The sequence below is a fragment of the Pseudoliparis swirei genome, chromosome 4, assembly GCF_029220125.1.
Source record: "Pseudoliparis swirei isolate HS2019 ecotype Mariana Trench chromosome 4, NWPU_hadal_v1, whole genome shotgun sequence".
NCBI lineage: Eukaryota > Metazoa > Chordata > Actinopteri > Perciformes > Liparidae > Pseudoliparis > Pseudoliparis swirei.
In genome coordinates this window covers 9,853,045-9,997,223 of record NC_079391.1, presented here as the reverse complement: position 1 = coordinate 9,997,223, position 144,179 = coordinate 9,853,045, and the positions used below count along the sequence as shown (strand labels likewise).

The 144,179-nt window shown below is 42.9% G+C and overlaps 7 protein-coding genes across 10 annotated transcripts in view; 2 read left to right on the top strand and 5 right to left on the bottom strand.

Moving 5' to 3' along the window:
• Positions 1–36,645, bottom strand: part of gse1b (Gse1 coiled-coil protein b) — a 165,335-nt gene extending 128,690 nt beyond the window's left edge. The window contains exons 1-2 of one of the 3 annotated variants that reach the window (XM_056412039.1): positions 36,377–36,645; positions 33,749–36,273 (exon numbers count right to left, since the gene is read on the bottom strand). In XM_056412039.1, the coding sequence (XP_056268014.1) occupies positions 33,749–36,199 (2,451 nt within the window). In that variant the 5' untranslated portion in view covers positions 36,200–36,273; positions 36,377–36,645. Of the gene's footprint in view, positions 1–33,748 lie in introns of all 3 variants that reach the window. The other 2 variants (XM_056412040.1, XM_056412038.1) reach the window with 2 other exon arrangements.
• Positions 36,646–67,754: 31,109 nt separating this feature from the next.
• LOC130192252 (protein phosphatase 1 regulatory subunit 3E) lies at positions 67,755–70,365 on the bottom strand. The gene has a single exon (XM_056412058.1). It carries the CDS (start codon positions 70,078–70,080, stop codon positions 69,157–69,159), a length of 924 nt encoding a protein of 307 aa, XP_056268033.1. The 5' UTR covers positions 70,081–70,365; the 3' UTR covers positions 67,755–69,156.
• A 1,811-nt stretch (positions 70,366–72,176) lies between these two features.
• LOC130192250 (uncharacterized) lies at positions 72,177–73,878 on the top strand. The gene is made up of 3 exons (XM_056412057.1): positions 72,177–72,387; positions 72,499–72,701; positions 73,016–73,878. Exons 1-3 carry the CDS (start codon positions 72,372–72,374, stop codon positions 73,823–73,825), a joined length of 1,029 nt encoding a protein of 342 aa, XP_056268032.1. The 5' UTR covers positions 72,177–72,371; the 3' UTR covers positions 73,826–73,878.
• A 2,038-nt stretch (positions 73,879–75,916) lies between these two features.
• On the bottom strand, positions 75,917–84,184 carry atmin (ATM interactor). The gene is given in 5 exon segments (XM_056412043.1): positions 75,917–78,581; positions 78,584–79,515; positions 79,619–79,818; positions 79,991–80,116; positions 83,861–84,184. Coding segments are annotated over 5 exon segments (2,322 nt in total). The 5' UTR covers positions 84,092–84,184; the 3' UTR covers positions 75,917–77,748.
• Positions 84,185–85,535: 1,351 nt separating this feature from the next.
• Positions 85,536–89,246, bottom strand: cenpn (centromere protein N). 2 transcript variants are annotated; one of them, XM_056412055.1, is made up of 10 exons: positions 88,969–89,246; positions 88,652–88,697; positions 88,489–88,548; positions 87,546–87,619; positions 87,249–87,422; positions 87,058–87,159; positions 86,729–86,774; positions 86,451–86,560; positions 86,180–86,303; positions 85,536–85,903 (listed from the first exon to the last, which is right to left on the bottom strand). In XM_056412055.1, the coding sequence occupies exons 1-10, from the start codon at positions 89,137–89,139 to the stop codon at positions 85,782–85,784; spliced, it is 1,029 nt and encodes a 342-aa protein (XP_056268030.1). In that variant the 5' UTR covers positions 89,140–89,246; the 3' UTR covers positions 85,536–85,781. The 2 variants fall into 2 exon arrangements, with proteins under 2 accessions (XP_056268030.1, XP_056268031.1); XM_056412056.1 differs by lacking the exon at positions 88,489–88,548.
• Positions 89,247–90,041: 795 nt separating this feature from the next.
• Positions 90,042–92,163, top strand: cmc2 (C-x(9)-C motif containing 2). Its single transcript, XM_056412067.1, has 4 exons — positions 90,042–90,288; positions 90,969–91,081; positions 91,171–91,242; positions 91,351–92,163. Exons 2-4 carry the CDS (start codon positions 91,001–91,003, stop codon positions 91,432–91,434), a joined length of 237 nt encoding a protein of 78 aa, XP_056268042.1. The 5' UTR covers positions 90,042–90,288; positions 90,969–91,000; the 3' UTR covers positions 91,435–92,163.
• A 911-nt stretch (positions 92,164–93,074) lies between these two features.
• Positions 93,075–117,977, bottom strand: LOC130192245 (chromodomain Y-like protein 2). Its single transcript, XM_056412049.1, has 7 exons — positions 117,570–117,977; positions 105,444–106,047; positions 101,845–102,062; positions 97,456–97,628; positions 97,157–97,367; positions 96,871–97,014; positions 93,075–95,983 (listed from the first exon to the last, which is right to left on the bottom strand). Exons 1-7 carry the CDS (start codon positions 117,591–117,593, stop codon positions 95,825–95,827), a joined length of 1,533 nt encoding a protein of 510 aa, XP_056268024.1. The 5' UTR covers positions 117,594–117,977; the 3' UTR covers positions 93,075–95,824.
• Positions 117,978–144,179: the final 26,202 nt, after the last annotated feature.

Below are 144,179 nucleotides of genomic sequence, written 5' to 3'. Positions count from 1 at the left end.
TTTTTTTTTTTAAACTTTGTTTAATTTAAGGGTTTTAAACCATTTTTTACCACTTAAGCGTAAACCGAACCACAACAACAGTGCGGCGAAAACCAAAACAACAAACAAGGGACTGAACCGAGCCCGCTAACAGCAGGCGGCAGAGTGCAAGCCAGCCGTCCAGGCTCTTTCGAAAGGGAGCTGCCACATCTCGTCATGATTTGGGAGGTCTCCGGAAATCAGATGGAGATTTCTGGGGCGACAACTTGGGACATGTTCTTCCAAGGACGTGGACAGATTGGAAAGGAAGGGTCCTTCTCACTGGTGGACCAGATTTGCATAAATGGTATGTCTCTTTTTTTTCTTTTTTATTTCCGTGAGGACTGTGCGCTGGTGCGGATCTAAGGGTAAGCTTTCTGGGTTCTCTCCAAACATCATGAAGCCGAACAAGAAGGCTCTCCATAACTCCTGCTCGCTTACCCCTGACCGGGAGTTCATCTTCATCCGTCCATCTCCATTTCCCCTCACCACAGTCTGCACTCCATCACTCAGCACCACACCACGATCCCACTTCCCACCTGGTCAACACGGCGGACCTAGTGCGGTCATCATGTCAGCCGTTGACAACACGGCTGAACTGGTGTGGTGCTGGTTCGGTGGTTCAACAAGGCAAGCCTACAAAACCAAAACGAAAGAACGTCCAACATACGTGTACCAGAAGAAGAGAGGTGGACCGACAGAGAGGCACTTCAGGCAGCAAGATCACCTCCATTACACATTTCAGCTTCTCGTTCCTCGTCGACGCCAATGAAACCCATGCCATAGGGCTACAGGTATAAACAAAGGATCGCGAGGCGGTGGTCTGACCAATGCCCGCTGAGCTACAGGGCGCTATCAATCAGCCAGGGCTGCAGTGACCCAATCGGAGTCCAGACATAATCACATCCAGTTCCAGTTGAGCCAGCTACATCTGGTGACTGGGACGGAGTCCCCCAGTCCCAGTGGTAAACACCATCCGTTTCCTAACCAAAAGTTGATAGGTCTCTTTCGCCCGCAACAGTTGTCCCTTCCATCCGTGAAGCTGTGAACTCCGGTCTTGTATCTGCATCATGATGAGGCTGCTGAGGCCCGGACTGAGGAGGGCGAGGGTCGGGTAAGCGCCAAAAAGTGGAAAGGTAGTGGAAGTGCAATAGGAGAGGGAGGCAGCACAGCCACGAGACAGAGCCAGGCGCGGAGGGGCCTATGACAACCAGAGCGGACTAGCACGGGCATGATGCAGTGAGTGCACCCGCATCCCTGGGACCCAGCTGCAAGCATGCGAGTGGCGCAAGCAACAAACACACCCTAGGCTTTGCTAACAACTAACAACAGCAGCCTGCAACAACAACAACACCGCTGGCGAGGATGAACACACACTCTGGATGAACACAGCACAGTGTGAGAGGATGAGGTGAAAGGTGAGGGTGGAAAGCTCAGGGAAGGCCAGCTCAGCAGGAGGGATAGACCTGACCTAACTAGCTACAGTGCCACCCACCACAATCTTCAATTCCTCACCGCCTGTGTCCTGGGTCCCTGCTTGCTGGAGTCCACCTGCTGCCCAGACTGTCCAATATGTGTCCAGTGCCCACTTATGCTTCTCCACATGAAGTCCTGTGACCCATCACTGGCTGCCTACCCCAGGTCATTCCTCTTCTTCCGCAAGCCCTTCCTCCTACATTTCCTCTTATCCAAACAGATCCACTCCATCTGTCTGTCTCCCACTGCCTACAGAAACAGGTCTCCGATGATGACAGACAGCACCACACTGATGCTGAGGACTGCCTTCAGTGCTAGGCTCATGGGGGGCTACGTTCAGAGCTGACTGGCTTCCATAGTTCAGCAGCACGGCAACCTGATTGAGCCGGACTGTGCTGATGGCTGTTGGACTGACTCCCACGTGGGACTGCAGGACTCAGTGTCCTCAGGTCCTCAGAACCACCTCCAACACCTCAGATCCTCACACCCCCCCCCCAGCTCCCTGTCCTCAGCCTCTGTACCCCCCCCCCTGTGTCTCCAGGTTCAGCTCAACACCAATGACATCATCAAGTTTGTCCCGGATGTGGTCATCACCAATCCTGATCCTGGGCCGAGACTCCGACGCCGACCTGGAGGAAGTAAGGCCTACTGTCAGCTGGTGCCAGGACAACACTGTCAGGACAGCAGCCTCATCCAAGGCTGATCCAAAACTTTAGGCCTTTGGGACTACAGGAACAGAGAACAACACTACTGTGGAGAGGACCACCTGGGGGACTGGAGTGTGGAGGGTATACGAGATTGGGATTGGTCAGAGGAGGATCACGAGGACCACACAACACAACAAACACACACACTCTGGTGAGAAAGGCAGGCAGCACCACCAATCCAGGCAGCTGAACATCTCAGAGTCCTTTCTCACTTCCTCTCTTCTTCTGACTGGCGTCTGGAGATGACTCCGGACAGGCAGCACAGGCTGGCAGGCTGCTCTCCAGGCAGGGAAGGCAGTGAGCAGAGTAGTGACTGCATAGTGCACACCACAATCAACTAACTCCCCCACCACCTGGTGCAGAGGGAGGCAGGAACCAGAACCAAGCGGCAGGATCTTGGGATCATCACCACCCCAATCACACTGTTTCAGCTGCTGCCCGGTCAGGCAGGGCGCTCAAGAACAGCAAGAGAGAGACTGGAGAGAGAGACTTCGGGTTTCTTTTCTCAGGCCAGTGACACCCCACTGACCCCCACACCCCCCCCCCCCCACACCCACACACACACACACACACACACACACACACACACTTATGTTGTGTTGTGTTGTTTTTTTGTGTGTGTTGTGTTTGCTTTGCCTTGCATTGCTGCTGATTGCATTTTTTTTCATTTCACTGCACACCCTGTGTGTGTATGTGACAAATAAAACATCTTGAATCTTGAATCTTGAATCTTGAATGAAGACGACCCCCCCCCACCGACTGCAGCTAAAGGGAACTGGACCCTCCACTCCAAACTGGAACAGCTGCTGTTGAGCTGAAGCAAAGCTGCATCTCTGTCGATAGGATTACCGAAGCTCTTCTCAAATACACAGTCCAACACATGCTCACACACACACCGTCATACTCACATGTCTGGACACACGTACGGGGGCCATAAACACCGCAACAGTTAAAGGACAACTGCTCGACATATTGGAATGGGACGTGTGGAACGGGAGAGACACTTTCAGGAAACACTTCTTGCATATTAAAGACAGTGTTTAGGCAGTTCACGGGTGAGCCCTGTGTTCTCAGAAATGATAATAATTAGTTTTTTTAGGAGTATATTTTCCTTCTCTGTTGCACAGATAATGTGATAATGTGAATATTATTTACAGATGTGGCAGGCATCTACTCAAATACTGTGCTTATGAACAAGTTTGAGGTTTTTTGTGGTAAATGGTTGCATTTAAATAAGGCGCTTTGACACAAAGTGCTTTACAATTTTGCTTTTACTCACATGCTTTTACCTCTTTAACACATCACATCAACCATAACCATCAGCCATATCCACAGCTGACTTTGAAATTGTAGAGATGGGCTGTGTTTTTTTAAAATAGGTGTACAATGTAAGGCAGACCATGTCCCTACAACACAACATGTTGTGATGGACTCTTTGGCTCCATGTGTACTTCCTATCAGCTTATGTCATTCACATGCACTGAAAAAGGAATGGACTGTGAGATTGCCGATAGTGTCGTATCCTGGGTTACCCTGTGATGCCGGGCCCTGATGTTTACTTCTGGTTTCAGTCTAGCTGCCAGCTCTCTTACAAATTGGCAATAAATGTCAGACATGTCTGAAACAGAATCTGCACCACATGAACCATATCACAGCCCCGTCACCTGAGCCGACGAGCTTCATACGTAACGTGGAGCATCGACACAAATTGAAGCTCATTGCGAGCCTCTATCTCAGAGGGGTACGAGAAGGAGGGGGGGGGGGGAGATGGGGAGAGATAGAGAGAGAGTATGGTTTAGGGGTAATCTGTCACTGTCTCATTACTGGGCCACATAAAGCGGCGAGGGAGGGTTGGGGAGGCGGAGATAATGCAATAATAAAAAATTTGAAAAAAGCTCAGAGGATGAGAAGAGATGGAGAGAAGGGGAGAGAAGGGTCAGGTTATCCTAATTCAATTATGGGAATCAGTTGGGAGCAGATAAATTGACGTGCGCCTAACTTGAATTCCTGAGAAATTATATTCTTCTGAGAACAGCTTGTGGAAGAATGCACTGGAAACATGCCCGTTTAAGTAATGATATCATAAATACGGTCGTAAATAAAAGTGTTAGCATACCCATTGTGAGGATGGGAGAACACTCGTGTCCACAAAGCCCCCCTGTGCCTCACACCGCCTCACATCGCTGCTGGAGACTGAGTCATTTGATGGGCTACATCTCTTTCTCTGTTACTCATGGCTCAATCAATTACTTTTTTATGTGCTACTATTACATTTAATAATGTACACGTTCACACGTGAATATGCTCACATTGTTGAGCCCCAACGCCAGCGTATACATAGTCCTAAAAATGTCTCTGTGTGCTTTGAAAGACTTGGGAGCTCTCGGACCGAGCCTTTCAGAGCCACGCAGTCCGTTTAAAGCCCAAAAACACAAAGCTCTTGATATTACACACACTATGTAAAGACACACACACAGAGATCACTTTGCCTGCACCCACATGTACCACTGCTGCCGGGGGGGCAGGGGACCATAATCACACACACACACACACAGGAGGTAAAGGTGATCCGCTGGAGCTATAATGAGGGAACACTGTTGTTGTGATCCTCTCACTGCAGCTCTGATTACAGCCCAGTGTTGAGTTTCTACTCTAAGAGTAAACACATGAGAACACTATCGCTGTGGGGATTCTACACAAACATAAGGACACACACACACACACACACACACAGGACAGCAGAGCCGGAACGTGGATGACGTGTACTGCCTCGGTGTGTAAGTTTAGGAGGCTGCAGCACAACCACTTTCCCCCGCTCGCCGTCTGTCTCTCTATACGAAAGACAAAGCGAGGCCTTATTGCCCTCAGCTAATTAGCAGCAGCACAAACAATACACATGCACACACATTCTCTCACACACACACACACACACACACACACACCCTTGCTTTCTCTGAGTCATGCTATGGACCTTTTGGCAGTTTAACAGCACTTTGCGGTGTAATCTGCATTCTCGTATAGACACAGCATGGGAGAACTTAATGGATATTTGACACACTGTTTTCCTCTCACTTGTGCGCCGTTAAAAAAATCATAAAAAAAACTATCCCGGTAACATCACATCTCCTCTAGCAAGTCACTGTGGTACTATAAGTGAACTACAATAAGCCTTTTTTATTTTTACTGCCCGTCAATGGCTTTACAGAGCTTTCAGCCTACCACCAAGGATTAGCTCAATACTCAATTCTCCACTCAATCTCACTACCACACGCGCTGCGCTGTATAAGGGGATCTGTACATGCACACGTTTGCAACTGCACATAAATCTGTGTGTGCCGCACGTGTGTTGATGTGTGCGTGTATATACACTCAGGGGTGATATTAGTTAATCATAGCCTTCACTCAGCATAAATAAAGACCAATTACTGTGCTTCCCTATGGGCCCTTCTCTATTAGCACACTGAAGACCCCAAAGAGTGCTGCCCCATAGCTAATACAGCCTTGGTGTAACACTCTGCCTGCTGGATCATGATGATAAGCACCACAGAGGGGAACAGAAGGACAACGTTCACAACATCATAGAGAACGGGGCGGGATAAGCCAACAGAGATCTGTAAGTGCAATGAAAACAATTAAAAGGAGAGTAATCAGGAGTAATGAATATTATTGAGAATTAGCTGGACTTTATTTTTCCAGAGGAATTTGTAAAGCCGACGCTGGTACAAATGTGATTGGGAACAAGTCAGCAGACTCATTACAGTGTGCAGTCAAACTCCTATCACAATGAGCATGTGACCCATACTGTTACATCATACTCTAACCTTCACATCAATATAGTTCAGGAGGTCAAATGACATCCTGCCTGTATCTCACATACACACCTATGACTGTGGCAGAGATGACAACAAGAGAGTACCTGAATTTGTAAGGTCCTGTTCTGTTTCTCCTGTGTCTCCTCTGTGTCTCCTGTCTTAACTGTTTCATTCCCTTCACCTGCCCTCAGCCACTCCTCTGTCTCCTTGATTGGTTAATTCCCTTCACCTGCCCTCAGCCACTCATCTGTCTCCTTGATTGGTTAATTCCCTTCACCTGCCCTCTGTCTCCTTAATTAGTTAATTCCCTTCACCTGCCCTCAGCCACTCCTCTGTCTCCCTGATTGTATCATGCCGTACACCTGTTTTCCTGCCTATATATTGTGCCAGTATTTCCTTTGTCTCCTGTCGGGTTGTTTTCCTTATCTCAGTCTCGTAGTGTCTCTCTTTCGATGTCTCACTGTCAGTCTTTGTTCGCATGTTGATTCCTAGTGTTTTTTGTAGTTGATTTCAAGCCAGAGTTTTCATGTTTGACCTTTTTCTGAAGTAAAGTGTCAAACCTGGAGTCCAGCCTGTCTCTCTACCCCTGACTCTCACCCTGTGACAAATCAATGACATAATTAGCTTCATAAAAATTATTAATTGTGTGAAGGTATACAGTGTAAACGTAGAGAACGAAAGTCCAGCCAAACACTTATACTGTGCAGAAAGTAATAGACTAAAGAGAAGGCCTGTTTATGTACAACAGGTGTACCTGTGGGATATAACAAGCTGCTGGCAATGAGATCGTACAATAAAACTGAAGAGAACAAGGAGAATGAGAAGGTCCATGATGAAGAACGGAAGTGCGTTTTTATTCTGGCTTCACAGTCATTCAAGCTTCTCACAATCAGCATTTCAGGCTGCAGCAAACAGCAGGTCTTACCGAAATTGAGATTTCAAAACGTTCCATTGACCAGTGGAGTCACGCACACACACCGAGTATCTGTCCTAATGTCTGTGCTGTTATCATAACCATTACAAACACCTCGCAACAATGAGGTGTTTGTACCTTACCAAACATTGTGGTGACACCTCCAAAGGAATGGGCGAGGCCAGATGTAATTATATGTTGACACACCCTTTAGCAGGCAAACCCTGCTGTTAAGTTAAGACTACTCCTGTTTATCTTTTTATACAACTGCCAACTTTTGCCATGTGTTATTTACCAAGATTAATACACAGTGAGTTACACCACTGAGTTCACTAAACACTGTGCCACTGGTTTCATAGCGCCATCTTTCTTTGTTCCTTCTTCGGATGGTCTACATGCAGACAAGTGACACAGCAGCTGGAGACGTGTGCTTCACAGCTAATGCACAAATGCAAAAATACACACATACACACACACACACAAATGTAGTGGACCCTTGTTGCTGGCAGCCACTCATCACCCAGAGAGGCCAACCTAATTTGGAGGACAGGCTCCTCTCTGCCTGCTGGGGAGGCAGCGAGGATTATGAGCCTCCATACACACTAATCTAGTTTGGCCACGCTGGGAGAGAGAGAGAGTGTGTGTGTGTGTGTGTGTGTGTGCATGTGAAAGAGAGAGAGAGAGAGAGAAACAGTGAAAAGAGAATATACCGTACATGAACAGAATGCATAAGCGTGTGTGTGTGTGTCTGTGTGTGTGCGTGTGTGTGTGTGTGTGTGTGTGTGTGTGTGTGTGTGTGTGCGTGTGCCCAGAATCCCAGTCTGTGTGAGCAGAGATAGGGAGGCTCTGAAACTGGTTAGAGATGTCGCTTAGCCTCTTGTCCTCTGATGGCTGCTGGCAGTAACTACACAGGAACACTCTCACACACAGAAACACACACACACAAAGACAAACACACAAAGGCATTATCCTGCTGGCATGATCAACGAAATACAGTTATATGTACATCTCAGATTGGATGTTAATGTGTAGTGGGGAAGAGAGATCAGGGGGAATTGTATTCTGCTGACAGGACAATTTGAAAACCTGTCTGGTGTGTGTTAGCTCACTGTTTAAAATGTGTGTATCTAAATAGACTCATATGTAATTGGCTTGTTGGCTGGGTCAAGTTGGCCAGAGGAGCCAATACATTATGATACATGTGCGTGTCTGTGCATGTCTGTGTGTGTGTGTGTGTGTGTGTGTGTGTGTGTGCGGGTGTGTATGTTAAGCGTGAGCATGAGGGTGAATTGGCTAAGAGCACCGACACATTCCAAAACACAGGAGACAGATCTCATGGCCAAAAACCCGAACTGGGACCACACTGAGAATCACAGCGGAGAGAGAGACGGAGCCAGTTAGGGGGAAATAAAGAGGGGGGGGGGGGGGACCACAGGCTCTACAAGCTTACAGTGTGTATGAGCGTCGGCTTGAGTAATTACAGACTTGCCTGGTGTGTGGAGCCGAAAGTCTACCACAACACAGCCCAAGTGATGACACCATACACCGCACGCACACGCACGAATACACACATACACACACACACACACAGAGACAGCAAACTGCAATTACTGTACAAAGCATTTAAACAGCTGTTCCATATCCCCATTCCTCAAAACCACTCATACAATCATGCACACTTTCCAAGCCACCCGGTGGTACAGAATGACTTCCACAGAACTGTTGCACAAGAAAGATCCTTTTCCCACTGAGACATCGACATTCAAATACAGAAAACACACACACACAGACACACACACAGACAGTCCAATTAAGTACATTACGTTTGCTTTAAATACACAACATACAGTATCCCTGGGTCCACTCCCTCCCTGTGTAACTACTGGAGCCTCCATGTGTGTCAGTTGGAGCATCAAGACCTACCCTGAATGGAGCACTGACACCATCTGGTGGCTAATGACATCACTACATAGTCTGCACACCACAAAACACTCATTGTCAATAAGTGCGTGCATCCTGCGATAACTTACAATTGCATTGGAAAGAAAAGAAGAAGAAAAAAGAAAGGCCAAACTCAATTACCACTCATGTGAAAATGAAGAGATGTAAATCCCACTTCGTGGGAAAGGTTCACAGATAATCTGTCCCTCGGAACAAATGAAACGGCGACGACAGACCCCGGTGGTTTTGATCTCTGGACTCGGCCACGAGGTACCGATCTATTCTCTAACTGGATACAGGCAGAGAGACGGACAGACGGACAGAAGGGAAGAAACTCTCAAACGTGGTGTAATAGCAGCAGAGTTCATCACAGCTTGCCAAAACCCCCGAGCACTGGGAACAGAGACTGATGTCACATTAACTCAACCATTCGTTTAAATTCACTGCACTTTGTGCATATAATAATTTTACATATATAAAATAGACTTCACTCAGGCCGGCGTCTGTCAGAGAGAACAACGGCTTCCAAGATCGGTTAGTGGACAGTCTCCCGTTGCTCTACTCCACACACTGGAGAGAGAGAGAGAGATGTTCTCTCTGTCTTCTTAGAAATGTTATGCACTACATGTTGAGTACACTTTATATCTTTCTTCTTCATAATTGGATAAATACAACATAGTTTGATTTGAATGGCGATACTCATTATTTACATAAACATTATATATAATGTACTTTATAATTTCACTTTCCTTGACTTAAAACTTTCAGGTCTTGCTTTTTTTTAAATTAATACACGCAAAACACACATTTGTTCTTTCCTCACACGCAAACACTAAGCATTGAGTGGAGTCACGTCGATCAGCTGGGCATCTTCTACTCATTTACCATTTCTCATCCTCCTCCTCCCCCTCCTGTCTCACCTCCTCCTCCAATGTTACCCCTCAACCTGTCTCTTAGTCTTTCCACTCTGCATCCCCCCCCCCCCCTTAGTCAACCCCTTCTCACACACTTATCTCCTGCTGTGAGTTATTACACACACTGCTCCGTTATCAGGTCCATGTGGAATCGGCCTCAGAGAGACGTTTCCTCCCCGACCGCAGTATCAGAGACGACAGCGAGAAATGTTTGCTCTAACAAAAAAAAAAAGGAAGATGGAGAGATATATCGACAGATAGATGGATAAATCGCTAGATAGATATACGATGTGTCCATATTGCTACGGCCCAATTGCTGTTACTCCAATTAAGTCATTACATTGTTCCCTTCAGACGAGGTGGAAGGATCTGCCAAAAGACAGACAAGGAAAGAGAGGGAGAACAAAATAGGCAAAAACAATATATAACATTTACAAGGGGGATTAGCATACAGCAGTACAGGACATGAAGACCCCCACAAGTCATCGCTGAATTTGTTAAGGTAGAACATCTGTGGCGGAGCAGGAGGGATGAAGAGGAGGAGGCGGCGGGTAGAGGAGAAGGTCAGGGGTAAACAGAGGGGGAGAAGGAGAAAGAGAGAGGGGGAGGGAAAAGGGAAAAGAGCAGATCAAAGCGTGGGAGCTGTATGCCGCTGTGTGTGTACGCGTGTAGAGTATGTGTGCGTGTGTGTGTGTGCGTGTGTATGTGTGTGTATGTGTTTGCGTGTGTGTAGTGTGTATAGTGTGTGTGGGTGGTTGCGCACACGCATGCCTGCGCTCCTGGCAGACTCAGACGAGGCATTAAAATTATTGGTGCCGCCAGCATGCCGCCGCCCCCCCCCCCCCCCCCCACACACTGAAAAGGGAGGGAGGTGAGCAGGGAGGGCAGGAGAGAGGAAGGGAGGGAGGGAGTCACCAAGTGCTAATCAGACCCATGTGTGTGTGGCCAGCACTGCTCCGAACAGCTGTTCCCATGTTGAGGACCTGGCCGCCACACACACACACACACACACACACACACACACAATATATACACGCTTTAGCAACAAGGATTTTATTTAGTTTTTCACGGGTAAAGTCAATTACAAGTGAAACAGGCCCCCAAAAAATTATTATAAACAGTAATATCGAGGCAAAATTGAAAAGACAAGGAGAATAAGAGAGGTATAAGAAAAGAAGTGGCATGTCTTTTCCTCCCACTACCAAGGGGATAACGTGAAAAGAGCAGAGCGAGCAAGCTCTGTTATTTATTCTATCAATGGAGGGAGGAAGACCCCCACTTTATAACCAACCCCATTACATACACCCCAAGGCACACGCACGACTCAATGAAGAGGTCATCCATCCATCTTACTTTGCTTGTGTAGATTAGCAGCTTCGGTTTGAGTAATTTGATCTTTAGGCTGCGACAGTGCCCTCTGAAACCAGCATACTGAAGAAGGATGTGTTGTGTGTGTGTGTGTGCGTACGTGCGCGTGTAATGTGCGTGCGTGCGCGTGTGTGTATGTGCGTGCTTGTGTATGTGTGTGTAATGAAGCAGAGCTGCGATCTGCCTTGAGGAATAGGTCTCTTTGTAGTGGGCAGGGAAGTAGAGGAATGTCTGGAATGTCCCCAGAGGATGCAGGGTCTGTCCGGTCAACACTCTCTCTCTCTCTCTCTTTATTTCTCTCTCTCTGTCATGATCACGGATCCAGCCATAGTCATATACTGTATGTGTGGCTCAACGCGTGCACAGAACAAACGTAAAAGCTGATATGAGCGTAAAAAGATTTGAAGCCTATAAAGTTCACTAACAAACCGGGAGCAAATCAAATAAAGCTTTTACCAGAGGCCTTGGAGCTGCGTGTGTGTGTGTGTGTGTGTGTGTGTGTGTGTGTGTGTTGTTAAAGAGTTGGTGGTCAGACTTGGTAAAGAGCTCTAATCACTTTACCTGCTACAAGTGACACAATATACAGGTAGTGCTGTTCTATCATGCGTGTCCTGGTTCTGTGTGTCGCTCTCCCCTTTCGTGATTTCAGAGGTCATGTTTCTTTGTTTGTGTGCGTGTGTGTGTGTGTGTGTGTGTGTGTGTGTGTCCGTCTTTCTGTCAACCCCAGGCTACAGCGATTTTCCTTATTGTGTTGTATTTTTCTGCATTCACGTTTTTTACCACAAAATGTGTTCGCAGCCAATCGGAGCAGAGCATCCGGTTGATGACAGAGCTTTTGCAGATCATGCGGCAATTGAACAGTATGTCCGTGTGTGTGTGTGTGTGTGTGTGTATAAACTAAACACAGATCGCCAGCGGTGCTCTGTTCTGCATCAGAGATCAGACGGCAACAAAAAAGTGCCACAAGAGTTGTTGAGCCCAGAAAAGGCCGAGAAGATTAAAACGGACCGTAAGATGTGAATCACCGGAGAGAACATAGGTATATTTTTCAAATGAAATCAATAGCTTGGCTGTTGCACTAGGAAAGAGAAAAGCCAGTCTGGGAAAGTGTAGAAATACACTGAGCTGTCGGGTATGGAGACTTTACACCACACAAATGCTGTATAAAGTGTTTGTGCACACACATCAGGCAGATGAAACAGAAAAGCAAGATGTCCAGAGTAGCCAGAGGACGGAGAGAGAACAGAGAGGGGAAGGGAATGAGTGATGTTGTGAATCCAGACTGCATCCCCAAACAGATGTTCAGAGCAGCTTACAGGCTGCGAGTCCGTCACCGTCGTCACACATTGTTTGCTCATAGAAACGGATATTGTTCATGTTCATCTCGTCAGAGGGTGCAAACTCCCACAAGTGAACAACCGCCACAGAAATCAACACACTGACCCTCACCTCCTTGTCTCTCTTGTTTTTATATCCATCTTTTTCTAGGAGAGGAGAGGAGAAGAAGAGGAGAGAAGAGGAGAGGAGAGAGGTGAGTGGACTTGGACTTTGGGGTGGGGAATGGGGGGGGGGGTCTGAGTTTGAGTAAGGAGGGCATCTAGGGTTAGGATAGAAGTACAAAGCTACACTGAAACCAGAGTATTCTGGGGGGTCAAAGGGCACACACGAGAGGGAAGAGTTACCAGTGCAGCACAGCAGAGACACAAATTCATCTTGTTGAAAAAAAAGTAGCGACACTAGACCAAAAACAAACAACTTTGACCGTAATGTGAATTGATACACAAACTACAGGAATGGGGGAAGATCATTCAGTGACTGTAACAGTGGTGTTCACTTCCATCTGCAGCGGCTCACAGGTACTCACAGGATGTGCAGTCTTGTAATGATGGGGTTGTTTCCAACAGCAGCGGCCCGTCCTGGACCTTCACTGCAGAATGAACAAGCTGAAATGGCTTTGACTTCAAATGTTCTGCATGGGCGGGGGCTCAGAGCACAGACCAGCACGAGTCTTGCTTTGCAGGACACGAACGCCGAGCGACGGCACTGGATCCATTGTGAAGCCTGCTGGGAGTCTGTTCCTGTACAGTAGAAGCGTGTCTGTGTCTGTGTCTGTGTGTGTGTGTGTGTGTGTGTGTACCTACAGCCCTGCTTCTTGTAAGAAGCCGTACATATAAAAGACCACCTCTCCAAATCGACAATAAAGACTGGCCCCAGGACGTGGCACTATTCACACTTTAAAATAACCAGCAAAGAGCGATTTAAACGGGACCAGGTTACAGCCGCTCATAAAACAAATACACACAGGAATAATTGTATCAACACAGCAACCTGGCAGAGGGAAAAGAAAGAAGAAGAAAAAAACACCTCTCCATGGGGGGTACGGGGGAACGCTAAGCCGAAGAGTGGTGCCGATGTTGAGGGGTGGTGTGTGTGGAAAAGGGTGGGAGGGGAAAGGAAAAAGGGGGGTGGGGGGGGGAGAGGAAGAAAAAAACAGGTCCCACAGAGCTACCGTGCAGGCGCCAGTAAAGACAGCGAGGGTGGAAAGGAGAGGAGGAGGGAAGGGGGTGGGGGGGGGGGGGGGAGAAAGACCCTGGTGAAACTCTCAACAGATGCATGAAGCTCTTGTCAGCATTCCTGCTAGGTAACGCGAGGTCAGGAGCGAGCAGGAAGACAATATGAGGACTATTTGGGCTCCCCGAGCGCCAGATGTGTTTTAATAAGACGGCTGCCCTCAGAGCTAATAAGGTCAGCCTCTGGCTCCAGCCAGACGAGCAAACAAGTAGACTCTTGGCAGGAATTCAGCTCCAGCTTTGGCACAGCCTCCCTCCCTGCTTCCTGCCTCGCTCGCTCTCTCTCTCTCAGAGCGAGCGAGGGAGGCTGACTCTTTCTCTCTCTCTTTCTGTGCGTGTGTGTGTATGACTCACTCCATCTCATACACCCGCCTTTTATTAGACACTTCCCTTTTTCTGCATGGGGAGAGGGGGAGAACGACTGGCTAAAAACTGGAGCCTTTGAGAACATCTGGGCTTGGATTGTGCACTGGCATGCACACACCCACTCACATGCAAGCGCAAACACACACACACACACACACACACTCACAAACACACACGCGAGAGTAAACACACGCTTTATATCCAGTTTGCCTGCTGTGTAGTCCACGCTACTTCCACCTTTTTACCAGTGAACCGGAAAGAAAGCCACGAGGTCACACAAGAAAGGAAAAACTCAGATGCGTTACAAAAATACAAATTTGGAGCAATAAATCAGACACAAGAGGGAAAAAGAAAGAAGTGGCATTGGCGCCAGAAAAGATTGGCTTGATCTGCACAGAAAGGGAGGAGGAGGAGGAGGAAGATTTAGAGTTGAGAATGGGAATGAAGGAGCGAGGGGGGGGGGGGGATTCAGAGTGAGAGTGAAGAATATTGTCAGTCTTGTTTTTGTTTACTGCGCCAGTTGCTTATGGGGTACAAAACAAAAGTCATCGTCGAGCTCGTCCAAACATCGTCTGGCATTCACACTTGTTTAAATGTCCAATAACATTGTTGAGAGAAAGAAATCCAAAATAAATGTGAGTGTGGATGCATGTCACTGAGCAGAGCCCAGGTGCCACAGACAGGAAGCAGAGGAGGAAATGCGATGAAGGGGATGGCACAAGTGTGTGTGCCGGGAAATTAAATTGTGATTGAAAAACAGAGACACGCGCAAACAACTCACATCCAAGAACAGTGGTTCACTCCATATAAGAAAAATATGATATTGTGTGTTTATGAATGACTGCAGTTACACACACACATAATATCTTCTTGGCTCCCTGTGATCCTCTGAGGTAAAGCTGACGTCATCCTTGGCCACACACTAAATCCGCCAAAACAGACCTCTCCTAATGGTGCCAGCAGTCCTCAAATATTTACCTCAATGCGAGGTCCCACATGACCACACACACACACACACACACACACGCACACACTCTAACTTCATACACATGGCCCCCGCTCACCTGTACCTCCTTTTCCCACACACAGTTCAGCTGTGTAACAAATTGTAACAAATTACAAAACAAGTGAACTCACCATGTGTGGCTGGTGTATTTAATCAGTGGTGAGACAAATAATCACATTTGCAATATATTATTTTTTGACGGCATAGCCATAAAGCATTTCATGATACACTGGCACCAGTATGTTCTGTTGTGACATGTAGCCAGAGGTTGCTCTTGCCTTTACTGAAGACGTTTGGCATGGAGCTTTTTTTCTATTCATTAGTGCATCATCTATTCTTTCTAACCTGTATTAAACAGAAAACACCTAGAATGCAGTTTTAAGATTTTACAAGACTCATTCTGCCAACCTGGGGATTTTTGAAGTTAAACAATCTGTACTGCATTACCATTATTCTAGCAATATCATGATTTAGCCTCTGATTCCCAGCCATACACTGTGTGCCCAATGAGAGTGTGTGTCCATTGGTTGGACATAAAGTTGGAAAGAAGACGATCATCCATCACCGGGTAAGAAAGGTCTCTGCTCCAGAGGTTAGACCTTCCTGTTTTATTGCCCGCAGACAGGGAACATTTGGCTCGGTGTAATTTGAGATGACCTCACCACAGAAAGCTCGGGGTCACAAGGTCAGCAGGCCTTATCATGCAGACCCTGTTTGCTCCACACTGACCCCCCCTGCTCGCTGGCTCTGCCACACACACACACACACACATACTCAGACACAAATGTGTCTGTGTTCCCACGGTTGCAGCAGGTCTACGGGTTGATGTATAGCAGCTTGTAAAGCAGGGCTGTCAGTCAGCTTTAACGGCCTATCACAGAGATCCAACAGGACCACAGCCATGCATGTGGGCTCAGGCCACTGACCGACTCAGCAACACTCAATAAAAGCAGCTCACACTCCACACACGCACCGATTCAGCTGCAAAACAACAGAGGAAGACGGCTTTGATCTCCGCAGACAGACACTCGCACTCGAGATGCGTCAGTGCTCAAAACGATCGCATGTGTGTGCACACGAACATAAAAGTGAACGCCGTCTTCCTCCCACAGTCACAGGCTTATTTATACACATAAGCCTGAACAACGCTGACACCTGTGGGGCTGTGTAGTGTGGCAGCCGGTCCAAAGCCTGCGATCAGCCCAACACTGAGGACACATGTTCCTTATTGAGTGGAAGTCAAGCTGCATCTGATCACTCCCCGGCCAGCGTCAGTCTGTCTGAGGCTCTGGTTTGTAGAAATTGCTGCGCTTACCGCTCTCCTCAGGCCAACCAGCAGGTGGACGACAACAAGCTTGCAAAAAAACCACATCTGGCCTGAATCAAACATGTATGGTAAAAGCCTGCTAGGACTGCTGATATGATGATAGATCTCACAGATCTAGTCATGAAATGCAACAGCACAACGTAATGGGCCTATAAAAAGATACAATGTCAGACTGCTATTACAATTAGAGTTTTAATATCTGATGGTTTTATTTGAATAGGGTTTAATGCATAATTGGATTTGAAAAAACATAAATTGGTTTCACCAACTCTTGAGGCGCCTTGGTGTGAATTCAAACAACAAGACAATTAGGTGTTTAGTTATCAATATTTTCCTTGAGAATTCAGAGTGCCTTTAATTTCCACTGAAATATACAACAATACACCTTCATTTCATAAAGAAATACTGGTTATATGCAAATCAGTTGATTTAGTAAGCAGACTGTGGCTAATTATCTTTGGATATATAATTTGATTTATTATGTTGAAAACATAAGAGGCAACACATAATTTACATCTGTAAATCAGGGCCGGAGCAGCTACCACGGACACCCACGATGTATTTTATTTAAAACTAAATTGTGTTCAGCATCTAGGGCGGAGTTTTCTATTTATTTAAATTAAAATGTTAACGAGATAGGAATTCTATGAGCTGACTTTTAAATATGACTAGTTTTAGGCTTAACAGAATAATAAACAAACGACTTCTGATAACTGTTTTTTCTTTTGGGAAAAATTGGGAATTATCATTAGCAAGCAGTAAAACAATCACGTTAACTAAATATATAAAATGTAAAAGACTATAACCCGGAAACCCGATTGATTTCTGGTCAAAACTGTTTTAAAAACTGTCAAACGCTTTAGGTTATGTTATATCCAGGCGGCAGCCCCAATATCCATGTATGACCATGTTCTACAATAGAATAGCATATGAAGGGAATGAGTGGACATAAGCCCTTTCCTGTTAGGAAATAAGTCTGGCAAAAGAACATTTATGTCATCTAAGTGTAACCGTGACAGATAAATATTCATTAGTGGGCTGCTAAGCTACCTGACCTGTGACCCTCTCACTTCCTATCCTCCGAGGAGCAGAGCTGCAGGCGGAAATGAGGCCGAATAAAGAATTATCTCTTCTTTACCCATCTCCTCTTTTCTTCCTCTCTGTTTGATGTATAGCTCGTCGACATTTGAAGTGGGATTCAAAAAGACGTGCGTGCGATTGCAGAGCGAGGATGTCATACAGAAGGGTCTCTCTGAACATCACAGGAATAAACGTGTTGATTGTGTAAGCACCTTCAGCTAATCAACTACGCCAGCTCCTGCAAAAAGATGGCATACTGGAGTTGTAATGTCTCCGCTCCGGAGAGGCTCAAATTACTGTTTTCATTTCCAATTTAATAGAAGTTCACACTGTGTAGTTGGTATGAAATGGGAAATTAATTGTTGCTTAAAACAAACATTGGATTGTGCCGCCACGGCTCAGCTACCAATGTACAAATTATCATATCTTCTTTTTTTATATCCGGGAGCCAAATGTTTAACCGGGGTCATTATCAAAGGCCACACTAAGGAGACTGGAAGTACCTATGTATGATCATGATCTATTAATTGCCCTGAAGGTGTTACACTTCTACATATATGTCCACTAAAACAGGGGTCCCCAACCCCCGGGCCGCGGCCCGCTACCGGTCCACGGCTTGGTTGGAACCGGGCCGCGGAGAAAAAGTGAATAAATAAAGTTAAATTTTTTTTATTTTTTAATCAGTCGGAAAAATATATTATTTTGAAAAAGGACCGGATACACCCGTGTGTACGTCTGAGCCGCGTTCAGGAGTCTTAAAGTTCGGGTTTATCGCTGCAGGCGAGTCTCACGCGCCGAACCCTCATGGCGGCACATTTCAGTGACAAAGAATCTTAAAACATGTTCAACCTGCTCAATGAATTCTGTCACTTCAGGGAAATGACAACTGTTTTCAAGTTGGCCGATAAAGTCGCTGCTGTGTGGGCGAGTGAACAGCGGAATATTCTCCATGTTTCAGACGTTGACCGGGTGGAAGAGGCTTTTAAAAGAGTTTGAGCGGTACTCCAACCACAAAAGACCCGACTGCAAAAGAATAGACCTGCAACCCATTTGTAAACAAACCCACCCGGTGAATCGAGCCCGTCCGAGCTAGAAGAAAATGTGTTGGAGATGCAAATGACGGTGGCCTGAAGGGACATTTCACACAACAACTCTGCCGGTGTTCTAATGACAGCGACCAGAACTCGGTTAGGAGCAGCGGACCAAACACACGTCTGTGTCGCCATCTCCATTAGCGGCTCGTTGCAGGTAAACAAGCGCACGGCTCACACTAATTCGGCGTAATGATGAGTTGTAGTTTTGGCACTTTATGCCCTTCGTATAATTGTATGACGTCATATTTATTACGTCATTTATATTGCCGGTCCGTGAAAATAATTTCTGACACGGAACCAGTCTGTGGCTCAAAAAAGGGTGGGGACCGCTGCACTAAAACATATGCAAACATACAAAACCCCAAATTCATGAAACCTGATTTATGTTCTGTAAGCAGCTGATATCGCCAGGAAGTAAAACACACCACGCTTATCCTCAACACACCCCGAGAGGCTCACACAACACAGATAGCAGTCAGCTGTGTCTCTGACCTGAAGGCACTGTGAGCGGGACGAATGACTCGTGTTACTTTAGAGGAAACGAGGATCTGTGCCGAAGCTCGAGGATGTCCTCTCACGCCATAGTTTATGAATGAGTTATGCACAGCTTCTGACAATATTAGTGACCTTCTTAACCCTCTCACCTACAATACAATCAGAATTTTGGACCACCTAGTCGAATCACAGTGCAAAGAAGACGAGCCAGACTGGAGGTTAGGAGACAGGATGAGGATGAAACAGAGAAACTACAGCAGCAAGTAATCAAATAGGATCATGAAAGAATGGATGAACAGGAGGATACACATGATTTAAATAATCAAGTCCACAGATGAGATTAAGCTGATATAAAAGGAAAGAAATAGAACATGAAATGAAATATGTTTTTTAGAAGAAGAGAAGAAAGCAAAATAATACCATAAGGAACATGTGTGCATGCTTTTGTTGAGGTCCAGAGTAATGTTGAGACAAACAAAAGATTAGTCATGCACTGAAACATACAGTCACAAAAACATAAAACATTATTTCACAATAACACACACACACATATCTATATGTATATACACACACTCAAACCCATTTATCCCTGGTCGAAGGGTCATGGACAGCGGTAACCAAAATGAATAATATAGAGATCTGAGAAGGTCACATGACCCCACAACCTTTAATAATTAGATCATGTTTATTTGAAAATAATGCACTCAAAAAACAGTATGTATGTACACATACACAAGATGCCACTGCATCAAAATACTTGAGGGATTATAGTGATTTTATTCATGAAAATAATATTTTTGTTAGAATACCTTCTTTGTCTAGATTATAGATTTATGTGAAACATGAAAAGACCAGGAACCGACTAGAGAGATAAGGTAGAACAAGAGAGGCCGATGTGTGGAGCTGGATGGAGGTCAAGAGTTATCACCTGGATGACCAGAGGCAATGTGACAGGACCTGTCATCATTTTGGCAAACAGAAACACATTTTATCACAGCAAGAGAGGAAAAGGTTCTGCCCAGACATCCAAACCCGAAGTCCTCTAACATGTGCGCGCATTGTAAAGGTTTCTTTTGCATGAGTTTACGCAGCAAATGTACTTCTTTTTTTTTCCAGTGTGAGAGGCAAAGTGTTGGTCATCTGGTTTTGTTAAGAAGACCCCCACCGGAATGGATACCTCCTCAGTCCTAAATGCCCCCTCCTGAGGTGTGAGATCATGTCTGCACCAGGGATGTTGCCAACAGAAAAGCATGCACAAACCAATGTGTGTGTGTGTGTGTGTGTGTGTGTGTGTATACACATGCGTGTGAGTGTGCATATGGATGTAAGCATGTGTGTGGAGCAGATGGGAGGAAAGAAAGAAATTAGAGAGGGGTAAAAGGAGAGTAGCGACAGAAAGTCTGCAAGAGGATGTGTGTGTGTTATGTGTGTCTGTGTGTGTGTGTGAGTGTGTGTGTGTTGGACTGAGGGGGATGTGAGGGGTTAGGGTGAGGCAGAAGGGAAAGGAGAGGGGGAGTCGTGTGGTTAGGCATCCAGAGTCAGTGAACATTTTTCTGGCAGGCCCTCTCTCCGCTGCTGGCTGCTTGCCCGGCTCTGAAGCAAACTTAAACAAACTCCTGTTGCAGCCATCTGCTGGGCCCGCGGGATAAATCACAGCACTGCTTCGCTCTGTACTACTCAGCCGCACCACTATCAGGTTACTGTGTTAGTGGCCTCACACACACACACACACACACACACACACAGACACACGCTCACTCTCAGGCATGCAGGCACACATTAGAGTCTCTCTTTCTCGTCCACACACACACACACAGACACACGCACAAACAGACACACACACACACACGCTCACACTCCAAGCTATGCGTCAGCCTGGAGCCAGCGCCTGCCATGGGGCTCACACCACCAGGAGAGGCCAGCAACATGTGGCCCCCGCTAGTACCACAGGGAAAGATGAAGAGAAAGGGGGAAAGGAAGGAGGGGGAACAGAGAAGAAAAGGAGAGATGGACAGAGGCGATGGGAAGAAGGAAAAGAAAATAGGACAGAGGAGAAGACCTCTGACACCTCACTCAGGTCCATCGCTATTTGTAAAGCCCCAACCCTCCCCCCGTAGAAAAGAAGAACAGAAAAACATCTCCAGTGCAATCTACAACGGCTTTCAACATCTCATTCTTCAGTCATTGTAATGGTACAACTATTGTTTAGGGTTGTATGAGTAAATCTTAAGACAACACCATGTGATTGTGATGCACAGTGATCTCCGAGGAGCCTGGAGATCTGCAACAGGTTAAATCTACTCTGGTGGCGAAGCACTCTGGGTCTTCCACTGTGGCCCGGAGGCCGTGCTCTGCACATTAACCATGACTCGCCCATTGGCCCACACTGCACACAACTTCTGACCATGTGGGAAATGCCGCCGGCCAAATTGGCAGGTCATGTGTTAGCATACTTATAGCCTCAGAGCCTTGGATTAGATTAGGCTTTCAATGAATCATAATCAGCAGTGGTAAACAGCTGCATGGAATCTGTATTAATAACATTTAAACAGTGCAAATGACACACTTGAAAGAGATGGCAGGCAAAAAAGTTACACAAATAATGAAAGGCCTTCAGGAAGTATCTCTGGTGTCTATCTGTCTCACAGATGGAGGAGCTGAATTGTTTTTTGTGTCTGACTCATAGGATGGTCATGTCAGTGTGGGAGACTCTCACCCATGGAAACTATTTACAAAGTCCTCGTAACTCCTGACTATGTCTGTGTGCTCGTGTGTGTTTGTGTGTGCTCGTGCATTTGTGTTCATGTTTATGTGTGTGTCCTCGTGGATCGGCCGATGAGAGCATCTCCAGTAAAGGCTATACCACCTTGCTGATGTGTAGGTCTCTCGGAGTAAACATTCGTTGCTTGCTTGTTGCTCTGGATTAGTAACTGGGACACATTAAAAAACAAAGGCGTAATCAAATGTTACAGACATCTGCGGCCAGATTTTCAATCTGGCAACACCTAACGATTCCAGTCCAAAGTACATGACAGATTGGTGTATTTCATAATTACCACCATTATGTGGTCACTCCAACCTGATGATCTACTTATAGCGCCAAATGTCGAGACCGCATAATATACTAAATGTGTGACGGTTACTGTATAGTCTGTGAACCACATTCCTCCAGAGGTATCACAGTCGCCAGCCTCCGTCCAACACTCCTTCTCTGTCGCCTACTTCCCAGCTGTCCTGGAGCTGGCAGGACAAGCTGAGTACGTGAGAGGCCAGGTGGTTGGACGGTATGTATGAGGGTGAGGGTGGGGGAGGGGCGGTTCGGGTGGGGGAGGTTTGGTGGTGGGGGGGAGTGTTAAGGCCATGACTTGGGGTTGCCGATGGGAGGAGAGAGTAATCCAAAGAGGGAATGTCTTCTTCAGTCGAAATAAACTCCCAGAAGATCACCAGTCATGCTGATCATTATCTCTCTCCTGGTTGGCGGAAGAGGGGGAAGCTCTCTTGCAACGAGTCGGAGCCAAAGATCGTCTGTGTGCTCGAGTGTGGGGCAAGAGGTTGTGGAATAGTCACTACGTGGGTGCTATTTTGGGTGCGGCTTACATCTCCAGTTGTCCTGACAGCAGGGTGAGAGTGAGTTCTCCTGATTGTCATCCCATTAGTAGTAACAGCAGAAAAGAGGGAGAACAGGAAGGCAAGAGGAGAGAGCAAAGTGAAAAATAGTGGAAATTAAGGGGGGGAAGACCCCACGAATGAATAATCAAATTGAAACCTTCAGCGCTGCTTGGAAGGTCTTAAACAGCAAGACTAATGCAAAGCACTTAATTTCCATGAATAATATTCAGTAAGCTAAGAGCATAAGTTACATGTTAAATGTCTGGCAAGGAAAGAGGTCTGCTATTAGCTACTGTGCTACCACACACTCCAACTGTGTCCAGGTGCACACACACACACACACACAGCTGTGGCACAATCCAGCTGCATTTGCCAGCAAGAGAGCAAACACCTGCCAGTGCTCCCAACCACCTGGCAGACACACGTGCACTAACACACACACACTTGCAGCTGTTCTGTATGTAAAGTATAGTCAACGACTGCATTACTGCGTGTGTGCCTGTGTGTATGGAAGCGCATGTCTGCAAATGTATGCATATATACGTGACTGTGGGTGTGTGTGCGTATGGCCAGAAGGCAGCTGGCGGAGAGAGCTTAGCTATAGTTACATTACACTCTGTCCTCTATAATTACTGCAGTCAAACCAGGTTTACTACTGAAACACTCAGACTCCAGGAAAAAAAAATACAACACTAGGACAGCATCCGCAGCACAGAGCAAACTTGTTGAATCCTAAAACCAGTGCATGAGAACCGTAACATCGATTCCCTCTAATGTCGAGAAAGTACTGCAAGAATAAATTATTTAATGACATTAACACAAACTGATTGTCACGTGTGTCTTTACAGCATTTATTTTAAGTGTTAAACATATGTAAGACAACATGAACGATGGTGGCGTGCTAAAAAAAAGTCCATGTTTCTAAAAAGCTCTTTTGAAACCTGTGAGTGAAATTATTACGCCGATGTTGAACATTCTACAGACCTTCCTGTTCCGAGGTCTGGCTCAGGGTCGTGCGGTGAGGTTCGCGGCTGGTGAGGCGCCGAGTCCGTCAGCGTCAGATTTCACAAATATATGAACCCATTAGAGGAGTTACATCACCATTCATTTGGCAGCTTGCACATTGAGTACTGGTTGTTTTTCATATTTCATATCAGCATTCTATACACACACTAGGTACGGTGCATATTTCATTCCACCATTTTTTAGCGTCCCAGAGAAAGACCGCATTTCCTCTGCACCCTCCATGGGCTTTTAATTTGCCATGGCACTTCCACAATTCATCCTCTTTCAATACAGATAGAAATAGGCTGTATAGCCTACTGCAGTGGATGCAGTGGATTTACTTGTAAATTATGTCCATTCGTCTATCCTTCTGGACAAAAATCTCCGTTCATTTGTTGTAAAAGTCCTCCTTATCTTCTTTTAGTCTAAAAGAAGATAAGGAGAGCAACGGCAGAACAAGCATACAATCTACCTCATCCCTTGAGGCAGAGCCACTGTTTGCCTCCTCTCTGCTTTTTAACTGCAGTTTTATATCAATCTGCAAGACTAATAGGTTACGTGGAAGACACAACTTATTCTATGAAAGGAAAGGATAGATAATTATAGTCTAAAATATTACAGTGGTGACAAACAATGAGAAAGCAAAAGGCGCTCAACAAAGTTTGTGAGGGATTGCGCAATCTGAGGCACAGCTCGTCGCAACCAGACATGCGCAAATTCAGCGATTTTGATTACAACAACTATTGAAATCATATAATATGAATTAATAGCACAGATCAGTAGATAAACATTAATATTTATTTGTATCATAATTTTTTTTGTATTTCGTCAATGCCATGCCAGGATGGCACACAGCCGAGTGTTCACGAATACAAAGACAAAGGGGTGAAAAGCAGAACACAATGACAATAAACATCACACAAAGTCACACCAACACAGTCCGCCCAGTCCCGTGCTGTGGTTCTCACAAGAGCCCAGCTCACTCGTTCACACATGGTTTACTAGACTGCGTCGCCAGCCTGGGCCATTGCATACACATGTTTAGGTGCCAAATGGGCAACAATAAAAAAAACTCGTGAAAACAGTTCACAGTAGGATCCATGGTTTCAGGGGTTGAGAGGGACACTGTCCTCTCTGTTCTCCTTCACTCTGTCCACTCAAGTGGATTTCGGCTTTTTTTTTAATGAAAGAAATATTTTCACCCTACTTCCAATTCAATTGGAAACGCACAACCAAATGCCCCTGTAATCATTCACTCGTTACATCAACTGGCATACAATTATTGTCTCTTCTTTGCTGCACCTCTTATATAGGGCTGTACAATTAATCAACATTATATCAAAAACTATAATGAGGCCGAGGCACATTATTAGTTTCATGCGAAATGAGTGTCAAAAATACCAATTTAAATGAAATATTTTCATGCTGCAGATATGTCCTGACCTACACATCCTATGATACAGACTCATGGCATCTCGTTTGGTACAGATCCTCATAACAATTAATCCTAATAATTTGACTTTTTTTTAAACAAAAATTAGAATTCCCAACAATATCCTAGATCAGTGTTCTTTAACCTTTTTTCAGTGATGTAACCTCTGTGGAATTGTTTTTTCAACTAAGTACCCCCTAATATATCTAATACACAGTGCCATCAGTGTCTGATTAAATATCTAATATATACAATTCAGTGTATTAACGTATACTAATTGTATTAAATATTTATGAAATAACTATTTTCAAAGGATTTGTTAATCTATGCTAATTGTACATATATTTAAAAGAAGTATCATGTACCTAATGGAGGGCCTTCACGTATCCCCATTTAAGAACCACTGTCCTAAATAACATTTCATTTGGCATATCAGTCAAAATAGTTGGAATTAGATCATTGTTTTTTTTTAATCATTCTGTCCTATAGTTAAGATAAGATAAGATAAGATAACCCTTTATTCGTCCCACAGTCGGGAAATTTCAGGATCACAGCAGCAGGTGAATCTTAGAGCATTAATAAAATAAAACACCAAACACAATAACAATACTAAATACTAAATCTAAAATACTAAATATACAGAGGAAACTAAATATACAAGGGGAAAACAAAGTAAAGTGCTGAGTAAAGTGTTTAGTTTGCCAGCATCTACAGCGATCTACTGCAGTTTGTTGTGCAGTTTGTTGTGCAGCCTGACAGCAGCAGGAAGGAAGGACTTGTGGTACCTCTCCCTCAGACACCGGGGGTGAATCAGCCGGTGGCTGAAGGAGCTGTGCAGAGCTCCTTCCCTAACCCTAACCCTAATCCTTATATACAATATTCAAATCGAGAGACTTCAAGTCAGCAAAAATCTATCATTTTTTTAAAGATGACATTGTTTTTTTTATGTCCTAATCTGATGCCAAAGTCAAAGTGCAGCCGTATGAGACAGAGGTCCAAGCGGGAGAAATGCAAAGATATGAGGGAACGGCTCAAGCTGCTACCTGAGCTAAGTGAACCCTGTATACAGGTGGTTTCAGTTATTTGAGCTGATTAGAGCTTTTCTCAGGTTAAAGCTGGTTGGAGGTATTCTGAGAGGTTGCTGAGGTCACTGAACTCCCTCTACAAATAGAGATCATGAAGTTGTAAGTTATCCTGCAAAAACAGTTACAACGAAACTGACAGGAGAGTGAGGGACACATCAATCAAGCACAGTCTGTTTATGCCAACACGGTCCGAAGAGGAGGTCCAATCAGCCCAACTAAGTGAAACACCAGTTTGGGTAGACCATGTGTGTGTAGGGGTTTACACCTCTGGGGACCAAACTACAAATCAGTTGTCATCCAATGCCAACAGAGGGTTTAAATGTCACTGTGAAGTGTATTTGTTGGAATATGATCTGACACTGAGATAAACTGTGGGGAAACAAGAATACGAGAATAATCCTTGACAATTCAGAACGCATTTTGCTACAATTAAATATAAAAACTAGAATGGGCAGTCGGTAGAGCGCATACCTTCGCATATCACAATATTGGGCATTGCATTATGAACATTTTGGCATTAGTTGCATGCCAATTGGATAAAAATTGACCGTGCTATGGTAAAAAGAAGATTTTGACCTTTCCATGACCTTGACCTTTGACCCGATTGATCCCAAAATCTAATCAAATGGTCCCCGGATAATAACCAAACATCCCACCAAATTGCATGCGATTCAAGAAGATTTTGACCGTTTCATGACCTTGACCTTTGACCTTTGACCCGATCGATCCCAAAATCTAATCAAATGGTCTCAGGATAATAACCAATCATCCCACCAAATTTCATGTGATTCGGTTCAATACTTTTTGAGTTAGGCGAATAACACGCATACAAATAAATACACGGCGATCAAAACATAACCTTCCGCATTTTCAATGCGAAGGTAATGACACCGATCAAATGCAGCCGAGGCTGCGTTCAGACCTGAGTGAAATAATTCAGCTTTGTCATTCATTTGAATTGGACCCAGGGATGCTAATACAGATGGTTCCAGCAAAAAGTTGAATCTGGATGAACGACTCTCGCAACAAGCCGTCATTCTGAAAGGTGCAATGTTGCCCAATCAAATATGTGACAACGCACATTCCTGGCAGATCACTTTGCGATATGAATTCTGTATTTGTTGCAGTGTTTTGGCAACTGAGAAGCGTTCAAATTCACAGCTGTCACTCAAACTTTTTATTATTATTAAATATTTCATTATCTCACTCATTATGAATGTTATGATCATAAGGGCATACTAATAAGCTAATATTGGTAACAAATTGACAAAGTGACTTCATCTAAACAGGTGTGTAAGGATTCTACACAGGTCCCTTCCATCCAAAAGAACATGTGCTGACCCCGTCCCTTATAGTGCTGAGCAAATATCATTATCCCCTCTCTGTCTGGAGGGTTAAAGGGTCGGTTTGCCTTCATCCATCAGCCACAAACTAGCTTGGAAGTCAACGTTCCTCTCAACCCCTCATGCTGCATAGAGACCTCTCTCCATTCTCACCTGCATGCCAGTTTGTTCAGTCCGTGTTGGTCTGTCTCCATCTCCTGAATATAAATCAAACTATATAAAAGTGAGTCCAGCCTCGTGAAAAAGGGAAATTGTTATCAACTTCTCAGTGTCACAAATCGAAGGAATAGCTAACGTTAACATCCGTAAGCTAACAGCTGTTGAATGTTTAACGTTTCTAACAACCTTGAGGGAAATCATTTTCATTTTAAATGTAGTTCACTAAAACTGTAAATGATGTAGGCCTAAATGTCCACAAAGTGTGTATCTGTTAAATTAAAAGATATGTTACGGTTATAGCAGAAAGCCCCGTTAGCTAGCGAATGAAATGTAGCCTAAGCCTCCTGGTGTTTACACATTCAACACAACAAACACTGACTCACCGATGCTTGACATCACTTCAATGTCAAATGTTCAGGTTAAGATAAACTGAGACTTAAAGGAACAGGCACATCTGTGGGGAGGTGTTTTTGACAGGGTAAAAAGGGTGCTGTTTGAAATGATTCTTGTGGTATTTTGACCAAAATATGTTCCAAACATTTCATTAAGACCCCAAGGAACCATATCAACTTGTTGAAAAATTGGCATAATATGGGTCCTTTAAGTGGAGTAGGCAGCACCACACAGAAAGAGAGATAACCTGTAGGCATTTGTGCTTTATATGAGGAACTTTCATTTGAATGAATGGACGCCATCTTGGAGGCCGGTATCAGGTCATCTTAATACAACTACGCATATGCATATGGAATGCATGGGTACATGCCGCACATGTGCTGTATGCCACCAATGAAACTGTATCAAAGATGTAGAGGGGCTGTTACATGAAGCTCAACCACCAGCGTTGACATTACAAAGATAAGAGGGTTACACCCCCCGGCTGGCCAGCTACACCAGAGAGCTAAAGGATGAGTCTCAGCTGTTGTGATGTCCCTTAAACTAGTCCTGTCGGAGGGTTGTTGGAAGGTAAGACAAATAATGAAAAGCTGGTAGGCTACACCCCCATCTCATCTGCTCCATACAGGATTTGATCTTTCAATTCGGATCTGGGCAAGAATGCAGTGTTGAGGGATGCAAGCGGAAAGAGGGTGATGAAAGGTTCGAGGGACCAAATCAAAACCCACCTCCAGCAGCTTTGAAATTAAGTCCCTCAAATACGAGAGGATTCCCTGTGTAACGCAAGGCCGTGTGTCCGACTGCTCTGCTGGGACAAGAGAGAGGCAAAGCTGCAGGAACTTTACAGGAAATGTGCAATAGCAATGGTTTGGACTAAACACACCAAACACAGGCACGCATAGCAACAACTCACACCATATTCTAAGAACACACCACCTCGAATGCGTCAAATTAACACTGTTTTAATAGAATCCCTGTTGTGCGTAAAAAACTGCTCTGTGGCCCACATGCTGTAATATTTCCTCCTATGATTAATGAGAATGCGAGTTATTTTTCTTCTGTTTTCCTTCGGCTGTAATTTAAATCCCATTAACCTCCTCACCTTTTCTCAGCCTCCCACTCTCGTCTTCTTCTTCTTCCAATAATTCACTCTGGATAATCTTTCTCTCCCTTTTCAACGTGACATCCAGATTTGATGTGTACATTTTGCCCTCACTCCTTCTTCCACTGCACTATAAATCTTCCCTGGCGACACTGTCAAGATGCCGGCATGTTTTTCCCGTGACAGCAAATACCTCCGCTACAGGATATGGGCCTTGCAGTGAGAACACAGTCGATCTTTTACACCAAACACGCGTCCACGCACAATTTGCACACATAATTGCACAAACGCACACATGCACACAAGCAGCATTTTAACATCGAACATATGAGACGTAGCACACACATATACACACACACATACTGAATGAATGATGAACTAAGTCACAGAAACCTGTCTCCGCTCTTCAAACGGGTCAAGAATAATCATCCGCTCGAAACAGTCACTCAGCAGAGCACCATACAAAAATAAACATCCAAAGCGTGGATAAAGACACACACATGAATTAATCTGAGTGTGTAGAAGTAAGAGAGGCGTAATATGTTTGTGTGCTTTATATCTACGGTACAATCATGTGGTATTTATCTTTGCCAGGCTTGACTAATGATTGATGTATTTGCTGTTTCAGTCCCTGATGTTCTTGTACAAGCAGAAGACACACTGTTGACGAAAGGGAGACTGTGGATTTAGCTATATGTTGCAATTATACGCATCTATAGCAAAGCCATGCAATCAATTCCAATCCTTACAACAACAAAGTTATGCGGCGCTGGTATCAGTTTACTCAAGGCTCAACATTGGACCGCTCCATCATTTCTTCACTATGTTTTTGTTCTTGTTTTCTCATTTATATCATGTCATTATTTTTGCATTAAAGCTTGACAAAAGTGATATCCGGAGTAAATCGATTTTTGGAAATATTTGAATGCAAGCCCACTGCTGGTGTTCATAAGGCTTCACCTTTGTGCTCTGCCATATACACATTTTTCACTTCCAACTTAAGCAATTTGAGTTTGATGAAAGAAAAGTCAAAGATATAGGCGATCTGAGAATGCCTTCCAGGCACATTTTATCAGTGAAGGCGAGCTCATGATGCAGTTGAAAGATGGAATTGTGTTACACCAGCAGGTAGAAGAAAAAAAACAGCATCGGCAATAATATTTTAATGAAATTGTTTTGATAGGCAAGTTTGAAAAAGTGCCACCTTGTTTAACTAAGAGTTGATTTTCTTGCTACTAATACAGTGCAGTGTAAAATAGAGATTAATTGAATATTTCTTCCTCCAAACAACCATCCCTTACTGTACGTGCAGACATCTTTATTTATTAGTTTTTTCTTCAGAATTGTGTGAACTATTCAATAGGAAGCAACACATTGTATTGTCTCTGTATTTGCACTAATTAACTGATTAATGGTCAAGGGGTTATTCCACAATTCACCTAAAAGCTCAAATGAAGCTTTGTCAGTCCCATGCAGTTTAATCAAGAAAGTATTTTTTTATTTTAATAGCAGTGTTTTTTAATAAAAAATGTCCCTCTTGTTCCACATATAGTGTTCCAGCATTTCTCTACAGCTGAGCGATGGCAAAACTAAGAGAAACTGTGTTGAAAGACAGTCACTTTGGATTTTACGCATTTTGAGTGAGGGTGAAACTACTTTTACGTCATTGCAGATGTTGTGATATATAACACACCTATTTAAGTGCAGAATACATCAGAAATAAAGCACAAAGTGCTCAGTAAATACATATTTCCTTCACTGTGTTGCTCAAAGGCAGGGCGGGTTAATGCATTATGGCACTTTCTTTGTCTCTTTTCTAAGTACGCCATCCTGCTGCCATCTCATGGAGCACAAATATCATTAAAACCAATTTTTTTAATAAACCATCAACATGCTAACAGCTGTTTTAACCACCACCAAACCGTAGACATCTGAAAGTGAAAGATCTGCTGACCAGCAGCCCCTCGCCAGACGCCGGCTGCTGTTCTATACTTACACACCTGTCAAAGGTCATGTCCAAGATACTAATTAAACACACAACAGCAGAACAGAGAACATGATAACCACCTGTCTCTCACATTAGTGTGAGTGTGAGTGTGTGTTACAGTTAACAGCAAGTATTCGGTGGCAGATCTCATTTCATGCGCTAATTCATATCTTACCAAGCAAGAAAAACAGACGAGCGCCATCCACCCTTTCACACTTCACAGGGTATCATACCTGCACAATAGTGTTTCCATCATAGCGAGCAGTATGAGGACAAAAAAGACTGTCTGTAAGTGTGTGTTTATCATTGTGCAGCCCCCTCCACCAGGCAGATACAGTGCTAGGGCGAAGCAGATGGGCTCTCCCTCCTGACAGCGTTGACAGACCCTCTCCAGCAAATAGCATGACACTAGAGGACAAAGCACCTGTTCCCTCGCTGATCTTTCACACCTCCCCTTCCCCACAGAAACACACACGGGCACTTATTCGGCCATCAGGTCACGTTCTCACTCAGGCCAAAACCATCAGTGCCACTTGCAACCCTCCCAGCCCCCAAATGATCACCCTCACCAGCCTGCCCCGACAACCCTATCATCCAACTTTGGCTGGCAGAGAAGCTGGTCCCAAAATATATATTCTTATATCACGAGTATCTCCTCACAAATGATGACCATCAGCACGTCGGTGACCAGCTCACATGCGAGCGCTCAGGCAAACGTTTGAAAACCATAAGAGTAACCGCCAGTCAAACACTTCTTTTAACCCTTGTGTTGCCTTCGGGTCATTTTGACCCGATTCAATATTTAATCCTCCTGTCGCCTTCGGGTCAATTTGACCCGATTCAATGTTTAATGTCGGTGTTCTTTCGGGAGTCAACAAACAAACATAAAGTACCTCACACTTAAACTTGGAAAACAATATTAATTCTAATAATTTTCTGGAGATTTTAATAGCTGGGGTCATATTGACCTCAAGGGTAAAATATGTTAGTAAATATAAAGGTAACAGGAGGGTTAAACATTGAATCGGGTCATATTGACCCGAAGGCGACAGGAGGGTGAAACATTGAATCGGGTCAAATTGACCCGAAGGCAACACAAGGGTTAAGGACAGAGAGAGAATAAGGTGGACGACTCCAGACAGCTGGTGTGTTGCGTTGGACATACTGAGGTTGCTGAGTGTAAATGGCATTCACAGATGTTCTTCACATGTCCTGCATGGCTGGACAGTTGGTGTCTGTTTGCATGAGAGAGCTGTTCACAGAGCCAACTGGCTTTCTAAATGCTCCTCATCTCTTCATCAACACATCATCATCATCATCATCCTCCTCATTTCCCCTGCACTGCTTCCTGATACAACCCCACACACCCTCCAACCTCTATTCTCTGCAATTGGAAAAGCAGGGTTCTGCTATCAACTTCTTAAGAGCATGGCAAGGGTTTTATAGCTGTGTTGTTGTTGTTGTTGTTGTTGTTGTTGTTGTTGAGAGAGGAGTGGAAAGAAACCAAACTAGACAGAAATAGGTAAGAAAGCCAACGATGACAGAATTATCTCCCTTCAGAGGAAGTGTATACTTCTTCCTAAGCCAGCAGCCCATCTGGACCACCTATGCAAGCGTCGTCACTCATCAGAATCCCTTGTTGCAATGTCAACATGCAGTATTTTGGCATACGAATTAATGGAGGCCATTCCAATAATAAAACACATCCCGCAAATGTAATATACAAAGTCTTTAAAAGACATTTCACTGCCAAATTAGCCAAATTCCAGGAAGATCTGGATTTTAAAAAAGGTCTAATTAGCAATGTATGTATGTCTTTTTGCACTTGTGTTATTATTATTATCGTTATCAAAAGAAGTATGTCAACTGTAGACTTGCTTTAAACTAACTTCCTCAAAAAATACTCTCTAAAATCCTCAGCACGGTCAACGCCGACTGTTCAGCATCGAGTGAGACATACTTAGCCAAGCTTGCTCAAATAAACACACTCACACACACACATGGACAGAGCAAACACAAGGCTGGCCTTGGCCGTCAGGTCCCCGTCGTTTTTCTCTGGTGTTTATGGAAGTAAGTTTTGATGAAAATGTTTGTCTCATCATTGTTCCTCCAGGCTATGTCGGCGGTCCCAAGTAAACTTTTCAGTCTCCAGTCACACGCACACACACACACACACACACACACAGACACACGCAGACAGACAGACACACACACACACACAGACAAAGACAGACAGACACACACACACACACACACACCATTAATGTTTGAGAACTTTTCTTCTGCAAAAAGGAGAATACAGTGCTCCACCACATGGTAAGCCGTTTTAAGGATATTAATGCATTCAACTGAAGCACAGCACACAAAGAAATAATCTAAATCACCATGATTCCCCCTTTTTTAAACAGCAGGTATGCAACATGTCAAAAGCATCCCTTGTCATGTGACTCAGAGGTCGAACCAGGGCAAACACAGTCTGCGCTGCACTGTGAGAATGGAGGGGGGGGGGGTATTTGTCTGTGTGTCCTATCAGGCAGTTTTCTTACCTTGTGTCTAGACGGCGGCGAGGCTGATTCTAGTTCTTTCCTCTCCCCGTCTGAGGCTACTTGTCCAAGCCTTTCCTTGTCCTGCTGCATGCTCTGTCCCACCTGCACCATGGCCTTACATTCCAAACACGAGCCAATCACCAACCTCCTCCCGTCATCCACCAGGAGGGTGCGTGTGCTGCGAGGGGCATACAGGAACACAGGAAGCCTGGCCACGGTGACAGCGCACAGCCTGCCTTCCCTGTGCTGCTCCTTCCTGCAGAAGAAACACACAAAAGCCTCACAGCTGTACTGGCGGGCCCAAGGGGAGCTGGGTGGCTGGGGGTTGGCAATGGGTAAACTAGAGTTAGAAGGGGTGGAGGGACCCAATCCCTCATGTTGGGCCCACTGGGTGTGTAGGTCATGGTAGCAGAGATTGCAAGCTGACACCAGGCCGGTGGCATCTACTGGCTTGGCACGGGGAGCGGGAGGGTGGACGGTGAGAAAGGGGAAGAACGGCTCCCTCTCTCCACAACGCCCGGGCGGGTTGACGTGCAGCTGGTACTCTCCGCCTGCACACAGCTCGGCTCCGCACAGGTAACACACCGACATGGAGCTGCTGGGGCGAGAGGCCTCGATTGTCTGCGAATGGGCTGGTGCATAACCCTCAATGGCCATGGCAGCGTGGTACCTGACCAGAAAGGAGCTGACAGAGGTGATGAGGTCTTCACTGAGGCTGAGTCGATATGCACCCCAGATCTGCTCCAGGATGAAATGGCACTGTGGGCAGCAGTGGACACAGCCATTCCTCACCCCTTGGGCGTTAGGGGGACACGGTAACATGTTGATGAAAGGAAAATACATGGCACCACGGGATTTACCAACACCGGCCTGTGCATATGCTACTCTCATATCTCCTCCACACTCCTGACCACAGAGAAAACAGGCCTCATGCGAAGCCCTGGGTTCAGCTAAGCACTCCATGGACTCGGAGGGAGTGGGCTGGGAGGGATGGATAGAGCTCGTGGGCTGATTGAGGGGGACGACATACAAGCGCTGGAGGACAGGCACATCCGCCAGCTGGAAGCTCTGCCACTGCTGCATGAGGGAGGTGTGACAGCTGCCACACACCAGGGTGGTACCCGCCGGAGTGATAGGTATTGCCCCCCGAGGAGGGGAGTGAAGCCACAGGAATGGAAAGAAGGGCTCGCCCTGGGCCCTCTCCTGTTTCTGAACACTGACTTTAAAACGGCCATCGTGTCTGAGACCAGAGCCACAGATATAGCAAACACACTCATCTGAACAGGCGTCCACGGCATGGTGGGACTTTCTCACTGAAAGGTCTCCGACAGGTCTAAACTGAGTCGCTGGGCCTGTCTTGCTTTTATACATGTCGGTGTCATCATCACTTGTAATGTTAATCTCATCTTCATCAGAGCTGTCAGAGTTATTCTCCCTGGGAACAGCCATGTTACATGTTGTGGTGCCGGCGGCGGTGCCAACAGATGACAGCGCGGTGTTGGGGTGATCCTCGCCCCTTATTCGGTACAGCAGAGATGGATGTCTGGACGAGGCGCAGCTGCTGTCCGCAACACGCTGAATCGGACGAGGCTGCGCATGTCTGGCATTCTCCTCCTCCATCCATCGCCTGTTGCGCATAATGACCCCGTTGTCTTGCACAGGTGTGTCATCGAAAGGACTGTCATAGCACCGCTGAGGGAATCTTTCCTGGGACTTTGCCAGAGATTCTGATGATTGACATACATTATTCATAACGTTAGCGCCGCGCCTCGCCAGCAGAACGCTCTCCGCTTTTGGCGATCCCTGCGCCCCGTAAACACCCACCGGGTAGCGCATCGCCCGCTGTGAATCCGGGCTGTTTTTAACACTGATGACATTGTTCTTCCTGCTACTGTCTCTTGGCGATTTGCCAGAAGCTCTCAGGCACTTGTCTTTGCTCATGCCGGCTCTGTCGACTAAATCCATCTCCTGGTCTGACATGTTCTCGTTTTCAGAAAAAGACGAGAAATCCGACTCTGCGCCTCCGTCGTAGTTCTGGCTGCTCACACTGATCCCCCTCTCCAGATCATAAGAGATGTTCCACTCCTGCGGGACCCGCCGAGAGTCACACTGGTAGGGTCGTTTCAGCCAGTACATGCGCTTCTCAATGGTCGTCCTGCTCCGCTCGAAGGAGTTCCACTGCTCCGTCAAAAAGCAGTGGCACACGGCGCACACCAGCGCGTGTCCATCCGGGCTTAATTCAGACGCACCCGGGGCTGGCTCCTGATTTTGTAGAAACGGGAAAAAAGAAACCCTCTCTTTTTGGTATGCCACTTGTAACCTCAATTCCTTGCCCGGTGTAACTCCGCTTCCACATATGAAACAGTGAACCAGTCCCCCTAATCCGTTGCGATCTATCCTGGAAGTGTTGCCGGGCAATGGGCTGTCTTCGCCGGGCATTGCTGCAGCCATGGGTCGGTGTTTTCCGAGATTAGGGTTCCAGTTCCTTGTCGAAGGGGACGCTCATTTTTTTTCAAGACACTAGGCTAGATGGCATAATGTCAACAGCTAAAGTTATGCTCATGGTCACTGTGTGTATGCTATCTGCAGGTCATAACCATACTATCAATGTTAGTCTATATTACTCACTGCATGGGAACACACGAGATAGTCCATTGAAACGACGGCGGGCAGCGAACGCAGCAACCCCGTTAACTGTGAAGTGAACTAAAAAAAAACACAGCGCAGAGGTCCTTGTTAATTGAAGTGTGTAGTCCGCATGTCTGCACCGGGGATCCGTGGGCAGCAGCCCGTGACAGAAGAACTTCAACTCACGGGGTCCCGGCGAACTTTTTTTTCTTTTTCTGCCTGCATGCGCGCTTCAAAAACTTTGGCCGCTAACTCGCTCGCACTGTACACAGCGCCATCCCCGATTCACGGGACCCTGCTCCGACACCCCAAGGACAGCCTCCACCCCCCCCCCCCCCTCTTCCACCCCCCTGCCAGCTCCCAGTAATAACTTGACAGAGATTATGAGACACACACACACTCCTGCAGCAGCTGCCCATGCGTCAACGTTACCCATGCACGGGACAGCCACAGTTTGAACAGCGTGTGCGTGTGTGTGTGTGCGTGTGTGTGCGTGTGTGTGTGTGTGCGTGTGATACACAGACTCCCAGCATGCAGGTACCACTTCACATATTGTTTCTATCAATTAATAGATCCTGTTGCACAGTTATTAACTATGTAAATAGGCTACATTATCAGATATTTCTTACATATTTATTTAAATATAATATTAAATTAAATTAAAAAAGGTTGAATTTCATACAATATTTCTAGCATTTTTTATTTGTATCTGTTCTCAGTATATAATGGGAATTATGCTTAATCAGTGCCAAACCTTACACACTGATAGCATGATAGCTTTCTGTTGTATGCTTATTATATATTTGTTTGTTTGTTGAACAACTAAGAAAACCATCACTTGCTATGACATGATTATATTCATGCCTCAGATGACAACTCATTAAATATACAGGTTAGTCAGTCTCCTGCAAAGATTATAATTTCAAAATGTTTAAAGTGTATTGATAATTCCACTCAGAGAAAGGATACACGTATAGCTACATTTACAAGCACCGGATATCCAAATAAGTGCTGTCAGGTCATTCAGGGGAAAAAAGGGGTCTAATAATATGACAGAGTTTGACATCTGAGCAGGCTGTCCTGAACTGAGTGTCTTATTAGGGAAAACATGAGGGAAACCACCAAGAAGCTGGAGGAGATACTTCATGATTCAGATGGGAGATGCAGTGCAACAGCTTCAGGTGCTTCTTAAGCTGCAGCCTGTAAAGGAGAGACACAAGAAAACTCACATGACACCTGGGCTAGCACTGCATGCCAGAGGGCATGTCTGCTGCGCATCAGCAGAATCAGTTAATTCAGCAAATTACAGAGAAATCTTGTCAGACATCGTAAATACAGTTTGTATGACTGACTTTAGATTTATTATTTATTGTTCAATGTGATAATGATCCCAAACAAATATATATATACATATATAAGTGGCTTCAAAACAGCAATGTCAATAGTTCAGTACCTGTTCTAACATAGTGTGTGGCCAGACTTTAACATTGTTTCCCATGTATGCAGCTACCTCTGTGTATCTATCTGCCTGTCTGCCTTGTATTGTGTGTTAGAATATGCAGCAACAGGTCCTCAAGAAAGATGAGAAAGAGAGGGATGTAGAAAATGCATATACATTTACAACCCCTTCGTACCCTCTCGTTTCTCCAGTATCTTGACAAAGCAAATCGAGTAATCAAACATTGACATCATTGTTAGATGATGTCAGTTATGTCTGCCCGTTTCTCTGTGGGCTGCCCCTGGCCTCGTCTACTGTACAGTGACTCACTGATGTCAGAGAGTCAGGGACGGACTTCTACCTTAAAACCTCTACTACACCTCCCATGCATGTTCTCTTCCCCTTCATGCATTACCCTCCTAATCATCACTGTGTCCCCTGAAGACAAATTACACTTCCTCCCCAGTCTTCCAACCTGGAAGTCCAGGAAGGTTTTTAATGACACCGCTTAGCCTCACCGTAACTCTTTCCCACTTACAATCAGTTTTTGTATCCTTCCTCTACAGCATGGCAAGGATCACAGAAGAAAAGTCATTCCTGAGTGATGCTGACAATTCCCACAGAGAGCGACAGAGAAAAAAAGTAAAGGCGAACAGTAAAGTGAGAGTAAGAAGTAACAATAGAGTTCATCAGTGGATTTGTTTTCAACAAATTATTCTATTAATTAATTCACAAATTGACATATTCAAGATGCATCGCCCAATACTCAGTCCTCGAAGGTATACCGAAACACGAATGGCGTGTTACAACACTGCCTTGCTGTGACACATCTTGGTACTGCACCATCAGGGAAATCCCCCCATGTGCAGCCGGTCAGACTGGGGCTCATGTGACTAACAGAGTTGGCAGAGCATGTGAGAGGGAAGAAAATAATAGAGAGATTGAGCTTGATGCATCCCATCATCACTCTTTTATTCTTTCTTTTTTTGCTTGCTTTCTTGGTGCAGTGGTTCCCAAGGACCGTGACTAAACGGACGGATCACAAGAGGATAACGTTTAGTCTAATGAAAACAGACAACATCTTTGTGTTAGACAAAATGTATGAAAAACAATATTTATTTATTTAGATTTTTCTCTTTTGGTCAAATACTTGCAATTTATTTTTTAACTTTTTTGGCCTTATGTCATGGTACTATTAGAGTGGACCCAAAAGCAAGACTCAGAAAGGAGAAACAAAGATGAATGTCTTTTGTTGAAAACAGGCTTGGTCAAAACCGGGAGATCAGTCCAAGAAGCAAACAAGTCCAAAAAGGGGCGGGGCAGAGAATCAGAGGTCAGGGCAGGCAGGCAGGGTCAGAACAGGCAGGTCAGGAATATACTCTAATAACACTGGAGAACTTGGCACGAAAACACAAGACAATCTGGCAGAGGACAAGTGGAAGTGAGGGAACGTAAGTAGACGGGGACTAACGAAGGAATGGGCAACAGGTGAGATGGGCATGAAGACCAGGTGAAGGTAATGAGGGACTAACGAGGGAGTGATCAGAGCCAGGTGAGAGAACAGGTGAAGGGAGTTGGACTGACGAGATGGGAAGCAGGATCTGGAATGACATGACAGTTCATGAGACAGGATGAAAACAACTAATAAAAAAGGAAGGTGTGGAGCTAAACTGTTACACATTAACTCATGTCCATATGATCATAAGCTGTGATTTAGGATCAAAAGTCAAGACAAAGGGTCATATATCCTAATATTTGGGAACCACTCTGCCTGCTCATGTAGTGTACATTATACTTGTATATATATTCTATATCTGTTTTTTTATGCGCTTATAATTCAGTACATGTATCATTTGAGTCCAGGTCAGACAGTGTTCATTTGTGTTTGATAGAGACAAACATAACATTTATATACTCACATACACACAATGCAGCACCAACACATTCATAATATGAGAAAAAAACTCAGATAATATGAATTTGGAGACTTCGATGTAATTTCTGTAACTGTGTTCAGACTTTCCCAGATTGTTTTCAGCTGTGTGTGTCGGTGGATCTGTGTGCACTGTGGGCGACTGAAATGGTGCCGTATATGTAAATATCATGTTAGTTGAGATATCTTCCATATTGCTCTTCATACTCTGTATGGAAATTGCTCTGCTCTGACTGTCCCTCCGGGCTGAGGAGAGTGGAAGAGGAGACGGGCTTGAAGGGAGCGAGGAGGGATGTGTGTGTGTTGTGGTGGGGTGAGCGAGGGAGAAGGGGAGTACAGTGGGAGAGGGATCTGAATAAAATCCTCTTGTTAAGTAGTGTAGGGCCTCCAGGAGGTTTGTTAGAGGGGGGTGACGACAGGGGCACAAGGATGGGCCGCTGTGGGTGACTTGTAAAATTGAGTGAAGGCCCTCCCACTGTCTTGGAGGCTGTCCTGGCCAACCTCAGTAGACAATTGGTTGACAGCGGAGGGTCATCAGTTGATGCTTCACCTGGGTGGTTGGGTTATATTAACTGGAACCGTATGCTTCCTCCTGCCTCTCCTCTCCCAACGATGGCATCCACCCTGCATCAACATCTCCACCGCAGTACACATGCCCGCACATATATGCATTGTTGACACTTGTGATGTCCACACCCCATTGGTCAACTTTAGCAACTTCCTCACTTTCTCTGAGACAATCGCACCTATAGAGACATATTCAACTTTCAAAAATACAAAGCCTGCATGCTTGAGTGTGTACACAACTCACACACAGACACGATGAATGTATGTGCATACACAAGTGCTCTAAGGTTTGGCCGTGTGCTCCTTGTTTGTTCTTGATATTTCGGAGTTGTGACAGATACAGCAGATCATAAATACAGCTGATTCCTCCACAGGTTATATCCTACCACTTGGACTCTCTGTAGTCAAAAATCACTCGGTGCATGTGCAGTACAAGCATACAGTATGTCATCCTGCATGTGGCTGGGATTTCGGGCCATCTGGCATTATTTCACACCGCAGGACTCCAAACTTCACCAGAGATCTCCTGGAAATTGGACGTGTCAGTAGAAGTGAGAAAGAGAAGAACAACCGAGAAGAAAAAAGAAGTGTGACAGCAGTTCCAGAGTTTTAACAAAGTAAAACACACTATATTATGAACAGACGTGGTATCATATAAGAAAATGAAGAAATGTGCTTAATGCGGGGAACCAACATAAAGATTTAAGATTCTAAACGATTCCATAAAGATGAAGCGTTATCCCAAACTATTCAGTATGTACAGAAGTTAAAGCTGAATCCAGTCTGCAGATCATGTTTGATAAGGTCTGGTGTTTCAAGAGCTGAAATACGTCAATCAATTGATTTTTATGTTTGATTTCTTCATAGTGACAGGTGCATTAGGGCCTCACACCACTGTGTCCATCCAGTGGCCCTCGGACTACTACTTCATTAAGGTCCTTCCATTAAGGGCCCTCCTTTGACGCTGTTAAATGGGCTGTTTTTCTCAGCTTCGTCTTTATTAGAAGTTCAAGTACACCTAACACAGATGTTTTCTCTCCTTTTACCTGATAAGCCCTTTGCCCCCAGAACAGTGTGGCCTCATACACACAGTCATACACACATTAGAGATGTGAGAGCAGGAACACTGACGACTCCTCTTTGTGTCAGGTAATGTTTTAATGTCTATTGTTGTTTTTTTAAGTTGGTTTAAAAGTGGCTAGTACCTTTGGATGCCAGAATTAACACCCGTACATAGCTGCCAGCCACAGCTCTACATCCTGCCAGGCAGGAAGTGGTCACATGGTCATTTCAGGGAGGTGACACGGGAAGTAAACCAAGCCAAAGTGTCAGAAGTTCAGTTCCTTGACAGTGAGTCATTACGGTGGATGAGACACACATTTGCAAACAGTAAACAATGTTGAAATACAAAAATAACCAAGCTTTTCCAGGTTGGGAGTTACATCAAGGATGTTACATCTAAAATGTGACACTAATTACCTGTAACAAGATGCACCTCAACATCATTGTCTAAAATAAATGGGATCATCCAGCAGTGACGCATGTCACACGCACATAAGAGAGAGAGAGAGAAAGAAAACAAAAAATCTCTGGAGAGAAGCCTGGACTTTCTCTGTGTTGTTTATTTATTCATTTATTTCTGCAGGATCTCTTCCCTCTCTCCAAGGTCAGAGGTGCACCTAAGGAATGTGTTTCCTCCGAACAAGGAAAAACTAACATGTCCAGTTCAAATAGTGTCGACTGGGCCACAGTTCATCCGGTTTACTGGACCTCATTCCCCTGCTTAACGAGAAAGTACAGGTGACTCCTTCCAAGTCTCAATAAACAGGAAATGCAAAATAGAGAAGACCGTAGGCCCTATTTTAGGTTAAATATCGTCATGTGTGTAGCTCCTACTTTTCTCTCGGAGCAGACCTCATCACAGCTTTAGTTGACCTCTAAACTCGTTCCCAGAGACGCACAGCCTGGCTGGAGCCTGTGAGTGTGTGTGTGTGTGTGTGTGTGTCCTCGCTGACACAAGGCTGACCTGAACCTTCACCTGCACGTGTCAGTCAGTCACGAGGCCCCTCCCAGGTTTGAGGGTCCCCTTGCATCAGAGACCTTGAAGAGTCTTGACATACTTCTGATGAACATTCCTCCCGTCTCAGGTCACAGAGACCCGACGGAAGAAGCCGCCGGTGGGAAGGAGAAGAACAATTAGGAGAGGAGAGGAGGCGACGAGGAGAGACGTGAAGAGTGAATGTGTGGAGAAGGAAGTGATTAGAGGCCCCGATGGTGTGTTTCCCTGCTGAGTCATCAGTGATTCACATGGAACCGGAGTGACACCTGTTCTCTGGAGCAGATGTTAACTAACTGCACTCTCACTTTGTCATCGCCGAGGTTACAGTATCCTGCTTGAAACTAATGGAGCCAAATTTAGCAAAACAAAATTGGACTGTTTGAATTTTGTCAAGATGTAGTTTTAAGATAAGATCACACAATCACACAAACACACCCACCCACACACACACACACACACACACACACACCTTCCTGCCCTCCCCCGGCTCTCTGACACACCGCCGTCTCTCACCTCAGCAGCGGCAGCTAATAACCAAAAAGTAATGACAGGGATGAAAACACAGGACATCAGGGGCGAGAGGAAAGGCCAACCGAATCCGGGGATGGTGCTGCTCGAAAAGAGACGCCTGGAATAATGGGAAAGGAATGTGGTGTAACGACTCCCCTGGGACCGGCCCAGCCAAAGGCCCTCTGGCTCAGGAACAACAAACGGGAACGCTTGAGGAGAGCAGTGTGCACACATAAGGGCTTTAACAGCACCCCCCCTGAACCCCCCTCCTCCTCATCCTCTTTCCCCCATCCACACACACTCATCCACACAAACACACACACACACACACACACACCCACTAGCCCCCACCACCCCTTCCTGTGCCGACCTACTGGAGTCGGCTGTTGTTGTTGGCTGCTTGCCACCTTCGGAAGAAGCGCGCCCTCAGCTTCTCCCCCCCCCCTTCCCCTCTCTTCACTCCCTCTCGCGCTGCGAACGAGCTGCCAGGGAAATGCTGATGACATGACATCTTCAGAGAGGTCCCTGGAGAAAGTGATTACCGCCCACCCTCGTCCCTATCAAATAATCCAATTCCTTGTCCACCAACCCTCCTTCTAGTCTATGCAGCACTCCATCTCCGCTCCATCTCCCTCGATCACCTTTCCGTCTTTGTGTGTGTGTGTTTGTGGGTGTGTGGTTGCGTATTTCTCTTGGTATAGCAGCTATATCAGTCAGGAGCAAATGCATTTATGCTGAACCCCTGGCAGACACATTTACACACATGCAGTCGCAGCTGTCAAGAGCCGTTTTCTTGTCAGGCTTTGACCTTTAACCCATGTAATCCCATGTGTGTGTGTGTGTGTGTGTGTGTGTTGCGTGTGTCTGTGAGTGAAGTATTCAAGCCAGGTAGGAAAGCCCCTCGTCTCCTGTTCACTTCGCTCCAGTGAACAAAGGTGCTGCCTGATACATTAGGTGCCTGACATACACACAACTTGCATAAGAAGTCTTTAATTCCCTGCACACACACACACACACACACACACGAGAGCGGACTACACACAGAATCTTCTGCGTTCTGTTGCTCACGCGATGAGCGGCGTGAGTGCTGAGTTTGAGGCAGTAGTCAGATGAAGGGAAAAAGTTCAGAAGGGAGGAAGGATGGAGGCATGCTGGGCCGCTGCGTTTGGGTCAGAGCCATCTTTACATTCAGTCCTTTGCCTTACTGTTGCCGGAGCAATAAACCACGATGAACTCTGAAATACCAGATGACAGCGTGCACACATTCATTTTTGAATATACTGTACGTGTGATAAATGATGTGCTGACTCCTCCATATGTAATGGTGTTTCTCTTCAATGTGGTACTTGTCAAATACTTTTTGTCTGTGCCATTCACAGAGATTACTACACAGTTCTGGTGTTGTACTTTGTATTTCCAGCGGCGTGGCTCTAGGAATGTCAGCCGAACAGTCCGCACACTGAAATATCGTAAAGACATTCATTGTGCCCCGACGAAGAATCCCAACAACCATGGTGGTCCCTGGACTTTTTATCTCACACCGTCAGCAGGTCAAAGCTTTCATATATTCAGGGGAATATACCAATATATATATATATATAGACCGGCGGAATTAGCACAACATTGTGCGTACAAATATTTATGGTTCCGAAGACGACAAATTCTAATTTCTTTGGTGATTTCTTACTTTTCCTTCAATGCCAGCTTGAGGTTTACATCAGTGGTTTTAAGAGAAAATCATCTCTTGGGTGAATAGCTGTAAGATTTGGTTTGTGTTGAATACATGTCAGCATACTAACACCCTAAACTAACAAGGGGAACTTAGTAAACATTATAACTGTGAAACAACTGTGTGTTACAACTGTCTTTGTGAGCATGTTAGCATGCTGATTGTGAGCATTTAGTTTAAAGAGGCACACTGCAGCTCACCTAGATGCCACCTGGCTATGAACTCGTACTCTTGCGACCAGTTATCATAGTTTCTGTTGCTCATCTGAATGATCTGGATTTGAAAATGCCAAACAACTCTTTGCTGCTGCTGCAAAGTGCAACACCTAAAAACAGGGGTGCAACATATGACATTTATTTGTTTGAGAATGACATGTTACAGCTTTCAAATGTTGAAGGAGTCTCTCCCATTTCCTTCTATGAAATAGAAGAGTCAAAGACATCAAGTGGCCAGTACGATGCCTGCCCAGAGAGCAAGTACCGGTATGTTCCTCTCTTATACTGTTGTCCTATTCTCCTACTCTCCTCCATGACAACCACTTTCACAATCCCCCTTCCCGAGCCATACTGGGCGAATGGCCAGAGTTGTGCTTGAGAGAAAAAGAGCCTGTCTTCTTCTTTCTTCCTCTCAGACAACACGATTCCATCACATCGAGACGACAGCTTTTACTGCTGTTTTGCAGCCGAGTGTACAGCGGCGGGGATGAGAGTCATCGACTCCAAATCTGAGGGCTCTGCCATAAACCAGTGGATTGCTCCCACCAGGTGGGGACGCAGTGCCTACCCCAAAAAGAAGGAGTATCTCGGGGGCTCGTTCACAAGTGAGGGTGAGATCGGTGCGGCTGCAGCAGTCTTGGTGAAAGAACGAGGTCGCGGATACAGTCGGACAAAATGATTCCTCCGTAGGGTGGCCGGGCTCAGCCTCAGAGAGGGCAAGGACCTGTGTGTGTGTGTGTGTGTGTGTGTGTGTGTGTGTGTGCACATTGCTTATCCGCAGATGTGCCGAGCAGGTGGCCGTATTGCTCTCAAGCGAGCCGAGCGGCCGGCCGGGGAGGCCGCTCACCGCGGAGCATGTACTGACGCTCATGTATCACCATTTACCTCATTTACCTGACGACAGAATGAGCACAGAATCTAAAACCACCCCGTGTGCGTTTCATAAAGTTTCACCTTGTTTGCGCGTAAGAGTCCGTGAGTTCTGGTGTGCGCATGATTGAGCACATGTGTGTTGATCATGATGCCTCACCTCAGCTCTCCCACAGGTTCCCAGCAGTTTCCCGAGGATGAAAGCGAGTGAAACCCCAGACTAGTGGGGCTCCACAGCCAATTAGGATTGTTTATTTAGCCGGCCACGGCCGCCTAGCAGAACAGGAGCACACAGCCAGCCACACAGCCCTGCGTTGGAAACCTCTCCCTCTCTCATTCTCTCGCTCTCTTTTTTTCCACTCCCTGAAACTCCTTTGGCTCCAATCTCCCCTTCTTGCCCCCCCCTCGCCCATTTTCTCAAACTTGTATTACCCTCCATTCAGATGCAACCTTTCCAGGATGTAGAGGTATCAATAACTTTAAGATGATTTAGTTTGTTTAGCCAGCTGTTTATTTATTTGTTTAAACATGCAATTGTTGCTGCGAGCCTTTACCCCCATAACCAAGTCCTCACACAGTATCTTCAACACACACAGACACGAACACACTGGAGAAGTTATGTTCTCTCTCTCTCTCCGACTCTCTGATATTCCTCCTCTGGTAACATAATAGGCTCGTTGTGGTGAGCCCTGTCATACATTGTTGCATTTCCAAGCAGTCCAGCATCTGCATATGTCCACTCTTCCATTGTTGGGCTCAGATTATGACAGTGCTGTGGTTTCTCTGTCTCGGAGTTTTACTGATTTCTGACCAGCATAAATCCTCCAGCCTTTTGTCTGATGTTGTCGCAATACCAGATCTCACGTACACACACACACACACACACACATATATACACTTAGCGCAACCTCACCCCCCCACCCTCTACTTCTCCCTCCAGGTTTCCTATGTCCCTTCACACCAGCCATCAGCCAGCATCCTCTCCCTCATCCAACACCATAATCAAGGCTCTCCATCTTCCCCCCTTCCCCTGTTCTCCCTCCGTCACCCCACGTCTGTTACTCTCTTTCTCCTCCCGCTGCTCTTTTTTCCCCCCTTTTCTTCTCATCAGCGCAAACTTCCCATGATGGATTGGTTCACTGACTGATGCCTGAGGTTGTTTTTAAATGTGTGTGCATTGGGGTGCACGCTTAGGGGCATCGGACAGAGGCGAGAGGAGAGAGACGGGGTGAGCAGGCAACATGATATCCCACTAAGATACATTAAGGTTGCTTTGGAAACCTTCACACGGGGAAAGTAAAGTATGAATGAATGAACTACTTCACACACACATACACTCACACTGGGTTTGAGGTGTTTCTCCTTGAACAACATCAGCTGGTTGTTTTTAGTCCTCTTCAACTTCCCCTCTGTGAAAACACCCAGAGAGTTCCAAGTGTTTTTGTACACACACCAACGTGTACACAGCGACACCGCATATACAGGACTGTCTCAGAAAATTAGAATATTGTGATGAAGTTCTTTATTTTCTGTAATGCAATTAAAAAAACAAAAATGTCATGCATTCTGGATTCATTACAAATCAACTGAAATATTGCAAGCCTTTTATTCTTTTAATATTGCTGATTATGGCTTACAGCTTAAGAAAACTCAAATATCCTATCTCTAAATATTAGAATATCATGAAAAAGTATACTAGTAGGGTATTAAACAAATCACTTGAATTGTCTAATTAACTCGAAACACCTGCAAGGGTTTCCTGAGCCTTGACAAACACTCAGCTGTTATGAATCTTGTTTTTTACTTGGTCTGAGGAAATATTAAAATTTTATGAGATAGGATTTTAGAGTTTTCTTAAGCTGTAAGCCATAATCAGCAATATTAAAAGAAAAAAAGGCTTGCAATATTTCAGTTGATTTGTAATGAATCCAGAATGCATGACATTTTTGTTTTTTTAATTGCATTACAGAAAATAAAGAACTTTATCACAATATTCTAATTTTCTGAGACAGTCCTGTACATTTGCCTACACACACACACAACACATTGGGGCTTGTGCTTCCGGGGAAGTGGGACATGTAAGAGGATCTTTGTGTGCCTGTGCAGATGCCTGCTGTGCCAGGGCTCCAGGATAAGGTGGGGAAGTACCTGTTTACTACAGACACACAGTCAGGAGCCTATTCAGTGTGTCGGGCAGGTCGTACCGGTACTCAGGGGCCAAATGGGCTGCACATCCTTCACTGGGTGGCACGCCACATTTGAGAGAGTTCACTCCAAGGTCACAGAGCAGAGTAACAACACACTCCAGGTAAAAAGGGTCAGCATGCAAACCCGGACATAGGTGTGAGCCACTTTGAGTGCGTTGGCTAACTTTTTGAAGTCGCAGAGTTGTTAATGCACATGTAACTGAGTAAAGGGAACAGACACACAGTTTAATAGTTTAAAGAAGTTAGTTTACCCAAAGAGTCGGTCAGTGCAGGGATAACGGCGTGTTCACTGACTGGTTTCTACGTGGGTGCCTGAGGTTTTGGGCCCCGTCGTGACCACAGTGTGTGTTTGTGTGTGTCTTAACACTTCCTCCACCATCATTCAACAACGTGGGTATATGACTGTGGAGAGCCAAAGATCATGGGAACCAACATCATTTGACAGGACCTGACAGCCCTTTGATGACTAAACCTGGGCGGCATGAACATTAGTAAAAAAATAAGAGGGGAGGGGGTGTACTGTGACCACCTGAACATAAACCTCAAATGAGTTTAAATTATCATTTTATATTATTGAGTAATGCTTCATATTTGTTCAGTAATTGTGATATTCTCTCTCTTTTCTGTCATCATTTGCTGACTGGCATCCAAAATCAAATACTTGTCTAGATTTAATTTGTAAACTACTCCCTCCAAAGACCCTAAATAAACTTAGGAACGTTTGAGTATAATCTGTAAAATAACAGATAAAAAGATATTTTTAAAAGCTTCCGTATTTAATATGTAAATCAAGTTCAGTCAGGAATAAATTCCTCACTTAGAAACTAAATAACAGGATCCAAGATTTCCAAATACACTTCCCCTTGTTGGCTGTGAGTGACAGCAGCATTTCCCAAATCTATTTTGGAGATCAGTAAAGGGTATTTTTTTTCCTTTTTGTCAGAGTGGTCAGAGGTCAGAGAGTCCAGAAATAAATATCGTTTCTCTATTGGGAAAACTACACCAAAAATAGACAAAAGGAAAAATAATAATTGTGAACTCTGTTACCATTCTGGGCTCATGTAAAAAAAAAAACGTTGGTTTCCATCCAACATGTTGACAAACAGAGGGCCTGCTCTCTGTGTTCTCTGTCTTGGCTGGATACATAATATAATATCGATGGTCATGCACAATCAATCGGCTCAATTCACAGCCGGTGTGAAACACCTTTTAAAGAACCGGGAGTCAGCGCCCTGTGTGGAGCTCTCACAGGATCTGTCTGGCTGACTTACTGTCAGGTTGGCAGAGCCGGTGACGGCCTGCAGACTGGCAGGGCCATTGTTTCCATTTCCCTTCCATTAAGCGCAGCCTTGGGAGAACTGAGAGGGAAAGGCGGAGAGGAGAGAGGAGGGGGGGGGTAACCATCTTGGGAGGATCTGTTGCTACTAGACAGTGTGTTTATCATAACAGCTGCTGTCCACAGGGGAAACTTGGCGGGCGACATCAAAAGGCTCATTCACAGCCCACCTCTACCATCTGACACACCATCACACAGGCAAAGTCTTCCCATTCATTTTGCACAATATATATATATATATATTTATTTTAAAGGACCCTATAAAAGGCTCATTTTCAGGTTAAAGGAAGTTGTGTTCCAGCCTTTATTACCTAAGCTGTTAGCTCTCAGCAGTGAGGGCTTTTTTTTTTAACGATTGTTCTGGTTTTTGTGTAAATGAATTAAAGTTCCATTTGAGTGGCGCCCCTTGGATATGCCAACACATTCTTCGGATCGAGAGCTGAGCTGGCCTCGCTTCAACACATCTCTCTCACAGACTCTTGTTAATAGGCTGCAGTCCTTACAATCCCTCCCCACAAGAGAGAGGGAGAGAGAGAGGGGGGGGGGGAGATGGAGAGGGGAAGCCAATGAGTGTTTTTATGCAGACTTTTTTTTACATTTTTTTACCAGAACCCTCAAAGGCTTCGAGGATGAGGTTACAATTTATTTCCTCGTTAAGTCTCCCCCTGCTGTGGGAGATGAACACAGGTGTGCCGCTCTGCTGCCATCATGAGGCCGAAGAAATCCACTTCAGTAAATTCTTAAATAGATAGCAGTTGTCTTTCTTAAAGAAAAATGTTGATTTTGGGAAGGTTTGGGATTTTTTTTTCTCTCCTTTAGCCAGATTCAGATACACATGGAGGCCTTTTGTATATCTCTGAATCCAGTTTTATGATGAGATTAGTGTGTAGCTAAATTGACATCAGCTCCACTCGCCGAAGTGTTTACTTTTTTGATTAAGAAGATAGTGAGAGTCGACACCCTGAGGAAAAAAGCATGCGCTTACCTCATCGATACATATTTCAATGCCACGGACTTGACCCCGCCCACAGTGATATTGTTTAGACAAACAACAACGAGAGAAAAGGAGAAGAAAAACATTAGTAATGGTTTGGGCATATACATGCTGGTCTCTGATTACATGAAGCCACTGAACCTGTTGGTTAGTCAACTCAACGATGCTGAGATGGAGACGGAGCAGAGACTCACCTTCTGGACGTTATAGACGATGTTCATCAGTAAAATGATTACCGTTATGCTGCATAAAGAACCATAAAGTAAAGGTAGTGGGTCATGAAAACAGCCCTTTTTTAAATTGTTGTTGTCTGTAATTTATTTTTAAGTTAAAGTATCTTTTCACCTTGGTCACTGGCCTACATTATAAGTTACTTCAAAATTAAAGATGTAGTTTTCCTCACAGTGTATTTCTACATCTATTAATTTAGCCATACAGGTATTTTTTGTTGAGCTGCGGTAATTGATTTTTCTCTGGTGCACAATAACTCCTCAGTGAAATGAGAATAGAAAATCTGACATAAATATTTTAAATTTACAAATGTTCATATCCCCGCAAGTGACTTCATGAAATGTACATGCAGAGTAAAATTTGATCCTCAGTTTAAAGACCTCGAGCACATCGCGGATTATTTATTATTAAGATGGGAGACACATTTCTAAGGAAATTAGATCATTTTTCAAAGAAGAAATAGTGAAATACAAGTTAGAGAAGCGTGTGAATGCAAAGGTGGCAATTCAATTCCGAGGTGGATGAATTGAAAGAGCAGGAGCCACCTTGAGCAAGGCACTTAATCTCCAGTGGCCGGCAGATCACACTGCTCCTCGCATAGAATTTAAAACAGTGCTATCTCTCTACACATTCAGATCTCTGACATCTCATGAAGATAAAGTTCCGATTCATACTCTTGAACTAATTTAGTGAAAGAGAAAAGTCCATTCCCAAAAGGTACAATGAAGTCATTGTATTTTTTAAGATTACTATCGTTTGGAAAAATTCTCCAATTTCTGGCCATTTTTTGTAATTATTGATGTGTTGAGGGATATTTCAACTGGATGTCTCCAAAGTCAGACTACTGGTATGACTCTATCACACGTCATCATTTCCATATTGTTGTGGCTCTTTTCAAAGAAAAGGGAAGTTTGAGTTGTCCCACGGTGCACATGCACACTGCAATTTGTCTTATCAATTATGTAATTGTTACAATTTAGTACATGTCTTGCATGCTGTCGACAAGTCAACCACGAATCCCAATGAAAACAAAAAGTATCTGTTAATGTCAAAGTAAATAAAGGTTTTATTCTATAGTATATATACATTTCTGTATTTTCAGTTCACAATTTCTCTGTCTTCTCCATATTATGTTTAGTGCAATTTACATATGTGCCATGATTAGATAAAACGATTATTGTTTTTAATAAATCTCTTTTGGATGTTGCATGTTTTGCTTGTTTATGCCTAGTAGACCCTTGAACCTTCATGTCTCTGAGCCTCTACAAAGTGAAACAACAATAACAGATATGTTTTTATTTCTAGTGACGGGCGTGCCTATAACACGGTTCAGGTGACGAATCATGATGTCTGACACAGACACACACACACACACACACACACACAATGAAAAGGGTATAATGTAATGCAGTCCCCCACTGTGGATAAATATGTATTACATAGTTTCCACTGTGTTGTAATCAATCTTTCATGACTGCGGAGCGGTTTGTGCCCACAGCACGCACAAATTACCCAACATCAGTTTACTCAATTGACGTGTCACGACAGGAAGGAGCACCCTTTCAAAAGCTGGTGTATGGCACAATGAAAAAATAACCCTAATTTGTTTCCTTTTAAATGACTAAATAATCTCGGCCGCGAGGGAAACTGGAAACACAGACAGCGAGACGGATTTACAAATGTAAAATTAGATGAAATGAATGCTACAAACTCTCATCTTCATTTTGTTTCCATTGAATGAATATATGAATAATAAGCAGCCCAGTTGTGGCCGCTGAATATAATAACATATTGGCAAGCTGCTACTTAATGACCTGAGACGGCACTCATACCAAGTCACAACTTCTGTTTCTTCCTCATTTGTACGGGTTAATAAAACATGAATGCAAATGATCCTATTGTCGCATGTCAATACCCCAAATACTGTTGAACTTACATGCAACGCTTTGGGGATTGTTATCCACACACATACAGACACACACACACACACACACACATACAGACACACTCACACACACACTAAGTCACGTCTGGAGGACATCAAGACGAAGACAGAGCGCACTGACGTCAGTGCGGCGGCGCTTTTCAACTTGCTGCCATATGTCATCCTTTTTTTCGCTCTGTTAAGTTTGAATGAGGTCATCAATCCCTCATAAAATCATAAGCTCTTCCACTCATCTCCTGCCAAAACATCTTCCTCGTGGCACGGAAGTTAGCAGAGACTTCTCAACTTCGTTGTTTGTATGAACCTTTCTCCTGCGATCTGTCATTAGAAGAAGAGAGGTCCGCCAGTGTGATGAATCCGACCGGTATAACCACGTAGTAGATCTTCACCCGACACAGGATGTGGAAGTCTGGGCGCTCCCCTCCAATGTTTTGGTCGGTCACAAATGGCAACAGTCAAGTCTTTGGAGAGATAAAAGCCAATGAGTGAGATGGAGAGGAGCACACCAGATGAAGAGCAGTGAACTTGCCGTTGCTGATGTGAACATAAACATGTCTGCATGCAGTGACGTGCGGTGAGGTTCATGGTTGGTGAGGCACTGACTCCTTTTCCTACAGCAGTCCGTTTAACACAACAACCAACATCGTCTGAACAACAACAACAACAACACAGACTCCACGGCATCTCAGAGGCTGTGCAGGAAGTGTCGTGACTCCCACCGTGACCAGGATATTGCTCATTATTAGTCATCACCGTCACATTGTTCAAATGTAAAGGTTTAAAAAAAAAGTGGTATACAAAAAAAGTTGCTGGTTTGAGAGAGAAGATTCTACATCGTATTAGATTGTTTTCAAACTATTTCTATAAACTTAGTTGGCTGTAGCGTCCCTCTCACACACACTCACAGTCAGATTCATAAATGTATAGATGCTGCTGCAGCGCTACCTCGTGGCTAACCAACATGGTTACTCAGACATCATATCTAATGTGGTCCCAAAAGCACAAAGTAAATATGCTGTAATCCTTGAGCGCAGAATTTGAGAAAAAAACTCAAGTTGCATGGGAGGAGCACAGAGGAGCCGAGCGGAGGGCCGAGCGTGTGCGTCTCACAGACACCGGCGTCACAAGAGTTCCCAAAGTCTGGCCCTTCTTCACGGGACGAGACCAACACAAGAACAGGATTACATTGTTAAGTCGGTTATATTAAACAATTCAAACTCTACCTTCTTATTACTGTAGATATTCAAAAATGTGATTTTCTAGACATCTTCCAATTAATTAATGGTGTAAATGTATCTGGACAATAATTATAACGAAAAATTAAACATAAAAGCTAAAGTATATACAAATTATTACTTCTTAAAGACACAGAATTTTATGAAAAATGCTGAAATCTACAATTTGCCCACAGTTTCTTGCAAACTGGGGCGGGGTGGGATAGTTTATATATCCTTAACAATATTTCAATATACTACATACGTTATACTCCACTTTAGTATAAATAAGTTGATTACCAAGCTTTTAAAACGAAATTCAAAGCACAAGATTTCTCAAATCAAATAATGTAAATTGAGTGAACAAATGGTAAATATAGCTAAAGTGGTGAAGTTGTAGTTACGGAATGTTTTTTAAATATTATTAATATTTTCATTCTCTAATTTCCACCAGACCATCACAGTTCATTTAGTTTCATACAGGGCTTTGACGTCTTTCAGATTCACATGAACAACAATTGACATTTTTAACACGGTTATTTTTTTAATCAAACCGTTAGCTCGTTATGTCAAACATAACATTTAAGAACAATAAATCTATTGATCTTTTATGAATATGTCGAGGATTGTGACAAAAAAAGGCCTGAAATATCAATCTTCATCAGTCTCCTCCAGACCACTTCCTGTTGATGCTTCCGGAGAAGGGGGTCTTTGTATGAAACATAAGGTTAAGGGAAATGTTCATAATTGAAACAGAATAAGCACATTTTCAAACATACATTTTATGTTTACCGAGCTTAAAATCAAATTTTGTCAGGTCAAAGCGAAAAAACTGCCCAGCAGGTTCACCTTGCATCTGTTGATTTGTGATAATAACCACAACATTTAAAAAAGAAAAAAAATATTACATAGAAGTTTTAACATCCAACAACCCCTGTACAAAATGTTCATATTTCCTCATTAATTCTTTTGATTGTTGTCACTTTTTTTTGCTGCTACATAAACTCAACCTGACTTTAATAAAACAAAAATATGATTATGGATCACAAGAGTTCTCAGTCAAAGTACACACATGCACATACACATACACACGCCCACACGCACCCGCCCCCCCCCCACCCCCATAAAGTCTGCAGATATTAATCTTGTGAGGACTCCTCCCCTCCATGAGGTGACACAAACACACACACACACACACACACACACAAGCCACCACTGGGAGGTGCTATACACCACCTTGTGTGAGCGGCAGCATCCACTCTTGTATTAATACTTCTGCAAATGCATTTTTTAATACATCCACGATTAAAAAGGAATACAAATGCATCAAAAAGACAACGCACTTGAACACGTTTTTAATTTCTTTAATTTCTTTATGTAAGAAATTAATTTCATTTTTGTTTCTCTTTTATTTTTTGGACCTTGGCGATTCGAGAATCGCCTTCCCACTCACCCTTTCTGTGAATCTCAGAGCCCCACACCCCATTACCTCTCTTACCACACGTCGTGATGGGGGTTTCTGCCAATTCACAGAACAAATTCCTGCTGGAAGTCACTGCTATATATAAACTCTGGTTCGGTGAGCCGTGACGTCGCGTCACAGAACCAGAGAGCATTCATGTCATGTGACATGGTGACCTCATCGGTCCGTGTAGGTTTTGTTCGTCTGTTTTTTCGTTTCATTCAAAATACGGAATACGGAAATAACGTGGTTTCTTCGTTTACCGTTTGAAACCAAAAACGGAAACACAGAAAAACACTTGTGTATTTCGTTTCTGTCTGAAACCAAAAATGATAGAACGGAAGTGCTTAAAATGAAAGTCAAAATAAAAGCCTGTGATATATTTATTCGTATTTACAGTGTTCTATGACGCAAACACATAGCAGGGTAACGTTAGAAGAATATTAATAAATAAATATAAATAATAATAAATAAACCTGCATATGTTAGCGACAATGGTGACTACAGGAAGCTTAATATTCATATATATATATATTAGGGCTGTGAAACGAGTAAAAATTTTAATCGGGTTAATCACAGGTTTCTGTGGATTAATCATGATTAATCACATATTACCGATATTCTCGGTATATTTTGTGAGAACATAGAGATTTATGACAAAAGACGGATATATACATTTATACATTCTTCTATACAATGGTGCTGCAACTCAGCAGTTATTTAGCAGTTTTCTTCCATATGGAACATTAATACATCTTCATCCTAAACAGAATGTTTAACCCTCCTGTTACCTTTCGGGTCAATTTGACCCCATGCAATGTTTAATGTCGGTGTTCTTTGGGGTCAATTTGACCCCAGGCTGTTTTTCACTGTGTCAAACATATAAGAAATATCAACTTTTTAATTTATTTAAAGGGTACCTGTAGTGCAAAACAACAACGTGCTACATCCATTCGGCGCATCAAATAAATCATATTTACCCCACCGCTATTGTCAACAAGTCACGCATAGCCCGAGGATTTACATTTCTTTGTCAACATTCCGAGTCCGTGAACGCTTCAGGGCGCAGCCATTTTGCTAGTTATTTACTCATGTCAAAGCTAACTATGACGTTGAGTCGTTGAAAGGAATTCAGCCAATCCGGAGCCACTTCTACACGCGTTGCTTCTTGGGATAGATCGGTGGCCTCAAGAATTACACAATCTATATCAGGGGTGCTCAATACGTCGATCGCGGCGACCTGCCAGTCGATCGCGGCGTAGTATTGGTAGATCGCATGACATTAAAAAAAATTGGCCCGCCCCCCTGTCACTTTCTCTATAGCGCCACATTACAGCAGCAGCACGTCATTTCTGTCTCTACGTGTTGCGTTAACAGTCCTCTGCCCGCCGTCTCGTGCGCCGCGGAGCTCCCGACACCGGTTTGCGCGCATCGGGACGGACGGAGCAAAGAAAAAGTCACTAGCACCCCGAACATGTCGGCCGAACATTGCATCAATGAAAGACATCTCCAGCGCTGGCTTATGCGCGATGTAGCTCTCAAGCTCACGCTTTTGTGTGAAGCAGATGAGGTCTAATAACACTATATCATCGGTCATAAGTTTGTTCTCTTTACAACAAATGCACTCTCTGTCTGTTTTTTGTGGCACACATTTCCCACAACTGCACCAAACGTCCGCCGACTTGCGTGCACGGTCCGCACGGTGAAGCATCTGGACCGGCGGTCCTTCGGCATCAACTTCATCAGAATCATCGCTATCATCGCTGTCACAATTCACTAAATGGGGATAGTCTGCTTTTAAAGGTTCAAACAAGTATCCAGTTGCTGAATCAGACAATCTTTCATCGTCCATATTATCAATCTCTCAGCATTTGTTTGCGAGCGCTCGATGTTGTTTATATTGGTATCTGAACACATCCGCTGTGGTTGGCTGTCGATCTATCAACGATTTGACGTCACACCACCCGCGACATATTCAAGCTCCAGTGCAATGTCGCATGTCGGAGTTGAGGACTTTGAACAGCCTAAACTACGTATTGTTATTGAATACTGGACCGTCAGTGCATGAATAACCTTTAGAAACACATTATCTTTTGATCTGGCTACATATTCGTTTTCACTACAGGTACCCTTTAAAGGGCTATTTAGGTAGTCAACAAACAAACATAAAGTACCTCACACTTAAACTTGGGAAGCAATATTAATTCTAATAATTTTCTGGAGGTTTTAATTGCTGGGGTCAAATTGACCCCGAGGATAAAATATGTTCGTAAATGTAAAGGTAACAGGAGGGTTAAACAGAACATTTTTCTCTTGTTTGTCAACCATTAACTCCACCATGATACAATCTAAAGGCCTCTAGTCTTCCTTTAGCAGCTGCTGAGGCAAACTGACTGTGTGGGTTTTCTTCATGAACTGGGCCGTGATGAAAGGGACGGCGGGGACACCGCTGCAAAGCTGAAACCTCACCGGCCCGGACACGGGGACAGATTGACAAGTGACTTTTTTTTTGCTCGGTCCCGATGCGCGCGCACGGAGCTCTGCGGCGCGCGAGACGGAGATCGATAAGTGTTAACGCAACGCGAAGAGACAGAAATGACATGCTGCTGTGGAGATACGATCAACAACAGACGTTTAGTTGAATAAAAGAACAAAGACGTGCTATAGAGAACATGTCAGGGGGCGGGCCAATCTTTTTAATGTCATGCGATCTACCAACACTACGCCGCGATCGACTGGCAGGTCGCGATCGACGTGTTGAGACCCTGATCTACAGGAAGTAAAAGTCGTCACAAGGTTTCCGGAGGTGAACCTGCGGAAGGATCATTACCGATGAACAGACCGTCTGCATGAGAGCGGACAGAGTTCAGATTGAAGTGGTGCATTGGAAGCTCATTTTGCAAGTGACTTTTTTTTCGTCCCAATGTGCGCGCACACGCCGGCATCCGAGCTCTGCGTTGCGCGAGACGGAGATCGGAGTCGTGTTAACGCGACACTAGAGACAGAATGACATGCTGCTGGAGAGACGACCAACAACAGACGGATTGGAAGCTCATTCTGCGCATGCGTTAAATGCGTTAAAAAAAAAAAAACTAGTTATACCTGTAATTTAATTAACTGAGTTAACGCGTTATTTTTCACAGCACTAATATATATATATATATATTTAGTGCCAGATTTACAAATATATAAGCCCAAAAGGGTAGCTTATTCAATTGGCTACTGGTTATTTCATGTCTCATCAGCATTCTTCACACAACACACACACGCACATGTTACATATTACAGATACGTAAAGGTAAACAAAAGTTTGAAGCAAACCTTTTAGCTCCGGCGTTGGTCTACCAGTGTTAATCACGTCCACTTTTGACTGAAAGTCCAGTTTTGAGACATTTTTAAGCTTAGATATATAATCCTCTTCCATGTTGGCAGTCTGGCGTAGCAAAATACAAAAACAAACGGACTTGACTCGCCTGGCGCCTCAGCGTAGAAGAAGCAGCAACAAGTACCCGTTGGCTCACTAGCGCCCCTTCAGTGAGGCACCCTGCGCCTTTTCACTGCGGTTTTATTTCCCATCAGCAAAATGAATATGTCACTTACAAACATTAAACTGTAGCCGAATGGTTAAAGACCTTAGCCAGACTGTGGATTATCAGGGCAAATAAACATATCTGCAAACATTATATTGGCGACATGCAGAGATATGGCAACCCGCACGGGCCAATTGCATGTCTCAACCCAGTTTGAGGGATTGCGCAATCAGAGGTGAGGCTCGACTCGTCGCTGCCTCAACTCTCGTTTCATCCTGTACAGGAAATAGACTTAAACTTTTTTTTAAACTTTTTTTTCTCATGATGAGAGGTGAGGCTCTGCCTCACCTGCCTCCCCTGACCGCACGTCCCTGTCTGCATGTCTGTTTGAACTGTATCTCGCTGTATGTGAGATTCATGTTCTGTGTGTGCATGTAGTTTGAAATACAGGAGCCTGCAAATGAGGTAATCATCGAAAAAACATACGCCAGATCAACGTTATGAAAGTATGAGTTTTATTTGGCCTGCTTAGATGGTGAAACTGATCATGGTGACACAGTAACAATAGAAAAGAGTCCATGGAGAGTGAGAGTGTGAGAGAGTACTGTCCTTCAGGCAGATGGAGGCAGAGACGGGGTCAATCTCCTGTGCTGCTCTGCTGCCAGCGGGCTCGTGTTCTGGGCTTTGTTCTCTGAAATCTGCTAACCTGACAGATGAGACACATTAAGAGGGTTGGGAGCAAGGCCTTTCCTGAGGATTTACACCCTTTTAAAAGTGTGTGTGTGTGTGTGTGTGTGTGTGTGTGTGTGTGTGTGTGTGTGTGTGTGTGTGTGTGTGTGTGTGTGTGTGTGTGTGTGTGTGTGTGTGTGTGTGTGTGTGTGTGTGTGTGTGTTAATCAGCAAATGTAGGATTGAAGACAGTGATTGACGATAAAGCTGTCAGTTATTAATACTTATTTACACGAGAACACATTTTAAATTGTCTCCCTGAGACAGTGTCCCTGATATGCCGATGAAATCTGAACCTTGACGTCTTGATGTCTAGTGACGATATATTGTTTGAACACGTTTGCACAGAAGAGGGCAGCAGAGAGTGCAGCTCCAAACCTCAGGAGGACAGGTCACCAAGTGCAGAGTCTCAGTGCACACGCATGAAGGGTCCTGTGTACAATATGTACTGTGAACTATGTTTTTGTCTGTGTGGGTGTATATATATATATATATGTATATGTGTATATATATATGACTTGGTATATGTATATATATGTAAATATATACACATACTCCAAAGTCCTGAACTGTGCTAAATATATATATATATATATATATAAATATATATTTATATAATGTCGAAGTATTTTCAGAATACAAGTGTATAACGAGGATGTACCATGAAGCACTGCAAAGACAGCATGCTAAGAGAGAAAGACATGCTGAAAAAATATTCAGCTGTAAAGTTCCTTCTTCTTTAAACAATCACATTTTCTGTAAAATATGTGAAGTTATTAAAATGTTTGATTTTGTTACCAACAAAAAGTAAGGTGCCATAACTCGTAGATAGACATATGCACCTGCAGTATGCCGAGGCACACTCCGGCCCTCGTGGGTGGATGTTCATGCGTGTGGAGTGTGCATCAGCACCTGAGCAAAGGAAGGACACGTCCGGTCACACATTCGCTCATGTGACCTGTGCGGTCTGAAGGAAAGAGTCAGAGTCACAAGGGAGTGCTTGGGGATAGAAGCCAGCCACACAGAGAGGTGTGAGAGAGTGCAACAGCATCATTATTTTATGAGACCTGTTGTGAGTGCTCTTCACCCAAAGTATAGAGATACAGCCACCAGGGTGATAATGATACCATTCAGGTTACCAGAGGGCAACCTAAATATACACACAGTGCAACCCTCCCCCCTCACACACAGATGTGTATGCATAAATAAACTGGCAGTATTTACATGTTTCACGCGTGACCGCTCCATTGTGCCCGATACCTCTCCGCCCATCTGCAGGAATAAGCTGACAAATATATTTGAACTGACAGCGGTCACATTTTGCTGAATCACTCCCACTCCTTGTCCTGCTCCTCAAAAGCAGACATGTTGTTTTTTTGGGAGGGGGGGAAGGAAGGCGGGGCCGAGACTCAGTGATGTCATTCCTGTTGACAAATGGCCCATGGCACCTCTGCAGGGGAGGCAACGATGAGGAGAGAGGATTGGGCCGCTGAAGTCAACCCATTGAGCATATTCAGGGACACACAGTGAGAGTCTGGTATCTTTGGCTCCTGTTGCAGACACACTGGACACAACAGGCTGATGGATCCTGTCTTTGTAATGAATGAATATCCGTATGGGTGACCTCCATTTGCTGCTGAGGGTTTTATCTCTTTCTCGTCCTCTGGTGGGCCCCTATCACACACAGGCAGCTTGTTTATACCTGCATGGTGGACCATATCCTTGTGAACTTGTCATATGTGTTTGGTTTTTGGGACCTTGACTGTCCGACAAAGAGCCCTGTCCTTAATCCCATCTAACCCCTTCAGAATGGGTACTGACAGTGAGCCAGACCGTATCGCTCAACATCACTGATGCTCCACCCAGCCAGGTTCCCAGGACGTTGCTATGGCAGCAAAGAGATAATCAACAATTTCGGTTCTGTAGTCATCTAAATCATTATATGTATTTAATACTTCTGGCCATGTACTTTTATCTGTAAACCGGCCACTGTGGCAAACCTGCATCTGTCACCACTCTTAGCTGAAGCTTAAATCCTTCCCATGTCCTCAATAAGTCACCTCTCTTGGAGTGCTATTTTTAGTGGTAGCAGCAGACCTGTCAACTAGGAACTGATGATAAATGCTCTGCTGATAATCTTCTGTATGCATTCACTGGAATGTTCGCATAAGTGCCTACTAAGTCGGTCTTTCCACCTGTTTGTGCAGAGTGACGTGAAGCAGAGCTGATGAGTGTAGAAACAGTTCGATAGATTATTTATGAGCGTGCCTCTGGCCCAGAGTTATTCTGCCAGTGCAATAATTTCCTGTGTCTGCTGTGGTCTGAATGCTCATTTAGTTATTGGAATACCATATTCAGTGCAGGAGGACATTGAGATCATATAGAGGAGGGACAAGAGAGAAAAGAGAGAAATATACATGTTATTAGCATCAGAAAATGAAAGTTGAAAAGCAGATAAGAAACCGAATTGTATTCAAAGTCAATTAAGTGTCGGGTTAATATGAATATTAAAAAATTAGGAGTAATGCTGATGTAATTCTATCGTTTTATTCAGAGTATCAATACCTAATTCAGTAACTACTGCGGAGGCCTGGTTTAATATCAACAGGTTTAGAAGGAGACCAGCAGCAGCACCCTTAACAGTCATTGATGAATGGATTCACAGGTCTCATACAATACACAGGAATACTACTTTTCAGGATACGTATAAATTAATTGAAGTTCTTTAATGTCAGACGTGTTCCATTTGTTGTATGTAAAGTGTGTATTTTGTAAACCTTGAAATAACTGTTTGGTTTTGCCTTGTGAAGACATCTTCACTTTTCAAATGATATGGCAAATTTGTATCGCACAAAGTTACTTGTTCACACATCCAGCTGTTAAAGAGCAGCATTATCTTTTGACATTGTGTTTATGGCCACCTGATCAATGTAGGTCCAATATTCAATGCTTCAGTTTTGGTCTCTCAACTCTTGAGTACTATCCGTCTCTTTAGGTGCTAAATGCTCCACTATGTTCATCAGCCACTCGGTACCTGAGCCGCTCTGCTGTTTGGTGCTGAGCAGGTTGTGTACAGTGGGACTGCTGCAGCGGAAAAACCAAAACAGTAAGGTTCAATTCAATTCAGTTTACTTTATATCGTCCAATATCACAAATTACGAATTTGCCTCAGAGGGCTTTACAATCTGTACGCATACAACATCCCTGTCCCAGGACCTCACATCGGGTCAGGAGAAACTCCCCACCCAAAAATAGGAAAAACCCCTTTCACTGTGAAAAAAGGGAAGAAACCTTCAGGAGAGCAACAGAGGAGGATCCCTCTCCAGGACAGAAGCAATAGATCTCATGTGTACAGAATGATGCATTACAGAAATCTAAGGCTGTAACTAAGTAAGTAAGGCTGGACAGTAAAACAATGGGACGAAGATTTGCTGTGATGCACATCCTGTTTGAATCTGATTCTTATATAACCTCTTTGAGCTTCAATGTAAAGCATTGCTGGAACATTAAGAACATGTCTATAGCGGGAGCATAGTGACTACACATGGGTCCATTCTTTGTTTGGAAGTCGTCAGTCTTGTTATAGATGACAAAGCTTATCAGACTTCAGTGTGGTATGCAGCTTTGGCACATTGACATGGTTTTGCTGTGATTTCCTTACCAGGTCTAAATATAGTGTGTGGGAAACAATTCATCTGGCTGGCTCACAAACAGGCCTGTTCAAGATGGTGAAAGGATCCACACATACAGGGTACACATACTGCAGTAGGATTGTGTTTTATTGGTTGTTTGTGTGCGTGAGTGTTAGTTTATTTTTCTATCTTTACCTACAAAAAGCAGATATGTAGTAAAACTTCCTGTTTATGGTTGACCTACTAAGAGGGTTTCACATGAATTGGACCGAAGCTAAACCTGCATCTCCTTCAGTCTCCCGCTGCATCTTGGGAGGCCACCTCCATCAATATTTCACATTGTACACTGAACGTCTTTGTGAACTGTTCGAACAACTCTATAAACAGCATATTGAATTACAACGTGCCTGAATGTATTTTGGACATTGCACGTTTTGGCTCACATGGGCTTTCATAAAGAATTCACACAATTTCAGCACAACTGAAAAGAGCATTACTGTCATAGGTTGCAGGAACACAATTATGAATACGTACAAATTCAAACATGAATAAAGTGATACATATTTTAAACTAGTTAAGAAAATAAAAACATTTACAGTGATAACAAAAAACATTACGAGAAAGAAATAGTTAGTGGGCATGAAAAGATAATAAACGTGCCGTAGTTAGGATGAGAAAGGTAGACATGGATTCATACTGACTCATGCACATCTGATTTTCACCTCTTTGTGAGTAAGTGAATGTCCATGTCTTTCGGAATAAACGTGGTTTGAGACCAGGGAGAGAGCTACATGATGGCATGATTTACACTTAGGAGGAAGTAAGCACAAGAAACAGTTGGAATCAGCGGAACAAGGAAGCCATCATGGTGCGAGTAGACACTTAGAAGAACAATGATTTTCCAAAATTTTAAAAGATCCTTTTTCCAATTAATTATTCAGGTCCAGTGCACAGTGAGACAAGGTTATGTCTGGACTGACTCAGCAGCCCTCCATGGTGGCTGAGTCAGTATCAATGTCATGGCACAGCATTTCTCTGAACGCCTCACATGAATTGTATAAACTAGAAGTCCTGAAACCTGTCTGTGTCCACTGGACCACATTATTAGAGCCGCGGGACGCAATTCGGACGAGGCGGGAGAAGATGTGATGAAAAATGACCCCGTGGAAGCAGTCTAATAAAGCCAGACGCCCGAGGGAGAGGACAATCAGAACGTCGTCGTCACATACGCACGGCTGTTATATAAGCAGCTGCTGGTTCGCAGGCAGTGATGACACAATGTTTCCCAATTACCACAGTGTGGTAATTACACGGACACGCACACCACATGTGCACTTTGCTGTGTGTACGTATATTCAGTGATTGTAAACACAATCACGGCAAAAGTCCAGGTTGCTTTAAAATGATTATTTGATGTTAATACAGAATATCTCATGGATCTTATGATTTGTCAAATCAAATATAATTGTGTGGTCAAATCAAACGGCGTGTGTCTTAATTCCCTTTTTCACCACTCAATAACATTGGATATTGTATTCCCTCTGTGTATTCTGAGTGATTATGTGATTTTCCACTCTGATCAAGCTGCTGAGTAGCTCTAATTATGGGATTACATTTGAATCTCACAGCAGGTTTTTATTGACCGGCCATATGGATTCACACTGACTGCTGAGAGCATTGAGCTGCCATCCGGAGCAGGACGCCTTCAACATGACGATAAGTAAACAAGGTTGAACTCAACTTCTTCTTAATGGGGGTCAACACAGCTCCGTCCTCACTGACATGAAGATTAAGTTGGATCATATTGCTAATCTGACACAGAAGCGCCCCAATACTCCATTGTACACCCACACATGCAGCTTTAAATGCAGCACACGTTCATTGTTAGTTTTTTCAACAAAACCACTCTAGTGTCAGACTTTACTTTGCATCAGTTAAGACCGCATTGTATTACTATGCCATTATCCGTCATTTAATTCCTATAATTAAGTGTTGAAGGCTTTGTCGGTGGACTCGAGAGACTGTTGCTTTATTCAATTACAGTCTTATTATTTTTAATATGATAATATGCTACTTAGAAAGAAAGCTGGTATGCTTGTTAGACATAGAGATTGTAGATATATTGTATTTTGATATGTTTTTTAACAAACTACTTGGGCCCTGAAGACATACTTGCAAAGGTGAACAAGAAACAACATACTCTGTTAAGATCAGCTTTTTAATAAGCTATTGTTGCTTCCCATGCACTTCTTCCTGATTCAGGCTCCAACCCCTCCCTTCCTTTCCATAAACAGAAGGGGGCGTGGTCTTCGACTCAAGGACATGTCCACAGCCATGTCGACAATGGCGATGGCTGCAGCCCACTGCAGTGTGCTGTTTATTAATGGGGACCAGCAGCAGCACTTTAAAAATGAAATGCTTTGTATTATAATTATATATATAATAAATATAAACAGATTATACATTTTAATTTATATAATATGTTTATATATATATATAATAAATATAAACATATCATATTATATATAAAAATACAAATATATAATATGTTTATAGTTATTATATTATATATAACATATATTATTGTTGTCTATTATAACAGCAACTGGAGTATTGCCTTATTCAAAGTATACACTATTTGTCTATAACAGCCCATTCAAGGTAGGCTGTGGTAGAGATAACGCTGGGGAAATGGTGGAGTATTTAGTTTTCATCACAAATGCCTTTATTAACCATTGTTTTTTCAAAATAAAGGTTACATAAAAGCCTAAACATAATAAATAAAAGTGTGTTAGACATGCAAACATGGTTCACTACAAAAGAGAAAATAAAAGACAGTTCACAATATAGATTACCACAGTGCAGATGTTACAACAGAGGGTTTAATAGGATTTACAAAACCAAAAAACTCACTGTGTGGCACTCAATTCAGTGCCATAAAACGGTTATTAATAAGACAAGCGTGAGTTAGGCTTTTCACAGTGACAGAACAGAATGGAAAACATCTTGTTAAGGAGCTATTAACAGAATATTTCATATATATATATGGTGACTTTCGACCGTGTCCCTTTCCTTGTTCTCACTAAAAGTGCATTAGACCTGCTTTGACTGAGTCCGCTCAGTGGCAGCTACAATCGTTAGTCGCTCATAATTGCATCTGGCATCACCTGTCTTGCCCAGATATGTCCCCTATGTCATTGTCCAGAGTGCCGATTTCATCCATCCACAATCACAACTTCTTCACAAACAAACACTGCATTCTTCCATCTTTGCAGCTTCATGTCTCAAAGTAAATATAAGTATATTTTAATTAGACAGTGCAGTTGTTTCCAATGTATTCATTTAATTCAGATGCACTGCTAAATGTTTCAAAGAGATTCTGTGACAAACATCACTTTGAGACCAATGATTGCAGTTAGTGGTATTACCAATTTAACAAGCAGATAGTATGATATTCAAGATATATATATATATACGTGTGCTTTATACTTGTGTTAAATTTGGACTGATACATTACTTTCCAACTTCCCAGGATCATCTGAAGAACACTTTTCCAATTTATCTCTCAACTTTGCTCTGAAAATGCTTCACAACACACACACACCATATAACCGTAACAGGAAGAAATTCAATATGAAACATTAAGACATGTACTGTATATACATAGCTATATATCAGCGTGTTATGATGCAAAATGTCATGTATTCATTGAGGTGAAAATCTAATTCGACCAGAAGCCCTTCATGTTCTTTATGGTAGGGATGCACCAATAACAACAGCAGTGTGGGACATGCCAGGCTAATACTTAGCACTTCGAACTGGTATCTTACAGTTTCCACATCATGACATGTCAATGTCATTTATGTCAAGTAATCTCAAACTGTACATTGTTGTCCTAACAGCAAATATTGTCAGGACGTGTTAAATCTAAAAAACATATTCAGTCTTGGCAGTAAATTGGTATTGATGCATCTCGTGTCCCATCAGAAGTCTCAGCCTGGATACTTCAGATACTTCATGTTTTCTGGTATATTACAGCATGAATGTTTAAACAAAGTTTAGACAAACCAAGCAGACAATATGCAAATACCCACTGATTTAACAACATAACACACAGTAAGCTCCGTTGTGGCCAGACCTTTTTCTATCCACAGTAACAGGTGAGGAAATACAGGTATGTGTGTAATAAATGTAGAGAAAGCAAATATCAACTCAGTGCTATGGCCATCGATCACTTCAGAAAAACTGTTCCAACAACATCAGGTGTTGTCAACCATATCAGATTTAGAGACCTAACATTACTGATGGATTCACAGCTGAAGTGCTCCAAAAACTAAGTGGTTCCAGGAAAAGTCTTTTTCCACACCCCAACCTGATGGCCTCGTTAAATATGAGAGCCTCACTTTGAGGACAGAATGATGTCAACAAAATGATAAAGTGATGTACAGATTACAGTCAGAGCACTAACATTATAAAAACATCCTGCTTATTGTTCATCTTCTTGCTGAACTGGATTCTCAACTGTCTATATGGCCAAGACAATGTATTATGTCATACACAAAGCATAATGAAGCTTTGCATTTCAATTTAAACTAAATTTTCCTATGACATGCAAGCCTGTTTGCCAAAAAGTAGATGACATCACTATGGTCTGAAGCAGGTTAGAAAGACTGGCCGCCATTGGATTAATTACAAAAGTATAAGGTTAAGCTGTTGTTTAGAATTAGACTGGTTGATAATTATCAATCACTGTTTATGGTTTGAAAATTAAGTATCAGTCAGGTGTCAGAAGAAGCACAATTCATGCACAGTGGAACTGAGGATATGATCATACTTTTAACACATTCATCTGTGTAAGAGCTACTTTGTCAAAAACACTGCATGAAAAACAGTTACACAATGCACTAGAAATGAGAATACACATTGTGTTTTAAATGTATCTGTTAGAAAATAACTACTGTGAAAATAAAATCTGTTTCATAATAATCAACCTGAAGAAGAAGAGAAAGGGTCTGCACGTAATCTGAGGTAAATTGAACCTGTCAAACATAGATGTATTTTCCTTGGTGGCACAGCAACCTGCTCAAGGTTGCTTCCTATCACAGTGCATATGAGAGTGTGGAAGCCCATGCGTTAGAAACTTTATGATTTGATGAATGATGCAGTTATAAATAAGCTTTTGTTTTTCCTCGAGAAAACGTTTTCATTGCCTTTGACCTTTGGTTGGGGACCCTTGACTTTTGAATTTGGTAAGGTATTACAATATTTGTTTTGCAATAATTCAGCAAATACATATACAATATGTGTTGAATAGGTGCAAATGCATATGGCTGGTTTATTTTTAAACGTTTGTGTCTCTGGATCAAAAACCTACAAGTGTAGAGACACTAATTCATAATGCGCGTATGCTTTATTTTTAAACTTTTAGGATGATAGCCATCAAATGCATTTAGTCTAGTCAAGCCTAATGAAGAACAAACTGTATTCAAAATATTCACCTCACAACCGTCCACATCAAGGCTTTAAATAAGGCATTGCAATGGCAAGTGGGAATTATTTACATATTTATTTACTTTTTAAATATAAAATAACCTGCCAAATATTTCTGTCCGTCAACTGATTAAGACAATGTCTGTATTTTTCTCCCAGCCTGCAGGAGACTATTATGAATATGCTACTTACTGGGTTCCCTTGAGATCCATATCAGCCTATAGATGTTCTTTGCTTCCCTTCAAGACAATATATTTGCACGCATGCAAAACAAACTGATAAATTAAACATCTCCGTCCCACCAAATCATTGAACAGCATCTCCTGACAGGAACAGCGATGCCCAAAGTCGTCATTGGTCGGCACGTTTCCCATGTCACGTGATTCTACATTACATAACGTAACCGTGCCCTCCCAATGGGCACCAAGCTCTACCGAGTATCCCTGACATCGAGGCAAATTATCCGACAGGATCCCTCTCCATGGCACCCACTGCAATCTTCTACCCTCAATATATTACAACAGCGGTGCAAATATTTGAATTAATATGGCAACATTACTTTCACTGTCACAGCTTTGTGTGTAGCTGGCAATGTCAGAAAATTAAAATACACACATTAGATACCCGGGAATCATGAACGCGCAAATTACGCACGGAGCGTGTGACTGCAGATGACAAGCACCACGAAGCTCAGATAAAGTGAATCCATCCATTCTCCCATTCCCGCGGGGGGGACATCTTGAACGGGTTGCGCCGCACTTTGTAGTTATTCCCCTTATTATTGTCCCAGAACTCTTTCCCTCCGACACAGTATTTAATTGCAAACTGAAATGTGCCTCCGTCGTCGAGGTAAGTGGGCATGACTATCTTGAAACAGAACTTATCAGTGCCACCGGCACTTGAGTCAGGAACATAGGACGCCAGACTGTCCATGAACGTGATCCAGTTGTTCAGAGAATAGCGCAAAGAAACACTCTTTTCGAAAGCCAGATTCAACACACGCACAAACCCGGAGAGGCAGAATTCGTCCACCTTCACTGTCTCCAACATGACTTTCACCTCCCTCACTTTCTGCTCGAAGCCGGGCACCGTGCCCGGGTTGGTGAACTGCAGCTCCATCAAGACAGACTGCGCTGGGGCTCGCGGGAACGTTGTGTCCAAATGATTCAGGTGGAGGTGTCCTTTGTGTAGTTTGGCCAATATGCGCTCCGGCACCTCGGGCTCATCGGCATCATCGAAGTGCTTCACTGAAATGAGCTCCAGGCCCAGAGAGTCGGCGAACCGGACCTTTTTCTGACTGTTTGGACTTCTGGTTCGGGATATCTCTAACTTTGTTCGCTCTGTTGGTGTTGGCAGCGACTTGCACCTCCGACGCAGATTTGGACTCTGTGGCGGCTTCAGGAAGATCTCTCTGCCCCGGGGTCTCTCCTCCACCACGGGGCACTCGGTGATTTCACAAGTGCTGTTAATCATATCAAAATCGTCCCCATCGTCAAGCCGCGTGTTCGCCGCCGCCAGGCTCCCGAACAGTCCGGCTATGCAGCTGTAGTTCCTCGGCAGGCAAGTCTTCGGGGGCAGCATGACCACGACTGGATGCACAGGCTCAGCTTCCATGAACTGCAGCACTGCAGAGCCAAAGTGGTGGTCGTGATGGGGGAGACCGGCGCGTCGTCAGGTGCCAGTGTCTCCCTCGCGGATAGGTGCTGCGGCTGCGTCAGAGGCCGACGCGGCGCAGCTCTGGACCAATACACCGAGCCGTTGTTCGCTCCTCTGGCTCGATCGCTTTAAATTTCGCTGTGTGAAAAAAAAAGATATCACATTGTCTAAAAATGAAATAAAGAGAGATAATAAAAAAAGGTCTCGTCGTCAGCGACCACCGCTGGTTATCATGTCCACGTGATGAACGCGCACTGTCCTCTCACAGCTGACGAGTGACGCGCACTGGAGCCGTGGCCTACGTGCAGAAGTGAACACACCAAAATGGTTTCCTCCTTCAAACGAGACAAACCGGTTAACTTCCTCTGGTTGACACTGTGGCACGACCCTCGGTCTATGTTGTCACCAGGAAATAAATCGACTATAATGTGGTAAAACAATCCGACCCAATGAAGTCTCTAATCTATTCTACTGTATTATATTCTACTGATACGTGCACCACAGGGGGTACCGTGTCAATTAAGACGTATTGCATAGCCTACTACATATGGAGGACTCAAAATGACTTAAGTATAAATAAATAAATAAATGAATGCATGAATAAATACAAGAATAAATGAATAAATGCTTAAATAAATGTATAAATAAATTCTTAAATAAATGTATAAATAAATAAATACAAGAATAAATGTGTAAATACAGAAATAAATACAGCAATTAATAAATATAAGTTATAACTCAACAGGACATCATTAAATAAATGTATTTCTACATTTCTGTATTTCTTCATTTATTTATTTCTCTATGTGTCCACACGTATTTCTTCATTTATTTATGTGACATTTATGTGACAGAAGCAATCGATCCCTAGCACTTGGATCTGTAGACGAACAGCGTTTATTATGCATTCTTGTCTGTACATTCTAAATACTACTGTTGTTGAGTCACGGAATGTAATTTAAGGATGTTTTCAGCCGAGAAGTTAGTAGTTTAAGCATCAAATCTGTGGTCGGTTTATCGAGATTCAGCCGAATAAGGATATGCGACGGAGATTTGAGGTCCTGCTCGCGGGACCACTGAGCTCCGGGCGCTCAGCGCGCTGTGTGGCCGCCGAGAGAAGCCTGATCTCGGCAGGACTTTTTGAAATGCTCCGCTGGATCTGACGTCTTCGTAGCGGCTAAACATGAGATATAATTAGGTTTTTGAGGATCTAAAGAGCACAACGAGTTTATTATTGACTAAAAGATAACGTTACGTCAATTTGACTGAGGGTTAAGATTCATAACTTCATATTGACCTGTGTCAGGAAAGCTACGAGACGTTGTATATTTATTATCGTTTATTCGTAGCCTACATAAACAACAGTGAACACCGCAACACATTCTACTCCACTGTAAATTATTTTACAGTGAATAATTGAAATTCATGCGCAAGAACAGTTGATGTGGTGACGTCACAAGACCAGAAAGACCATCCTCCCTCGAGAGTCTGGACTCCCAAGACCAGACTCCAAAGACCAGACTCAAAAGAACAAGTCTGTACTCAGTGTTCTTGGAATTGATCGGCTAGCTGAAAAAAGCTGTCTAGGCTAACTTCTGCTAACGGTGAGCTGAGCGAGTCAACTTCAGCGTCATGTGCCAGGCAGAAGTAGTAGAGCACAACACACCAGGTGCATCACACTCCTGTGACCAATCATGCTTTAGACAGAGGTTCGGACCGCCCAGCTCATTTGAATATACGGACACGTAAATGTCACACATGAATAAATGAAGAAATACGTGTGGACACATAAATAGAGAAATAAATAAATGAAGAAATACAGAAATGCAGAAATATATTTATTTAATGATGTCTTGTTGATTTATAACTTATATTTATTCATTCCTGTATTTATTTATTTATTTTTTTTATTTATTTATTTATTTATTTATTTATTTATTTATTTATTTATTCTTGTATTTATTCATGCATTCATTTATTTATTTATTTATACTTAAGTCATTTTAAGTCCTCCATAACTACAGAGATGTAATAAGTCAGTTGGAGCAGCAGCGCATTTGGCCCGCCCTCTTTTCTCTACGTCACATCTTCCCGTTGCAGCCTCTACTCGGGTTGCTGTGGCGACGGCGTTGCAGTCTGCGAAGGCTTTCTTCTCCACTTCGCTTTGGGGAAAGACAACTCACCACGATGGGTCGTTATTTGTGAATGGTGGGTTCAGATGTGGAGAATATTAACCAAACCCATTTCAAATGATAATTTCCTCTGGTGAGTAACATATTGGAGGTTTCTAACATTTTAAAACAACATGTGACTTAACAATGTACATGTCTTACAGTTTGATGTGGTATATTATTTGTTATCCTCTTCTTCATGAAGCTAACTGCATGATGGCGACATTAAACGAAGTGGATGACACAGCTGTGGATGACCCAGAAGAGCTGTCAACACAGGAGGAAGCCGTTTGGGAGCAGACACCAGAGAGGAGGCTTGTTGAAGTCCTGCTGGATATTAGTGAGGAGGACTTCATGAAAGAGCTTGAGCCACACGAGTATCACTGTTACTCTGGTTGGGAGGACGCTGTAAGTGAATACATATCTTATTACAGCAAACCGTGCCTTAATCTGATGAAGGGAAGTAGGTTGTATAACAATACATGTTCATTCTCTTCCATCACAGTTTGGAGTCAATGGTAAAATCATTTAAAAAATAAGAACGCATGTAAAACATATCTGCTGAAATGTCTGATTCATTATATTTCCATCCGTAACTTATTTTTCCTTGATATTGGTCTGACCAACCAATATTAGCATAATTATAAGTTAGTTTAAACATCGATCCGACTCAATAAGTAATTATTTGGATGCATTTTCCATCATATTTGTTTTGAAAACAGGTTCATGGTTGGGCCAGAGCTTCTCCACTGAGCTGTATACTTTTGGCTCAGAAGGGGGACAGGAAATCAAAGCCGGCCTCCCCCACTGACCGAACACTCCCCGACGCCGACCGCTCGCCCAGCGTGGCGGCAGACCCCCGCTGTGAGTCTCGTGTGGGCCTGCAGAACCACGGGAAGAAATACATCCCACTGAACCAGCACACGGGATCTGAGGCAGCTCTGCAGAAAGACGGTTCAGAATGGCCCTTCGTCAATTCAGTGCAGAAAACCACGTCGAAACCTCCACTCAGAGAAAAGCCAGAGAGGGAAGGACCGCTTCTTCGAGAGACGCCTTTGCAGCCTCACCATCTCCCCTCAAGATACTCGGCCAACAGAGCCACTCAGGTGGTTCCCATTCAAAACTTCACCTTTTTACCACCAATTATTCCGTCATCCCTGATTTCCCAGAAAGCCGGTGGACAGCTCTGCTGCGGCAATAAGGCTCAAGGAGGTGAAACCGCAGAGGTAAAACATTTCCTCTTCGATGCGAAGAGCGGGACCAGAGGATCGAGAGTGGAGCACATTGCCAACCCAGCGCTGCCCACGTGCTCTGCAGTCCTGACCTCCAGGAACTGGACGTGTCCGCGCAACCCCCACTTGTTCTCCGCTCTGAGTGTTTCTATACCCGAGAGGTATCAAGTACCGATGTCTTCCAAACCTGACACAGTGCACCGCACGAGCTACCAGGGGGCCAGGGGCCTCACGCAGGCCCTCCTCTCCGGCACGGCATCGGGCGGCCATTTGTACCCGAGCAAGACTGTGTGTTTGTAGTCCGTTGAACCTGAGAAGTTCAAATGATTGGAGAGTAAAAACAACCTGTTTTACCTTTGTTTTTTTTATATCACGAGACTCACCACATTTTTACAATGTATCCATTAGTTGGAGGAATAAATCAAGGCATGAGACATGGGAGTAACTAACGGTTAAAGACTGGGTTCATACACAAGTTGACCGATGGATTTACAGGACTTTAAACCAAATTTCCATGACCAAACATGTGAAATTTCAGAGTATACATGAAAAAGTGAGACAATTTAGCATTCAAATGAGAATTCCAAAGCATACAGTATACCTTAAAATGGCACAAATGAATGAGAGAATAGTTTGATTAAAAGAATACAAATTCATATCTAGAAATAATTAAATTTAAATAATGTTGCCACTAGTATGCCCGTTTAAATTGTGTGCGTCTTTCTTTTAAAACACATTTAATTATTTCAAACTCAGCATAAATGAACATGTGAATATAACAAATGTCCATGACTTTTCCAAAACCTTCAGGATTTAATTTTTTTCAAGCACTTTTCCATGCCTGGAAATAACCCTTCTAAAATGCCATGACTTCCAGGTTTTCCATGACCGTACGAGCCCTGTAAAGAGTTCATTTCTTTAGTTTGGTGTTCAGACTGGCATGTTTCAGAACATACTAACCATCAGCGAACAGATCATTAAATGTGAAGCGATCGTGTCCTTTTGCACCTTCGTTTCTTTCTGACCAGTTCCAACAAGTGCTTTTCCAGCTGCTCTAGTTACCTAGCAACGGTGCACCTCATAAGAAGCACGGCAGTGCGCCTGCCTCACACTTTCACCAATTTAAACCTCCGCCCCGGGCTCCAGATCTGACAGATCGTACATGTTGCATTGCAGCCTGGGACTCGACGTGAGAACGGCATACACCGTTGCCAAACCGTGCTGCGCCTGCTCGCTCAAACGTAATTGTATCCAACCGTTTCCCGTCGATTGTGAGGGTTCTCTAATGTACCGCGCTATCAGAGCAGCATTAAGCCGGGAGCCTGAATACCGGTTGTCATGTTGGTCTCCAAAGGCCATCTAACATTATTTACAACTGTGATCTTGTTACATTTCTTTGTTTACTTTAGGATGATCTTGTTACATTATACTACCTGTTGTTGAGCTTGTTCTATAATTAAAGCTGCTGCCTAAACCTAGCAAGACAAAACCTGAGTCTTACCTGAACGTGCATGTAGAAGGAAATAGTTCCTTAAAACCGATATGTGAAGAGTTGCTATATCCAAGCCAGGATTCAGGATGTCTATATTCAGTAACATGTTGATCTGCACTTCACACATTTCATTTACTTACACTACACACATACTTCATTTTCATTTACACTACACATATACACACACTTTGCATTTTGCACACTGTCTATATTTAATATTTTTATATTTAATTTAATTTGTCATTAGTATTGTATTGTGTATTGTGTATGCATATATGTTGTATAGATACATATATATTTTATTTGATATTTTACTTTGTATACATCTTTATCTTTCATCCCTGTTTTTTATATTTTATTCTTGTGTGTTTAGTTTATTGGTGCTGCTACTGTTACGACAAATTTCCCCTTGTGGATTAATAAAGTACATATCTATCTCTCTATCTATGTCAATGTAGCAAGCAGAAACAATGAAATACATAAAGAGTCGTGTCGTTCCATCATAAAAGGCACCGGACATAGAAGCTGCACACCCACATGAAATGTTATTTATCTCCGTTTAGAAGTTTAGTCCAGGTGAACAGAATGTGTTAAACATCCTCTCACCAACACATCTGTTGGAAGCAGCCAGTTGAGCAGGTTGCTGTCCCACCGAGGAAAATACATCTAGCAGCAATGTTAGGTTCAATTGACCTCGGATTACGTGACGACGCTTTCTCTTCTTCAGGTTGATCATTATGGAACAGATGTTAATTTCACAGTAAATATTTTATAACGGATACATTCAAAACACAAAGCATACTCACATGATGTCACATCAGTTGGAAGATACATGGATGATTGGAGAGAAAAAAGGAGGCCATTTGCCATATGTCTTAATGTGTGACGGAAAATAAATGTGACATTGTACACACACAGTTTATTAAGAACATTTGTAGTGTAGCTTCAACAATGACTCAAGGCAACCATCAACTCTACAGGCAACAAACTCATATTTAGCTCAAACACACATGTGCTGGGAAAACATCTGCATGCACCCCCTACAAAGAGAAAGTAAAGCACTGTAACTGATAAGGCTTCTACGTAGTTAAGTTTAAAGCAACTATAAACCATGTGCCAGTGAGCAGGAAGACGCTATGGAGATAGTAAAGTCATTATTAACACAGGTAACTGATCCGTGGACGGTTTGGACCCGATGAAGACGAGTAGAGCTCGTTCCACGTGGGCACAGTGTTCTGCACATGCTTCAGTTTCTACATCTCTAAACTTCCACAGCATTAACCCTTTGATGAAAACCGTCAAACTAATTACCGTCAATAAAATGCTGCAAAGCATTATTCCTGTGACAGAACATACACATTTCCATAGAAACTATGGAGGGCGATTCGGGGACAGTCCAAGAATGATGACAAATGTATTTTTTTCATAAACCTGTGTAATTCAGATAAGTTAGATATTGTAAAGCAGCACATTGTCTGGCACAGAGCTAAAAGCTAAAGCTTGTGTTAAGCCACCAACATAACAAAATTCGTAAAGAAAAAAAAAAGGCAATGGAGGCCGTTAGCTCGAGGTTCCCGGGTAGAACGCGGTCCGAGTGGCGCCGGTGCTTAACGAGGCGACTCGGTGCAACAACATCATGGAATCAAAACAGTCAGATTAGTTACTTGGAGAGAAGCTTTAATAAATGAAAACACGGCGTTCCGGTAAGGGGCGGAGCATGGATAGGACTCCTTTCAGTCAGAATAAGGTGCCGAGTGCACACGATGGCTCGCTGCTAATCCACCACGAGTCTCTGTACAGCAACATCGCCGTCCACGCTGACACCCGGCTCATGAAGAAGTCAACCACGACGACCGGCAAGGCGGCTTACCGACTCCGACGGACTGCTTGACGATAGACGCAACAAGCGGGGTTTTTTAACGCGACATCAAACTTCACCATCACATCTCAATCAAAAAGTTCCAAAATAGCTGCTTTTGACTCGCGCCACATCCGTACGAGTCACGCCGAGTTTCAGAGACGCAGAGCCGTGTCCGCGGTGAACGGCTGGATGAGGGTTTGATCTCGGGGAAACACAAAGCCGATGTTCTTCCTCAGGCTGCGAGGCGTACGGGATGCTGTTAGAGTTTACAGCCTTGCAACGCGGCGGCCGTGAGAAGCACAAGCTGAAAGAAGAGACGTTCTGTTCCTGCTCTGCTGAGCGAATGCTTCATGCACATTTCAAAACACATACGGAAACTAAACGTACAGTGGCGTTTGTTGTACGGCTGAGATGACATTGCATGCAGAATATGCATATCGGAGAGCCGGCGTACAGACGTGTACATGTCTACGCCTCGGAACATGGGACCCCTTGGTGAAATGTCCAGTTATTTGTAAACCGATAAGACCAAACAGCGAAAACCAAATCACAGTGGTTATACACCGACATATTAAAGTGAACTGGCATTTCAGACACGATACACACACAATAAGTTACTTTATGTGAAAATAAATATGTAAACGGTCACAGGAGCTGATGCATCACGCCCGTTGAGCAAATAAAGTGCGGCAGAGCGGTCAGGATCGGTACCTGGAGAGGCTCTGGACATGACGTCTCCAGTGGAATGTTCAAAGACATCTTCGAGGACGTGTTCCCGCTCAGCCTGCGGCGACCGATTCCCCCGACGGGACCGGGCCGACACGAGAAACCGGTACTGCAAAAGCCGAGGCCGGTTCCCTCCGGAGGGCCTCAGCTGTTGGGTTTCTCCGGGTGCTGAAAGAGAGCACGGAGCTCCTCGCAGGTCTGGGTTTCCACGGAGCTGAAATGGGACTCCATATTCCACGCCAGGTCTGCCGACAAGAAGTCATCCATGGCGGTCTGTGTTTCGTTGCTGGTGAGGAAGAGGTGACCCAGGCCCTCTGCCTGGCCGGTCGCGGTCTGCGTCTCCGTGCTGCTCAGCAGCGGGCCGTGCTCGTGCTCGCCCTGGCTCGCGGGAGCCGGAGCGGAGAGACCCGTGGCGAAGAGCGGGAGGTCCGTCTGCGTCTCGGTGTCCGAGGACTCGGTGCTCATGGAGAAGCTTGAATGTCGCAGGATGCTGCTCAGGGCCATGTGGCTCCCGGCGTTCAGCAGGAAATCGAGTTCAGTCTGAGTTTGAGTATCAAACAGCTCCAGGACGCTGGCTTGGGTTGGACTCGGCGCCTCACCTTGGTCCAGTTCATCCATCAGAAGGAAGTCCGTCTGGGTCTGGATGTCCAGGGACTCCAGCGTCATGTCCCCGCCCAGGCCTCCCAGCTCGCTCTCTTCCGTCTGCGTCTGGACGGCGTTGAGAAACTCTTCAAAGTCAAAGTCGATGGCGTTGTGTTGCTCCTGAACCGACCCGAGCACCGAGCCGCAGCCTCCCGACGCCACCGCGAGCACCTGGTGGCCCGACATGCTGTCGGACAGAATGTTCTCCAGGTCGTTGAGCAAGGTCATCGTTTGGGTCTGATTGTCCGCCATGTTGTTCGAGTTGAGCTCGTCCGTCTGCACCCCGAAGCACATCCCGCCGCCCGTGGACTTCGAGTCCTCGTACATGCCGCTTCGGCGAGCGTGGCGTTCGTGTCCAGAGCGGTCTGAGTGGAGACGCTCAGGGAGTCGCTGCCGAAGAGCTCGGCGCACAGGATCGCCTGCTGCTGAGCCTTATCGTCCGATTGCGGCAGGGCGAGAGACGTCTGCATGGTTTTGTCCGGGGGGACCGACGAAGAGGAACAGGGGACTTGACCCACGCACTGGCCGTCTGTCTGCGCTGCAATGGAGGACGTGGCTTTCGTCCGGGAGGAGAATGTCTGGGTTTCAACACTGACCGGCAGGAGGACTTGAGCACTCACACTGATGTCCGTTTGGGAGCAAGACGACACCGAGGAGTCCCCCGCTGAGCACAGCCCCATGGCCTCCCCGACCCCCGCTCCCGGGGCCGCTTCGGACAAGTACGATTTGCCCGTCTGAATGTTGGTGGAGGTGCTTCTTCCCCGTTGCTCGACCAGACTGGCCAGGTCATTTGCGCAGGTAAGGCCCAGACTGACCTGCACCCCAGTGCTAATGGAGCCCAGGCTAGAGAGTGACGTCGACATGCCCTCCTTGAAGCACAAGCTCTTGGCGCCGAGTTGGGGGACCACGGCTCCGTGCGGCAGGAGGTGAAGGGTGCCGACGGAGCCGTGGCTGTTCACGGCCAGCACCACCGACCTCAGAGCCCCGCTTTCTGGAGACGGGAGCAGGACGGGCAGGTGGGCCAGCTGCATCACAGGAACACTGACCAACGCCATCTTGGGTTTCGGGAGCAGCAGCTTCTGGAGGCTCTTACGGGGGTTGGAGTTCTGCTTCACGGAGTTTAGGATGTGAGCGGCCGCGTCGGAAGGGAGCGCGGTCTCCGTCAGCTCTTTACCAGCGGGCGAGATCCGAAAGGTCGACTCGTTGGTCTTGACCTTTTCGGGACAACTTAACAACTTCTCCAGCTTTCGCTTTTTCACAGGAGGAATTCTGGAAAAGAAATAAAAACAAGAGAAAGCCAGACAAATTAATGTCGAGCCAAACTTGAAGCCAAGTTGTAATGCAAGTCACTCGAGGCTACGCAGGTACATGCCTGTGTTCTGTAGGAATCTCATGACCGGTCCTGTAGATATGCGAGAGTAGAGCAGCCCTGCTCGCATAGGGGCAGCCACATGTACAGTGGTAGGTCTTCCCGCAGTCCTCTATGTGCCTCTTTAGGTCCCACTCGGTGCTGTAGCCATTGTTGCACTTGAAGCACTTGTGTTTTTTCTCTGCATGCATCTTCATGAAGTGCTACAATGAAACAGATCAAAGACCCACACGTATATTTGAATATAATAAATAACAATTTGAAACCTATTTGGTGCAGAGTTATTCATTAGGAGCTACTCCACAGAGCCGAGACCTCATACGTGTATTTCATTGATCGCGTGGATGGGATTACATCGTTGGTGGAAAGACTTACTTGTTTAACCAGGGAGAACTGGGAGAAGGGTCGGTGAGGCCCCCTGGGACAACCCTCAATGGGACAGCAGTAAAGCTTCTGGGAGCCCTTCATGTCCTTTCTGACCGTGGGATTCACAATCCCATCCTGAGGGGGACGATACCAGCGAAAGACAACAGCGGACAAAGCAGAGACAAAGTTGAATGTTGGTTGTTTATATCAGCGGCAATGAGTGTCAAAGAATACTGCAGATTCCTACAGCTACGTTCACGTACGTTGTTCTGCCCCACATTGTCATGTGTTGCATTCGAGACGCCAAGTGGTGTAGAAGGCAATTGCCTTTCTTGTTCTTTAATTTGTCCCTCCTCTCTTACCGTAGTTAGTTCCTGTTTCACGTTTCTACTGAAAGCACATACTGCAGCTACGCTTCACCTTTACTGCTTGATAGCCTCTGAAGTTCTAAGTCTGTAAGTATCTATGGATGTAACATGTAAATATCTGCTATCTGTGTCATTACTGTTATAATATTTTATTCTTGTGTGTTTAGTTTATTCGTGCTGCTACTGTTATGACAAATTTCCCCTTGGGCATTAGTAAAGTACATATCTATCTTTCGATATAATATTGTGTTGTAGCACGAGACGCTAATTAGCATCTAGCTAATCGCGATTAGCATTTGTCATGTTAGGGTTAGCTTGGACTCTTAAGTAGTCAGGAGGTTCATGTTGATGGATAGGGGTAATTTCTGGCATGATGGCTTTGTGTTAATCATAGTGTTGTTTATGTATATGTGTGTGGACGGTTTGTGAAGTTATGTCATGTCTCCACAGTTTTACAATTTCAAAGATTTATACTAAAGACCCTAAATTCAACTCCGGATTCCTGAGTCTTCATTTTATAGATCGGCTGTTAGCTATCTGCTAAACTACATAAAATAAGCAAGAGCAGAATATACGTAATAATACTTGTTGTAGTAACAGCCCTTTCGCTGAATGCATGTTGAATGGTGAAAACCACCCATCACCCTCCATAACACTCCTGTTGTCAAGGTCACCTCCATCTGCTGGAGGGAGGGAGCTGAACGGCTGCAGCTGGCAAACACCCTCTGGTTCGTCATCAGGGGAATAGCATAAACAGACCATTTGCCAAGAAGAAATGTTCTTGCAGTTGGTGTTGATGACATCTGGTCGTAGGCTGAAGCCCGAGTCATGTCGAGGCCTTATTCGTCAGCAGTAAGTCGCTGGCTGTGGCCCAAAAGAAGGAGCAACTAAAGATTCACGGTCTTCACACCACCAGGTTCAGTGCTTAGCCTTTCAAGTGGCCATCGGCGAGGTTAGCTCCTTTTTCTGGGAACGCTAAACCAAGCCCTTACAGTTACTTCAAACTTCCGAGAGGAGTCTGAACTGGGACGAGTAAACTAGTTCAAATTGAATGCCTAAGTCTTCCTAAATAAATAAGAAGCAGGTTGTGAGTTATATAATACAGTAACTATGTGCATTGATATAGTGAAGGTAAGCTGATGTAATAAAAACACATCCGGTGCCCAACAATATCATGCGGCATGCTTGCAGTCAGACTTTATGAATAATTCAGATCAGCATGCAGAGTGAGTTTGTTCAGCCTTTGAGAACTCAGTCCCCACATCAAGCAGGATATCGTTACCGCAGCGCACATCGTTTTTACATTGCTGTAAATTAAAGAGTTTGCCGCCGTCTTAACTTTCTGTCATTACACAACTTAAAGATGGCACAATCTGTGTGGTTGTGCAAAGGAAAATCAAAATACAGGATTGTAATCTGCCGTTGCTCTTAAAGTAATCCACACGTCTTTTAGTAGGTCAGCAAAGGTTTATGGAAATGATCAGCAACTAAACAGACGACCAAAGTTACATTTAGATTATGACTGACTGCATAGCAAACTTTAAAATACACCCGATTGTACCCGTAGTTTACGTACTCGAACACCTCGATCGGGCCTTTAAACGCTCTTCTGGCTGCGCTACATGAACTACTTCGAAGACCTAATTCAAATTCTCACATTCACCTATTTTAAACAAAGAGCGTAGTCTGTAGCAGGACAAAAGGCAAAAGGACTCCATTCATGGAGGGGAAACAGTGAATGCCTGCCTCCCACTAAAAGCCCAGTCCCAGTAAGGACAGAAGACCCAGAGGTCAAAAGTAAACTTGGGTCCAAACGTGTTGACTGCCTCCACTGAGCTGACTCGCAGGCACGTGCACAGATAGAGCCCTAGTGGTGCTCAAGCACCAGCCCTTTTGCCCTGGATGAGAAAAGTGCCCTTTTTCCTGGAGACACATTTTTTTCATTCATCCGTATTCAAGAATAAAAGTTACTCTCTCGGTCATCAAGTCCCCCAAAATGTGTTTTAATATCCGACGGGGCATTTATCTGAGTTATTGTGAGAATTTCGCCCGACCCGCTCCGCGGCGCTCACGAGCACCCCCTCCTCTCCCCCGCCGCGCCCCTCCCTCCTCCTCCTCCTCCACTTCCTCCTCCGCGCAGTGCTCCTCGCGCCACGAAACGGATGCACCTCCTTCTCCTCTGACCCGCAGCACCAGACAAACAAATCATGACGGTGTTTGTCCCCTGCCGTTGTTTTGTGATAAATCAACCACAACATTAGCGCTGCTGAAAACATGACGTCACAACTGGTCCGACGTTTCCTAAAAAAATAAATAAACAAAAACTCACGAAATCCGTGATTTCAAAGCCTCGTCCAGCTGTTTACTGACGTTAGTTATGTTTAGAGAATAGAGAGAGGGAGAGAGAGGAGAGAGAGAAGAGAGAGAAAAGAGATTGAGAGAGAGTTCTTATTCCGTTCTATTTAACGGGCTAGTCTAGGATTTGCGTGGCCAGACTGAAAAAAAAATCATGCGGCCTCTCTGGTATTGTTCAGAGGGCCGGGCCAAATGTGGAGGCGGGCCGTATCTGGCCTGCGGGCCTTAGTTTGAGGACCACTGCTCTTGGCTGTTGATGTCTATCAATATCGCTCATTCTGAAAATGACGTCAGAGGGCAATACGGATCCGTATCAGACCAGCGAGGAGGGCGATACGTGGCTGGCATGACGCCCATTAGCCAATCAGAACGCTTGTACTGTTGTTGCTATATAATAATTCATCTTTATTCATAAAGAAAATGTAAGCTAGTGGTCTGATGCTGCCCAGAGGAAACGCAGGTCGAGGACAGCATCATCAGTGTAATGCTGCGTATGCTTCAACTCTTTCAGAATTTTTTTTTGGCATTGGGTGCCCTTTTTTTGGGGTTGAGCACCTGCCCCCCCGAAATGTCTGTGCACGTGCCTGGCTGACTGTCCCGTGTTGGGAGCAGACGGTCTAATAACATCAGACAGTCAACAGAACTCGTGTGGTACCATTTTTTTTTTTAAAGGTGAAGAGGCCCATGCCATTACTTTAAAGCCATAAACATAATTAACTCATCAATTCGCACAGCTGAAAATCAGAAACTGCACACATTCCTGTCCTCAGACACAAACGGTTCACGAGGCGAGTGGAGCTCGCGCAGAGAAAACAAAACGCACTGTCGTTCACCCGAAGCGTCACGGCGATGCGAATCATCGGCGTTAATTGATTACGTTCGCTAGTCACGATGCAGCTAGCTCGAGCACGTAACGGAGTTTTTATTCGCAGAAAAACTAACTTTTAATCAAACTATAAACATACCAACGCGTGTGTTCAGCAACACCCGTGCGCGAGACATTAGCTAAAACGAAGTTGTTATGGATGACTTGCGTTTTCGAGTTTTATGACAGTTCATTTGTCATTATAATTAATTAGCCAAGTTAGCATTGCGGTTACGCGAAAAGCCTGAACTAACGTTCCTTGAGCATGAACCGGGTTCAGGAGTCGTTTACCTTTACTCGGTGTGATTTAACAAGATGCATGTTCAACGCAGGTGTGTTGGGGAGAATCTTGCCACATCCTTCCACGGTGCAGAGGATGTTCGTCCTCACTTCTTTGGTCAGCTCCGTGATGGTGGGTTTGATTATGTCGCGGGACTGCGACAGAGCGTCTTCGTGACATCTTGGACTGTGAGTAGTTGCGCTGTCTCTGTTGTGTGCCTTGCTCGTCGCAGAGGCAGCCATGTTTCTATGTTGACAGTCCGATTGTGTTTGCCAGTGAACCCCAGTCGCAGCTTTGATGGAGGGTAAAATCTGTCCCTCAACTTTGACTGAAAGGCTGCTTCGCCAAGAGGGCTGGGAAGTTAGGACAGCTGAGGCACGTCATATCCGGTATACATATATATTGTTATTGTTCCTTACGTAACGTGCCATTGAGTACCGTTTTAAGCGCTATATAAATAATATTTATAATAATAACGTTGTAATTTGGTTTAGTCTCGAATTTAGCTGCTTTCATAATAAATATGTACCCGTGTCAGTGTAGTTTTTTTAACGTTACGTTATATACAATATTATATAATATATAAATATTGCTCCCTAAAATATAAATATTTCTTTGTAGTTCAACCATGAATGGAGGGTTTCATCTTACACAGAAAACCTAGGCTTTAATTATGCAAACTGATACACAGGGTATTATGGGATGTAGCTGCTAACAAAACAGTACAAAACTGGATCCAGTTTATCTATTCCATAGCCAAGCTCTAAAAGAGGAACTAAAGAGTCCTTAAAAGAGCCTGACTAACACACTGCCTGAGCTTAAATTATTAGTCAACATTTGCCAGTCACAGACTCACGGATATATTAGTTATGCATCCAAGTAATAACAAATAGCAGTACAGATGACAGGACCGCCAGTGTCCCACTCACTACATACCTTGGTTATAATTCTTATAACTAATGTGTATAAAAGGATTTGTTTTTAATGTAAATGTGTGTTAAAACAAGGACTGAGGACTGTTCAGTGTAGTGGTGTTGGGAAGAGATCACTTCACTGGCAGTATTGACAGGAGAAACCATACACTCTATAAATGTATGCATGGGCATCAGAGTATTGCTTTAACCCTTGTGTTGCCTTAGGGTCATTTTGACCCGAATCAATATTACACCCTCCCCCCGCCTTAGGATTAATTTGACCCCATTCAATGTTTAATGTCGGTGTTCTTTCGGTAGTCAACAAACAAACATAAAGTGCCTCACACTTAAACTTGGAAAACAATATTAATTCTAATAATTTTCTGGAGGTTTTAATTGCTGGCGTCAAATTGAACCCAAAGGGTAAAATATGTTAGTAAATATAAAGGTAACAGGAGGGTGAAACATTGAATCGGGTCAAAATGACCCTAAGGCAACACAAGGGTTAAGACAGACCTGAACAATTTCCATCTGTCCTCTAAGTTTAAATAGTCTGCGCACAAACCAATGTTTAAATTAACCCTTAGACAAGCACCATAAATGCCAACTTATGAAAAGCTGGTTTACTAAAGTTGACTTCTAGCAGACCTTTATACAAAGCCAATACTTCAAAACATATTTTGGTATCACTATAGCTGATGAAAAATACAGAACATTTAAAAATGGCCAGGCGACTTGTGTGGGGGATGAAATGACACAAAGAAAACACAAGAATATTTAAAAAATCCTGTTTTTATATTCAATTTGTACAAATAAAACATTTCCATGGCAGTAATATTCTGCCACTTGAACACCAACAAAATATAATACAATGACAATTATCCATTGCCAACTACTGTCAGGTTTCCCACTGTAAGCACATGGTCTTGAACAAGGAATGGAATGATAAAAGCGAACCACGGGTGGACTCGAGATGGCGGGCCACACTGAATCCTTTAAATCAAGGGCCTGTCGGCCATCAGTTCTGTGGTTGGCGCATTCGTGCGGAGGGACCAGGGCCGTTGTCTGTGATGACAAAATAATTTCTTCCCTTTTGGGGGATACATGAGAGAAGAGGCGTGACAGGGGTGGAGGCAATTCCTGTAAAATACATTTAAAAAAAACAAACATTAAAATTAGTTGAACGTACTTAAAAAGAAAAATTACAATTGTGTATATACATGTACTGACATATTCATGATGTATAATGTTGTAGGAGCATGATAGAAGGGATATTTCCTCGTGTGTAGAGTTTGTGTGCGCCCTCCTGTGGTCATGTATAGAACTGCCAGGATCATAAAACATTGCTTCCCTGTTTGTAACCGAGTTACAATCCAAGTATTGTTTTCTTGCTCAAACACATATGATTCTTGATACCTGAAGATGCACAGTGTCTGAGTGACTCCAGAAGGTTAGTGCTTTCAAATTTGACAACACATCTGAAGGGTTCCTCCCGCTCTGACATGGTCTGGTTGGAGTGGTCTCTGAATTTTGTCTCCAACTGAGGAAAGAACACAAAACATTCAATCTTCGAACTGATATACAGAGACAGCAATGTATGCTCTTTGTTTCTTTGGCTTTGACACCCAACTGTTACAACTGAAAGGCTGAGACTCAGTATTCAAAACTCAGGCATGTCTTTGGATACCTTGTAAACTGCCGACTGAAGCTGAGGCAACATCCCACTACCAAAGGCCTCGCAAGCCATCTGAAGTCTGTTGGCTGCAGGCTCAGCTTGCTCTTTTTCTATGTGCGGGTCTGTAAAGAGGACAAAAGCCAAATAGGCAGAATCACAATACAGAATTATTCCAGAGAAACACATGAAAGCAAAATACATGAGGGTAAAAAAAAAGGGTCACATGACGTGTGACCGTATACAAAATATTATATCAGCTTTGCTTCAATTAAATGATTTGATTAACATACTTTGATTATTTTCTGGAAGAGGACTTGGATACTTGGTCGGAAACACCTGTAAACAATAAGCAGAAACTAAATTCCCAATATAAATCATCAGATCAATCATTTTGTAAACCATCTTGGCAACATAATTTTTTTTCTCAACAGGTGGACATTGAAGTCAATAAGTTTAAAACGATACCTACTTCAAAATCAGAAACTATTTGGAAAAGGATGGCAGAGCTCAGTAACAAGATAATAATAAACACCCCAATGCCTCTCAGCAATCTTCAATTAAGTGGGTGAGACGGGGCACACAGAGCTTTGCATGGTGGTTGTGATTAGAATCTGCCTACCTGTTGATATTTCCTCATCAGAAGATCCCTAATGGCAGTGAGTTTCCGTCCACTAAGGTTAGCATCCTTGATAGCTTGATATCTGGTGGCCAGAACCAAGGCCTGCAAAGTACATCACATACGTAAGAAAAAACGGCAACAATACAAACAATGTCATGGATTGAACATGAAACTCAACCCTCAAAACTCACCTGGGATAACAGGGGCTTTTGCTTTAAAGTCAGGCTGGTCACAAAGACATATGGGCTGTGAAGATAGTGAACGACATACGTTGGTTTCAGGTGGTTGGGTCGAGTGAAGGCGTCTCCCCATGCAATACGAATCCACACAGCTTCATCTGTGTGCTTCTTTATTTTGATGGACACCTTGAATGCAATGAAAAAAGTATACTTAATACCGGATGTTAAACACAGCGCAGCCCAAACAATGTGTATCAATGATGCAACTATATCATTAATAGCTTGTGTGGGGGAGAATGTCTCGCTTACATGTCTCACGAGCTCTCTGAGGTGGGATTTAAATTGTTCCTTGAACTGAATCAGCTCTACAGAGTGAGCGTCATCTGGGAAAAAAGGAGACATAGAAAAAAGGGGACAATAAGTAATGAGCAAAAGTAAACGCAACTTCATCATCCTAACAGTTTGCAATTACCTGGAACAAACAGATAAAGAATATATATTTGAGAAAAGACCATACAAAGTGCAAAACAGTTTAAAATAAAAAATATAAATATACACTTTTATTAATCCCCAAGGGGAAATTAGTTCTCCGCATTTAACCCATCCTTAGTTATTAAGGAGCAGTGGGCTGCAGTGAAGCGCCCGGGAAGCAACTGGGGGTTCAGTGCCTTGCTCAAGGACACTTCGACTTGCAACTAATGGGGAGAGCGGGGATCGAACCCACAGCCTTGCGGTTGCAGGACGACCCTCTTACCCCACTGAGCTACAGCCGCCCCCAAAAAAACTTATTTTAGAAGTGTAAAAACCTGATGATCAGACACCAGCAGGACATTTGACTGATTGAAGTTACCAAACCTTCAACCAGAAAATAAGAAAACCCTGATCCCACCACCAGCTGCAGGTTTCAGCCCTCAATGGTCCAAGGAATGTCAAAGTCAAAGTCAGTTTTATTTGTCAATTTTCCATATGTGCAAACATACAGAAGATCGAAATTGCGTTTCTCTTCTGTCCAACATAAAGTGAATTGTGCAACATATAGACAACATAGAGTGCAAAAATAGTAAAAAACATGTGAACATATAGACAACATAAAGTGCATAGACAACATAAAGTGCAAAAATAGTAGGAAACATGTAAACATATAGACAACATAAATTGTGCTAGCAGCATTCAGACATGTGAGTCTGAAAGAGGACGGAGTGGGAGGATGGGGAGAGAGTTCAGCTTCCTATGTTCAGCCTATGTAACATACCTTGAGGGTCCATGAGCTGGAAGGCATACCACATGCCCTTGTTTGGGTTGTCAATGATATCTGAGAGACAATGGGACACGAGGAGCGTCACTGGATTGGTTGATTACAGTTCGGTTGCCTTGGCGTTACTGTTGCCCACAGAAGATCATTTCACACGACTTACATATCATCTCGAGCTCTGTGAGGTGCTTCGCTGTCAGCTCGTTTTCCTGAAACGTTACAAATAACAATGTTTAAAAAGGAGAAGGAAGACAGCCGCCAGCTAAATACATATCGATTCATATTGCCAATTATTGAGGAGCATCAGTTCATCTCTAGTGAAGTGACATCAAACGTTGTGTAGAACAATGGATTTTACGGCCTACTTCAGCAAGCATTTTAAACAAGGAACATGTTATTTAGCCTTAGGTTATTTTACAATTTCTTTACACTATTTTTTTTTACTACAACAACTCATATTTCAGGAAGAGCGCCGTTTACCTCGCTGAAGGCCAGCATCTTTTCCGTCAACGCCCATTTTGACTGAGTGAAATCCATGGACTTCTTCTGCTCCCTCGTCAAACGGTCCCACTTGTCCAGCGTTGCTCTGAGCATCGGAGCCGGTATCCGTTTCATGAGTCGCTGCACAAAACGTTTCGTAGTGTCGTCCATTCTGACCCAGGGAATTATGATATCTAGCTACGCAGTTGTATGTGAAGATTTAAATTAAACCGCGTCCAGTTTGTACGGAAGTAGAAGGGGCCCGATCCAAACAGACCGCCGACAGAAGAGCTCACGTATTGACCAATCAGAGGTCGACATAATCTCTGATGCTCTTCCTGCTCCCTCGAGCGCCCTCTGTCGCGTTGGAGTGGTAGGACCTCTCGCAATGTCGCTACTGATACTTCAATAATATGACTTACAATTAGCTGCACAGTGGCGGAAGAAGTATTTAAGACCCTTTAAAAAAGCCCAAATACAAAAATGTAAAAGGTATTTACTACTATCAAAAATTCCTGCATTTCAAATCTTACTTGCATGTGTATTTTGCATGTAAGAAGTTTAGAGGTGACATTACATTTCTTTGCCAATCTTAATAAAAAATAATTCGGAACTATACATTACAAAATAACATATTTCCCTTTATATTTAACCATTTTCAAGATACATTTGACATATTACATTACTTCTCTTTGTCTCTGCTGTCCACATGATCCACACACTCCAGTCACCATGACATATATTTAATCAGTGCTGCTGCATCATATCCGAAAAGCTCTTAAGACCCAAAATCAACATATACATAAGCATTCATGTCCATAACTGACTTCGGCTTGATTAAAATGAGACAAGATAACAATTGTGTAAAGTTTTATCAACAGCAATCAACAATTGTAACAATTGTCTAAAGTTGAGCGAATCCATAAGCAAAACCAGAAGTCCGTGGTGGGGACTCATCTTGTCTCAACTGTCCCGCCTCCTTTGTGAGAAGAACGAACGCCATTGGTGGATAGGTGAAATGGCGCATGGTGATTCGCTGTTTACCCATGTCACTCATTTGTCAAACAGTTACGAAAGCAGGCAGCGTGCCCTGTTGGTTCCTGTTTTAGTGTAGGTTACATTCATGTCAGTTCAAGGCCAGCAGTTTTAGTCTAAATTGTTGAGTTATAGTAATCTGCGTCGTTATTCTACAGGGACATCGATGAAACCGCAGTCCCTCAGTTGCAGAAATTTAACCAGTTATCGTCAGTTTAGCAGTCCGCTAGCTAACGTGACGTTTCACTGAGGTTTGCTGAGACACTTGACGCATCCTTTCAACTGGTAAGCGCACCACAGTGCACATTGTTATTAAATGGCTTATTCGTATTATTCCGTGTCAAAACAATGATTAAAACTCGGTGACACAACCTCGTGAAGGCTGTTCTGTTTCCATTATTAGTCAAGGTGAATGCAGGTAATTGGGTTTCCACACTGTTGTCTCCTCCCCCTCTCATTCTGCCTCTCTGTGTCCACCGGAAATAACATAAACAATCTCCATCATCTCGATGACAACTCGGGAAGGAGAGGGATGGGGAGGCATGAGTATCCTTTAGGAATCATGTCCTTTGCCTAAGTGCAGCAATGCTCAGTTGACATGGTGTATATAGAGAAGTGATGAGATAGAATAGTCAACAATCAATTAATTAACTGTTTTAAAGAGATGTATCAAACAACAACACCAGATATGAGAATATATCTTGTGTTCCTTTGTTTTCATGTCATTGTGGGGCTTTTGGACGAGGAGCCAAAAGAAGCAATTAGAAGAAATTGTGATGAGACTTTTGACACATTTAATTGACAAAATCAACAATGAAAATAACGATTTGTCGCAGCCGTAACAGAAAAGTGCAGCACAGCTGGATATTGCCACCAAACAACATATCTTAACGTAATATTTGTTGACAGTAACTGTCAACTCAATCCCCCTCCAATCAGTGCTCTTCTCGTTTGTGGGTTTTCAGTATTGCCGCAGTGGTACAGCCCTTAACCCAGCATGCACCCTGACCTGTCACCTCACCTCCACACAGACGAGTGTAATGAATTGATAACTCACCTGAGGCAGTGCCACACGGAGGTATGTCACGCTCTAAATAACTGTATCGCTTTGTTCGTCCTATCCACAGAAGGCAAAGCAACGTAACTCTTGTTTCATGTCACCCGCAGCACAATGTCCTGAAGTTCTTTGGCACGTGTAACGACATGGACCGCGCTATGCGTCGGTGCCTAAAGAAAGAGGTATCTCAGTTGTTGTTTTTGTTGCACTTTGTGAATGGCCTGCAACAAGTTCTCTGACTTTTTAAAACAAAAAAATAATCCATTTCCTGGTTTGTTCACTATTCACAGAGGCTGGAGAAGCGGGAGCGCAACAAGCAGCTTGCACAAGAGATGAGGCAGAAGCTGAAAGGAAAGCCCATGCAGCAGCTCTGAAGGACATGTTCACTGCCACGCCACTATTCTGATAATGGGACATTGATTTCAGAACGACACGGTGAAACATGCCTCCCGTGGTGTTTGTATGTCAAGAGGAATGGTTATGACTTCTGAGTGTTTGTTAATTCAGAAGAGTCTGGATTAAATTAGCATTGAAAGATCTCAAGTGGGTCTGTTAGTACTACAACTACTGTTGATATTATTTGATCACAATGTGAGTAAAAGCCAGGGTTATTTAAATGTTGAGATCAAATACCATAATGGGTAAGCTGCATAGCTTACTCCTTACGTGAGCCCTCCTCGTACGACCTGCAAGGACTAAAACTTACGAGAACATTTAAAAAAACAACAGCATCTAGTACTTTGGATCAAAGATTGCGGTTGGGTATCATCATTTATTCCCCCTCTGCAGCTCCATCAAGGAGATAAGTGTAGCTGCTGGCAGAATCTTGTCATCAAACAATATTTATGTTGGAAGGACACAGGAATATTCTTCTAGCTGTTTTTTGTATTCATGGAAATGGGAAGTCAATTTCAGGGTATCAGATGCACGTAATAAGGACCCAAATCTGGATGGCCAGTTCTGTGTTTTACTCTCAAAGTGAACATACACCCATGGACATGCATATCGAACACACTCATTAATGTGTGAAGGTTTACTTGAAATGGGAACTGTATTAAATTCTGTTTTAATAAAGTTAAATAATCAGTAAGTTTAAGAATCAATGCTTCGACGTCATGTGTCGTTATTGTAAATACAACAACTATCAATCGGTATCTGCAAGTTTTAAAAAGTCCTAAAAGCTGGTGGTGTAAATAGAAATGTACGGTCACAGGTCCAGTTAATATTTCAGAGTTTAACTGCATCGCATGGTCTTCCTCAGCAACTGGAGCTGATGAAGGTGTCATGTCACCTCAGCGGGATCCTGTGCTCATGAGTGTTGAGTCTCTGGAAATGGAGCACGGCGTAGACCTGCTCGATGGGACACGTGTCGATCAGTCGGCACCATGCAAATACAAATGTACTTGACTAGTCACATGACCCCTCGGCCTCAGGATTGCCTCCTCGGTTCTTCTTTGGCTGTCTATTTGCTTTTGGTCGCTGACCACGGGACTGGAGGTTCACATTTAGGTCATGAAATGACACCCGATCCACCTCCGTTTTCTAAGTGAAGACCAGGAGACACCGTGGAGGGCTCAACGTCATTAGTAGTCGGACCAAAGTCTTCCTCTGTTTGGATAAAAGCGTCAGCTCAATGACATGTAACGTTAATTGGTTTGCCATTTCAGTTATTTCAGAGTAGGCCTGTTTTATCTCATTGGTGAGGGACTTACTTCCTCACACGCAACACCGGAAGCATCCAGTACCTGTCCAGCAACTGGAAAAAGACAAAGATGTTACCAGAAAACAGTTCAGAATGAAGCTCACGTCCTTTCATTTATATTAATAATCAGTATCACATTCAGAGGCTGACTAAATACGTATTGAGAATTCTTTGCGTGAATATTGGCTTGATAATTATTCTAGGAGGTATCGTAGGGGCTCGATGAGTGACCTCAGTCATGTTGGGTTAGACTGGAAATGAATAAACATTCATCAACAGACGCCGAGAGAGTGAAACACTAAGACCAAAGCAAATGGTGAAAGCACGTTTTCTTTATTGAAGCAGCTCTCTACCCATCACAACGTGGGGATCAATCTCTGACATATACTTAAACTGTAAGGCACAACAAGGTGTGCTGTGAGACAATGTGGGAGGAAAAAAACATGAATGATGAAAGACATAGCACCACACGCAATATTGTGGTCATAAAAGACAACATATACAAACCTGTCAACACCACAGCCATTTGCAATAAATAATGGAGAAAATATAAGTAGTTATTTTTTTTCTTATAATTTATTTACTTCAAATTTCAAGCACACTTCAAACATGCTCAGGTGGGAATTTGGATACAATGCGTAGAACAGAAACTACCAAGTAAAGATGAATTCAGATGCGTTCGATATCTCAGACGGCACACTGAAAATAATTTGAAAATGTGTACATGCTAAATAAAATGGATAAATACATGAAGACCCACGTGTTACAGGATGAGCGGTTAACACGCAGTGGACCTGAGACGGGTCCTTTTCGCCTCTTCTGGGATCCTAAAGCCAAGCTGGAGGCGGGATTAAGTGTTATTCACCAACAGAAAAGAAATAGTTAAAAAAGCAAATGTAGGCACCCATCTTGTAGAAATTAAAAATAAAAATAAAAATCCCCAACAACTTCTGAGAGATTATTTAAACCTAGTCTTTGGTGACCAAACTGCCAGTTAGGTTCTTCAAATGATTGTTGATCTTGCAAATTAGGATAAATGACAACTTCTAGTGCACTAAAATGCAACAACCACACATTATTGTATTTTTCATAAACTTAAGTGAATGTGTGCCGTTTTTTTAAATTGCATTTTAGTTGCGAACGATGACTTAAATGTCATAAATGCTTAATCAAACCATTGCAACCATCCCCCCCAAAACAGACAGAACATCATGATTAATGATCCAATATACTTGAAATACAATAACAAGCATCTCATTAATCTGTTCAACTTCTAAAGCTCAGTAAAATACAATATTATACATTAAAATAAACATGGTTTTGATAATTTACAACAAAATACTTTATCTGAAAAATGTCAAAGGAAAAAGGTAAACATTCAAGACGTGTAATGTTTACACATTTGGGTTTTTAAAATTATATAGGTATAAAATATCTGACCCATTTTGCCCATCAAAGTCTTTTTGAGATAATTTATAAAGGGTGATTAAGAGAGCCGCGTGGCACTGCACATCCAGACAGTTATCTCTAATAAATAAAAAAATACACGGCACCATTTCTAACAATACTTCCACTGTTTATACAAAGCATACCCTGGTAGTCAGGCGGGAAACACACCTATATGTACAGTATGTTACATGCAATGAGTAACACATGAGTCAACATCATATCATACTCTGTGATCTGCATGTGTACCAATGCAACAATGGACATATATCTTCAGATTTTTACAAAACAATTTGAACAGACCTACGTTTTTTTCGGCATACAAAAAAATCGCCCCTGCACATCCTGTGATGCACATCCTGTGATGCACATCGCCGTCGACACACTCTGAGACCTCCACTCACCACAGCGTCGTCTCCGGCTACGTGACGGCACAACACCGAACACGGACTATCCGCGTGGTCACCATGTGAAGAACTGGAGCACTTATAATCACGTTGGAGTGACCACAACTAACAGTCAGGTAACATCAACATGACGACCACACGTTCCCCAGTGACCGTCTGCTTTGATGTCTAGAAGCCGTGTTGGACACACGTGGAACGCCCCCGTGCGGCCGCTCGAGGAGACACGCTCCGTTAGTGATCCTCTCATGTCACACGGGTCAGACCGGAATCGAATCGTCTAAAGTGATTTTGTTCTCGACCGGAAATGCCGTTTGATTAAGAACGGACACATTTGCACGTTTCGTGCCGGCGTTCCCACGAGGCCTTCGGTGTTCCCCAGTTCCACTTGGCAATCCCATTTCCATCCAAACGCGTCTCCCTTGAAAGAAAAGCCCTCACCTAAATTATATTTAATTTGTATAAATAAAATGACTGAAACTCTTGTGGTTTTGGTTGATAAGTGTACACTTCTGCACTAGTCGCCAGACGGCCTCATTAGTACACGAGCATTCATCATGGTTTCATATAACAGAAGCTAATTTATGTTGATTATGATAATGATAACACATTTACTGACAACATGTCTGCCATGTGTAATAAAGACTAACGGTTTCAACAACACGTCATTCTCTTTGAGTGTTCCCACTGACGTGTTTGTGGCCGTAAGTCTTCCGTCCGTACGGAGGATGGAATGAGCAAAACAAAAAGCCAGTGAAGAAACGGCTATTTTCAAAATGTTATATATATATTTTTTACACACTTGAAATTAATTTATATTAATATATATTATAACATGCCGTCAGACGTACATTGATTTCATACCTTTTGATAATTTCATAAACACTTACATCTCACATGAAACACACTGTTCCCGCCTGAAGAACCCCGTCAGAGCTCATTTAAGCAATGCACATCTGGCCCTTTGCTCTTAGACTCCTAGAGAATAAACATCTGGACAGCTCCGGCTCCAATCACTATGAAATACAAGATGACGACAACAAAAGGAAGATGAGGATGAAGTTGTTGTTGGAAGACATGTCAGCAGACAGAATCCCCTTTGCCGATGGACAGAAACAAAAGACCCTCGATGCGACCGTTCCTTTGAGCTCACGCCGTTGTCATCCGGGATATTCCTCTGCAGGTCATCTTGGTGCCACTTGGATGGACCGGTCACTTCTCGCACGCCTTGTTCTGCAGGTAGCTGAAGAGGGCCTCCAGTCCTTTGGTTGAACACCACAGCTGCTTCAGCATCTGACACTCGTTCTCATTCACTTCCTCCAGGACCGACATGAGGATACTCCTCACCAGGCATTTGGATTCTTCCAAAACCTTTTGAATAACATACACAGAAAGGGGAGAGGGTCATGTTGGTTATATATATATACACATATATATATATACACACATATACATACACACATATATATATACACACATATATATATACACACACACACATATATATATATATATATACACACACATATTATATATATATATACACACACATGTATATATATATATATATACACACACACATGTATACACATATATATACACACACGCATATATACAGGACTGTCTCAGAAAATTAGAATATTGTGATGAAGTTCTTTATTTTCTGCAATGCAATTAAAAAAACAAAAATGTCATGCATTCTGGATTCATTACAAATCAACTGAAATATTGCAAGCCTTTTATTCTTTTAATATTGCTGATTATGGCTTACAGCTTAAGAAAACTCAAATATCCTATCTCTAAATATTAGAATATCATGAAAAAGTATACTAGTAGGGTATTAAACAAATCACTTGAATTGTCTAATTAACTCAAACACCTGCAAGGGTTTCCTGAGCCTTGACAAACACTCAGCTGTTATAAATCTTTTTTTTAAATTGGTCTGAGGAAATATTAAAATTTTATGAGATAGGATTTTAGAGTTTTCTTAAGCTGTAAGCCATAATCAGCAATATTAAAAGAATAAAAGGCTTGCAATATTTCAGTTGATTTGTAATGAATCCAGAATGCATGACATTTTTGTTTTTTTAATTGCATTACAGAAAATAAAGAACTTCATCACAATATTCTAATTTTCTGAGACAGTCCTGTATATATATATACACACATATATACACACACGCATATATATATATATATATATACATATTTTAAAAAAAGAAAACGTTGCCCTGTGTCTCGTCTGAATCAGGACCTACCACTGCATTGCATGACGCCATTTCCTTCACACGCAGCATCACTTCCTGGTTGAATGTGGTCGGCCAGAAGACCTGTGACACCAGACCCCGACTGCACGCTTCTTGCGCTGTGAGTTTTCTCCCGCAGAACAACATCTCGTTGGCCTGTCATTGGGGACGGAGGGTGGTTTCAGTGTGGCATGCAATCCAAACGTTTCATTTGGGTAAACTGACACCGGCTAATCAGGTGCTTATGTGAATAACCACATGTGATAAACATGGAGGCCTCCGTGTTGCTGTGACCCACCAGAGCGACGCCCAGGATCTGGGGGAAGGTGTAAGAGGAGCACCCGGAGGGGGTGAGATGGAGGGCGGCACATGGAGCTTGGAACCAGGCCCTCTCACTCGCCCACACCACATCGCACAGGGGCAGGATGGAGGCCCCCAAGCCCAGAGCCGGTCCGTTTATTGCTGCCACGATGGGTTTCTTGAAGTGGATGAAGGCCAACACAAACTCCCTGAAGGGGCCACAGAACAATCAGTACCAACTCTGTCGGGTCGAAAGGAAAGTCACTGTTCATGGCGGAGACATTTTTTCTCTTTTACCGTACGGCGTCGGCGATGCGGCTGCTCTCTTTTCTGCGATCGGTGGACAGACGGCCAATCAGGTACGAGGGCTCCAGGCCGCTGCAGAACACCGTCCCCACGGAGCTGAGCAATAATAGTTTACTGTCATCAGCAGCTGCGTCACCCAGAGCTCGACACACCTCCTTCATGATCTGAAAAGGAATAGGAGGAGAAGCACATGATGTTCTGAACTCCACTTGGAAGACAAATTGAAAGAATATGATGCATCCATGAAACCCTTCAAATAAGGCTCGACAGCCACAGAAAAAAGAAGGGAAATAATAATGACAAACACCAGGGACGCATGAACGCTTCTTGCTTGATGCTGGTGACTTTGTTTCTAGCATGTTACGTTTCTGTCTGAGCAGCTTTAGCTGCAGATGAAGGGTTCACGTGACACGAATGAGGCAAGTAACTTGGAAGCTGAAGTGTGAGAACAATCGGAGTAAGTCAGAAAAGTTGTTCATCTACCTCTCTAATGACTTTTTCTCTTAATTAATTCTGAGCAAATAATCCAAGAAAAAGCAAAGAAAATCAATCAATGGCCAACACGGGACACGAAAACAATATATCTTTCTGTGCAGGTAGAGAGAATTCAGCATCTACAAACAAGTTTGTCCTTTGTCTCATGTGGAGGAAGAAGAGCGAGCCGACATCGTCAGCCGGCCAGATAATCCGTTCCCAGTTTTAACTGGATGCGAGTGTGTGTGTGCGTGTGTGTGTGTGTGTGCGTGTGTGTGTGTGTTCTATAGCGTGGTTGAAATTAAAATCCTGCTCAGATTCAAGAAGCAGAGATGGGCAGATGCTGTTTCCAGTCTGTGAAACAGAGAGGAAGACGAGAGCAGTCAAAGCAGCGAGCAGATGCCTCGCTGCTTTCCACAGACAAACAACAACAACAACAGGTGGTATCCACAACAAAGGAACTCGCAACAGCAAACATCAGCTCCCTAGCAATGAAAAAGGGTCAATCAATCATGTTTTTTATTAAGCAGAGATTATTCATAAGTGTTCCGTTCTTTACAGATTACAGAATGCCTTTTGATATTGGAATTAATGTATTATTACTAGTTTATTTAGTTTCTGTCAGGTAGTTTTTGCCTTTCTCTGCTGTATAACCTTACACTCCCTCGTTCACTTATCCACTGCTTCCTCAAGAACAGACAGTGGTTTACTCTAGAGAGCAGTAGAGGTCCATGAAGATGCCTGAACTCAAACACAATAACAATACAATGGCAAACGAGTGTGTGTGATGCTCTACACGGTGAATGGGGAGTGATTGTGGACACAGTCAAGTCGTCTCGGAGACAGCGGAGCTGTTTTCAATTTGATTTCAATCATTTCCCTTTCAAATAAAAATAGTAAAATGCTTCTTTCTATTCACTCGCGTGCCAACGACATATGACATGAGGGGCAGGTTATTGTAGCCATTGTGTTGCTTGAGAGTAGAAAGTCATACAACAGAGGAATGTGTGTTACGCCGGAGAGGTGACAGAAAGAGGACCAGTTGAGAGCTCAGGGCAGGGCGTGTGTTGGGATCAAAAATGTTCAGGGATATTTTTGGAAGATTTTAAAAAGCCATTCAGTCGGCACATGGGCCGACTCTCTTGTTCCTGGAGCTTCGAAGACGGAGAGGGAGCCATCGGACCTGTTTGATAAGCTCACGGCTTACCGTCACACAAGAGTGTACACACACACACACACACACACACACACACACACACACACACACACACACACACACACACACACACACACACACACACACACACACACACACACACACACACACACACACACACACACACACACACACACACATCACTGTATCAAAGAAAGACCCCCCCCCCCCCGTAACATCTGAGACGCATCCTGCAATCTGAGGGGAGGAGAATCCTGTTTACTTAGATTTATGACCCAGAGGTGGATGGTTATGACATCCACCATTAGCTGTGGCTACGACATTCACAGACCTCAAAGGGAATCTGCATCAGACAAACTCATGTGTTCTCAAACGTCAACTCGCAATAGAACACATTTTCAAGTGTTTACTAAATTTACAAGCTAGAATTGTCTCGATGACATATGCGTCATTATTAAAAATCAGCAACGTAAACTGTAAATATCGACCTGAATGGCACATGGCCTCTCCACTTCACAGGGCCAATACCAGCGAGTGCAGAGGAAATGCAACACAAGGAGATGTTGATCGTTAAAAAAATCAAAATTCATAAACTATGTCATTATCAAATTAAACAGAAGAGTACAAAATGTTGCAATAGTCACCGTAAAAGAGACTGAAAGCAAACGGACTGGAGAGAGCCGCCACTGACCTGCGGAAGAAAGTGACTGAACACTTCTCGGGGGAATTTTAAATGGAGCAGCTTGTTGTTGATTGGAGTGGAAACCAATCAGAGGCAGGCAGCCTCTCCAAGTGGTTCATCACGATGCAAGAAGCAGCGCCTGCTGCAGACACACCAGCGCCACTCGGCCGCCATGTTGGAACCACTTCAGTGAGAACGGCTCATCCAAAGCAGCACACTGTGGTGGCCATACGTCAGCACGTACACACTCAGAAACAGAATCGCGTTGGGTCCCATGTTACAGTTATTCGTGGGCTTTGATCAAACTCGTACAGCATCGCTGTCCATCGCTGTGACAGATTATAATACAGCACAACTCCTGAATAAAGAACGCACAGTTTGTTCCTCCACTAAATCTTTGATTGATAAGGAGTTAGCGCGTCAAAGGCCAATGAGCACAGCTTGTAGATCACTTTGGGGAGTGCGCCACGTGGGTGGAACAAAGCGAGAGGTCTGCAGGTAGAATTGAAAACCTAAACTGGGGAACCGTGTCACAATCTCAGCAGTGTGTGAGATTGGGTTCAAACCGCAACACCTGAGCCTCATGAGACGAGAGCCACGGGAAGCCCAGGCAGTCCCGGTGACATGGCCACGATGTCACCGAGGCCACGATGTCACCGAGGCCACGATGTCACCGAGGCCACACAGCCCGGCGCAGGCCTTCAAAAGATGCTAAATGGGGGTTAAAAAACATTTGTGCCTTTAAAGAAAAAAACATAGGAAACTAGAACGGGCACTTGGTAGAGTGCATACCTTCGCATATCACAAGATTGGGCATTGAATTATGAACATGTTGGCATTAGTTGCATGCCAATTGGATAGAAATTGACCGTGCTATGGTAAAAAGAAGATTTTGACCTTTTCATGACCTTGACCTTTGACCCGATCGATCCCAAAATCTAACCAAATGGTCCTCGGATAATAACCAATCATCCCACCGAATGTCATGCGATTCGGTTTAATCCTTTTTGAGTTATGCGAGTAACACGCATACAAATAAATAAATACACGGCGATCAAAACATAACCTTCCGCATTTTCAATGCGAAGGTAATAATCCCAAATTCAGCCGTTACTGGATCCTGAAAGAGAAATGTTTAACTTGCCCTGTGCCCCCCCCCCCCACTTCAACCTATTCTACATTAAATAATTGTGGCCGTGCTACCATTTGTAAATCTTGGTTGACCACCATCTTGCTCCCACTCTTTTTTTTCTCTCCCCCCCTTCTTCTATACACACACACGTTTTTTTTCCTTCCCAGTATTGTTTGAGATAAATAAACTCTAACAGTTTCAAAGAGGAGTTTCCTGTGATAATGTGTTGCATACGTGTTGTTATAATGAGTGCTTGGATTCACTCTGAATGTGGACTAGTACTTTCACTACTGACATTTTGAGTGAACGTTGTAAAAGTAAAGCCAACACATGGTCAGATAGTTTTGAGTCTCTTTTCTCCCACGTTAAATATACATCACAGTTTCCGGCTTCTCCTTTCTTCTCTGCTCGCGATCACTTCACATTGCTGCTAACTCTCCGTTTGAACCAAAAGAGCCGACACTAATTGGACAAAACAGAAATATTTGCGTCAAAATTGCAAGCAGTGGAAATGATTGGAAATATGATAATTTCCCGGGGTCTCCAGTTCTCTTGAAGAATAAGTAGATAATGCTCTCCTCTTTGAAGCTTCTGCATCATTTATTCTCTAGTTCAACCGACACCAGATGGAATCACGGTGGATTATATGTACCCCCTAATTACTCTTCGTGTTTTGAGGACATTTTGTGTCAGTATTAAGGACAGAGCCCAGAAGCTATGTCCTCTTTCTCAACAATGATTCATGCAGCTCAACATATTCACACCTGGCAGTTGACAAAGAAACCAGTTTTCAAAAGTTGGCATATCTAGAAACCTCACTGGAGGAAACTTCCCAAACCGAGCTCCATGGCGACGGCACATACACTCGATACGTCGCTGCATCCCGGAGCAACACGAGAACACACGACCGCTCACCTCTGGGGTCAGAGCGTTGTTGTCCGTCGTTTGGCTGGAGAGCAGGACGTGCGTGAAGCCTTCCTCCTTCCGCACCACGATGTCTCGAAAGCGACAGTTGCTCTCGCTTTGTCGCACGTTGTAGCGGAGCCGCTTGTCGAACACGTAGTCTTTCTCCTCGGCCATCTTCCGCTTTACCGAGCTGTGTAGATGCATCTTGCCGTTGGCCAACGGGGAGCCTGAGACAGTGGGGGGAAGACGACACACATGTCAATGAGTCTTCTCCGACGCGTGTAGCTATTAGACACATGCTATCAGAGTTGACCGTTAGCACTCCCCCATGACAGAAGCATTGTTTGAAATATTAATTTAATAATATGCTTTGTATTTTTCAACCTGGGTTGTTTAGAGGACCACCACGCACAAACTGTTGTGATTTACGACATTCAAAACCAGATCTCAGGGCTGCACGATCATCAGCTGAATGGATAAAAGACTAAAGAGTTAAGTAGAGCGTGTGTCTTTTATATCCAAGATATAACAATGCAGGAGTAAAACAATAAGCTATTCATCACTCAGGAACACAATCAGTGTTTCTAACCAGACCAAGTGATGTGATGTCTTTGTTTAAACAGTTCTGCAAATGTTGATTATAAGAGTACTAATATAAAAGCTGGAGTGTTAACACAAAGGTGCGTCTGATATGCATGAAGTAAGTCAGTGGAGACTTTAATCTCACAAAAAGCCCGAGAAGGCAGCCGCAGTGTTTTTAGACCATGAGTGATTTCAAAATGAATAATGCAGTGAAGCTTTAGTCGGCCCTTCACAAATCAGTAGAACTTGACTTTTGAGTTCGTCACTGATAGAAACAGCAAGAGCAAACAAAAAAATGAGAGAAAAATACAGGTCGTATTCTTATATAAAGATATGCTGAATTTTAATTAATGTTTACATTCTCGATTGAAAAGGCCTGCAATGTATCATCCCTCTTTCTCAAAGCCAACACAACATATCATAATTAAAAATGCCAATTAATCTTAATCAATCTAACAAAACAGAATTATCTGGAGTTTGACTGCATGAGAACATTTATTATAAAAGTGAGTTTCAGATTAAGAGTCCGTTTCAATTCAATTCTACAAAGGAAGACCATGAACAGGGATCCGCCTGGACACACAGCGCTCTTAATGGCAACCGCGATTTCTCATGGCTGAGGGACAAGAGGATGTGGCTTTGGTCTCACTGAGAACACCAGACTTTACATTTATGGACAATTAAGAGGTGCTTTTGGAAATTGGCGCAGAGTGCTACCATTAGCCAGCTGATTGTCACCGAGATGGCAGCATCTTTATCATCGTTGTTAAAGGAATGACATTTGCAACATCCATGTGCGAGCTTCCAGGTAATGTTATAATGCCAGTACGAATTGATATCCTCCTTAGGTTATGACTATTATTTCTCCTGTGGCGAGATGGAGATTTGAAGGAAATGTTACATGAACAATAGTCAATTAAAATCAGCGTTGAGAATTACATCTGCTCATGTGCTGCGATGCAAGCAAATATAGAGCACTCCTCTATATTTTCTTACAATCCAATGCAAAAAAATAAATGATTGTATGACCGTGTGCACATTTTGCTGCAGTCGACAGCCTCCGTTCGGTTGATGGTCCTGATGTTCTCACAGAGAGAAGATGACGGCTCACTATCAAGTTGTGGTGCTTTGACATGAGAGCCTATCGGACTCTATATAGAACTGTAGTGGACATTTTCTATTTTCAACATCACATTCTAAACAGAAGTTATAAACTTGAGGTTTATGGGAGTTTGTCAATAGCACATCATAGAGAGAGCATCATAAAAACTAAATTCATACCAATATACACATACTCTCTGTATCTAAAAAGAACAGTTGAGGTACCCGGCACCAATAGGACAAAACATTCCTTTAACGAGTATTATGCACAGTGGGAATGGACAAACGCCATATTAATTTCCCGCTGAGGGGATATCGTTATTGGCATATGAATGAAAAACGTTCTGATCCGGATTTTATGTCAAGCAAGCTGTGGAGGACCTTTCTAAAACGCATGTAATGATTAACGATAGTGGTGCCGGCCTTGGACTGTGACCCAGAAGATGCATTTAAAGGTGTTATCAGCGGCTCCTGTAGTGAAGCACCATAGTAGCAGCTTTTAAGAGTGTATCAGCACAAGTCTCTATCAAAGTGTGTCTGCTGAAATATACGGAACAAATCGATTATGAAATAGAAAGTACCTGTCATGGAAATTTTAATTTATTTTAAAATATCTATCTATGTAGCTGCCGTATGTAAGAGGAACTGTTCGGGAACTGCATCATTCATATCCATATAGAAAGGTCCCCAGATATATCGAGATGACATCGAATACACAACAATATATTGCCCTACAGGTCAAATACGTATTACAGGTTCTTTAGAATCCAGTCACTATTACATAGATTTCTCACAATTTCACTGAGCTATAAAAATCGCTGATGTTAGAAGGTGGTATAGATTCAGAGTTATGAACTGCGAGAGCATTGGCAATCATCATAAAATGACCCATCATATCTTCACAATTCCCAGTTCTTTATTCACAAAATTTAAGTCCACATTTCAAATAAAGAACATGTTTCTATAACGGTCATTACTGGTGTTTACTAACACTAAGGACAAGCTGGCAACTACAGCACTTGCTATTTAAAAATGGAAATCTTTGGGATTTTATTTAAGTTAAATGATTACTTCACGAGAATGCTAAAGAGCTGCAACTCTTAAGATGATTTACCAGCACTTCTAAACCAGAGTATCTACGTCACTGTAGCAGCTTTTTGAATACCCTACACGACTCTAATCTCTGGTGTCTACAAACTCCCCCCATCCAGTCGTCATCTCCGTCATGCCGTTATTACAGAAATGAAATCATCATGACATTAGACACGCCTCTTCTGTTGAAGGGAGAGCAAGTCACTTTTAAAAGAAGAAAAACATATTCTCTTGGTAATGGAAAAGCTGAATTATTGAGCAAATAGTGCACTCCCAGATTTACGTGGTCTGCTGTGTAGCTATACCAGGAGCTTACGGTGGCTCAAGTTAACACACTTTAGGTAGATATTGTTATGTAAATGACATTAATTAGTCAGTTTACTGACTTTATGACTCCACCTGTATTATTACATTACATTTACCATTCTCCTGTACCATAAATGTCACTTTCCTGTACTGTAATTGTGACAAGTCTCATTTAAATGTGTAATGGTTATGGGAGGTATGGTCTCTGTAAACGGCTGCTAAAATACAAATATTGAATAAATACTAAAGTAGATCGCTTATATTTTAACCCTTTTCTACACATGTGGACTTGACTGTCGAGTAATGTTTTGTTCCTGAAATTGATTTGTGGTTATTTATGTATTTTAATTCTACATTAAATTATCCTCATTTGTGAAGAATTTGGGGTATACTTTGGCTCGCTATAACGTTGTATTTTCTTGTATTATTAACCATCAGATGACATTATCAATATCTGTCCACAAAAACAAATCCAGCATCACCTAAGCTGTATTTTTCTTATATAATTTAAGGTATTCACAACTTACCGAGCTCAGCAGTGAACTTCTGTCCGGGGGTCTCCGTGCCTCCTGGTTCTCTGTCCCCTCGGTCAGTGGGCAGCCTGTGGGACCTCGCTGCTGTCCGGTACACGAGGGGGTCCGTCTCCCCGTTCTGCAGTCCGTTATGAGGAACCCTCCCTGGAGGAACAAAGGGCGGCTCTCCCGGTGGAGGAGCCTTATACGTCATGACTTTGATTCTGTCCCCTAAAGCAGGTCTCCCAGGTCCAACACCCCCCTTCCTCGGCTTCTGAGCGGGTGCTGCCCCTCCACCTCCGATGCCTAGAACAGCTCCTACTCTCACTCCGACGGCCGGGCCACAAGTCCTTTTCTTCTTCCGGGCCTCGGATCGAGCTCTGGAGTTTTCCGTCGCCGACGGCTGGCTGGTGATGAGGAGCTCTCGACGACTTTTCGGAACCTTGTGCCGTTTGTGCGCGTGCAGCCTCAGGCTGTTGAACTGGTCAATGAATTCCTCGCAGTGCAGCAGGTGGTGCTCGGGCTCCCACGTGTCTTCCTTGCTTCCATAACCTTTCCACCGGATCAGGTACTCCCACTTACCCTTCTTGTTCCGCCTCTTGGCCACGATCCGCTCCACCTGAACGCAGCACATCGGAAAGGTCGAACAAAAGGACGGTATTGTTATTACGAAAAACGGTTGCTTTACTCCTCAAACACTGCTGCAGAAATAAAGAATGCAGCGATTAACCCGATCAGCGTAAATATTCACATTGCATTAGGCAAAGACATATACGCGTTCAATCGTTTTTATAACAGGAAATGTAATTAATACCGTGGAGAAAATGTTACCAACTCATACAAAATATGTTGCTTAAAAGCAGAGCTCTGTGGGAGTGAGTGGCCTCCGTGTTAGTTCATTTCCATCGCACCACACACGGCTGCATCGGACGTCTGGCATTCACAACAGTGAAGTTTGCCATGCACGTTCACGATCCCCCGAGGATGATCCTTTTCCTTTTGAATTGTTTTTATACACAGTAAACAATGGCGGATTGTTGAACGTGGAATTGTATGTTGAATCATAGACATTGCAAAGGAATGTTGTGATATCTCAAGTTTAAGATAATAGCCGACACGCTGCAGAAGGAAGATAGGAGGCCCCAGCTGAGCCAAGATGAGCCGCAGGCTGCCATCACCACGACACCGGAAACATCGACTTTCAGAGGGAAGACACAAACTGGAAATGCCTGTTGACAAGTATACAAGGCCAGTATTTCACATGGGATGGGACATCAGTGACTTGAAAAAGATGTATAGCGCTCCCTAGCATGGTGCGGGGAGAGAGAGAGAGAGAGAGAGAGAGAGAGGTGTCGATTGTATCACTGTGGTTACATTCTACAGCACAATCAACTCACACCTCTGCACGAAGGTGCTGCATTGACGGATTCTATGAAGCGAACGCTTCACCCTGTCAGCTCGACTGTGTGCGTGTGTGTGTGTGTGTGTCCCTGCTCTGGGTCATACAGACACACAACCGCTTCTCACAGTCTTGGCGCAGACAGAGAGCAGAGAGGAGAGACGAGACAGTCATGTGACCTGGCCGCCCTCTTTGAATACGTCCTCACCTGAGCACTGCTATTGGCTGCGGGCTTCACGCCCACAACACGGCTAAACAAGAAGGAAAGAGAAACTACTTGCAGTCGACACATCGTGTGGACATTTTGAAAAAAAACTGCATGATATAAAATTATCATGCAACAATCACCATTTTTAGAAAGTATCCTTTATTCATGCACGGAGACTTATTTCACAATAAAAGGATGTTCTCTACAAACACATGTGACCAACGCACTAAAAACAAAAAGGTTTCCTTACAGATTATACGGTAAAATTATTGCTTTACATTTTGGCCATTTTAAGAGTTTGTCGTATTTTCATAATTAGTAGATCATATTATTCATCACATTTAATTAGGCCAGGATACCCGTGACATCATAATGTCCCCTGTCCACTTAATTGTGTTCAATATCTGAATAAACCCAGTTTAAAAAGTGACAGTAGGCAGAATCTACACCAAGCATGAAATAAGAATAGAAAGAAGATTCTCTAATTCAGTAGAAATTAAACAGTAATATTAAGGGTGTCTCACTACTTTTTTTCTGTGGCAACACGATTTAAATTAGATAAATTAGGGACTATAACACCAACATATATGTTTTGTATTTTAATTTATTGGTAATAGCTGTTGTTGCAACAAAAGGGCAATTACATATTACATTGTTTACTGAAGGCCATACTATGATAGCGTCATCTACAAACATATGTGTCTTATCGCTCAAATAATCAAGTAGATTTTGTTTAGCTGGTTGATTTGCATATCAGACGGTTCACTTCAGAAGATTCTGGATGGAAGATTTCTAGGTGTTAAAACTCCACAATTTGATGAAGTACAGACATCCCTCTTTCATAATTTGGGGGTTTAAAGTCAGTGAATAATGTTGATTCAACAGGTTAGAAGTCAACTCCAAAATGTTAGGTTTCTGTAGATTGATATGATATAGACGATATTGTGAATGGATATGTTAACTCGATAACTTCTGCTGGTTTTTTTCAATTTACCAGATGAAATTTGACACTTGAATCTAACCGCGGAATTCTTGATGATCTTTAAATAAAACTCAAAACATCTGGTTACTGGAACGGGCACTCGGTAGAGCGCATACCTTCGCATATCACAAGATTGGGCATTGAATTATGAACATTTTGCCATTAGTTGCATGCCAATTGGATAAAAATTGACTGCGCTATGGTAGAAAGAAGAGTTTGACCTTTTTATGACCTTAACCTTTGACCCGATCAATCCCAAAATCTAATCAAATGGTCCCCGGGTAATAACCAATCATCCCACCAAATTTCATGCGATTCGGTTTAATACTTTTTGAGTTATGCGAGTAACACGCATACAAATAAATACACGGCGATCAAAACATAACCTTCCGCATTTTCAATGCGAAGGTAATAAATGCAATTCTCAAAACACTGACTGATGCATGTGCAATGAGAGCAGCCACAAACAGGCTGAGGGGAACACAACAGGACCAACTGAAGGCCTTCATTTACTAGCCTTTGTAAAATCAGACAAAAGATAAAAAATCCCAAACACACACACACACACACATCACAAACAACACGTAACGCACAGAACAAACAAACAGTCAGCTTCATCCATCCTCAAATTGAGAACACGTATAACTACACATTGCACAGAGGTTTATGGTGGACAGCTCTACACACAGTTTCTTCACACTCCTCCCATTGCGGCACATTTACGCTGAAGAACACAACCTCCGTTTTTTAAAATCACACGCAATAATATCCCCAGACCTCATGTTAGGCTCTTCTGATTCGACAGCAGTCGTTGACATTTACTCTGACGATGAACGCTGAATACAGCTCGTTGGACTTTGAGGAAGGGTCTGTTGAACAAAACTCATGGGACATTTACTCATTTGGGCCACGCGTCAGATGGATCATGGTTGGAGGATTTCATCAGAGTCCAAGTGCAGCGGTGGTAATAACTGCTCATCATGTTCTGAGATGTGCTGCGCACATTAACACGAGTAAATACACTTTGATGGGTGAGCCGAAGGCCGTCAGAGAAATGAACAGATGATCAGGATGCTTACAGTTCCCAAACCCCGTTATACATAACGGCATTGCAGAGAGAGACGGATGGAGAGTAAGAAGTAAAGAGAAGGAAGGAAAAAGCTTGGGGTAAATGTTACACAGACCGGAGAGGTTGAGAAACACTTCAAGCAGCAAAGTCGACATGAGGACCAAACTGAAAGGGTCCTTCTCTATTAATAAGTTATATATACAATACACACATATATATATATATATATATATATCTTTATTCCAGACTCATGGGTCCATAAAACAACAAACACAAATACAACAACAATATATACAATACGAGGACACCGGTCCAGCCATTGCAGCCAAAAAATCACTCGGGATTAAAAAACATACAAACATTTGTTCCATTGCTTCCAGAAACAAGACAAATCCCTGGTATCACTCAGTGCTGGGTCAGCCAAGGCTTTTATAACTACATTCTCTGAGACACTTCGTCAACATTTAAATTTATACATAAAATTCCTCAAAACAGCATGAAAAGTGGGAACATTCCGGCTCATAAACATCTGACTTGCGTTTGTCCATCTCGGAAGCTTAAGCAGGATCCTGAAGGCATCATTGAAAGCCACCTGAATCTTTTTCATTTTCCCTTTACTATAACTGCACCACAGGTGGGCTGTATACAGAGGAGTACAGTAGGCTCGAAACAGAGCACTTTTAACGTCTTCTGTACACATGTGAAATTCACGTGCCAGCATGTTGTATATACACACACACATATATATATATATATATTAGTGCTGTGAAAAATAATGCGTTAACTCAGTTAATTAAATTACAGGTTTAACTAGTTTTTTTTTTTTTTAACGCATGCGCAGAATGAGCTTCCAATCCGTCTGTTGGTCGTCTCGAACCAGCAGCATGTCATTCTGTCTCTACGTGTCGCGTTAACACGACTCCGATCTCCGTCACGCACGCCGCAGAGCTCGGATGCCGGCGTGTGCGCGCACATCGGGACGAAAAAAAGTCACTTGCACCCCCCCCCCCGTCAACAACTCTTCTCGGAGCTCTTGCCTGTCTTGAGAGCCCTGTAAATGTATATATGTGATTAATCATGATTAATCCACAGAAACCTGTGATTAACCTGATTAAAAATGTTAATCGTTTCACAGCCCTAATATATATATATATCAGTACGAGAGATTCCGGTGATTTGTCGTAGAGACCTCTGCTCACAGTGAAAAGCCTGAACCATCGAAAGTCTTTCTTCTTCCTCCTCTTTTCATTTGGCAAACAACGACCCGGACCGACACAGCCAGCATATGGGATGTGGGACAGACGCTACAATCCTAACGGGAGGCAAACAGACTTCGACGACAAGTTAGGAAATTAATTTTTGTATGGTTGTCACATCAACGGACACAAAAAGATGAATTTACAGATGTAACCGCCTATGTGCAGACGTACTATTCTACCGCCCACAAGTCCAGAAAATCGTTCTAGTCCAACAGCCAAGCCACATACACAACCTACAGTACGACCAGAACCTCTGAAAATATTACGCTCACTGTACTGATCATCATATGCAAGCCACACATTTGCATGGATGCCCATGCGTAATAGACCTCTTGATTGAGTTCACTTTTTGTTTCACTTAAAAATTACCATTTTAAATAACTGGGTTCAACTGGGGACTTACAACCTGATAACGTGGAGTTGTTTTTGGCCGCAGGAAAACCGCTCTGATGAAGATAATTAAAGGAATAAATAATGGCCCCTTTATTGATCCCACAGTGGGGACATTCGTCTCTGCGTTTAGCCCATCCTCAGTTATTGAGGAGCAGTGGGCTGCAGTAAAGCACCAGGCGAGCAACTGGGCGTTCAGTGCCTTGCTCAAGGGCACTTCAACATGCAACTATGGAGAGAGCGGGGATCGGAGCGGGAATCGAGCTACTCCAAATTGCCAGAAACACCAAAACGAAGCTTATTTTGCCACATTGCTGAATGAATAAATGGAGAACGGTTTACAACACATTTACCATAAGAACTTCCTTATGGTCATTACGTAGTAATGGTGCACAGTAGAGTGGGCTGCACAGTGGGGTAGTGGCTACAGATGTCGGTATATTGTTATAACTACGTGTCGCGACTGACCAATTCATACCTTTTTAGACACAATCATTTGTTCTTCTCATTTAATGTTCAGACTGAAATGTCCGGCGACCATTTCTATGAAGACTAAAGCTCCTCTTCTTTGCATCAAGACGATGACCATCATGTCCGTCATTAAAGGGAAATATTTTGGAGACATTTGCATTGAGATTAAATAAAGGTTTCTATAAATCAAAAGTTGTACACAGAGTAATATTTACAGGTTACCACTTTAAAAGTATCGGCCAGTTCAGAAAGAAGGGCGCGTTTAGTGCCAGTCTTCGCTCATTGTAGTTCGTAAGGTCACCAGAGGGAGTCGCTCACACGAGTCCAATGTGCGGCCGCATTGAACAAGTGTAAAGTTGGGGGGTCAGTCGGTCAGGTGGAGCACTCTGTCTCTCTGGGGCAGTGAGGACAAGTAGGAACAGGTGCTGCCGCTAGTGCTGTCCATGGTGCTATTGCCGGGTCTCCTGGTGGCACGTCTTCGAGTCTTCTTTCCGCCAACTGTCTACAGCCGGCACTGAATTGATGGCTTTTGAAATATTGTGTCCATGCTGTGTAAGGTGGGGAATGATCTGAGATACGGGTCAGACATGGGGAGCTACGAAAGCACTCTGGGAATAACAGTATTTGTGGAAGAATCCCCCACCGCTCATTCCTCGTCCACTTCTGCAGCCCGTGAATGGGGATCCCCCTCGTTCCGCCCGACTGAATGATGGACACGATCACAAAGAGATGCACGCAACGAGTGACAGCCCATCAGCTTCATCCCTGGCATCTTCCTCAGCATGGCACTCGTTCTGCCCACCCTAACCCATCACGACTTGCCATTATGAGTCCATATTTAATGTATTCAGCGTCATACAAAGGGTTGTCTCCCTCATACATTTATTTAAAACCACCACCGCACCCGAGGGAACGTGAGCACGCTAATGGCCAAACCATTTGGATTCACCGTCAAAGACGTTTGCCTCTACCTGGTGATGCGTCATGATTAGCATGGCGACATGGAACGGATCATACAAAAATGCACATTTAAATGTATTGTTCCGTTTTATATTACCAGCTTTGAATATCAACAATAAAAACGTATGAATTTAAGAATTTGGCGAGCCCACGAGATGGTGCTCTTTGGGATTTTGACGTTGTGTGATCAGGCGTCGGGCATCTAGCTTGATTTAAGCACCTCCTCGTGGCCTTGACCTGTGAAGGGAATCATGACGATGCCCCCAAGAGGGCTGGCCAGAGCGTTTATGACCAGGCCGGTCGAGAGCGCGCTGCCTCTCCTGAAACTCACTCACGAGTCACCGAGCTGCTTCAGACCCCGGCAGCGCCCTGCTGCCGCTCCTCCCTCGGCGGCTGCACTGCAGGGATCATCCATGTGCTCGTTCAGATGAGCGCTCCCCAGAACATGGGGGGGGGGGGGGGGGGCGTTCTCAATCGGAAACAGTCAATGGGAAGCAAAAAAACAATATGGCAACAGCCAAAATGCCAAGGTCGAGGCTTTAAAACAGCAAAAAACAGTATGCGACGTCATGGTGACCGTCTACTTCCTACAGCCTACGGTGGACACGTCTCCTTCATACAACTGTGTTCATTTACGTGTATTGCCCAAAACGACATTTTACAAGTTAACATTTGAACATATAGTTGGAATTTTTTTCATTTACTATCACCCAATACCACTTTTTACTGCATCGAGCTCGAGCTCATCACGTAAATTGAAAATATGTGGAGGACTGTGCATACCAGCTGATAACAGCGTCCCAAAAACATTTCATTTGAATCTGGCTCGATGGGACGCCGGTGGTCTCGAGCCCCGACTGCATCTACAGAACCATTCGGACTTGTGCATCCTCCCTTAAATGCATATCCCATACAATGAGGAGAAAGGAGCCGCCTGCAGACACTGCGCTAAAAGAACGCGCAAACCGCATCCGTTTGAAAAATACAGCATGTGGGATTAGTGAACGTAGTAATTGGTTTTACACTTTATTGAAGCATATTCAGACAATAATTACCTTCGCATTGAAAATGCGGAAGGTTTTGTTTTGATCGCCGTGTATTTATTTATTTGTATGCGTGTTACTGGCATAACTCAAAAAGTATTTAACCGAATCGCATGACATTTGGTGGGATGATTAGTTATTATCCGGGGACCATTTGATTCGATTCTGGGATCGATCGGGTCAAAGGTCAAGGTCATGAAAAGGTCAAAATGTTCTTTTTACAATAGCACGGTCAATTTGAATCCAATTGGCATGCAACTAATGCCAACATGTTCATAAGTCAATGCCCAATCTTATGATATGCGAAGGTATGCGCTCTACCGAGTGCCCGTTCTAGTTCCTTTGTATTTTGAAAATACCACACGGATGTCAACTGCCATTGGCTGGATGTTTCCAGGGAATATGTTTGTTGGGTCTTACCTCCGAGTCTTGTGAGTTTCACCACATTTAAGTGGTGCAAATTAGCATGAATGAGTGTGGTCAGACCTGCGCTCGGTTGCACCTGTAAACACACCCAGAAGTGATGTCAGGGTGGTCATTACACAGGTGTCCCGACAGCCACTGACAGACCATCAGTGTTCGTCTCGCTACATGACTTTGGGCTAGACGATGCTGAAACAGCAGCGGGAGGATATGCCCACCTCCATTCTTACAGCGTGGCACTGAAGCGCCAACTGTTACTAAACAGCTGTTGTCTGTGTTTGCAACGTGGGCCTTCTATTTGCCTTCTCCACTTGTGTTTCTCTGCTTTGCGTCTCTACTCTGCTGCTATGTGTTGAAGTGTGATCGTATCTGGGACAAGTCAAATCTCCTGTTCGTTTCAAGAGCTCCCCTGCAGTTTACACATCGGAGGTTGTCGTTTACTCCCGTTATTAAGATCAACACTTCAGAGGAAGTGATGGGTAGGTATTACCACGGCCTCATTAAAAACTCTGTTCAAACTTTCCAATCATCCTCCATTTCTGGTTTAGCTAACAGTAGGTAATGTCAGGGGACTTAGAATTTCCACTAAAGTAAATATATTTAAAAAACCAGTGCGGGCCAAAGAACACAACTTGCTTGATTCTGTGGATTTTGCTGGTTGTGTACCTTCATATGAACCATTTGGCTTCTGATGGAATCCAGCACAGAAGAACATATTACAATGTTCCTCCTGAAGCTAGATTTATAGCAGGGTTACCCGATGTTTCCCCCGAGATACCCACAGCGTATGTTTTGATACATGCCGTGTTGCAGCGATGTGATCTGAGGGGTTTGCAACAGGCATTTCTCTGGTAGCTTTGCATGACTGCATAGGAGAAGGCTAATTCGTTTCAACATTTTTCATTTTGTACATCAATCTCTCCCGGCAATATAAACGTGCAGAAGAAAACCAATCACAGTTATTTGTTGTGTGAAAACAAAGCAACGTTTAAGCCCAGCCACAACCAACTGGCCCACTGGCTCTTCATCCTCGAGATGAAGGAGGAGATGATACTCATCATGATAATGGGAACGCCTGTTTTAGTCAACATTTATGAAACAAGTGCTTCGGCTCTCTGTGTGCATCCATGTTCACGTATTGAATGAGCTCAGAAGCAAAAGGTGCGCAGTGAGCATTTCTGAACAGCAACTGATGCCAGCTGTTGTCTTCTTCGCTACATTGTGGATGTGACAATGCCATTGTTCCGTTTATTCACCGTGCTCCAGCTGCCTCAATGCATTTTACAGTCAGCAGAAAACCTCACCTTTATCCACAATTTTGCAAAACTACTTTCAGAAATGAGCCTACTGACTAGTTTGATTTCATGATATCTGTTCAACACAACGTTATACCATTTATTTACATGTATCTACCATTTTATTCGCATATTTCACTGCTTTTAGGAACCCAAGGATTTTGGTAAACCAATTTCAAAACACCAAAGTTCATCCACATGAGAAAAGGTATATGTTTTCACAAGAGATATGAAGAATAAAAAAAATAGAACTTCCATTTTCAGCTTTAGGGCCATATTATCTCTTTACACTTGTGCCTTGGGACAATTGTGCCTCAATATATAGAGAGCTGAGATTGTTCTGCAATCTTTTCTGTAAAACATGCATGTGTCATATGCAAGTGCCGATAAAAAGGTGAATTTAAGAAATTGTGTAAAATTGAGACAATGACCCCAAATCCCACAGCGTTATTAATATGGAGAACAATGACTTATTTTACTGGTAGGGCATGCAAGAGATCAGAGTGACTGTACATTTTAGAAATGCCCAAACAAGCTCTTACGCATACTGAATTCAGATGTAACCAAAGAAATACAGAATTTAATCCAACCCTCTCACTCAGTCCAGGAGGTCACTGCTCGCTCATCCCAAATGCATCTCAGCCCAGGCTTCACCGCCATGAATATCTTCTTCATAAAATATGTATCGTCAAACTTTCCCTTTCCGAACAATATCTTACAGCTCCACAAACAGCTGCAACATTATTAGCCCGTATATTGGTGCTGGCACTCCTGCACATACTCTTCACAAATCATAACTTGCCATAGAATCCAACAATATGAAACATCTCTTCCTAGATTTCAAACGTTTTTTAATCAAAGCTGTCTGGCAGCAGCAGACTCTGCAGCCAGCGTATCGATTTTGACCACGTTAAACAGAACTATCACCGATGGAGCTGCTGTCATGCGAGCAGAGAAACAATTCACAGGCTCAACAGACTGTTGATGCGGTCTGCCTGCTGTTAGCAACAAAGAAAATCACATTTTGTGAGCAATAAACCTCTTCAAAGATGATCAAATAACCAGCTCCGCAGAAAATGAGTCAATGTCCAGTAATCTCAGGGTAATACTGCCACACGAGGAAGGTTGCATATCAGACCAGCTGCTTGTTTGGAATAAACAGCATTTCAATGCATTATGCATTACTCAGCTCCTACTTCATTGACATAAGGCCATATTCACACAACTCCATAGTACAAGTCAGAGGCTGACGTTATTGTTTTTCCTAATTAGCAGCCCGTAATTACTGAATAATATGACTTGCACGTGGCATAAACCAAACAGGTTTTGCTGCTCAGATAGTTTGTATAAATGCATGAAGATTTACTCAACAAAATAAATGCCTAATTTATAAAGCTGAGACTATGCAGTTAAAATGTATTTTGTAAAATACTGTGAAGGAAAAAAATAAACAGTAAATAAAACTGTCAATAGCAAAAGCACATGGATTCAAAAGGGCCAGGATGTATTAATATACTTCAGTCAGATCGATATATTGTATTTCTTTAGTCCATGGATCCTCTTTAGCAGCACTGTGTTCATTTTCTAAATTAAATGGGTCTCTTGAATAAAGAGCAGGAAGATAATAATAAAAGGTATGCATTGTTGACTGTAATGAAACATTACAAACAGTGTCTCATTTATTAAATCAACCCATTGTCTTCTAAAAGTTGTCCTGCTCGATTCATCGACGTCTGTGTTATTTTTCAGTGCTGGGAACAGACAATGTTCCCCAAGTTTCTTTTCAGATATAAAAGTCTGACATACGTTAATTTACTTCCAAACAGAGACAACTTGTTTTGTCTAACTAACGTTGTATGTGTTGGACCCCGTCGGTCACCAGGCAGCTCGCTCTGTCACCACCGTGACCTAAAGCAGTTGACACCATGTCATCATGACACAGCTGATGACACTCAGTGCTTAATTCAGGGACTTCTGATGTAGAAATCAGGCTTCACCCGCATTCCTGAAAGCGGGTCCTGAGTAATTTTGCGCACGAGGGCAGCGTGACCTTCCAGCCGCCCACTTGTTCAACTTTTACGCCAAAAATTGTCTTGAGTCGTAATGTAAGAAATTGCCACATCAGCCGCGAAAGAAGCTCCCGCAGACTTTGTTTCGACTGACACACATCAAACTGGCGTCTCGGCGTATTCACCACACACACACATGCATACACACGCAGCCCGTGACACATTCACGCCGCTGGACAGGCTGCGATGGCAGCAGATCGGTTGGCACGTATGCACGCGCACCTTGAGAGAGCCATCACTCCGTCTGGAGCGATTCACCATGTCCGTCCGCTCAGCGCCGCTGTCACTTTACCACGACTTTAAACTCGGCGACAGGGCTGCGCGAGTTCAGCCCCCAAAGGACACATTCTCTATTCCCTAGAATTACGTCAAAGTATATCAGAAGCGACACAAAGTAGAAGCAGAAATTATAACGAAACCTCGTCTTCGCGAAAGCACGATACGGGTTAGTTTCGCATGTTAAAGGGCTTAGTACACCGCTCTCTACATGCGCGACGCCCTCCCCTTTACTTCCTAATTCCAGTATTCGTCAATATTACAGAGCATTTCCCGTGGACGTTGGGGTTATCCTACCTCGTAAAGGTCCCCTGAAGCCATTGTGGGGTGCGGACTCAGGCGGCGCGGCGTTCTTTGCCTGCCTTGTGGGCTTCTTTTGGGACCGTCTACTCTCTCGGTGCTTCGGCGAAAGCCCCCGGGTAGACGGGAATTAGCGAGCAGCCGTGTTATTCGAGGCAATCCGCAGTAGCAGATCAGCAGACAGTGTCAATCGAGCCCGGCGCTCTGCGATGGATCGTTCCACACTTCAAAACAAGCGACCATCGGGGCGGTGCTGTTTACCCGGAGCTAAGTGGAGGACAGAAAATTAGTCGTCCCCCAAGCTAAGAATGCGCAGCCCGATGGTCTGCGTGCGCCCTCTGTTGCAATCCAACTACTCAACGGGAGAGGACACATATGTCTTGTGTTCCAGAAAGAAGACGCCAACTGAGGCCGCTCCCTCTACCTGTCCACTTCACTGTCAGCGGAGGGCAGGATGTCACCTTGCTGTCGGAACCATCAGGAACACATTCATTGGCACTGTTCATGAATGATTACTTAGTGGGTGCTGCAAACTATGGTTGTTGATATTCATTCATCGGCCTACTACCCCTTTTATTGACCACGCCTGTCTCAACAGAATATATATTTATATACACATGGATTAATCATTAGGCTACAATAAATAATGTGAACCATTCAAAAGTACGAGATAAAAAAGAACGACGTGTACCATTTTACAATCCTTTCACAATCATCCTGTTGCATCGACTAAAAATGACCTCATACAAAAAAGGGCACATGTTGTACTCCAAAGCTAAAGATTAATGTTAAGGTGGCACGTTAATATAATTACCATGTCATCGTGACTTATTGGTTATGCCTATTTGTGACTTTCAAATGATGTGGCTCAAACTGAAATGTTCAGAAGTTCTTCATCTGTGAACAATAAATAGAGTGATACTTAATGTAATTGAACTATAAATTATTATGAGCGGTAGGTCTTACTGTTGGTCTTGTTACTATTACAATTAAAATCATAAAAGATCAATTTACTTATGCAGCGTTAAAAGACATTTTCATTGACTTTCTTTCTTTCTGTCGTTTATTCTTCCTTTTTATATTTTAAATGTTGACTACACATGCCTCGGCACACATGACCGACCACATAATCAACAAAGCGAGGGAAACCCCTCTACTAGGACATCATACCACACTGTAAGACATGTGGATATATAATTCTGTGTCTAGGAGTGAAAGTACATTTGGCCTGTTTCACCCGATTGATACTGAGGTCTGGGGCTCAGTGCAGATGAAGTATCTCCCCATGCTGTTTTTATCGAAGTATGTACAATCTTTGTAAAAACTAACATTGAGAAACACCTTTAACACAATAAAAGATGCAAACTCATATAGTGGAAGTTCAATATATATATATATATATACATTCATGTCTTTGATATGATGGAAAACCAAGATATAGATATATATGCAACAGTACTTTCCTCAATGGAGTCACATTGACACAAAACAACAGTTGCAGAAGGCGAGATCATGCTGAGTCAGGCAATGAAAAAACATGTTGTGTTTCAGGAGCAGCAAAGAAGTTTTAACTGTATATTTTTGAGAAGGATGAAGAAATGGAAAAACAAGAAGTGTTGTCTGGATAGATTTCAGTAAACTGTTTATCGGTAGAAAGTTTGTTAATGACTTTATCCATCTGGGAAAAAATAAGCTATTTATAATCAAAGAACACAACAGTTGGGTTGAAGTTATCTAGATGCCGTTTCTCAATACAGACCAAATGCTGCATTTTGCCATATATATATTTGTAGTTGACACATTTTGGTGGGGCCTTATTTCAAATGATAAAAGTAGCAGCTTACCATGTCTGTGAAAAAAGGGAATGAATGCTTTCATTTCCCATCATCACAGAGATGCTGTTTACTCATTACTGTTGAGTCAGTTGCTATTTTCTCTTGTGACAGGTGGGATCGTGACTTGTCGCTCATGTTTCTCTGACCTGGCTGTGTTATAGGGACACTAAGAATATACTCAATACTTTAACATGATTGATTATTTGTTGTTTCTGGCTTTTGATTTGACTTTTAAAGCATCATCAGTAATGAATATTAAATTACCTTGATGTTTGTAGCCATTGCGTAATGCTGATTAATGCTAAAGTTACAACAAAGAGTTCAGATGTTCTGTTATTGTGTGTAAAAAAACCATGGCAGTGTGTACTCAGTGTGTACTCTGAAGCAGGGCCTTTCTGAAAATAACCTCTGCATGAATAAATCATAACATGAAGAGCAATTTATTATTTACAATGTGTTTACATTTGATTGATTGTTGAGTTTTCCTGAGATTCTTACAAATCTAATTTAATATTATGATGTCTTTATGTTAATCAAACAAGGGAATACTTGATGATAATCATAATTGTCAAGTGAGTTAAACTTACACCATTAAGTTATGATAATTTAAAGGTATTCTGCATTTAACAAGACTTTCATCATTACTGTTACAGTACTAAACATTTGATTCTACAATCATTTATTTAAATGTCTAAGATTGTAAAATGTTACGACAAATGTACATTATCTCACAACCAGTTATAGAAAGCATGGCATATCCCAAAAACTATTTAACATTTTAGACCAAATAAGTTTAAACAATTGTGAGCTACATTTTCCAGTCAAACTGAAATCGGTGGTGAAGTTTGTCCACCACTCGGCCTCCAATCACCAAGCCAAATTCCTTGTATGTCTAACGTACTTGGCAATAAACTGTTTCAGATTCTGAAATATCCTGCTAACTAACAAAAACAAAAACAACATATGTTCATGAAAATATAAGCTCCTCAATATAATTTAATATCATAAAGTGATCATTCTTGAATAATATATTGGATCAGGTTGCGCTGAGTGGTCTTGATTTACTATAAGGACCGGCTTCTTATTCATGGAATTGCTTATGATTGCTTACGTCTGAGGAAAGAAACATCCTCAGTGCATCTAAGAGTATTTCTGCTTTGACATCCTCCCTCTAAATACCTCAAGTTGGGCGACCACCACTTGGCCTTCAAACCGTCAACACAGCAGCTCTGTGCTGCTTGCTGTCACTGGAGCTTCACACCACCACAGCTGCTTGTTTCTCACGCCTTCTTCTCTTCGACATTTCTCACCACCTTGGATGGCGAGGTGGACATCTGGACTCCTGTGGTTTACCTCCCATGTTGCTGACCATTCTCTCCAGGTGGTGGAAGAAGAAAGTCTCTGTGTTTTCTGTGCACGCTGTTCAGTTACTGAAAAGTCATTCTTGGGTGTGTCCTTTCAGATGTTTGCATAATGTTGATTTTATCAAATGCCAACCTACAATCAGACCAATCCCAGTGAGAGCATTACACTGTACATGTACACCCCGAGACATAAACTGAACCCGTTCTTTCACTTGAATGTCAACTAGCATTCACCCAACATTTGGAAGCTTATATTTACCTCGGTACCCATTACTTATTATTGTATACTACTGTTTAAGGCTGCACTGTGAAAATGTAATAGAATTACTAAAACACATTTTTGTGATGGCTTTTATATAGAAGAGAAGATATCTTGCGATCAAACAAAGCTTTCAGAATGCTGTCAAAAACCACTACAACTTTATTCTCAACATATTATGACTTTTGTCTCAAAATATTACAACTTTTTTTTGACTACTCAAGGAAATATTTTGAATGTGCAGAACGTTTGGAACATGATCAGAAATGTTTCTGTACCCCATACATAGCTTCCACATTTAAAGAGGTCACTTTACCTCAAATAATTGACCCAAAAGATGAGGAAAGACTCAGTCCTATCTAGATGTGTGTGTTGACTCAGCAGAGATTATATCAAGAGAGAAAAGTTGATCCACAGGCGAACAAATATTTGAAAGCAACAGAGAAAGCCTTCCTGAATTCCATTCTTTATATTGTATTATATTTTGAATCATCACCTATAGTCTTTTTCTTTTCTTTTTTCCCATAAATTGATGATTTGCTTCATATATTTCCCCCGAATGTTGAAATGAAACCTACGCCCTTGTTAGCCAGTAACACAACTTATGGAACAAAATTGATCGAATATCCATCTAGATTTGGTAAATTCCTACATGAAAAGTAAGAAGAAGAAGAACGCATTGTTACTCTACGAAGGCCTATCCCTTAAAAAGTGACTGCACACATAAAGATGTGTTTAAGCTGTTTACTGAGTAATATTACTGTACTTTAATGAAACACATGGTTTATGGATGAAAATAGATCCAAATACCATCTACTCTTTTAAATAAGTCTCAATATGATATCATAATTGCTTTGCTACTCTGTGACAAGATTGTGTATCGCAGATAAAGTTTTTAAATTTGACCCATTTAGCAGCTGGTTACGTGAGTTAGCTGCTGTTAGCTTGTCAATTACACCATGTTTTCATGCTAACGTTAAACTGGTGACTTAAAATGGGCCGAACAGCAGGCTGGTGGTCCCTGCTCCCCCCACGAGGAGGCTAAAGTCGAGGGTGGGTGGAAGGGAAGCAGATGGTCAGGAGACAGTGGTGCGCTGAATTGAAGTTGCTACAGCTGCAATGTTCTGTCTCCAGAACTGGTGCCCGCTCTCTTCTCCTGCAAATGAGTCCCCCGGCGACAGGGCGTGAGGCAAAGGGACTGTGGGGTTTATTTTTTGTCTCATTTGTCATTTAAAAAACAGTGGAACCAACAAATTCAGTGCCCCTTGCCATATCGCTATTTTCCAAGCTACTGAAGCAGTTATATGCAAAGTCTGTGTCAAAGCTTTTGGCATACGGAAGTGGGTTTGGTTTAATCTCTCAACCCACGCCCAATTATTTGCATTTTTCAAAACTATGCAGTGGGTGGATTTAGGCTAAGACTTAGGGGTGAAGTTAGACCTTAAGTTTGACGTTAGAAGAAAAAGGCTACCTTTTACTCCATCCATGCCTTTATAGTTATATTAATAATTTACTGTCAAGTCAATTACAATTGCAAGTGCTTTACAAACTAAAAAACAAGAGTTCAAAATTAAAACAGAATAAGGCCAGACCAGTAAGCCAGAGAACCTGGAAAAAAATCCACACTGCCACGAGGGAATACATGTAAACTCAACACGGGCCCATCTAGCCCGGGAATAGAACCCTGGCCCCTCTTGCTGTGAGGCGACATTGCTAGCCACCACACCACTGTGTGTTCTTTTCAAATAAACCACTGTTATTGCAAACAGTGGAAATGCAAATGCTTGACTGACTATCAAAGTGTTTTGGTTACTGTGACTGCAAGGACTGCAAGGACAATAATAATGGTTGATGACAATAACATATGATAAGAAGCTCTTTAACTTTACATTGTGGAATGTTGTTTGTCAGCCTCCTTGGTATGTCAGCTGCCACAGTATATACTTACAACCTAACCCGGTCCATGTCTTTCCACAGTGCAAAAGGATCGAGCGCCTGAGAGTGCATCACCCAACGTTCTTGCAACTATGGATACAGATCTAGATTGTGTTCAATGCAGACAGCTTAACCGATATACATAATAGCACTAACAATGGCACTGTTGTATTCAAGTGCAGGCCATGAAAGTGAGCCAACAAGCACAATACCAGGACCAAGGTACACCAGCTAAATGGCATTTAGCCATCACTCATATTATTTTTCACACCTGTGCTTTTCCTTTTATGACATCTGAAAATGATTTACCGGGATGTAAATCAAAGTCTATCTAATTAGCCAATGGCAGTAAAACCACCGGTGTAGATGTCCCATGGGTGTGCATGGCCTTTGAAAATGAACTAAATTGTTATAATGATTAATAATCATTAATTACATTCAAGATAAAAAAAGTTTAAAAAGATTTATGTATATCTTTATGGGAAATGTCATTGTTCTGTCCAATAGCCAGTGCATCAAATGATCTGCAGTTTTGACTGTGGCTACTTTGTCAGGGGAAAGCCTAATGCGTTAATGCCAGTTAAACCAGTTAGGACCCCCTTCTGGTGGACATGGTTAACACAAACCCACTTAGTAGCACTGAATTATATTGTTCTGTCTTAAACTTAAAATGTTGTATGCCTACCCAAAAAGCTCATAGACCCTGGGTGAAGGCAACATCAAAGATCATATATCCTGCTACCGTCTAAATAAATACTCCCAATTATTCACCATTAGTATAACCCAAGCAATTCATGTAGCCTACATGTCACCACACATTTAGCAGCATTTTTAACACAGGCCTTTTTCATGGCTGCCATTTTGACCAGTAGAAACACACCTCGTTGACCGCAATGAGGCCTTTGTAACAGTCCCGCTAAGCTCTGAAGACATGCACAATGACCAACGTTCTTGTTGTGTTATATCTGTGGTGGACTTCCGCCGTGGTAAATGCACTCCTCCGGTACCAGTGAGCATCCAGGGACTGGACATTGAGATTGTAAAACCACACCTCCCACCCCATGCAGGACACTCTCGCAGCTCTGCAGCTCTGCACAGCTCCTTCAGCCACCGGCTGATTCCTCCCCGGTGTCTGAGGGAGAGATACCACAAGTCCTTCCTTCCTGCTGCTGTCAGGCTGCACAACACACTGCAGTCGATCGCTGGAGATCCTGGCAAACTCTGCACTTTACTTTACTCAGCAATTACTTTGTTTTCCCCCTGTATATTTAGTATTAGTATTAGTATTTAGTTTTGTGTTTTATATTTATTTTCATTGATGCGCTGATGTGCACCGCTGCTGTGATTTTTGAAATGTCCCCACTGTGGGATGAATAAAGGAATATCATATCATATCATATGTTTGAATGTAGGTAGGCCTAAACAAAAGTCCATTCTGGGCAATCCTTTTTTTATTTTTTTACTTTTCCCACCACTGGTTTTCACAGCTGAACGTGACCACGAACGCTGTGGGTGACGGAAGCTGAAGACAGAAGTTGAGGTTGCACGTCGTGAGAGGGAAACAAACTTGTACGCAGTACCTCCAGACCAGTTGGTGTAAACAGGCAATGTAATCAATACATTGTGCTGTGAACTGTCGCTAACTAACACGTGCCAGCAGCTCGCTAACTAAAACGTGTATATTTTGTATGTGATACCATTCTGATACATGAAAGGAGCAGTTCTCCTTCACAAGGCATCTCATCAGCGCAACACTGTTGCGAGAGTTGTGAGAGTTGTTCAGCACTTGAACCAACAGTAGAGGCTTACCCCATGTTGAACCAGGCCAAGCTCAACACAGAACTATCCCTCATCTATGAGAACAGTGTGTTCAAGGCTTACAGTGGTGCAGGGCCGATGGACCAGTTTTTCATGGAGCACAACCTTCATAGCACCTTCACAGAGACTGTCAGTCTTCTCAAGATCCTCATCACCACACCCATGACGACAGCTTAATCCGAGAGGTGTTTCTCTACTTTGAAGAGGACCAAGACCTTCCTGAGAAACACCGTGACACAGGATCGCCTGGCTCTGGCTATGCTCTCCATGGAGAAGAGGCTTGTCAGGGACATTCCTGACTTCTATAAGAAGGTCATTGAGAGGTTTGCCACTCCTTTGCCATTCCTTTACAAATAATCTGCCAGGAAAACATACAGGTTTCCTGACCACATGTTTGGGTGTTTCCCAAACAGACTAGGTTCATAGGGCAGCTTAATATATATATATATATATATATAAATATATTTATATTACATATATATATATATGTAATATAAATATGGTATTTATATTATATATATATATATATGATAATATATTTATATTTTATATTATATGGTATTTATATATCATATTATACTGAATCATATTATACAATATATATATAAAAATCTACTGACTTGTATGAATAAGATGTCCTTTATTATGTAAAAGTGTTGAAATAAATGTTAAATATTTAACTGCAAAGTAGTAAAGCGTGTTTAATACCTTTTTTGCATTGAATCATACTGGAATGTTTGTTGAAATTGATTGGATGGCCCTACCATCAGAATTATTCCACCAGCTGCCACGGGAGAGGTTAACTAACCCCTACAAGTTAAGTGTGCAGTTGCAGGTACCAATCGTTGTAATTCAGGTTCGTTAGAGCTCCAGGTGGCGGACTGAGGACATTGGATGGAGAGAAGAGCCGTTGTATTTCTTCAACAGGTGGTTTGTGAGTGATTCCTTGATGTGCATATGAGGAATTTTGCTGGGTCTCTTTTGATAACCTGCAGTTGATTTGAATTGTACAAGTCTTGCATTATGCATAGTGCTTCTGGTTTGGTAGTGGTACATTGTATTTGTGTGGTTTGCCAAGCAGCATACCATCTGTGTTGGTGTTCTCTCAAGTTGAAATCTTTGCAGAATTGAATAATGCTCATTTCTTTCTATATCTGTCTTTCAGCTATAGTTATATCTTTTTAAATCAGCTGTTTGAACATTGGTGCATTGTCTAGATAAGTTATGAGTAAGTTTATCGTTTAAAGTTATTGATTCAATTGTGCTGAGAGTACATGCATTTTGAAATATTGTCTTTCGAGTGTGAGTTCTGCGTGTTTATTTACTCAGATCTGACTGAATAAATTGATGGAGTACAGTAGTTACATCTTAACATGTTGCTATTTTCTCTGCTCCTTCTCTTGCTAGAAATTTATTGCTGATACCAACATTACCAATAGAACTTTATTCACCAATTAAAGCAGACCAAGGCAGTGATGTGTATGTGCATGCAAGTCTGTGGATATCTGGCAAAGCTGCAGCTCAGCCACATCTAAGTAACTTAAAAGGAATGCAGGTGTTTATTATGATATTTTGTAGAGTCTATTCCTTCTTGAAAGCCCCGACACACTCATCTCTGTTGCTGATGCAGACAAAATGTCCTCATAAACACAAGATTCCTTCTCAAATACAACACATCATGTTCAACTCAATTTTTTTGGGAAATTTCACCATCAATGCACAATATCTCCTGAAATTATTACAGGACAGGTTTTAGTGAACAAACAAAAAAATCACATTCATTAATTGTATCTACAGAATTAGAAACAGTCAGATTTCCAATCCCTCAGTTATGAAAAAGACTTATTTTGCCAATGCCATGAGCACCTGAAAACATTTGCACAGATGTTGGGCTTAAAATAAATATTTAACCTAAAATACCATTACTGAATGAATCCCATCCCATGTTGGGGTTGGCATGTCATAACACCATTTCTCCTCTCGATAGTGCTCTAACGGATTTGATCAATTTCTGGTCTCACTTAAGGTTCAAGTCCCAAAAAAATGGGGAACCAGAGAAAACCCCAGAACAAGTTTTGCATCCAGTTATTTGACTTCTTGTCACTAATCTCTGTTGGGTCGGACAAAACATGTCTATGCACTAAGAAAAGAGATCACATGTCTCCTGTATTAGCTGCTCTGCACTGGCTCCCTGTAAAATCAAGAATCACAATTCAAAATTCTTCTCCTAACCTACAAAGCCTTAATTGGTGATGCTTCATCATATCTTAAGGAGCTTGCAGTACCATATTGCACCACTAGAGAGCTGCGCTATCAAGCTCCTCTTTTATGGAATCAGCTTCCACCTTCAGTCCGGGAGGCAGACACAGTCACCTCATTTAAGAGCAGACTTAAGACTTTCCTCTTTGACAGAGCTTATAGTTCGGGCTGAATCAGGTGAACCTGGTTCAGCCCCTGGATATGCTGCTATAGGCTTATAGCTGCTGGGGGACGTTTTAGGATGCACTGAGCACCTATCTCCTCATCTCCCCATTGCACATTACTAACTCTGCTTCCTCCCCAGAGTCTTTGTGACTTCATGTCTCATAGGGTCCATTGGACCTTACTGGGTCTGATACCACGGCCCTGTTGATGCTCCGGCCACCCCTCCACTCTACCTCCATCTGCCTGATGAATTGCGGAGGTCTGGATCGTAGTCCATACTACTAACTATTCATACACTCATATTCATTGAATGTTTTGTTACTCTGTAATGATTCCTTCTGTACACATGACATCTATTTCTTCTGTCCATTCTGGAGAGGGATCCTCCTCTGTTTTTCCCCTGAAGGTTTCTTCCCTTTTTTATTTCCTGTGAACGTTTTTTTTCTATTTCTTGGGAGTTTTTCCTGATCCGATGTCATATGTGTACAGATTGGAAAGCCCTCTGAGGCTAATTTGTGATATTGGGCTATATAAAATAAACTAAATTCAATTGAATTTCATATTGTAACTTCTGGCCTATCTGAAATGTTGGTAAATTGATATTTAGCTTGTGATATGCTGCTAGTCAGATTACGCCGACATACTGTATGGGTTTGGTGTGTTTTCTGCAATTGTCAAGTTTACGTGTACTGTGCCTTGTTGGCTTGCATTCAGCTACAGTATATGATTAGCATTTTAGATATTTAAACAGTCTGGTTTGTACTCTAGGTTGAATGCACTTATTGTAAGTCGCTTTGGATAAAAGCGTCTGCTAAATGACATGTAATGTAATGTAATGTCTCTCTGTGTTGTCTACCAAAACATGGCCAAATGAACTTGCTACCACAATTGTATTTACATATTCAGTCAAGTGGGTTTTAATGATCAGCTATGCTGTGTATGTGTGTTCATCGATACATAATGTCTTTATCCAACAAGTATCTAATATGCATATGTCTGAATATGGGCATTCTTTTAAAATGTCAACTTTGACATACAATGTTCTTCTATGTCTATTGGTGCTAAAATGATGTCAAATTAATCTCAGAACTAGAGTAGAAAGCCTTATCTATCCTATCAAAAGTATTATGAATACTTTTTTAGATAAGCTTTCATGATTATTAACGAGCATTGATGATTGTAACATACACCAGCAGGTTTGCAGTGTATTATCAGTTTCCCAGGTGACGCCATCTGCAGGGCATTTGAGGCCAATGACATCCTATTGTTGTCCACATCCTTGGTACACAATAGGCACAATAACACATTCTGTGTAAAACAAAGCACGACCATCAACTATTTGTTATTGTTCCTATTTGTTCTGTTTTTACCATGTTAAGTGTCTTGAGTGCCTTTTTTGGGCGCTATACAAATAAATTGTATTATTATTATTATTAAGAAAAATAAAATACAACAAGATAAAAGTGAGAATAAAAGAAAACTATTTCTTTCACAATATCCATTTATAAAAAAAAAAAGGATTTTTCTTTTTTCTTCACTAGATGGCATCATTGTCTTATGATAGAGTGAAGCCATGAGGGCCCGTTTGTGTTAGATGTGAAAGAATGTCTGGCTGATCTCAACATGTTAAACCGTACTCTTGTTTGTTTGTTTAGTGAGGAAGAGGAAACGCATTTGTATACTTTTCACTTGCATCCAATGTTAGTCTCATGTGTACACGAGTGACTCATGAGGAAATGCTGTGACGAGTCAACTTTCCACTGCCAATGAAACCTCGAGAGGTTGTATGGCACCATTCTGGATTAGTATATAAAGAGAACGGACGTAGATTACCAGCTGTATCACACGTCTGTGTTGGGCAGGATGAATCACCTTCTCCTTCCGCTGTCGTACGTCAAACGACGTTTTCACTTGTACATTTTGTTCTGCTAAATGATCAGAGGTCTCATGACCTTTCCAACCACATTAGACTTTACCGAGCTTCATTTCCTGTTACAGTCTTTCGAAAAGAGCTAATCCGATAGAGAAAATAAATGAAGGTTTTATTTAAAGAAAATGGCAAGTCGAATTGATATCTATCAAAATGGATATATATTTTCTCAATTAGACAACAGTATGATGTCTGCAGTTTATTAAAATGTTAGACTTTAAAATTGTTTTCCCTAAAAGAGAGAATACTACTACATTTTTTACGTATAAGTCTCAATACATTGACCCACGTGCCTTTTTAGAATTACATGAGCATATCCAACACAGTTTATTATTTTGTGTTTAATTGTTTAATTTAAGAGTGAAATCATTCAACAATATTTAAAACACTATATGATAAAAGTTACTTTTTATCGCAATACATAAAAAGAATCCATCTTGGTCGTCCTTTTGAGTCATTTGTGTGACTTCAGGCAGAGCAGAGGTCAGAGAGCTACACTGGAGTATACAGGAATATTTGTACTGCTCAAGGTAACTCTTTTTCTTGCTTTTTCCCGACTCAAAGCATCATAAGGTGGCTTGTCGTCACCACAGTGCTTCTTTTTTTTTTTTACAATATAAAGGGCTTTTACAAACATGCATCATACCAAATACAGATTGGCTTGGCCTAACTCATTGGGACTACTGTGACTTTGTAAAAATCATTAAATTCAGTGTGATGACCCAAATTTAAATGTAACAGACAAACACATTGCGCTGCATCCTTGGAGGAGGAAAGAGACATGTGGATGTTGTGTCCAGTAGAGGGCAGACAAGTGCTACACAATGAATCGCTTCTCTTGGCTCATCCACTTACACAGACACCACATTGTTTTCCTGATGATAATTCAGCCTTGCATATCCAATAATTGTATATATATACTGAATGGTTACCATCAAAACAATTATATGAGGATATTTGAATAAATATTGTAATTGTTATTAATTGGTATGCTGTAGTCTTGAGAGTCTAATTATGGCAACTGCGTCTCTTTATACATGACCTGAACTAGAATAGATAATATTGTGATTGTCCTATAAACACAATGATCCTAAATCCAATTAGTTGCCATTCTACTGTGCACGAGTTCAGCTGTGCCACATCCAGCTCACCTTTTCAGGTCCGTGTACTCCAGAACAGTAAGGATTAATTATTCAGCTACAATTAGCGTGATGTCAATAGTAATTGCCAGCAGTGCAGGGCTCCTCTGAAATTGAGGTGGCCTATTGTGAGACTGAGATTACGCTTCTCTCATAGTAAAATTCCCAATTTCAATCAAGTTACTGTACGTGTTCGAGCTCTTGTGTGCGCAGACGCACGCACACACACACACACACACACACACACACACACACACACACACACACACACACACACACACACACACACACACACACACACACACACACACACTCACATGCAGAGGCACATCCCCACAACCACCCAGAGACAGCCACGCATGACTGCACTCAAATAACCGACACTAATGCACACACACACACACACACACACACACACACACACACACACGCACAACCACACACTGTACTTTCAGTTACATTTGAGGAAAGTGAGTGTAAAACATAGATAAGTGTTGCTCATTTTTTCGTTTAACATTTGCAATGCTTATTATTAGACCCATGTTTACTAGACTGTGGTAAGTGTCTGGTAATTGCTCAGTTCTTCCCATTACAAACAGGAGATTGAGGAGGTTTGTGCACAAACTAAAGTATGCTACTGCTCTTATGGACATTATTTGAAATTACATGCTATAAAACTCTCTACAAATTGTTAAATAAGCCCTCTGCGTTGTTGCTGTGGACACCCTTAACATCCGTGATGAGCAAATTAATCCTCATTTTCATTATAAAATGCATTTGATATTTAGATAGAATATATAGTCTTGGTGTCTTTTTCAAGAAATATTTGACTGTAACCAAAACATCGAATTGCTGAGTTACGATTTGTGACAAATGTACACGACACATCACACTTCCACTTGGCTCCCATTGTGGGAAGGGCTTCTGGGAAAGCTGGCAATATTTTCTATTTTTTGGTCTTTAATTTTGCCCTTTTAATGTTTGCAATTGTGCAAATAAACTGAACTGATCTGCAACAATATACCTTTGTGACCGCCACCTCTGGTCAGGAAGCCACAACCACAAATGTCACATTTTGATATGATTGGAAACCAGCACCTCCATTTGCACACATTGAAAGTGGATTCTGACCTTGGAGTTACACAATAGGAGATCTCTTCCCTTAATGTCCAGTTTCTCTTGCCTCGACATTGTCCATCATTTGAATATGTGCCATCTCCATATAATGATTTTATGTTGGTATAATCTCTGAGTAGAAGTTTAGCTGTCTTGTAAAAAAACAAAACATTTAAGGTTTTAATGTAAAGTGTGTACAGAGGAGAAAAGCAGACACAATAATAATGGTGGTTTGGGAGTGGTACAAAATATAATAAAAAATATTAGAAAAAAATATTCTTACAATAAAAAGCACACATGCAGTTATTGTACAACCCACTACAGAGATGTTTTCTTCCTTGCTGCTTTTATATGATCCGCCCATCTTTTTCCATTGGCCCTATATGTGACTTAATTTCCCCACAATACATGTTTTATCCATTAGACATTAGGGTCATTTAGGAACTGCTGCTTTATTTCCATTGATTTCAAACTGAATTACATTTTGAGTTGAGGGGACAAGGAATCTCATTGGTTAGTCAGACTATAGAACTTCAGTTGTCACAGATATCCTCTAGGTCCTTAATGAAGTAACTACTCCTTTATAAATGATGTGTTACAATGTTGATTCTATTGAATTGATAACAATCTCACTTAGTTAAAAGTCTATTGCTTCAAGTCCCTGTCCAGCCACCACTATACACTGCAATGTCGTGTATGTGTGTGTGTGTGTGTTGAAGATTTGTGGGCTCAGCTCATGGTGTTTATGCCCAGTCTGGATTGAGTGTTGAAACTTCTCACAAAGGGGTCAGGAGTATTGATGGCGGTGATAAAGACATGTAATAATGTCATAAAGCCAGAGAAGACAAGGAGCTGTAAGTGGAGATTGGCTGAAGAGTGTAACCGGTAATCAGTCAGCGGGGTGAAAAATGACGTGGCCAATGTGTGTGGACAGAAATGAGGAATAAAACACGGCGCTCGTGAAAAGCTGAACAGAACCGAACAGGAAGTGGGCGGGGGAGTAAAGGTGACCTAGTCATAGAGAAGACAGACCTGTCGCATTTCCTGATTACAACCGATAGGTCTCAATTTCACATGACAACAACAACTACTCATTTGGGGCAGGGTCTGTGTTATAGAGCTCGGAGGAGAGAGAGGAGGTGGGTTTAATGACCCATTGGGTCTGCAATACCTTCCTAAAAGAGTAACCTCAATGATGAAGAGTATTTTTTTGTGCCAGCACTTTTCCTCACCTGCTCCATTCATTGCTCTCTTTTCTCAGTCTTTTAGCTAATTTGAAGCTGGTTTCGAATGCAGTTTTTATTCAGAAGTATTTTCTATTGCAAATTCTGTTTACCAGTTATAGGCTATACACTACTAAAATGTTACATCACAGCTAAATCTTATATTTCAGATGTGTTTTCTAGACCATGAATGACTGTGATGTCATCTTCTGTGAGGCAATGGTAATGTGTGAGGTGAAAGGGACAGGTATGGGACAGGGTTTCAAAAAGAGGACATTTGTGATTTTGACCCATTTATCAACGCAGCGGCATCATAGACAGATGAAGGCATTTAAAACATGACTAATGCAATCGTCTTTATTTTCTAACTTGTCTAAGTCATAATCAAGTCAAATCTAAACACACAGACATGAAACACATATGTGTAGACCCAGTGTCCATTTCAAATAAATGCCCAATATATAGGCTATAAATAAAGAAGGAAAGATGCTCCTTATAACTTCACAACTGCAATCACGTTTTCTTCTTTATAAAATTAATCAAGTGGTAGTTTTCTCTACATCCATAGAGTTAATGCAAACATTAACTACTATTGGCTATTTATGTATACTATTAATTGTGATAATGTCCATAACGTAAAGCAAATATTACAGGTATAGCTATTAGGGCTGCCGTCTCTTCATCATCATTCGTCAACTAATTTGTTGTTTTGGTTTTAGTCAATTCAGATCTCTTTTGGTGATGAGAAATGTCTTTAAATACTTTTTTTAACTGAATGAAACGTACGGCAAACACTAGATTTAAAGTCAGTTTGACAGATCTGTTGATTAAATCAAGTTACGATAAGATGACGAAATAATACGAGTGACTCAGTTGACTCAGAATTTATTTAGTTTACGTTCTGAAGCTTGATTGTGTTAAAGGTTCTTCTTGTCACTAATTTACATTTTAAACAAAATAAAATCGCAGCAAAGCTGAGATCCTCAAGTTTAGGGTTCTCTGGCTGAACAACTTGCCTGATAAGTAAGGGTGGTGCATTTGTTCTGTTTAATACCTTGATATAGGTCCTCAGTCTTCATCTCTCAGCGTTGGCTAAAGTTCTTTTAAATCACTTCCTAAAATTCACTTTTATTTTGTCCCCCTTTTTATTGGTTCTACTTTGCCCTTATTGTTCTATTGTTTCATAATTCAGACAAGTCGTCTTTTTATTTGTTATATTACATTACATATCTCCTTTTACTGTTAAGCACTTTGTTATTCTGTTTAGAGGAACTTGGCTTACGTCTGGCATCCAGCAAAGAGAAGTGTTTTACTTCCTCTACTGACTTACACTCACTCTACACTCACTCGGTAGTTAAATATGTTATATAACGTGTCTAAATGATGTCTTAAACTTCTGATTGATGCAATGAGGAGTCAGGTTGCACTTGCCTGTCTTGGGAAAATGCTCTGGTTTTTAAATTCAAATTTTGGTAGTTGGTTTGTTAGTGCACAAAACGTACGTTTTATGCAGATAAGACTGAAGGCATTCCCCTCCCAGAGCTGGGCGGGTGCCCAGTATGCAGGAGTTTATCTGGCCCGCATGTCCCTCCCTCCATATTTCACTTCTGGTTCTACTCTCTCTTTCTGATAGCTTTATCACTGTGGAGGGGTCAGATGCTGACACCAGCATAAGGGCTGCTTAAATCGCTCTAAACAACATCTATCATGGACCCTATAAAATAAGCTTCATGGCATGCACAATACCCTGGCCTCGTGCTTGGGAATGCTCGTCTATCATACGGCTGCTTGACTCTAAAAAGCCTTTTTTTGATGATATGTACAGGATTCAGAAGAGGACAGTTCTGATTTGGCCTTAATCAGTCTTTATGAGTAATTTTAGATTGCAGCCTGTATGGGGGATCTATCACTCATCATGAAGAAGGTAGGTTGATTTGGAGGTGATAAATGGCCCTAGCCTACAGTTCTATTTATCGATCAGGAAGAAGCTTAATATTGGTAAAAACCCCTTTGGATAGCTAGAAAATGTCATTGAGAGGCCGCAACATTTGTTTTCTAGTTCTGGAGGCATGGCAGGGGGAAGGCAGAAGGACGAGGTGCAAAAGAGAAGGGAGGCAGACACTAATTGACTTTGATTATTGGCCTAATATTGTGACGTGAAAAATAAACAAATGGATACTTGAGCAGAGAGAAGAGATGCTGTTATGGCCCTTAAATAAAAACAGTCCTGCAGGCTGTTCACCAGCCACTAGATTAATAGCTGGATGCCAATATATTGCTGCAAATTGTTGCTTTCTGAGCTCAAAAAAAGGAAAGAAAAGGAAAAATGAACACGTAAGCTTTCTGTGATGTGGCTAACTTTCCTGTTTCCGCAGTCTCTGTGTTAAACAAATGTTCCTAATGCCATAAATCTATCAGTTATTTTGACTGGCTTGAATAACTAAACATTTTATATACCAAACATGGCTGCTTGTTTCTTTTTTCTGAATCTATGAAGAATGTATTATGGTTTCTGTGGAAATGTGAAGTAAACTTTGAAGATTAAGACATTAGGGGGATTCAAGTGCTGCTCAGGACGGATATTAAAATTAAGAGTAAAAATCTCCATAATTGGATGGATAGGCACATCCGTGATCTATTCAGATCAAGATTTAATGTGACTGATGTTGTGACTGAAGATGTTTTCAGACATTAAATAATTTTCACTGATAAGAGCATTTAATAAAACTGTCTGTTAACTAATGTCATATCTCTGAACATTGCACAGATGTAGACACTTAATATTGGCATTCCTTAGTGAGCAAGGAGACATCATGAAGACACATCCACACTTGAGATGGTGTTATTGTCCTTCTTGAATTTAAGTGATGTTCTGCATACAAATAGCCACATGTACCCGAAGACATACCCATGTATTGTTATACTTATTGTGTTTCTTGAACAATTACAGTTGTTGAGTGAGTAACGTCCAAAGATATTAAGAAATTAAAATTCAAGGTAAATATTTTTCAGACTACATTTATCAGCCTTATGCTTCCCTTTACTGCCTTGACTTGTCTTCGGTTATTGGGATAAGGCGAGAGTCCCTGAGTGCAAATCTTAAGTAGTGGAGTAAAATGTATCTGGAAGAGCCAAAAAAGAGAACAATCAATGACCCGGAAAAGAGGAATTATTGTCCAAGCCCATCGCTTAATTTCTTTAAAAGCCTATTGAGAAGTCAGAACCGCTCAATGCGCATCCACTAAAGTTAACACTCTCGGTATGCCATACAATTTAATTATTAGGACATGATTCATTCAGTGAGTGGTCACCCATTCGATGGGACCATTTATGGCCCAGTGTATTCTTTAGAGCTCAAGAATCCTCCTTTTGGTCAGTAATCACTGAACTGTACAAATGTAATTTAGATACTTGATTGAGGAATAGATTTAGCTAATTAAGAGTTTTTATAGAGTGCATAATCATTTTGGCTGGTTATTCATCAGGAACAATGTGATGATTAGCCCTTGTGGCAGTCCAAGTCCTGCTTATCTGCTGGAAAGAAAAGTAAAGGCTCTCATCATACAGGATCCTTTAGCTTCTAACTAATCAGCCCAATGAGTATTTGTTGTTTGTTGCAAACTGTATGATTGCACAAATCATATCAGAAACATAACATACACACAACACAGTGACTGTGGCTTTGGAGTCGAGCGGGTCGTCCTTCAATCAGAGGATCACCGCTATGATCCCCGGCTCTGCTAGTTCTTGTGCTCTTTAAATAGACAGTCCTGATGGGCAGGTGTCACCTCGCACGGCATCTCCTGCCATCAGTGTGTGAATAGGTGAATGACATGTAGTGTTAAAGCGCTTTGAGTGGTCGGAAAACCAGAAAAGCGCTATATAAGTACAGGTCCATTTACCATTACGCAGTACATTTCATTGAACATACGACTCGTCCAAACACCGGGGTTAGGGGCCGGTTGTATATATTATTCATATCTACAAAAACCATGCATACACTATTCCCACATATTACTGGTGTTACTGTGTGTACACATGCAGAGCCACGTTCTAGAGTGAGCTGAGTGTGATACACCACAGTCCTTTTATGTTCTCTGTACGGCTAGGCTGGGCAATACTATTATGGTGAATCCCTTGTAGACCATGTCATTTCAGGAGGTGGTACAGGTCCAGCCCACTTGCCTCCAATTCTCTGAAGTGAGTGTTGGGCGATATGTGACATTACATTAATTTGAGTTTTGAACAATGGGTGCATTACATCTCGAAATGGACAAGAGCTAGATGTCATCAGTAATGGGAAGTTCAACCTTCCCAAATAAATGGCTAAATGCATGGTATTGAATGATATAGCAAGTGGTATTTTGTAACAGTTTAGCTCCACACCTTCCTTTTTGTATTAGTTGTTTTCATCCTGTCTCACTAACTATCATGTCATTCCAGATCCTGCTTCCCATCTCGTCAGTCCAACTCCCTTCACCTGCCTCTGATCACTCCCTCGTTAGTCCCTCATTCCCTTCACCTGGTCCTCATGCCCATCTCACCTGTTGCCCATTCCCTATTTAGTCCCTGTCTACTTAGGTTCCCTCACTTGCACTTGTCCTCTGCCAGATTGTCTTGTGTTTTTCCGATTCTGTCTGTTCCGTTCATGACAACGCTCTCAGTAAAGGATCTTTATTTGCATTATTGTCTCCTGAGTCGTGCATTTGGGTCCACCCTAATCCCCCCGTGACATATTTAAACATTTGTATATCTGCACGTGGCCTTACTGTGGCTGAAGGCGTATTTATGGTTGTTTCCGTCTGTGCGTCAGACATTCTAGTGATCGCCATGTCTCAGGAACGCCTGCAGGGAATTAGATTTTGGAAGTTAAAGGTTTGTATCTTTCATATCTTGGGATCACCTTCAATGGATTTGGCACAAATGTCCAGTTGGACTCAAGGATGAACTCATTTTGATTTTGGAGGTCATAGGTCAAGATCATTGTGATGTCAAATCTTTTCCATCCTCTGAATGCAATATCTCCAAAAATCTTTGAGGGGATTTCAAAAAACTTTGCCCAAATAGCCACCTGGACTCAAGGATGAATTGATTTGATTTTGGAAGTCAAAGCTCAAAGTCATTGTGGCCTCACATACGTCCCATTCTGGGGATATCTCAGGAACGTCTGGAGCTAATTTCTTCAGTTTTGGCATAAATGTCCAGCTGGACTCGAGGATGAACTGATTTAGATTTTAGCGGTTATAGTTCAAGTTCACTGATGTCAAATCTTACCCATCCTCTGGAATATGATAGCTCAGGAGCTCCTTTAGGGGTTTGATTTCAACTATGTACACATAAATGAAGTCCCTTGTATAATAGGATCAAAAGCTGTTGAGAATTCCACCATCTCATCCAGATTGGAATCAGACAATATTTAAATGAATTTCTTGCTCAACATGTCAACCAGGGTTGGACCAAAGCATTGTTTGTTTAATTTGATTGCCTTGTCTGACCAATAGTGTAAAACCGATAGATCTTCAGTTTTCACCCATCATAACAAAGAAAAAAAGCAGCAAAACCTCACATTTGAACAGGGATTTGTTTGCTATAGTTGTGCTTGTTAGGTAAATGATGAATCTGTCCAAATGGGTCGCCCTTGAATTGATCGACTAATCAACTATTATATTCATTGTTTCGACTTCCAACAATGTCTTATGTTACAGGAGAGACTACTTAGGAAGTCTCTGTCTTCGTTTATTTAGGCCTATGTATTTTTCTGTGAAAGAAATTGACGTTGTGAATATGAGAAGCTGCCCGCTGTACATAACTTGTTAGAAGGAAAGGCCACTGAATTCACTACACTAGTGGGGAAACTCTAAGAAAAGGGAGTGACAGAGTGAAGACTGGAGTAAAGGGGAGTGTGTCTTGCCACCAGACCTTTCATTCTATTTACGGCTTTTAACAGAAATCTGATTAACGGAAGCATTTTAGGCAGAGTGACCTGGAGGAGGAGTGAGGAATGGGGGAGAGGAACAGACGCTTTCATTAAATCAGCAATCGATGCCAGAGCTCCTCAGAGACCAGCGCACCGGAATAAAGAAATAAAATGAAATGAAATAAAGGAGCCCTTTCCCATGTTTAGACTGTTTCTGTTCAAAGAGCACTTTGGATGCCACATTACTTTACCTGAGGGAGTTATTCTATCTCTAACCCAGATCATGTGTGCCTCCACTGTTAGTTTGTTTTGTACTGTAGTGACACGATTATATACATCACGAGATAACTGTCTATTTTTCGATTACGAGCAGGAATCGTTTTAAGGATGAACAAAGTTGATGATCTCGGTTGTCAAACAGCCACCTTCCTCCTAAAAAAAGACATAATGCCATAGCTCAGTGATCAAAACCAGCCGTTTGTGAGTGGAAATTATGAAACACTTGAGAATTTCCTCTGAAAATGCACCTGAGGCGACGGCCTACGGGGCTGCTGAGAGGGCTGTCTCTCTGCAGCAGATAGAGCCATTCAGCCCTGCATTATAGCCCCATTAGACATGGCTATTGCACTGAATGGTTTGCCAACCATTGATGCCGTTTCTTATTACGGTTGTACAAAAGCAAGGAGACGTATCAACTTCCAGGATTAGGGCTCATTATATAATGCCTCAAAAAACAAACACGTACAGTAGTGCTGTTATTGCAAGGTACATCTATTTTTAAGGGCACTAGCTGATCGTTAAAGGTTAGTGGTTGAAATGCAGCGCACTAGCACAATGGACACATTCACTTGAGTATCGTGAGGTTCTTCTGGTGTAATTCACCTGCTTCAGCATTTCAGTGTTGAAGAGGAGAGGAGGAAGAGCGGTAATGATAACAATGCTGATTAAACAACACACGGTTGGGCCCGACGTTACTAAACCTCTGAGGCTGCAGCTCTGAAGAGTCTGTTTTATGCTCATAATGAGACAATTTTGTCGTTTTCAAAATGTTCCATTATGCTGGTTTCTAACTTTTCCCCATATTCTCTTTCCAGTACGATACATTGGTAATGGGAAAGGAGGGAGGCAATTACTTATAAAGGCCGCAATCATAATTTTTCTTTTTTTAAACATGTGGATAATCACTTCTGTTTTAATATCACTTTTGGAAAAGGGGGGGGGGGGAGACTTCGGCAGACTGTTGTGGAGCACACAGTGCCTTTAACCCTGTGACTAACGCCAGTGTAACATTAAAAGATTGCCCCCTAGAGAGGGTTAGTTTGGTATAAAATAATCTGTCTCCCACTTTGTGTGTCTCTTGCAAAATCTGTCACAGTATGGAGCCGTGTCGGTGAAGCAGCAGGAATTACTCTTTTGGCTCTGACAAGGATTTAGCTTCTGGCTCCTCCCAGGATGAATGGAGCGTAGAAATCCCCTCACAATTGTAAGGATGCGGATGGACATGGAGGGCCAGGGGAACCACCGGTGCTTCCCGTTGACCAAACAATGACGTCTTCTTTGGTGTTTTTGACGGTGATCTTGAGTAAATCCTCGGGACTTTCCGAGGAACCAGTCGTGATTGGATAATGGTGTGGTCGCCAGGTCTTCTGAAGTGTTTGGTTTGGTGTCCTTTACAAACATCAACATTCAGGCATAACTTCTAAAGTTTGTGTGGTTCAACATCACCCAAAGTGCAATGAAAGTCAAATGGCAACTCTCTAGTTGTGCCCAACTCTTTTGCATTATTTTGTCCTCCTGGCCAGATGGAAAAGTCATTTTTGGCTTACTTCAGCCAAACTGCTCGTCCTGATTCATCCATCAGATTGGCTTTGTGTAGGCTGATGGCGCTGCCATGAATGAATGGTGGAATGGAGAGGAGGCCAGGGGAGGAGTGACACATTGAGTGGCTTCTACACTGATAAATAGCCTTGGTTTTATTTAGCTTCATCTGTTTAAGAGAGGCTCAGCACTCTTGCTTTCAGCTTAAGAGTCCCATGGAGATTCTTATCCCTTGGCAAGTGGGATTGGTACACAGCTCTCCTCTTTGGGTAAGCACCTCTCCTTGAGCCACACGCCTAATGATCCTAGCCAGCATCTGGTGCAGGTGGCCTCGGTGATTCTTTATACTGGAAGAGGAATTGACAGCAAGCAGAACATGTGAGGGGGGAGCAGAAGGAGTTGGGGTTGAGCACAGAGCAGATATTCTGGTGGCGTTGGAACGTCCCCTTACCTCTAAGGATACCCGGTAGTAAATGGGAACAGATAAGACAATAATAAATACCCAGAGTATCGATAAGGTCCGGAGTTTAGAGTTCCCATTGCAAAACCTCTTCTTTCTGCCTCTGCGCCGGTCTTTGCACGAGTTATGCTTTACTTTGAAACACACATCGACTCCGGCTCAGTACAGCGTGAGACGCACATTGTGGTTGAGAGAAGAAAAAGAGACAAAGATTGGCTTCATTTTATTCCAGTAGATGCTGAGAACTCTTTGCAATAAAACCCTCACACGTAAAGGGAGAAACTCCAGCAATCTATGAAAACATTTGGCCAACAAGCGGAACATAAATCTGCAGAAATGCACAGTTTACGACTGTTTGTCCAGCAGCCGTCCGTCCTGCCACTGTATTGTAAAGATTTACTCTCGACCATCTCTCTATCTCTCTTCCCCTCACACAAGCAGCTCCGGGGAAGATGACGCGGGAGAGCGTGGACGAGTGTCAGAGGGGAGTTACCAAATTTATTGTTCAAGGCCAGCACCCCTTAACAGTGGAGTCAAAGGAATTTAGTTACATCAACTAATAAGTCTGTCAGTGTATATGGAGTGATTTGATCCACAGTTATTATTGAGGAGATGCAGCTGTGTTGTTCTTAGTAATTTTGAAGCTGCTCACGACCATTCCAGCCAACACACCTTAACATAATTGTGTTTTTACTGTAGGGAGATGACAAAGGCTCTCAACTCCAAATATTCTCCTTCCTGTTACTCCTCCCTGTTTTAAAATGTATATTTAGTTTTTTTAATTGATAGTGTATATTCAAGAACAGTGAGTTATTTAAAAATGTATGCTGTTTTCAAGAAAGAATATTTGTTAACATAAATAATAAAGCAGTGTTGATTCTTTTTTAATGTTTTAATTTATTTTTTTATCCCTCAAAATAATAAAAAAGAACTGATAAGAGTAGTGATAAGAGCCAAACCTATAAGCGATATCGATAATAGTACTAGTATTATTAAAATGTAGTATGCCACCTGCCGCTCACTCCGTGAGTGCGAAGCACGACCGGACCCGACCCAGAAAGCATCTATAATGCACACACACTATTTTGCCAGTCCGATTATTTGATTTTAGAAGTAAGACGCAATTTTTTACGTCGGGAGTCCCTTTTTCAAGACAAGTGCTGTTCCATTTGTTTGGATGGGTCTGCAGGTGCAGCTTTGGCCTGTGCGGAGACCTCCGTAAACTCTGGTGGATCATTAAAGCAGCAGATGTGCTCCTAAGGGAGCTCGGTTGAGAAGAATGCACTTATAAAAACAGGTGGGAGCGCCGTTGGGATGAGTAGCAAACTGTCGTGGTGCAATCTGCAAATCGTCACTAACCCATCCTTTCCTCAAGGAAGGACATAGATCTTGACCAGCAAATATGTAGCTGCCTTTGGTTAATTAAGAGAAGTTAAACAGAATATTCACACATTACTTTTAAGATCATAGAACATTCCATTACGTACCCAAATGCCTGTTGAATCACCACCAGTGTTTTGCACAGTACATCATTTGGTCCCCTATCGCCTGACAGCAAAGTGTCTTCAGGATTCCTGAGAGAGTTGTTCTTGCTCACAGTTTACACTGTGCTGTGTGAGATAATAGCATCTGTAAATTAGGTTTATAGGATACTCCCACAGCACCTGGTACCCTATATTTTTTGGCAATTAGCATAAATACCACCAAAACCCTGACAATTGTTTAATTTATTGCCAAAGACGTCGTTGTGGTATGTTTTTTCAAAAATGGTGGACTCACCGAGATGCAATAAATGTACTCAAGATATGCAGGGCTTGAGATAAACGTTTGCTTGTGGGCAATTCAACTCTAAGATCTTATAATATATATAGTGATATAGTGTATTTCTAGCCATTAACAAAGAAACAAATAATTGTAATACCTTTCACACATTGTGCACACAAGTTTGTAACATGGTTGCAACTGTCAATGAATTGTCAGCTGTAAGTGACCCCTACATTTTATTTATTCATATTCGATGTGCTCTTTTCCTCGGCTATGGTTTCACGGCTCCCAGTTGGAAAAATAGCACAACCAGCTGTTTATCTTCATGCACTCATTTCAATATTGACATAACATTAGTGGATTCAAACCCACAATAATTATCATCTTCTTTTTCTGTTTTCAAGGGAAAAATGTATACATCTTTGATGGAAAGCTGACGACTGCAATATTTGAAAATCTGGTTTAACCGAACCACCACATCACCCACTAACCTGATTGTCACCAATTCATGAATGGATTCAGGAGTCTATTGCTCATACTTTTCAGTACCTTGGACACTGACAGGTTGAAGGTGGTCGCTCAGGTTATATAGATATTGTATCCTAGGAAACACTACCATAGAGAAGAAGCTCACTTTCATATGTGATTAAGGTAATCAGCAGTTTTCTACTGTGAGTTGCAATTAGCAGTTGAAATGTGAAGAGTTTCCCAATAGAACGTTTGTACTAGTTTGTCTGACTACATCCATACAAAATTACATTATTCAGTTAAACTCACTTAAAAATGAAACTCATGAACATATTTGACCTGGGAAGCACTGCTACTACTAAGGGGGTCAACTGTGTAAAGCAGCATAGAAGCTTTTTGGCCATATCACCCAGCACTTAGACTCAACTCATCAGAGTCCTGAAACACTTCATTAATGAGTCTTCTCCAAGAATTCAGGGCACTTTAGACTACATTTTTAGTTCATGTTGCCATTTATGAGTGTAATCCCCCCCCCCCTAACCCTGTCCAATTTACCCCTATCTCTCCCTCTGCTTAGTTTGATATGCGTAAAGAATGCAAATTAGCCACTTAGTAACCACATCAATTACCCACCTGGCCTCTTATCAGCCCCACTGTGTTGTTTGCAAAACACTCGTTATGGTCCTGTGGTGATGAAGGCGGACAGTCGTTGGTGGAGTCTGTGTTATGGTTCGCTCTGGAACCAATTAGTACTCAATGCCCGCTGTCCTCTGAGACCAGTAAAACAGAGCAAGAGGCCGAGGCTTAAAACAATAATGTGCAACCGGGCCACACCAAAATAATGTGTCTATGTAAGTATATTATTAAACAAGGCTCATGGTCAACACTACTAGACTTTATCATAAAGTGTGTTCGTGTGCGATCCATCTATCACCCTGTGGAGGAAAAAGTCAACAAAAAAAGAGATAGAGAGCGAGATAGATAATTGGAATAAAGGAAGTTGCAGAACAAAAGTATTTTGTATTGTATGCTTTATGTACAGCTTTATTTAAATTTTATTTTTAGAGGCCAGTAATCTACTCTGCACCTCTCCCATGTGTCCCTAGCTCTTAATAAGGTGATGTCAGCACGCAGGCT

Bases quoted from the DNA above. Each gene is read 5' to 3' on its own strand.
- cmc2 (XM_056412067.1), top strand. From the start codon at position 91,001: ATGCACCCTGACCTGTCACCTCACCTCCACACAGACGAGTGTAATGAA. The intron at 91,082-91,170 runs GTATGTCACGCT...TGTCACCCGCAG, and splicing joins TGAGGCAGTGCCACACGGAG to CACAATGTCCTGAAGTTCTT. The intron at 91,243-91,350 runs GTATCTCAGTTG...CACTATTCACAG, and splicing joins GTCGGTGCCTAAAGAAAGAG to AGGCTGGAGAAGCGGGAGCG.
- LOC130192252 (XM_056412058.1), bottom strand. From the start codon at position 70,080: ATGGAAGCTGAGCCTGTGCATCCAGTCGTGGTCATGCTGCCCCCGAAG.
- LOC130192245 (XM_056412049.1), bottom strand. From the start codon at position 117,593: ATGGCTTCAGGGGACCTTTACGAG. The intron at 97,015-97,156 runs GTGGGTCACAGC...CCCCAATGACAG, and splicing joins AGATCCTGGGCGTCGCTCTG to GCCAACGAGATGTTGTTCTG. The intron at 95,984-96,870 runs GTAGGTCCTGAT...GTTATTCAAAAG, and splicing joins TGGCGTCATGCAATGCAGTG to GTTTTGGAAGAATCCAAATG.
- cenpn (XM_056412055.1), bottom strand. From the start codon at position 89,139: ATGGACGACACTACGAAACGTTTTGTGCAGCGACTCATGAAACGGATA. The intron at 86,561-86,728 runs GTATGTTAATCA...TCCTCTTTACAG, and splicing joins TCTTCCAGAAAATAATCAAA to ACCCGCACATAGAAAAAGAG. The intron at 85,904-86,179 runs GTATCAAGAATC...TGTATTTTACAG, and splicing joins CAGACACTGTGCATCTTCAG to GAATTGCCTCCACCCCTGTC.
- LOC130192250 (XM_056412057.1), top strand. The intron at 72,702-73,015 runs GTAAGTGAATAC...TTTTGAAAACAG, and splicing joins ACTCTGGTTGGGAGGACGCT to GTTCATGGTTGGGCCAGAGC.